General features: G+C 43.6%; 1 long non-coding RNA gene across 2 annotated transcripts; it reads right to left on the bottom strand.

The window, feature by feature from the left end:
- Nucleotides 1-9,604: 9,604 nt before the first annotated feature.
- On the bottom strand, nt 9,605-87,478 carry LOC112543657 (uncharacterized). 2 transcript variants are annotated; one of them, XR_012904530.1, is made up of 4 exons: nt 87,286-87,478; nt 57,953-58,032; nt 15,840-16,043; nt 9,605-9,789 (listed from the first exon to the last, which is right to left on the bottom strand). It is a non-coding gene; the product is annotated as an uncharacterized LOC112543657 (long non-coding RNA). The 2 variants fall into 2 exon arrangements; XR_012904529.1 differs by lacking the exon at nt 15,840-16,043.
- Nucleotides 87,479-121,896: the final 34,418 nt, after the last annotated feature.

The following is a 121,896-nucleotide window of genomic DNA, read 5'->3' as shown; positions in this document are numbered from 1 at the left end:
ACACTGGAAAAAAGAGATGGCTAATTATAATTGATGGGGTGGAGCTACTTAGAAATCTGCTCTCTTAGGAAGTTCAATCAGGAACCTGAGTGCAAGGGAGAACTTTGGTTTAGCTGGTAATTGATGCAATCAGATGAGGGAAAGTAGGTCAACAGTGAATAAATGAACTTCTTCTCTGACAGCAGGGGTTACAGTTGGCCCTGCTATTCATGCCATGTCCAGGTGGTTGCACACATCTTGGCCTTGCTTTAAAGGAGAAAGATGAGCAAAAGCATCATCAGAGGATTTATAATAAATGTTACAGCAAGTTAATTCTACCAAGTTTTCCATGTCATTTTTGGTGTTCCAGGGATATTACATGACAGCTGAAGTCAGATTTATTCAGCTCATGTGGGCTTGTGCTGAAATGTACAATACCCAAACATGCCAGATTGGTACATATTTCTTTCCCCCCAAGGGCTATGAGGCCAGCACACAGAGGGTATGTCTACACTACAAAGTTAATACGAACTAATGGACGTTAGTTCGAATTAAATTTGATAGGTGCTACACTAGTGCTCCGCTAGTTCGAACTTAATTCGAACTAGCGGAGCGCTTAGTTCGAACTAGGTAAACCTCATTGCACGAGGACTAAGCCTAGTTCGAACTTACTAGTTCGAATTAAGGGCTGTGTAGCCCCTTAATTCGAACTAGTGGAAGGCTAGCCCTCCCCAGCTTTCCCTGGAGGCCACTCTGGGAACCACCAGGGAAACTCGTATGCCCCCCTCCCGGCCCTGGACCCCTTAAAGGGGCACGGGCTGGCTACGGTGCCCATGCCAGGTACAAGCCTGCCAGCACCCAGCCAGCAGACCCTGCACCTGGCATGCCATGAGCCAGCCACCCGATCCCCCCCAGCCCTCCGCCTCTTCCCGGGACCAGGCTGGCGGCTCTCGGGAGCCTGGCCAGGACCGCAAGAGGCGGGCACCGGCCTGGTCTATTGCAGACATCGTGGACCTCGTCCACGAACTCTGCACTAGGCACAGGAAAGTGACCATCTAGCGCAGGAGAGCTGCCAGCCTGGCCACCCAGGAGTAGGTTTGCATGAAAATCAGGGTGGTCCACTGATACCCCCGACCCTCAGCCCTGAGCTTAGAATGGCCGTCCTGGGTCAGACCAAAGGTCCATATAGTCCAGTAGCCTGTCTTCTGACAGCAGCCAACCCTAGGTACCCTGGAGGGGATGGACCAAAGACAGTGACCAACCCATTTGTCTCGTGCCATCCATCTCCGGCCTTCCACAAACTTTGGGAAGGGACACCATTTCTACCCCCTGGCTAATACCACTCCATGGACCCAACCTCCATCACTTGATCTAACTTCTCTTTAAACTCTGTTCTAGTTCTAGTCTCCACAGCCTCCTGCAGCAAGGAGTTCCACAGGTTGACTCTGCTTTGTGAAGAACAACTTTCTGTTACTAGTTTGAAACCTGCTACCCATTCCTTTCCTTTGGTGTCCTCTAGTCCTTCTATTATGGGAACTAATGGAGAACTTTTCTTTATGCACCCTCTCCACACCACTCTTGCTTTTATAGACCTCTATCATATCCCCCCTCAGTCTCCTCTTCTCTAAGCTGAAAAGTCCCAGGCTCTTTAGCCTCTCTTCATATGGGACCTGTTCCAAACCCCTGATCATTTTAGTTGCCCTCCCCTCTCCCAGCCTCTCTCTTCCCCTCTCCCACCTCTTTTTCCCAGTCTCCCCCAGTTTTGTTCAATAAAGAAAGATTCTATTTTGGAAGACACATTTTCTTTATTTTGTACATCAGGAAGGGGGGCTAGGGAAGAGTAAGTGGAAGGAGGTGAGGGAGGAATGGGGTACGAGCCCCCGATGGGGAGGTATGGGCTGGCTATGCAGGCATCTCGGGGTGGAAGTTCTCCTGCAGCCTCCCGATTGCTCCCTCCCTCCGGATGGCAGCCTGTGGCAAGTGCAGCCAGGCTGATGGCCGAGTGCTGTGATGTGCCGAGTGTGGGCACTCAGGGCACTCCAGGCCAGGACTGCTTTGCAAGCGGGGAACCCTGAGAACTGTCTGTCCGGGGCGGGTGTCGGGTCCCTTTAAGCGCAGCCCTCGGCTAGCCTGAGACAGCAGCTCCATGCTCTAAGTCCTCATCTGATGCCCTGCCGGCACTGCTTCCGGCCATCCTTAACCTCTGTTCAGGGTCCACTTTGTGTGGACATGCTAGTTCGAATTAGCAAAACGCTAATTCGAACTAGCTTTTAAGTCTAGCTGCGCTAAGTCGAATTAGCTTAGTTCTAATTAACTAATTCGAACTAAGTTAGTTCGAATTAGCGCTGTAGTGTAGACATACCCAGAGACTCATTCATCCCTGTACTGGTGCGCTGTCAAGGTTAGGGCATTTGGACCACCCCGTCTCAGAGCTGCCAAAGTAAGTTTATCCCTGAAAACAAGTTAGGGAAGTCTTGTAGACTACACCAATTTGTGACTAGTGTCTCATGCTGGCTATAGGCCAGAGGTTCTCAAACTGGGTGTCGGGATCTCTAGGTTATATAATGAGGGTTTTGAGCTGTCAACCTCCCCCAAACGCCGCTTTGCTTCCAGCATTTATAATGGTGTTAAATATATTAAAAAGCATTTTCAATTTATAAGGAGGCTGTGTAACCCGCACACCTGCAGGATGTGGTACACTGTCTCATTTGAGCTACACAAATTGTATATCTTATTTCAATCTGATTTCGAAATAGCTTATTTTGTACTTTTGAAATAACTTTTGAAATAACTTGCTATTCCGAAATGTCCCTTACTCCTCATGGAGTGAGGTTTACAGGGATGTCAGAATAGTGAGCCTATTATATTGCAGAATAACGGGTTTGCTGTGAAGATGTGAGGTAGCTATTTTGGGATACTCTAGTATAGCATTGCAGTGTAGAAGTAGCCAAAGAGACTAATGAGTCTGCTCTACAGCCTTAGCTGGGAGCCAGCTGGCTTTTAGCTTATGCAGGAGAGGCTCATGTACTAAGTTCCAGAGGTCCCAGCTTTGGTTCCGCCTGTTGGCATTACAGTTGCACTCAGAGGCTTGTATGCAAAGGGGGTCACCACAAACATTTGAGAACCAGTGTGATAGGCCTTGCAACAGCTGAGACAGAAGACAGGTGCAAGACAGCCATATGCTCCCTCATCCTCCCAGCCAAATGTACAGAGAGATGGTCTTTTTATTCTACTCCTCTATCCCTTCAGTCCCAGCCATTAACATATGACTGAGCTGGTGCCTTGTTCCTGTGAGGTGGGAACACAGAACCTGCAAACTCAATTCCGTTTCTGCAAAGCACATTCGCTTTCTGCAGGTTTACATGTACAAGGAAATTAATGAGGCTCATTTTTAACTGCCCCCATCTTTGGGCCACTCCACCTTTTCCCATTCGGTCTGTCTCCCACACAGCTCTTTTGCAGAGATGACAATGACTACATTGGTGAAAGGGAGCATAACTGAGAACTCTTTCCTGCAGACTTACTTTGACTAGTGGGATATAACTTAACCTCTCTGTACTTCACTTTCCCCAGGAGAACGGCTCAGGAATTTTTCAACAACCCCAGGGAGGAGAGGGTCTCTGCATGCTGCCCTGGCTCCGAGCACTGACTCTCAGCTCCCAGTGGCTCGGAACGGTGGCCAATGGGAGCTGCAGGGGTGATGTCAATGGAGGAGATGCCTGCATGGATGCCATCTGCTCCTCCCACACTTAGGATCCACAACCGACCCAGAGGGATGTGCCAGTCACTTTCAGGCATTGCCTGAGCTAGGTGCTGGCTCCCTGACCCCTTTCTGAACCTCAATCCACTGCTCCATCCCAGAGCCCACACCCAAACTCCCTCCCAGAGCCCCACACCACCTCCCTGTGGGTGGCAGGTGAACCCCCACTTTGGGGAGGCAAGTCCAATGGCTGTGGCCCTTCTACCTAAGGCCCTGCTGCTGTGTGCCAGAGCCCCAAAGCCTCCCCCCAACTAGATTGGAGGAGCCCCAGTCTGCCCCTGCAGCTACATTGGGCCAATTGCTGTTGTTCCCCAACCTTGCACCCCCGTCCCCAGCACCAGACCAAGCTGCTCCCCTGGCCTCTGGTCTATACTTGTCCCCAGGGGTGGTGATGTGGTGAGCAATGGGGACCTTCGGGGGTGGAGGAGTTAGTGGGGTTCTTGAGGAACCAATCCCTTACCTGGCCTATTATATTTGCTTCACATGCCCCTCACCCATCCCACCCCGGGCCCCAGATTAGTGAAAGTGAGTGAAAGTGGGAGAGAGCCAGCAATGGAGGAAGGGGGGGGGGGATGGAGTGAGTGGAGTGCGGCCTTGGAGAAGGGGTAGGACGGGCTGTGGCCTCAGGACAAGGGTAGGGCAAAGTAAAGGTCTTTGTGTTTGTGCAATTAGAAAGTTGACAGCCTCCCTGGGTGGGCATCTGGAATCCCTGGCCACACTGGAAGAGCACGTGGAGAAGTACAGCAAGCAGCTTGCTGGGCACCAACCAGCACAAGTGAAGCAGCACCCAAACGTCAGGTGGACCACATGTACATGGGCAGAGCCTATGTGGATGTGGGGGGCCATTGATGGTTCTGTGCTAGGGCCTGGAATTGTGGCTGGTTAGCCAGGTCTCCAAGGCCATGTCTACGCTAAAGAGAAGATCGAAGCTGCTGAAGTCAATTTTCTGGGGTTCGAATTAGCGGGTCTAGTGAAGACACACTCATCTGAGCTGAGAGCGTGCTCTTGTTGATGTGGATAGTCCTGCTTCTACGAGGAGTAAGTGAAGTCAAAGGAAGAGTGAGCTCTCTTCAACTTTGCATGGTGTGGATGGCACCAAAATTCGATTTAAGATACTTTGACCCAAGATAAACAACCTGGAGTTGCATATCTCAATTCGAACTTATCCCCTAGTGTAGATCTAGCCCAAGTTATCAATAACTCTCTGTCTGGGGAAATGGTTTGGATGGGGGAAGAGGAGGGCACCTCTAGATGGGTATATACTCATTTGACTTCAGAAGGAAGATTCATCTCCAAATAATCTCAACTGTTGAGATTATGGTTCAGTGCAGACAGGCAGGGGAGATGTCTCAGCATAAGATGGAGATATTACATTGCAGAACAGAAATCTCCCGCCCAAATCTGTGCACAGCACTACAGCCAAGATTCAGCTAGAATGGGAAATCATTTTTTTATTTCAATTTCCAAATACCACAGCTGCCCTTTAGTAAAACATATTGTGTGATCCTGCTTGGAGGGCAACCTCTCGTTCATGCACAGTGGGCTGTGATTGCATTTCAGCTGTAGTAAGAGAACAACACATATTTCCTCCATGCCTGCAGGACACAGTCACTTTTCAATACAGCTGTCTTTTAATTCTGGCATTTTACATGCTTCCTAAATTTCACACTAAATTTTGCCCGGGAAATATGTTCAGGACCTATCTATCATGATCCCAGCTTGATATAATCTCTGATTTATGAGCTCGTGCTCAGCTTCTGCCCTCTCTTTCCTATGGTTGCCAACCCTCCAGGATTGGTTTGGATTCTCCAGGAATTAAAGATTATGTTATGTGATTAAAACTAGAAGAATGCATCTAACCAGAATTGGCAACCCTACTCTAATCTATAGAATCATAGGTCTTCGAGTCCAGCCCCTTGCCCAAAGCAGGGCCAACCCTAACTAAATCAACCCAGCCAAGGCTTTGTCAAGCCAAGACTTAAAAACCTCTAGGGATGGAGATTCCACCACCTCCCTAAGGAACCCATTCCAGTACTTCTCCACCTTCCCGGTGAAATAATTTTTCTTAATATTCAACCTAGACCTCCCCCACTGCAACTTGAGACCATTGCTCCTTGTTCTGCCATCTGTCACTACTGTGAACAACCTCTCTCCATCCTCTTTGGAACCTCCCTTTAGGAAGTTGAAGGCTGCTAACAAATCCCCCCTCACTCTTCTCTCTGCAGACTAAATAAGCCCAAACCCCTCAGGCTCTCCTCATAGCTCATGTGCTCCAGACACAGTTGCTGCTTCTGTATTCAATTTGGAATTGTTTTCTAGTTTGCAGACATGAGAACTGGAAAGATTCCTTAACTCCTCGAAATACAATGGTCTTCCGGTTTTCCAACCACAACATTCCACCCCTTGAATCTTCACCGTTTCCCAGGTACAGGCAGTCCCCGGGTTACATGGATCTGACTTACATCGGATCCCTACTTACAAACGGGGTGAGGCAACCCCGCACTAGCTGCTCCCCCCCAGCAGACCAGGGAGATACGAAGATAGCGCTCCCCCTCCCCCCCTCAGCAGACCAGGGAGACGCGGAGCGGCTTTTCTCAGCAGACACCTCAGCTTGAGAATAAAGGACTGAGGGAAGTGAGGTGTGGGAAAATAAAACTGAGCTCTGGAGAAATGTTTGGCTAGAGTTTCCCCTACAATATGTACCAGTTCCAACTTACCTACAAATTCAACTTAAGAACAAACCTACAGTCCCTATCTTGTACGTAACCCAGGGACTGCCTGTACTGCTATCCATTGTTGATAAACAGTGTGAGGTCTACAGGTTTCCCAGGTAACAATGTGTGTTAATACATCTGGTGGTACAGCCATCCTTCAGCCCACACCCCCTCCCCATTGCCTGTTGTATTACAGTTGATGCGATCTCCTGCATTGCATGGCTGCAGCACTGTAACATAACAAAGGTCGAGTTGGGAGTGACTCCACAAATACTCAAAAAGAAGATGGCAGGCCAAAACATCACTGGGGAAACCCTGAGGGTTCCTTCAAGTCTGTGGGAGGGAAAAGGCGTGTGTCCCATTCCAGTTACCTCGCACCCAGCCGCAGTGGATGTGGTTCCCGCATAGGGAAATCCTGGTCACGCCTTGAGGTTGGGGTCCCGGGTGAGATTCATCTAGCGGTGGGACTCTCAACGACCTGATACGTTAGTTGTTTACTGAGTGTGCGCAAGCTGGCCCTTTTAACGTTTCCACGGGGCTGAGCGCCGAGGTCATGTTATTTATCCCATAGTCGGCTCTCAGCTAGCAAGCATAGGGAGCTGTGGCCGATGAAGGCCGTCTGATAGCGAACACCTGGTGTTTGTGCTCACAGGGTACACAAATACCAGGCTGTGATACAGCTAGGAAACTTCCATCCCAGCTCTCTGAGGCCTGCAGGCAGGCCTGCCGGTGTGTCTCATGACAACTAAACATAGAATAAAAGGCTCCTGTTTACAGTTCGATTCAGTAGCTCTCAGTCCTGCACTATGCAAATTGTTCCTGCACCTCTGTTTATAGCCAAACAGGAAACTTTTACTTGCTCCCTCTCTCCCACCCATTGCAACAACTCATTGCCAGGACAGTGATCAGAGAGTAAGGAATACTGAGTTCTGTTCTCAGTTGTAACTCTCTAAAGCCACCCATCTTTTTATTAATATTTACTGACTGGAGTGTCCTTAGGGTTTTCTACATATGTATATTTAGTGACCATTCCCAGAAGGAAAGCTAAAAGCACAGACAGGTGAAGTATCTGGCTGAGGTCATTAGCAGAGCTGGGGCTAGACCCAGCTTTTATAGGATCATAGAACTGGAAGGGACCTTGAGAGATCAAATCCAGTCCCCTGCCTTCGCAGCAGGACAAAGCACCATTTATATGGTCCCTGATAGATGTCTATCCAGCCTGCTCTTCAATATCTCCAGTGATGGAGATTCCACACCATCCCTCGGAAAAACTAGCCATCAAATGCTAAGTACAACAGGCTTTGTTGACAGTAGCTTTCGAAAAAGCCTCTGTCAAAAAAGAACATCTAGGTTATATTATGCGGATCAAAAAATCGATCTACTTTTCCGAAAAAGAGCGTCCAGACTACCGGACATTCTGTTGAAAAAAGAAGGCACCCAGAGTGCTTCTGGCAGGGCATGGGGGCAGCCTTTATTTCCAGGTGCTGCTGCCTGCCCTTTGCAGAGATGCAAGATCACTATGTGCTCCCTCAGCAACTCCGTGTACACACGCCAGTGCCTGAGGGTGCCACGGGTCGGGGATGGTGGTGGGGTGGGTGTGGTGCTCCTCTGTTGGGTAGAGGGTCCAGCTGGAGTATAATCCACTCCAGTTGGAGTAGAATCATCGGACCATAGAACTGGAAGAGACCTCAGAAGGTCATCAAGTCCAGCCCCCTGCTCTAGGCAGGACCAATACCAAGAAGAGGAGACAATCACTGTCTGTGTGCACCCCTGCTGTCCCCAAGGGCATGCCGTGTCTGTCAGGGGCTCTCCTTTGGACAGGAGACTCAGGGGTGTTACACGTGACACCACGTGTGAGTTGGGAAGTGACCTGACAGCATCACAGGGGCCCCACAGTGGCAATGAGGCTAGCTGGCTCCCCACACTGCCAACTCGCCCGTGTATGGTGACCCCTCGAAGCACTCACCTGATGTTCTCTCCTTGCTGTCCATGGAGGCCTCTGGGGTCTGGAGGACTGGCTCCTGAGAAAGGGTCCCTGCTGCCTCCTCCCCCTCCTCCTCCTCCTCCTCCTGGTGCAGCTCTCCTGCCTCTCCTGCCTGGTCTTCCTTCCTCAGGGGTCGGTCCACGATGTGGTGGGGTAATCTGGACTCCACCACAAGCAGTGGAGTCTGGGCTTCCCTACTGCCCAGGGTCTGCTCCAACTCCTGGTAGTAAGGGGAGCTCTGTGGGGCTGCCCTGGAGTGGGAGCTCTGGTCCTGAGCCTTGGCATATCCCTACCGCAGCTCTTTGACCTTGGCCCTCACTTGTGCCATGGTGCGGGGGTGATGCCCTTTGGTGGTCAGTCCCTGGGCCAGGCACTCATAGATGTCCACATTTCTGTGGCACGTCTGCAGGGTCTGCAGGGCTTCTTCCTGGGACCAGCACTCCAACAGGTTTTTTATTTCTGGCCCTGACCAGCCTGGTGCCCACCTTTTGGTGCCCCTGGGTAGGTCCTCCTCTCTGTCCCGAGAAGGGCCAGAGGGGCCTTGAGGCTGGGACGTGGCTAGCACAGCTGGCATGGGTGCTCTGGCTAGCTGCCGGACAGCAAAGACTGTCTGGGTGCCTGTGCCTTTAACAGGCTGCGGCCAGGAACCCCAGAGGTGCTCTACATGTAAAGGCTAGACTGTCCACCAGGGCTTCTTCCTGGAGGCCTTTTTTTTCCCAACAGAACTGGCTCCTTATGTCCACACGCACCTTTTTTCAACAGATCTCTGTCGACAAAGGCGTTCTTCCTTGTAAAACAAGGTTTACAGCTGTCGACAAAACCGCCACGTTCTGTCAGTTTACTGTTGACAGAATGCGGCAGTAGTCTAGACGCAGGTGAAGCTTTTTTTAAAAAACTCTGTAGTCTAGACACACCGTTGAATGAGGGACCTCCACAGCTAACAGAGCAATTTACTGTAGTTTGTGCTAAAGAGCCAAACCTTAGCAAAGGAGGGACTATAAAAACTCATATGTTCTGCAATGTAGCAGAGAGGAAACTCTACAATATATACTCACTAGCGGGTTACACTTATATGCCACTGGCATGTGCTATTTCTTTAACCACCACCCTCGGCATTCTCAGACAGGAACTTCGGGGCTACAGAAATCAGAAGTGTAGAGCATGAAATACCTGGTATCATTTAATCCGATTTCATAAGTGACAACATTGCATTTGGGAAATGAGATAATGAATGGAGTCTCCAGTGAATTTCCATCTTAGCCAGGCTGCTGTGTGCGGCTGTACAGCCTGCTGTGCCCTTGATCCATCTGTTGATTGTTAGCACTTAGGCAGATAGCTTGACAATTTAAAAGCTAAAAAGGCAAAGAGAAAAATGCAGTAAAGTTAGCACTTAAGAAGGACAGATGGACTGGAGTTTGATGTGCGTCACTTATCTGGTACATAAAGAGACCCAGGGAGACATTTTCACCCCAATGAAGTCAATGGCAAAACTCCCTTGGACTTCAATAGGGCCAGGATTACACTCGGGATGTCCCAGTTTTTAGGGGACAGTCTCAGATTTTCATGCAATGTCCCAGTTGTTTCAGTTACATCTTTCTGGGTTCTGAATTCCCCAGTTTTCCAGTTCACCAAGCAAAATTTCCATTTTTTCATCATTACAGTTGTGTGTTCCAGATGTGTTACAGTCCCAATATACAGGCAGTCCCCGGGTTACATGGATCCGACTTACATCGGATCCCTACTTACAAATGGGGTGAGGCAACCTCGCACTAGCTGCTTCCCCCCAGCAGAGCAGGGAGACACAAAGCTAGCGTGTCCCCCCCCCCCCCCAGCAGACCAGGGAGACGCGGAGCAACTTTTCTCAGCAGACACCTCAGCTTGAGAATAAAGGACTGAGGGAAGTGAGGTGTGGGAGAATAAAACTGAGCTCTGGAGAAATGTTTGGCTAGAGTTTCCCCTACAATATGTACCAGTTCCGACTTACATACAAATTCAACTTAAGAACAAACCTACAGTCCCTATCTTGTACGTAACCCGGGGACTGCCTGTACTTCATGATCTTGACACTCTCACTGTGTACTGAACAACATGTTTTGATCTAAACATTGTGTCGGGCTTTACTTTGTCATAGCTTGTCATTTGCCAGAACTGCCATACAAGTCTGGGGAGTTGTCTGTTCAGAGTACTCTGAGCAAGACTCCTGCTCTCACCCTCAGTGGTGGAGTAACATAAGAAATGCAAACTGGATCAGACTCGAGATCCTTCTAATCAACTCTTCTGTCTCTGCCCGGTGCCAGCACCAGAAGCTTCAGTGGAAACTTCAAGAACCTCACAGAAGGCAGGTGCAGGATAATCTGTTACTTACATTGGTTTCATCCTAGCCTCAAATGAGTAGTGAGCACTTAGGGTATGTCTATACTGTGGTGCTATTTCGGGATACTTATGGTATCCCGAAATAGCTAGTCCGTATCTTTGAAACAAACTTGTTATTTCAAAATATAATGGGCTCGCTATTCCGATGCCCCTGTTACCTCGTTCCACGAGGATTAAGTGACTTTTCAGAATAGCAGTCCATTTCAAAATAAGTGCTGTGGAGACAATGCCAAATTATGAAATAAGCTGTTTCAGAATTAAATCAAAATAGGCTATGCAATTTGCACGGCTCAGATTACATATGGGTATGTCTACACTGCCCCCCTAGTTCGAACTGGGGGGGTAATGTAGTCATACAGAGTTGCAAATGAAGCCTGGGATTTGAATTTCCCGGGCTTCATTTGCATAAAGCCGGCCAGCGCCATTTTTAAATGCCGGCTAGTTCGGACCCCGTGCCGCGCGGCTACACACGGCATGGACTAGCTAGTTCGGATGAGGCTTCCTAATGCCTCGAGTCATACAGCTAGTTCAGATTAGGAAGCCTAATCCGAACTAGCTAGTCCGTGCCGCGTGTAGCCACGCGGCATGGGGTCTGAACTAGCTGGCATTTAAAAATGGCGGCGCCCGGCTTATGCAAATGAAGCCCGGGAAATTCAAATCCCGGGCTTCATTTGCAAGTGCGGTATGCCTACATTACCCCCCCTAGTTCGAACTAGGGGGGTAGTGTAGACATACCCTATCTTATTTCATGCTGAGGGCAGTGTAGACACATTCTTACAGTCCTCTTGAAGCATAAATGTTTGTTATCAATATTTATGGGAAGTCTAGAGCTATCTCTTTATGTATCTAATTTGATAACATAATTCTATTGAGTCTAGCTAAGATCTTGACCACAACAAATTCCTGTGGAAATGAGTTCCACAGTCCCACAGTCTAATCACTTTTTCACACAATGTGCATTTTCTTCTATTGGTTTTGATTTTCTATCTTTTAATTTAGTTGACTTGTCCAGGAGATAATAGATGCCTGGTTTGCCTTCTGTAGATTTTATATGCTTTTATATAGCATATCCCCTATTATTCATCTCCATCCTAAGGAAACAATTCTGGGATTATTTAATCCCTCTGAGATTTTTTACATGGGTCATTCTCACCTCCTCCTCTAAACCTCTCTCTAGTTCTGTAACATTCATTTTGAGACTGGGTGACTAGCATTACACAGTATGCTAGATGAATCGACACCATTGATTTATATAATGACATTATAATATTCTCTGTGTTCTCTACCAGTTTGTCCCCTCATTTTATATGCATTATCATAGTGCTTTTTTGACTGCAGATGTCCATTAAGCTCAAGTCTTCATTGAGTTATCTATACAGATGCCCAGATTGATCAGGGTAATTTAGAACCCTATAAGATGTCTGAGTAGTTTTATATTTTTCTCTACAATCTGCATTGGTTTGCATTTATCAACACTGACCTTCATTAGTTATTGTGTTGACCATTCACCTGACTTAGTTGGGTCCCTCTGAAGTTCTCGGCACCCTCTCTGGTCTTGGCTAACCTAACTAACTTTTTGTCATCATCAGCGGTTGCTACCTCACATCTCATTCTGTTTTCCAGATCATTAACTACAACCTGACACCTAGTATTGAAACTTGAAGTCTCCCTTTTTAACCGCTTGACATCAAGGCAATTGATCATCTAATTTTGCTTTGCTTTTTTGTTTCATGGATAGTTTTCAATTAATGACTATATTTTGCCTCTTACCTGGGTCCTTGGATTCTACTGGGGTTTCATCATCCCTTTTGACAATTTACAGAAATTATGCCAGTTGGGGTCTCTTTTATTCATTACTTTTTCATCATGGTCAAAGATCTCTAAAAGATTGTGAAGCATGGTTTTTCCTTTGCCATGTTGGTTAGAGGGACTAGAAAGGAAGGCTTCTCTGTAATTCCTTTACCCCTCATTTACCTCATTTACTTCTTCTTGCCAGAATCACAGAGAGGGGGAAGGAGGCACATAAGACACAAGGGCAAACCTTGTCCATTCTCGGAGCCACTCCAAAAGCAACTTTTACCCTGGTGGAGTGTCTCAAAGAAAGAAAGTACAGCATGGAGCTCTTGTGACCTTCACAAGGTGTATGCCACCCAGTTGTCCCTGCTTGTTTAGTTTGAAAATATGGTTGCCCTCTAGGTTCAGTGTGAGGTGAAATAGTGCAAGCTTCCCCATACTCTCCCTGCTTTCGGGCCTCAGCCCGACATTTCAGGCATTGCCAGTATGGTAAGTCATTCTCTATGCCCATTTGGGGTACAACTACACTACATACTCCCAAATAGCTTATATTGAAATAGCGCATCTATACTACAGGGAAGCCTCAAAATTAGTCTGAGGCAGGTTTCCCTAATGTGGACGTGTTACCTTGATTTAGAGCCTCAGAAGGCACTAGGGAGTAATTAGTTTGAAAGGCCCCGGAGAGGAGTTATTTCAAAATAGCAGCATCCATGCTACAGCATTTTGAAACAGCTATTTTGGAATAGGCATTATTTCTTGTGAAATGAGGTTTACAGAAGTCAGAATAAGCCACCTGTTATTTCAAATTTATTTTGAAATAACAGAATTGCTGTGTAGATGCTCGCACTGTTATTTCAAAATAACTGTGCTATGTAGACGTACCTGTGTGTCTAGACTATAGAGTTTTTTCAAAAAAAGAGGCCTTTTTAAAAAAAACGTCCCCTGCGTCTAGACTGCTGCCACGTTCTTTTGAAAGTAAATCGAAAGAACGTGGCAGTTTTTTCGACCATGGGAAACCTCGTTTTATGAGGAAGAACACCTTTTTTCGAAAGTGCTCTTTCGAAAAAAGGTGCTATGGAATGCAAACTGTGCTTTTTCAAAAGAGAGCATCCAGACTGCCTGGGTGCTCTCTTTCAAAAAAGCGGCTTGCTTTTTCGAAAGTACTGGTTGTAGTCTAGATGCTCTTTTTCGAAAGAGGATTTTTCGACACTATCTTTTGAAAAACCCTGTTTCAAAAGAGGCTTGCAGTCTAGATGTAGCTGGTGATTGACCTTTCAGCTGTGTCTGCTGACCAGTGGGCCAACCATGCATGTGGAGGCAGGATGGACAGTTGTCGGCAAGAAGCTCAAATGACACATCCAGATCACTTCAGGGAAGTCTCACAACAGACTTCAGATGCTAATAGCAAGTCCTGTCCACGGTTAAGTTGGGCTCTCAGTTTGGATAAGCCCCTTGTACCACTGGGGTCTGCCTGGGTTGAATGTTGCAGGATCAGTACTTTGGCCAATAATTAACTGACATAGACTCTCTGTTAAGGAGGCTGCCTTATTATTGTTGGAATGAAGGGGATCTGTGTATGTGGCAGGCATGTTTGCTAAAGACTTACTTGGATTTTCCAGGAAAATGGGAAGCACTGGGAATCAGTGCAGTGAATTGAGAAGCGATCTGAGGTACACCTCAAAGATTACATAGATACATGTTTTTAAGCTAATTCATTTACATTCCTTCTATTTCACTTCCTTTGAAGTCTGTCATGCTCCAGGGATAGTCTGGACTATTTTTATGAGGAGAGCTGGATTTAATGTCTCCAAATTGCACTGTCTGGTTAAAGTTCTGGAAGATAATTTTTGAGGCATGTACATGAGAAAGGTCTGATTCCTCCAACAGTTCATCTTGCTATTCAGCGACTTGTCCAAAAAGCTGTTGTTATTTTTAAATAATGGGCTTGGTAGAGTGGATCCTCTGCTTGTTATTTCAAAATAAGGTGAGTTATTTCAAAATAACTCCCCAGTGTAGACATGCCCTAAATGCCCCCCAACTTGAGTAAATGCTGACATAAATAGCTTTTACTCAGAGTCTGTGTCTAGACTGGTAAGTTTTTCCGCAAAATCAGCTGCTTTTGCGGAAAAACTTGCCAGCTGTCTACACTGGCCGCTTGAATTTCTGCAAGAACACTGACAATCTCATGTAAGATTTTCAGTGTTCTTGTGGAAATACTATGCTGCTCCCATTCGGGCAAAAGCCCTTTTGTGAAAATGCTTTTGCGCAAGAGGGCCAGTGTAGACAACGTGGTATTGTTTTGCACAAAAAAGCCCCGATGGCGAAAATGGTGATTGGGGCTTTCTTGCACAAAACCGCGTCTAGATTGGTACGGACGCTTTTCCGTAAAAAGTGCTTTTTTCTGCAAAAAGCTCATCATCTAATAAACCATCTTGTTAGTCTTTAAAGTGCTACATAGTCCTGTATTTTGTTTCAACTACACCAGACTAACACGGCTACATTTCTATTACTATTCTACGTGCCAATCTAGATGCTCTTTTCCGCAAATGCTTTTAACGGAAAAACTTTTCCGTTAAAAGCATTTGCAGAAAATCATGCCAGTCTAGACATAGCCAGAGAGTTAAGGTAAGTCTACACAGTAGGGCTAAAGTCAAATTAAGCTATGCAATTTGAGCTACGTCAATTGCGTAGCTTAAATCGAAATAGATTAATTTGACTTTTGGAGCTATCTACGCAATAGGAAGTCAAAGAAAGAACACTCTTCCTTCGACTTCCCTTACTCCTCATAATGGGTACATCTATACTGCAACACTATTTCAAAATAACAAGCACAATTCCGAAATAACTTAGTCCGCTTCTACACAGCAGGCAGTTATTTCGAAGTAGTGTCAAAATACTGCTAAGCTGGAGGACTTCTTACTTCAACACCTGTAGCCCTCATTATACAAGGAATAAGGGAAGTTGGAGGAAGAGTTGGAGTAAGAAGTCCTCGAGCTCACCATTATTTCGAAATAATGGCTTGCAGCGTAGACACACTCTTTGTTATTTCAGAATAACATTAGTTATTCTGAAATAATGCTGCTGTGTAGACATAACCTAAGTGTGCAACCAAATCTCGCACTGGCAAGCAATTAAGTTCCTAGAGAACAGGATCTAACTGACAAGTTCCCAAGAAAAAAATAGCTTGTAAAGATTTATCAGTAACATGCTCAAATAAATAGCCAATCTGTCTTACTTCAGCTAGGTTTCCTTTTTCTTTCTGTTTGTAATGATGTCCATCTGTGGTGAATTATTTCGGTATGGATGCAGAGAGGTTATTCAGCTGCAAATTAGCATTATTGACTCTGTCATTATCCCAGGCACTGCAGTTTAACCATTATGTTCTGTTTACACTTTATAAAGAGGCTGAGCAGGGATGTAACTCGATAATACAACAGGACTGTATGGAAAATAAAATTGTCATATTTAACCACTAGAGAGAAAAAAAATCTGCCATGCAAAAGGCTTTTGTTTGGCTTCAGCCCTGGCGTTCCCTTGCCAAAGTATTCCAGCCTGACAAAAACCTCCACAACAATGCCTCCTTGTGCTATATCTCCAATGGCCCATGCTGGAGCATTGCCAGCAGCAGCTGTGGATTCAATGACAGACACTCTGAGGGGCCAGTTTATTGCTTCCCTTTTCCAGGTCACAGCTTCTTTCAGGAACATAAACCCTCTGTAGGGAGGTGGCAGTTGAAATTCCTGACAAGTTCAGTGCCACTGGGAGACTATGACCACAGGCTTTTAGGAGCAGTTTTGGCCAGCCCCGAATGCTGAAGTACACCGCTGTCCTTGTTAAGTGCTCAGATAGCAAGAATTCTCATTTATTTTCATTTCCATTTAGCTAGGAGCATCAGGCACCCTCGTTATCAAATTTACTGTGCTTGTTTTTATCACAGCCTCTCTCTCCCCCCCTTTTTTTTCTGAAATGCTGCAGTACAAATGGAGTCTGCAGGCTCTAACATGCATTGCTTTGCAGACATCCATCCTGGGCTCTGTTATATAATTTTTTCATTATTCTGGAGTTATTCGGAACTTGTGGAACACGGGACTAACATTTAGCAAATGCTTTGAAACGTGTTTTAGCATTCATGAATCACAGAATCATAGAGCTGTGGGACTGAAAGAAACCTCGAGACACTATCTAATCCAGTTCCAAGCCTTATCTAGACCATCCCTGTCAGGTGCTTGTCATTCCTGCTCTTAATGATGAAGGTTTCACAACCTCTTTAGGTAATTTACTTCACTGCTTCACAATTCTGACAGGAAGTTTTTCCTAATGTCCAACCTAAATTGCCTTGTGACAGGTTGGATCACAGAAATCATTGAGCCTGCTTACCTATCTACCCTGTCATGCGAAGCCAAAAACTCTGGTCTCCCCAGCATGAGCACAGAGTCAGGGTCACAGCACACATCTGAGCAATACAAACACAGAGAACCACTCAGCTTTGGGAAGGGACAGTCACAGGGACATGACACTGGACCCAGGTGCACATTCCCAATGGGATCAAAACCCCAGATAAATCCGTGTTACTCTGCATACAAGTTTTATACAGAGTAAGCTTATAAGTTCACTCTCTTTATCAATGAAAGAGAGATATGCACACTATTATTTCCCCTCTCCCACCATAACAATTATTTACACTGGGCTTATTACAATAAAACCTGTGTTATCCGGCATGATCGGGTTTAGGGCATTCTGGTTATCTAAAAATTCTGGTTATCTGAGGGTCCCATCAACCTAGGAAAAACCGATGGACAATAATAATAGGAAAACTCATGTTTTTAATATTGGTAGTTTTGTAGTGTGAGGAGGCTGGTTTCACATTTCTATTTGGAGTTAAAGATGATTAGTACTTCTTAAATAAAAAATTGTTAAGCCAATCATGGTAAACCAAGCCAGGCCTGTGCGCCTGAAGATGTGACAGTATTGTGGCAGGGGGAAATGCCGGTTAACAACGTTTTCTGGTTAACATAGTGCTGGATAACAAAGGTTTCACTGTAATAAAGTATAAAAAAGTGGGATTTAAGTGGTTGCAAGTGATAGCAGAGAGATCAAATTAAGTTACTAAGAAAAATAAAACAAAATATACCAGCTAAGCTTAATATCCTAAGAAACCTGTTATTATCTTAGCAGGAGTTTTAATGATCTTTTTCACAAGCTAGGTAACCTCTGAGTTTGGGTTCAATCCTTCCCCTTGTTCAGCCTTAGATGTTTCCAGAAGTCATCATGGTGGCAAGCAGGAGTGCATTGATGTCTTGCAACTGCCAACTCCCTCTATTATTTGGTTCCCTACCTATATGTTGGTATTCTTTCACACCCCAGTGGAAAAGTACTACCTTAAAAATGGATGCCAGCATCATATGACCCGGTTACATGCCTTAGAAGGACCAACCCTAGTCCAGACTTACAGGGAGCACAAGATTATTCACAGTTCAGTGTTATTCGACCTCTAATCATTTTGTTTGCTCTTCTTTGGACTTTTTCCCATTTGTGCACATCTTTTCTGAAATATGGTGCCCTGAACTCGTCACAATACTCCAGCTGTGGACTAATTGGTGCAGAATAGAGCAGAAGAATGACTTCCATCTTGCTTATTTCACTCTTGTTAATTCCTCCCAGAATTATGTTCACCTTTTGTTTTGCAACAGTGTTTCACCATGGACTCATATTTAGCTTGTGAGCCACTGTGACCCCCAGATCCCTTTCCCCAGTACTCCTTCCTAGGCAGTCGTTTCTCAATGTATATGTGTGCAATTGATTATTCTTTCCTAAGTAGAGTATTTTGCATTTGTTCTTACTGACTTTCATTCTGTTTTCTTCAGACCACGTCTCCAGTTTGTCCAGATCATTTTGGATTTTAGTTAGACCAGCCAAATAAGTTGTAGTTCCTCCCAGCTTAGTGCCATTTGCTAACTTTGTATGTATACTCTCTGTGCCTCTCTCTAAATCACTGATGAAGTTATTAAACAGAACTTTACCCAGGTCTGATCCCTGTAGGATTCCACTTGCTATACCCTTCCAGCTTGAATGTGAACCACTTATAACAACTCTCTGGGAATGATTTTCCAAACAGTTCTACCTCCACCTTATAATAGTTCCAACCTGATTGTATTTCCCCAGTTTATGAGAAGGTCATGTGAGATAATATCAAAGGTCCTAAAATAATCAATATAATATATGTCACATCTACCACTTCCTTCTATTCACTAGGTTAGTTGCCCTGTCAAAGAAAGCTATTAGGGTGGTTTGACATGATTTGTTTTTGTCAAATTCATGCTGATTGTTACTTATCATCTTATTATCTTATAGGGGATTGCAAATTGATTGCTTAATTATTTGCTCCATTATTTTTCTGACTATTGATGGTAAGCTGACTGGTCTGTAATTCCCCAGGTTGTCTTTATTCACCTTTTTATAGATTGGCAGTATAAATGTTTATATAATGGGAAGTGGTTGCTCAAATGTGCATCAGTTAGCCCTAAGTGGGAACATACTGTACTGGTTTCAATAATGAGTTTAGGAGCTGAGTACCTCGTGTAATAGTTTGGTTTTAAAATGTGCTGTTGACATTTGGTAATCTAGACCAACACTTTTAGAACAATTTGATCTCTGCTATTACAGAGTTAGTCCAACACTTTCTTTTAGGTCCCCCTCTCTCCCAAACTCCTGGATGGATTTTAGTCTTAATGGAATTTGCATTAAGCCATGAAGAGGACATGGGGAAAAAGTTTCCAAATGTGGACTCCCTTTTTATAAAACTTTTTATAAAGAAACACCAAAAATACTATTGAATGTACAAGTAAACCTCTTTTGGGTTCATAGAGCTTGGCCCTTTACAACATTTTTTTCCCTGAGATGAGAAATAATGATTGTTCTAGATGGAGGAAGTGCTACTGGAGGAGAGGGAGCAGAGAGAGGGGGAGAATAGCAGGTTGTGCATATCTGGAACCTTAGGCTTTCACGGAAAGATGCAGTATAGAACTTCCCAGAAGGCTGGAAGGGACAGAGTAGCCAATCAGTGAAGACCCAAGACAAGAGCCAGGAAGAGCATGGTGATAGGCAGGAATCACCTAAGAAAGACATATGGAGCTAGACCCAGAATCGCTGCTGCCCAGAGCTGTATGGAGCCATGAGTCCTGGGGGGAATAAGAAGGGATGCTGTTAGCTTGTTTAATGGGAAGGTTGTTGCTCTGTGCGGCTTTGCAGAGAGAGACAGAAGAAGGCACCTTTGCAGAGAGAGACAGAAGAAGGGGTTTGTTGGGGGACGTTTACAGGCCTTGAAGACAACTAGGAGCACCCAAGACTCATGGCTGGACTAGAACTTTGCTTAGGATGCTTGAACTCTCTCATATACATAATAGATGTTCTGATCACCAGATGAGGTATTCAGCACTTTTTGAAAATCAGGCCCCTTTTAGGAGTCTGAGGGTATGTCGACACTACCCCGCTAGTTCGAACTAGGAGGGTAATGTAGGTATACCGCACTTGCAAATGAAACCCGGGATTTGAATTTCCCGGGCTTCATTTGCAAAAGCCGGGTGCCGCCATTTTTAAATCCCGGCTGGTTCGAACCCCGTGCCGCGCGGCTACACGCGGCACGAACTAGGTAGTTCGAACTAGGAAGCCTAGTTCGAACTACCTAGTTCGTGCCGCGTGTAGCCGCACGGCACGGGGTTCGAACCAGCCGGGATTTAAAAATGGCGGCACCCGGCTTTTGCAAATGAAGCCCGGGAAATTCAAATCCCGGGTTTCATTTGCAAGTGCGGTATGCCTACATTACCCCGCTAGTTCGAAATAGGAGGGTAGTGTAGACATACCCTCAGAGGGTATGTCTACACAGCACCCTTATTTTTGAATACTGTCCGTTACAACAAAGCGAGCATCTACCAAGTAATTCTGGGTATGTCTACACTACAATGTTAGTTCGAAGTAACGGACGTTAGTTCGAACTAACATTCATAGCCGCTACACTAGCGCTCCGCTAGTTCAAATTTGAATCGAACTAGCGGAGCGCTTAGTTCGAACTAGGAAAACCTCATTTTACGAGGATTAAGCCTAGTTCGAACTTACTAGTTCGAATTAAGGGGTGTGTAGCCCATTAATTCGAACTAGTGGGAGGCTAGCCCTCCCTAGCTTTCCCTGGTGGCCATTCTGGCCAACACCAGGGAAACTCTATGCCCCCCTCCCGGCCCCGGACCCCTTAAAGGGGCACGGGCTGGCTACGGTGCCCATGCCAGGTGCAAGCCTGCCAGCACCCAGCCAGCAGACCCTGCACCTGGCACGGCACAGAGCCACCCACCCGATGTCCCCCAGCCCACCGCCTCTTCCCGGGACCAGGCTGGCGGCTCCCGGGAGCTTGTCCTGGACCGCAAGAGGCGGGCACCTTCCTGGGCTAGTGCGGACATCGTGGACCTCGTCCACGATCTCCGCACTAGGCACAGGAAAGTGGCCGTCTAGGGCAGGAGAGCTGCCAGCCTGGCCACCCAGGAGCAGGTGTGCATGAAAATCAAGAGGGTCCACTGAGACCCCCGACCCTGAGCCCTGAGCTTACAATGGCCGTCCTAGGTCAGACCAAAGGTCCATCTAGCCCAGTAGCCTGTCTGCCGATAGCGGCCAACCCTAGGGACCCTGGAGGGGATGGACTGAAGACAGTGACCAAGCCATTTGTGTCGTGCCATCCCTCTCCAGCCTTCCACAAACTTTGGGCAGGGACACCACTCCTACCCCCTGGCTAAGACTACTCCATGGACCCAACCTCCATGACTTGATCTCACTTCCCTTTAAACTCTGTTCAAGTTGTAGCCTTCACAGCCTCCTGCAGAAAGGAGTTCCACAGGTTAACTATTTGCTTTCTGAAGAACAACTTTCTATTACTAGTTTGAAGCCTGCTACCCATTCCTTTCCTTTGGTGTCCTCTAGTCCTTCTTTATGGGAACTCAGGAAGAACTTTTCTGAATGCACCCTCTCCACCCAACCCCTGCTTTTAGAGACCTCTATCCTGTCCCCGCTCCATCTCCTCTTTTCTAAGCTGAACAGTCCCAGTCTCTGTAGCCTCTCTTCATCTGGGACCTGTTCCCAACCCCTGATCATGTTAGTTGCCCTCCCCTCTCCCAGCCTTTCTCTTCCCCCTCCCACCTCCTTTTCCCAGTCTCCCCCAGTTTTGTTCAATAAAGACAGAGTCAATGTTGGAAGAAACATTATCTTTATTTTGTACATCAATAAGAAGGGGGGCTAGGGAAGGGTAAGTGGAAGGAGGTTAGGGAGGAATGGGGTACGAGCCCCCGATGGGGAGGACTGGGCTGGCTCTGCGGGCTTCTGGGGGTGGAAGCTCTCCTGCAGCCCCCCGATTGTCCCCTCTCCCCAGATGGCAACCTGCGGCAAGTGCAGCCGGGCTGATGGCCGAGTGGTGTGATGTGCCCAGTGTGGGTACTCCAGGCAATCCAAGCCAGGACTGCTTTGCAAGCGGGGCACCCCTTAGAACTGTCTGTCTGGGGTGGGGGTCGGGACCCTTTAAGTGCAGCCCTCGGCTAGCCTGAGACAGCATCTCCACGCTCTAAGTCCTCCTCTGATGCCCTGCCGGCACTGCTTCCGGCCATCCTTAAGCCCTGTTCAGGGTCCACTCAATGTGGACTTGCTAGTTCGAATTAGCAAAACGCTAATTCGAACTAGTTTTTAGTTCTAGACGCGTTAGTTCGAATTAGCTTAGTTCGAATTAACTAATTCGAACTAAGTTAGTTCGAACTAGCGCTGTAGTGTAGACGTACCCTCTGTTATTTCAAAATAATATTGAAATAAAGGGAAGCTTATTCTGTATTTGTAAACCTCATTCCACAAGGAATAATGCCTCTTCCAAAACTGCAATTTTGAAATAGTGGTTAGTGGTTGGGACACTTCACTGCTTCTATTTCAAAATAGCTCCTCCCCAGGGCCATTCAAAGTAATTACTCCCTAGTGCTTCCTGGGGCTCTAAATCAAGGTATCACATCTACATTAGGGAAGCCTGCCTCGGACTTATTTTGAGGCATCCCTGTAGTGTAGATGCACTATTTAAAAGTAAACTATTTCAGAGGATTTCTTCCAGAATAGCTTATTCCGAAATAAGTGTGCAGTGTAAACATACCCAGAGAGAACAGCTAGAAATGAAGGTACCACCAATCACTTCTAGAACTCTTGATCATGACTTATTCACATTACTTTGTATTGAATCCCATTCTGCTCCATTCATTCATCCAAAAATTAATCTCAATGGATTGCTGTTTGAGGCATGGATTTTCTCTTTTTTCTCTTCTGTAAGGTCCCTGGAAAACTATCATTGCTAACCAAGTTTAAAAAATAGTCTCTCTCTCTTTAGACTAGAGATTGAGTCTCTAGATGTCCTGTCATTGTAGATTGTTTTCTTGTCTGAACTGACACCGAATAAACAATCAAAAAATATTGCAGCTTGTGAGTTGTTGTCGGCGTTGCTTTGGGTTTGCAGAAATTTGAGGTATTTTTATTCACATCCTTATCTGTCAGTCCTTGAATGCTGAAAGATTTCTAACTTCTTCCTTGAAATGTGTCAGGATGGATAGAAGATGATTGCAGCTATTTAGAAGGAAAATATTGAGATGCAATACTCTTCTTCATCAACTACCTAAAGCAGAGATGGATGGGTGAGCACTGAAATATACCTGTGTGTCCATGCCCCCCATTAACCTGTCTCACTACAAACGCCATATTGTCACATACTAGCGCTGTATTTCACTCTTGTAAGACCCCGTACAGGTGAAGTCGTCCAACATTAAAGCTTGGAAAGAAAATTGAATTTTATCCAATTAATCTACTTCAGTTTACAGACTATTCATAAGCAAATCACTATTTCCGATTTCCTGTTATTCAAATGTATTTAATGCATTTATTTCCCTAAACGCTTTTTTGTTGGCTTGTTTTTTTTTCAGGCAAGCAATTCACTAAGAGCACTTCATACTCAAAATTCGTGCTCTGTGGCTCGGTTGCAATTTGTTAGATAAGGCACATGGTACTGTTCATCTTCACTGGCTGGATGAGTGCACAATTGGATTGTGTTTGCACCTACCCACATACACACACACACACACACCGTCTACAGTAATGACACGCACAAACTTACATTAAGCAAACCCTATGAAGTTTACAAAGTCAATCACTCAAAAGTGAGGCCATGCCAGAATTATAGGTGCCTGAGCAACCTTAATGTAGCCTCCTGGTGTGAGTACATGAGGAGAGTTTTAAATGACATTGTCACATACTCGTTTTTCCTCAGGACCCCTGTCTCTTTCAGTGCACAGTGCTCATCAGAGCCGGCCCAAGCTACGGACTGACTGGGCTACTGCCCGGGGCGCCCCATTGTAGGGGGCACCATACAGGTCTGCCAGACTGGGCAGGGGCAGGGCTGCGCATGTACCTGGTGCCTGGGGGCGGGGCCGCACATGGGCCACACTCCTGGGGGCGGCATTGCGCTCTCGGAGTCCAGGGTGCACGAATGGCTTGGTCCGGCCCTGGTGCTCATTTAATATTTTTCATCCCACCCTTCAGTCTCTTTGCTCAGAAAGTTCTGTTCTCGCTCCCTGGAGTCTCTGTCTCAGATTCTGTTTCTCCGCTGCCGCTCCAAGCCCCAGTCTTGTTGCCCCATCATTCTCCCCTCTCTCTCTCCCCTGGCTCCACATCGGATCAGTCTCTCCCTTACCCACTCTGGCCTCCAGATGCCTCTCTCCAACTCACATTCCCCATCCTCACTGGCTCCCAGTTCCAGTCTCCTTCCCTTTCTCAGTATTGTCTCCCCAGCTCCCTCTCCCAGACCCTTTGCTCACTCCCCACAATGCACCCTGATGTCTCGTGAGCTGGCTGGCTCTCAGTCCTAGCCTCCTTCCACTGCTCGTCTCAGATCCCCTCCTTCCCTCTGCAGTAGCCACATGCAATAGCTTCCTCTTCCCTCCCCAGGCCAATGGCACTAGAACCCTTTTAATAGTGGGAGTGTTGAAACCAGCTGTTAGCCCTGTCAATGCCCCCCACATATGGGGCTGGGAGAAGTGCTTTGTCTACTGGAGTGTAGGACCTGGACAGAGGTAAGAGGGGTCAAGGCTGGGGCTGGCCATAGGGCCAGGCACAGAGCTCCAACTGTGGGGCCATCTGCTGGCACTCCAGAAACAGAGCCCAGACTGTAGGGTTGGGAGTGGGGCCAGTGGCCGGAGAGCAAAGCCAGCACACAGTCATCCACCTCCAACACACTCCAACTCCTGTCCCACCCCTGAACCCTCTCCCACACCCCAACCCTCTGCCCCAGCCCAGCAAAAGTGAGTCAGCGTGGGGGAGAGAGAGTAATGGAGGAAGGAGGGATGGTGCAAGTCGGATGAGGCTTCAGAGAAGGGGCAGGACAAGAGCATGGCCTTGGGGAAGAGGCAGGGCAGGGATGTTCAGTTTTATGTGATTAGAAAGTTGGAAACCTTATTCCTAGCACAGAGGACCCCCGTAACCAAGGGTACGTCCACTGCATGCTATTTTGAAATAAGCTATTCCAGAATAGCTATTCCAAAATAGCTTATTTTGAAATAGCACGTCCACACGTCAGGGATGCTTTAAAATGAGCCTGAGGCAGGTTTCCCTAATGTAGACATGCTATCTCAGTTTAGACCCCTATGAAGCGCTGGGAAGGAATAACTTAGAATTTCCCTGCTTTGAAATAGTAGCAGTGAAGTATCTACACACGCCTTATTTTGAAATAGCTGTTTTAGAACAGGCATTATTCCTCATAGAATGAGGTTTATAGTTTTCGGAATAAGCCGTCCATTATTTCAAAATTATTTCAAAATAATGGAATGGCTGTGTAGATGCTTTCATTGTTATTTCGAAATAACACTCGTTATCGCGAAATAACTGCAGAGTAGGCACACCCCAAATGTCAAGATCCTCCTTCAAAGTATAAGGGCGCTGTCTCAGCTTAATTAAATGGCCGTACGAAGTTTGTAAGATGGGAAAAACAATGTATTTTCCCCTAATTTTGGAAATAGCTAAACTATTTTGGCTGAACTTTTCAAAAAATTAACTCAGAAGCAGACACCTAGTGTGGAACATTTTAGCATAAACAGTTATAGTTTGGCAAAGTTAGTGGCAGCAGAAATCAGGGCTTAATGAGGTAACCTTAATAATAAATAAGAACATAAGAACATAAGTACTGGGTCAGACCAAAGGTCCATCTAGCCCAGTATCCTGTCTGCCGACAGTGACCAGCACCAGGTGCCGCAGAGAGGGTGGACCGAAGACAATGATCAAGCGATTTGTCTCCTACCATCCCTCTCCAGCCTCTGACAAACAGAGGCCAAGGACACCATTTTATCCCCTGGCTAATAGCCTTTTATGGACCTAACCTCCATGAAATTATCTAGCTTCTCTTTAAATCAACAGACCTACTAACCTTGCCTATAATAAACCATTACACATGGTAATAAAATACTACCTATTATCATCCTATGGAACCCTATCACATTCCAAGGTTCACTTTATGCAAAAGCACATAAATAGCTTACCTCATGGGAATAGTCCTCTTTAACTCAATTGGACTTTTGAATGCATGCAATTTCTTTCCTCTTTAAACGTTTGCAGGATCAAACCCTCAATGTGCCAGTATTCTGTATATTTTAAGGATATTAAGTGCACCTGATCATTTGCCACTCATATATGCATAATGTACTCTCAGTCCCTTTGTGTTTGCTTTCTGCATGCTGTACTGATCTCAGTGTGAGAAGACATCAACTTGGAAAGTCTCTGATTTTTAGAAACCAGACTTGAAATGCACATATTCATGTTGGAATTGAGAGTGCTTATGGAATATGATTATTAGACTAGGACCAACACTTCAATGAGTGTCTAGGAATGGTACCTGATAAATATATTTTATCACATTGCTTCACTATTTCTTGAATTGATATCACTGCACATATGCATAATATATACAGAGGTAGAAAGATATGAACTGAGAGTGTAATGATACAGAAAATAAAGAAATTCATACTGTAACCCCGCGGTTCATAAAATTGTGTTCACCCAGGCCTGCAGAATCAATGATTGAGCATTAAAAACTTTCATATATGAGTCATGAATCCTCAATTAGATTCACTAACTTCTTGAATAGTATTTGAATGAAAAGTCAATCTTATTTAACATTGAAATCGGGCAATGATTATTGATACACTGGAGGAGCCATTAACCGAGAGCCCAGAGTTGTTTAGAGAGGGAAGATCATTATAATAATAATAGCGTCTTACGTTTCCATTGTGCACTTCACTGGATGATTGCAAAAAGTTTTACCAATAGTCATGAACCCTCACATCACTATTGGGAGGGCTGTTGACACTGTCATATGAGCCTAGTGTTCTCCTATAGTGTTTATGGCCCCAGTGAACTAGGCAGCGAACAAACATACACACTTATTTATGGGTCTAATATGGCATACAATGCAAAACTTTGATAATTTATATCAGTTATTGATACCAGATCAATTCCTGTGCAGCGCTATTATGGGATATGATTCCATTTTCATCCACAATCAATAGTGCATTAATTAGAAAGATGGTAAGCAATGGCTGTGTTCAATATATCACCATGACGCTCCAGATAAATAAGTATAATCTATTGGCATTTAAAGAGACACATTAATGAATGCAGTAGGTGACCTTATCGTGAGTTAAAAATACAGTATAAGGTAGCAGCACATTTCCCATTATACCAAACACAAGACACCATCAAAATATATTGCAAAACCAACCAAAACCTCCACTAGTTGAACAAAATACGAGGTTGTGATATGAGGGTCAGACTGAGTAAGACAGAGAAGCAATAGCAGGTGTTGATGGGGCTTTTAAAGAGGCAAACATCTTACATCAACCCCACGGTATGCTTTAAAGCCTGGTCTACACTGCCACAGAAGGTTGAATTAAGATGTATAACTCCAGCTACGTTAATTATGTAGCTGGAGTCATCGTATCTTAAATCAAATTTCTGCGCTGTCCACACAGTGGGAGGTCAATAGGAGCGAACACTCCCATTGGCTTCCCTTACTCCTCGTAAGGAACAGGAGAAACGGCACTGAAGAGGGTGCCCTCCTGAGTTTGATTTAGTGGATCTTCACTAGACCCGCTAAATCGAACCTCAAAAGATCAACCACATAGTGAAGACATGGTCTATGAGTTTGAAGGATTCGGGGGTGAGAGGGGAAGGTTTTTCTGGATGTCTTCAATAATAAAAAACTCATAAGGCTAAGGTGCAGACTTTCCATGCTGTGAATTATTGTCAATATCACACCTAGTGAACTGCCCTGCCATGTTACTAGCTGGGGATGGTTCTTGAGTAGCTTGCTAGTGCTCTATATAGCCCCTCATGTGCGCCAACCACTTCCCAATCAATCAGTAAGTTTTCCAGGCAGAATTTCTTAATTGGTTATGAGGCTATCTGTGCAGGTGAGAGTCATTAACATGAGCTTTCCTTGTCCAGAGAATGCTGGTACAAGTGTTCTGAAATACAAAACAACAAAAAGATACGAAAGAAATCAATATTAATGCAAGCCCTTCTAATTAGCCACAGAGAAATCAATGCAAGGAAAAGGAAATTCTCCACTTGTGGGGCTTTTCCCTCCTATAACAACCATCAGGGAATTTAGGGAGCAATATCCATTTTTCAATGTTCTTCTGGGCATGCCGGGGTGGAGCATGTCAGAGCTAATGTTGGACCTCTGGCTTTGCCATTGACTCATTGGCTGACCTTGGGCAATTCAACCCACCTGTGTAAGGCTGTTGCGAAGCTTAATATAGAGTTCTATTGTATTTAAGCTCCGTGGAGGGAGTCAGCTCTACTAGTCTGCTGTGTTATTAAATTAACTGAATACACCCGTTTTATTCAGAGCCAAAGCCAGCATCTGCTCTTGAAGCGCCAGATCAATGTATTTGGCAGATTAAGTAAGGACTCCGTAGGCAAAGGAATCTGAAATGGTAGCAACAGCAAGAGCTAGCAAGGGCACGAGGGGGGTTCAATGGCGTGACCATATGATACACAAGACTCCAGGCTCAGATAAGAGTCCAAGCTCTCCTTCTGTCCACACACAAAATTGGTCTGACTTGGGTCAACAAGCAATCAGGATTTGGGTCCAAGGGCTCTTTTCCGGTTGTTCTGTCTAAACCTACATCACCAGAAAGATCTGTCCTTTCAAAGAAGAGAGTGAGAATGAGTGCCCCTTATCCTGCCTTCCTAATGATGGAGCCAGGTCCATCCCTTGGGTTACTGGTATTGGCTGCTGCCTTGGTGGGTGGAGTTAGGGCAGGGGAAAACTCCTGTGTTGGCTGTCTGGCTGCTCCCAGGGTGGGTGGGACTCAGGACCCCTGTGCTCCCCAGGTGAATACCACCCTATCCCCTAGTCTAATACAGAAACCATCCATCCTCCCTACCTTCAGGTAGTCCTTTATCCTGCTTTCCTAATGCAGGAGACAGCTCCATCCCTCCGGCAACAGGTGTTTCTCTTGCTCACTTTCCTTTTTGCGAGATGGGGGTGATGGACACCTTGAAAAAACCCGTTCATAGAATCCTCCTTCAAAGCTCTTAAAAACTTGACAAAAAATGAAGGAAATTCAGTAGAAATGTCAAAAACCTCGGAGGAAAAACCACAGCGGGTAACTAACTCCCTGTAGATTAATTTATCTCAGGGTAGTTGGCCTGCTCTGGTCATGTCCAAGTTGCAGCATTTATAAGCAGTGTTGATCCCTGGCTAGAACACTGATCTGGGACACAGGAGACCTACGGCACGTCTAGACTTGCTTTCACTTTCAAAAGGAGATCTGCAAATTCGGCAGATTTGCAGATCTTCTTTCGAAAGTGAAAGCAAGTCTAGACGTGCCCTTCAGTTCACTCCCTGACTCTGCCATGTGCTTGTTGGATGATATTGGGCAAGTCACTTCTTTCACCCAGGCTTCAGTTTCCCCATCTATAAAATGGGATAATTACTCTGGCCTCCATTAAGAAGTGCTTTGAGATCTATGGATAAAAAGTGCTAACTAAGAGTTAGGTACTTTTGCCAGTGGTTCAGAAAGAAACAGGGGTAAGGAACATTGGGAATGTGCTTGTACCAATCCCGTACAATCTCTCTGGTCAAACACACACATTTATTTAGCTGGCTATTAGCCTGTTTGGTGACTTGAACTAAACCAATTGTGTTTTTCTATATGGGAAAAAAATATCTACAAAAAATGATGCTTTGAAAGGTGTCTGGTCATTTCACAGAAGACTTCTCTAGATAGGAGATAAAATGGGGGATCTGGGTCTGTTGGGAAGGAGATGGTGTCTGAACATAGGGACTTTCCTCCCATTCCAGGGAGATGGTGGGGAAGAGGAGGGAAGATTACCAGATTTTTTTCTTCTCTCCTTTCTTTTTCTTTGTGATATCTGTGAGTGCTGATGCATTCCTAGCTCAGTGCTGGTTCTGTCAGCAGCAGCCCACAAGTGGCACTATGCCAGACTGGAAATCCGATCGCCAAGCCTTCCAGCTCTGTTCTAAATTTAGAACTCACAATGTTTATGTACATTCTAAATTTAGCAAAACGTGTTCTTCCATCTCCAGCTAGCTTGGCAGCTTCTACTGCAACTGCTCGTGGTGTTTTCTCCAGCTAGCTCTATCACAAACTTTTCAGCTCATGAGGCAGCAAGTTATGTTTTTCCAGCTTCCTATTTTATGTCTTCCCATTTACTGTGCAGCTTTGCTTGCAGTAAGAAGAGCTAACCTTCATCTGTCTTGAGAGCCCATATGGGCTGAGAAGTACAATCTGATTAAACAGACATATTAGCCATTAGTGACTCATAATATTGTTATTACAAAACTTTTATCACACTGTGGCAGGGAACAGTCCCCAAAGAGTCTTTTGGATTGTTTGGCTGATCATGCCACTGACACCCAGTTTCTTGCTTTCATAGGCTCCCAACCACTCTGTCCTATTGGGCCAGATCCTCTGGTCTCCCCCAAACAAGGCACAGAGTTGGGGTTATTGCCCCCTTGAAGAGCAGTGCAGAAACTGAACTACTTCGGCTCTGGGAGGATGCAGGGCACAGAACCCAGGAAGCTAACCCCCAAAGAGGATCAACCCCCCCAAATAAATCTGTCTTTCTCTGCTCTGGTCTACACTAAAGCTTTATTTCAAAATAACGCACCTTAGGTCGAATTAATAGGCAGAACATCCACACTACCAAGTCCATTATTTTGAAATAACGTGGTGGTTATTTTGAAATAATAACACCGGCTTTCTATGAGGAATAATACTTATTTCAAAATAGTTATTTCAAAATAGCTGTAGTATGGAGACTCCCGTGCCGCTATTTCAAAATAACTACTTCCCAGACTAATTCAGACTAATTACTCTCCAGTGCTTCCTGGGACTCTAAGATGAGGTAGCGCATCCACACTAAGAGAGCCTGCCTCAGACTAATTTTGAGGCTTCCCCATTGTGAGGACACGCTATTTCGATTTTGTTATCTCGGGAGTTATTAAATCAATTTTAGTTATTTCGAAATAGTTTCCTAGTGTAGACATGTCCCCAGAGTTAGCCTGGATGGCATCGCCTGCCATAGGTAGAGGCTGATCTGGTGTCCTCTGGAAAACTGGCCATGATCTGTTGGTCTGATCCTCGTGGATGCCAAATGTCATCCCTGAACAAGCAGGGGAGCACTGCCACAGATGGTTTAGGAAAAAAAATCAACAAAAAGCTTTGAGCTCTGGAAGTCAGGTTACATCTCCAAAGTTCTTCTTCTTCTTCTTCTTGTTATTAAAGAGAAGAGTCTGTACATTTTTTTTTAAAGATGAAAGATGAGTTTCTCCTTTACGGCTCTGGGTCCCACAGATTGGAAGACCAGAGTATAATTGCAGTTTACATGCCCTAAATGTTGATTCCTCGTAGAATTAACCAGATTTTTTTTAATGCAAACATCACTATCACCTTGAAGTTGCCACATGGCCAGTGTCAGTACCTGTGTGCCCATAACACAGAAGTACATTTCCATTTTTCAGGTTGCTCCTATTGAGAGTATTGTGAAAAAGAGAAGAATGATACTAAATTTATGGTACTTCCTTTAAGATTTGGCGTGTACTCTATAAGGCTGTGTTAGAAGCTTAAATATGAAAACTCCAAATTACCCATTTTCTGCACTCACATCATTCTTGGAGGAGGTAGCTTATTTACTTCCCTTCCTCCTGTGCAGTAAGAATCAGATACAGTTTGCAATAGGACTTACATCCAGTCCTTGAGCAAGTTATTTCACAAGTTAATATAGCTCACTATTTTGAAGTTTTGCCATGTATTCCACCAATATTTTCCATCTTTTATTTCCATCCCATTTCTTCTTGTCCTACTCTGTTGTGCCAATGGGCTTAAACTGCAGCAAGGGAGGTTTAGGTTGGACATTAGGAAAACTTCCTAACTGTCAGGGTGGTTAAACACTGGAATAAATTGCCTAGGGAGATTGTGGGATTTCCATCTCTGGAGATATTTAAGAGCAGGTTAGAAAGACATCTATCAAGGATGATCTAGACAGTGCTTGGTCCCGCCATGAGGGTAGGGGACTGGACTCAATGACCTCTCAAGGTCCCTTCCAGTTCTAGTATTCTATGATTCTATGATAATCTTCGTGTGTGACTCTTTCAAATACTTTCAGAAGAGTCTTCATCTCTCCTTCAGTACTTGTTCTACCAGGGTATGTCTACACTACCCTCCTAGTTCAAACTAGGAGGGTAATGTAGGCATACCGCACTTGCAAATGAAGCCCGGGATTTGAATTTCCCGGGCTTCATTTGCATAAGCGGGGAGCCGCCATTTTTAAAACCCCGCTGGTTCGAACCCCGTGCAGCGCGGCTACACGGGGCTCGAACTAGGTAGTTCGAACTAGGCTTCCTAGTTCGAACTACTGTTACTCCTCGTGAAATGAGGAGTAACGGTAGTTCGAACTAGGATTCCTAGTTCGAACTACTTAGTTTGTGCCCCGTGTAGCCGCGCTGCACAGGGTTTGAACCAGCGGAGTTTTAAAAATGGCGGCTCCCCACTTATGCAAATGAAGCCCGGGAAATTCAAATCCTGGGCTTCATTTGCAAGTGCGGTATGCATACATTACCCTGCTAGTTCGAACTAGCGGGGTAGTATAGACATACCCTCAGTACTATGTATCTGAGTCCAGACTTTCTCTATCTGTGAAAATGGGGACGGAGGGGGAATAAAGAGTCATAAATCTAACTTCTCAAGGGGGAATGGAGATGTATCCATAGGTTATTTTACTGTCTCTGACACTCACTTGGTTTTTTTTATTTTGCACAAGTCACTTAACTTCTTTGTGTTTCTAATCACAAAATGAAGATAAAAATACTTAATCATTTCCCAGGCTTGCTGTGAAACTTAATTAGTGGCTATTTTCAAGAGCTTTGAAATCTTCAGAAAGCTGTATACAAGTGAACCCTCACATACACTACTACTTATTATGAATTATTTTCCTTTGCATTGTTGGCTTCTTTGTTGTTTTTTTTTTAAATGTCACAATCTCTTAGTAATGACTATAAAAATGAAAGTCACAGACAAGAGAAATTCTCTTTCGGTGACATTTAGAAAGACACTAACTCATGCTGTTTAAGTAAAATTCTTATCTGTCTTGATCAAAGATAAAAGCCAAGTTCTGCCTCAAGGCCTGGACTTTCTATGTTAGCAGGAGATTTCACATCTGCTATTGTCTCTAAAAGAGATATTTTCTTTTGACAGGTATTCTCTCTGGCTACGTTTACACTAGAGGGGGTTTGCACAAAAACGGCCGTTTTTGGGCAAAAACCCGTGGAGAGTTCACCCCTCAAAAGTGTTATTGCACAAGTAAATTTACAGTGAATCGACAGAACAGAGGGCTTTTTGCAGTATAGGTATTCCTTTTTATACAAGGAATAACTCCTTTTTGCACAAGAGTTTTAGCACAAAAAGGTGTGTGTGGATGGGAAACGGGATTTGTGCAAAAACAGCCTACCGAAAGAAGCACAGGTGCCCTTTAGTTAATGGCAATCAGAGCTTGCTTGTGAGAGAGCATCCAAGCAGTGCGGACACTCTCTTGCGCAAAAGCGCATTGCTTTTCCGATGCGCTTTTTTAGTGCGGACGCGCTCTTGTGCAAGACGTTTTTGCGGAAGATCTCTTCCACAAAAAGCTTCTTGCACAAGAAGCCTGCAGTGAAGACATAGCCCCCCCCCCATACACACACACACACACACACACACACACCCAGCAGGAAGTCCGAAGTAGTCCTGTAAAAATAGTTCACAAATCTTTTAAGAGGGGACCTGCAACAGGCCTCTTTTTGAGTCCTCTACACACTTCCACTTTGTTTTCAACCATGTGTTGCATGTATAAATGTTCACCAAGGGACTAACTGGATTTCTGGATTTCTCAAAGTATTATGAATAGGAGACATACTCCATCCATCCCTTACTTCTTGTTGAGTTAGCACATTCCGTCTCCCATTCTGTATATAGTTAAATAAGGCAGCATAGTCTCACTCTGTGACACTTAGTAAAATGTGTGTCTTGGGCATTAAGCAAGCACTTTACAAAATTGTGCACAAGGATAGGATAGTGTATAGGGAGGGGCATCAGCATGCCATCACAGGTGTTCTCACCTCACTGCTGTGACCAGAGAAATCATGATCCATAGAGCTTCCAGAAGAGATTGTTTTACTAATTTGACTTGACACAAGTCTGGGCTTCCCAGATAAGATAATGTGCTGGACAGAATCCTATTCGGTCGCAAGTGCAACAACACAGGGCAGAGTCAAATAAGTAAGAAGGGAAAGCACGGTGCTCAGGGCCAGGACTCCAGAACTGAGCATAGAGAAATAATGCGTATCACGAGGACAGAAGAGTTGCTATTCCCCCATAAAAAGAAAACAAGATCAAGTCTTGATGCTGTGGCATTTCATGCATGAAATCTTTGGCTCAACGCAGTGTATTGTCTCCAAACATTGATGAGGAGCTAGGAAAAGTAGTAAAAGAATATCACCAATGTGAGGTACACCAGAAGACTCGAGTGCATGGCATCCCTTCACCTGGGGAAAGGCCAGGACCTGCATAGTTCTGCATACATATATAGAAATTGGCCCATACCTAGGAAAGATGTTTCTAATTATATTGGATAGACATAGAAAATGGTTACTTATGCATGCAATGAACACCATGACTTCCACCTGTGAACTGCTCTGATGCATCTTTGCCACACACAAGTCCTTATCACAGAGAATGAACAAAATTTTACGAGCTTAAAGTTTTAAGAATTTCTGAGCAAAACTGGATTACTTTTATACAAACTTTACTATATTGTCCAACTTCCAATGACCTCACAGAAGAGCCATGAAGACTTTTAAAGAAGAAGGGATGAAGGCAAAGATTAATGGGAGCTTGGAAATGAAGTTGGCTCATTTTTTTTTTAAATACAGATCCATTCCTCAAACTACAACTGGAGTGAAACCAGCCCAGCAGTGGCTGGGCAGATAAGAATACATTTGGACTTACTCCATCTCAGTATGGAAGAAGCAGTGTTGAGGATGCATGCTTTTCAAAAACAAAATCACAACAACCATGGTAAAGACAGAGAACTGGACCCAATGGACCTTGTCTAAACAAAACATTTCAGTACTTGTCACCCAACTTGGATTCCAGCTATTACTCTAGAACAAACTACACTCTTAGGGTATATCTACACAGCAGCATTATTTTGAAATAACGGCAGTTATTCCAAAATAACATAGTGAGCATCTATACTACAAGCCTTTATTTCAAAATAATGTCGAGCTGGAGGACTTCTTCCTCTGACTCTGAGAAACCCTTATTTCATGAGGGGTACGTCTAGACTACATGGCTCCGTCGATGGAGCCATGTAAATATATTTGTTCGGCAAAGGGAAATGAAGCCGCAATTTAAATAATCGCGGCTTCATTTAAATTTAAATGGCTGCCCCGCTCTGCCGATCAGCTGTTTGTCGGCAGATCAGGGCAGTCTGGACGCTCCCCTGTTGACATGAAAGCCCTTTATTGACCTCCTTGGTAAACCTCATCCTACGAGGCATAACGGGGAGGTCAATAAAGGACCTTCAGGTCGGCGCAGGAGCGTCCAGACTAGCGCACTGAGCTGACAAACAGCTGATTAGCTGTTTGTCGGCTCATCGCGGCAGCCATTTAAATTTAAATGAAGCTGCGATTATTTAAATCGTGGCTTCATTTCCCTTTGCCGATCAGCCTAACCTACATGGCTCCATCGATGGAGCCATATAGTTTAGACACACCCGAGGAGTAAGGGAAGTTGGAGGAAGAGTGTTGTTCTTTCAACTACCTGCTGTGTAGATAGAGCCAAAAGCTGAATTAAGCTATTTCGATATAAGCTATGCAATTGACATAGCGGAAGCTGCTTAGCTTCATTCAACTTTTGCCCTGCTATGTAGACGTACCCTTAGCTTCTAAAGTCTGTTTAAGTAGACTGTAAATAATAAGACAACATTGGAATTATATTACATCTACTTGTGGAGAGATGTGTAAGCACCAGAGCCTTTGCTGTAGGGTGATGACCACCTGAAGGAGCCAACAACACAGATTTTTCCACAAATATCTGAAATATGGGTGTCTACAAAATTGCTAGACCAGAAGTCTGGGGGATGGGAGTTTCTGACTCAGTAAGCAGCCCTAATTGTCATGAAGAGGTGCTACATTTAAGAAAGATGGAGGATCTCAGGGGCAGATCCATCCCATCACCCAGTTCCAGCTTCTGGTAGTGAGAGGCCTAAGGACATCCAGAGCATGGGGTTGCCTATCCACTTTTAACAGCTTCACTGATACTCACGTCCCTGCTCACAACAGAGAATTGCCTTCCATTATTTTCTTGAAGGTGGCTTTTTTGCATACAGATCAATATGTGGCCTTTAAATTCCATGAAGCTAGAAATCAGGATCCTACCGCTACAGAATTATCCTCAGGAAAATAGACATTAGAAATATGTAAAGCAAGTGGGTGTGAGTGAGAGAGATGGAGAAGAAGGAAGGCTCTCTCTCAATCTAAGAAAACATTTGGTTTGAGTATGGATGAGCCATCTAAACTGATTTACTCTTTTCTCCCTAAAACTGACCCTGTTTGTGTACTCTGGCTGATTCCTACTCTAAATGCTGATTAGCCAATGCTGTGGTGGAATACACGGAAATAATGTATCTGAAAGTTGTTCAATCAAACCATAACTGGGAATGGTCAAGTGAAACCCGAGAAACACAAGTCAAGTTTCAAGAGGAGTTTAGTGACCAGAAAGTCAGGAAGTCAAACGGGGCCATGCTGCTACCAGACAAACAAAGACCTCTCAGTGTGCTCATGACAGATCACTTGCCTACCATTCTTCCTGCCTGATGTATCTCTTGTTGCTAATGGAATATAGCCTGCTTTAGATCCTTCTCGGTTTCAGGAGGAAGCTGAAAGTACCAGACATATCAGCTTATAAATAACTCTGGAAACAAACAAACCCAAGTCACTCTTGTTTTGCAAGGGCAAGAGACAGCTGGAGAAAAATAGTTCTGTCAAACGCAGCCACCTAAAACAAAATGGCTTTTTGCAGCTTTTGAGCTCTTGGGGATCCTAACTACACATCACATCCTAAGTCTTAGGGTATGTCTACACTACAAAGTTAATTCGAACTAACAGCCGTTAGTTCGAATTAACTTTGATAGGAGCTACACATACAAACTGCTAGTTCGAACTTAATTCGAACTAGGTAAACCTCATTCTACGAGGACTAATGCCTAGTTTGAATGAAGTAGTTCGAATTAAGGGCTGTGTAGCCACTTAATTAGAACTAGTGGGAAGCTAGCCCTCCCCAGTTTTCCCTAGTGGCCACTCTGGGCACCACCAGGGAAACTTGTCTGCCCCCCTCCCGGCCCCGGAGCCCTTAAAGGGCCACGGTCTGGCTACGGTGCCCATGCCAGGTGCAAGCCTGCCAGCACCCAGCTAGCAGACCCTGCACCTGGCACGGCATGAACCAGCCACCCGCTGCCACCCAGCCCTCTGCCTCTTCCCGGGACCAGGCTGGCGGCTCCCATCCATGACCTCCACACTAGGCACAGGATAGTGGCCATCTATGGTAGGATAGCTGCCAGCCTGGCCACCCAGGAGCAGGTTTGCATGAAAATCAAGGTGGTCCAGTGAGACCCCCGACCCTGAGCTTAGAACATAAAAACATAAGAACGGCCGTACTGGGTCAGACCAAAGGTCCATCTAGCCCAGTAGCCTGTCTGCCGACAGCGGCCCACACTAGGTATCCTGGAGGGGATGGACCGAAGACAATGACCAAGCCATTTGTCTCATGCCATCCATCTCCAGCCTTCCACAAACAGAGGCCAGGGACACCATTTCTACCCCCTGGCTAATACCACTCCATAGACCCAACCTCCCTGACTTTATCTAACTTCTCTTTAAACTCTTCACAGCCTCCTGCAGCAAGGAGTTCCACACGTTGACTATTTGCTTTGTGAAGAAGAACTTTCTGTTATTAGTTTGAAGCCTGCTATCCATTAATTTCATTTGTTGTCCTCTAGTCCTTCTATTATGGGAACTAATGAAGAACTATTCTTTATACACCCTCTCCACACCACTCATGATTTTATAGACCTCTATCATATCCCCCCTCAGTCTCATCTTTTCTAAGCTGAAAAGTCCCAGTCTCTTTAGCCTCTCTTCATATGGGACCTGTTCCAAACCCCTGATCATTTTAGTTGCCCTTTTCTGAACCTTTTCCAAGGCCAAAACATCTTTTCTGGGGTAAGGAGACCATCTGTACACAGTACTGAAGATATGGCGTACCATAGTTTGATACTTCCCCTCCTCCTTCTTTCCCTGGCTTCCCCCTTCCAGCTCCCTCCTCCCAGGTTTCCCCTTCCTCTCTCGCACCCTCTCTCTTCCCCTCTCCCACCTCCTTTTCCCAGTCTCCCGAGAGGTTAATCCGCCCCCCCCCCCAGTTTTGTTAAATAAAGAGAGTTTCTATTTTTGAACACACGTGTCCTTTATTTTTTACATCAGGAAGGGGGGCTAGGGAGCGGTAAATGGAAGGAGGTGAGGGAGGAATGGGGTACGAGCCCCCGATGGGGAGGACTGGGCTGGCTCTGCGGGCTCCTTGGGGTGGAAGCTCTCCTGCAGCCCCCCGATCGACCCTCCCTCCCCGGATGGCAGCCTGCGGCAATTGCAGCCAGGCTGATGGCTGAGTGCTGTGATGTGCTGAGTGTGGGCACTCAGGGCACTTCAAGAAAGGACTGCTTTGCTGTTCCTCATCGAGTTAGACAAGCAAGCGGGGAACCATGAGAACTGTCTGTCCGGGGTGGGGGTCGGGTCCCTTTAAGCGCAGCCCTCGGCTAGCCTGAGGCAGCAGCTCCACGCTCTAAGTCCTAACCTGATGCCCTGCCGGCACTGCTTCCGGCCATCCTTAACCCCAGTTCAGGGTCCACTTAATGTGGACATGCTAGTTCGAATTAGCAAAATGCTAATTTGAACTAGTTTTTAGGTCTAGATGCGTTAGTTCAAATTAGCTTAGTTCAAATGAACTAATTTGAATTAAGTTAGTTTGAATTAGTGCTGTAGTGTAGACATACCCTTAGAGTCTTCTAGCAAAACAAGATCTTGCTCTGGATAATGTCCACACCCTGGTTTATACTAGGGAGTTATTTTGAAATAACCCTCCTTATTTCAAAATAATAAGCAGTGCCCACACTATCAAGCCTTTATTTCAAAATAACGGGCTGCTTAGTTTGAAATCTGTACTCCTGCTTTCCTTGGGGAATAATGTTTATTTCGAAATAGTTATTTCAAAACAGCATTAGTGTGAACACTCTGCTGCTGCTATTTCAAAATAACTTCTCCCCAGAGTCATATGAAGTAATTACTCCCCAGTGCTTCCTGAGGCTCTAAGTTGAGGTAGTATGTCTACAGTAACAGAGCCTGCCTCAGCCTAATTTTGAGGCTCCCTCGAAGTGGGGGAGGGCACACAATTTCAATTTTGTTATTTCAGGAGTTATTTCAAATTTAGATATTTTGAAATAATTTCCTACTGTAAACATGACCTAAGAAATAAGAAGCCTCATTAATACAACTGCTCATGACTAAACAAGAGGCACTTTCCAGCTTCTATCTTTTTCAAAGATGCTTTTCATCCTGAGCTTGTAAGAGACTCATAGCAAAGCAAAAGCAAAGCAAAATTCACCAACAATTAAGTAAAAATTGGGGGCTCTCCACAAAAGGGTGACAATACTGGGTGAGAGAAAGGTTTATCTAGCCCAATATTTTGTCTTCCAACAGTGGCCAATGTCAGGTGTCCCAGAGGGAATGAACAGAACAGGTCATCATCAAGGCTGTGTCTAGGTTACACAATTTTTCTGGAAAAAAATCTGCAAATTGCAAATTGCAATTTGCGTATCTTTTTCTGCATTTTTTTGGAAGAGGCTTTTCCAACATTTGGCCCAAATGTCAGAAAAAAAAAGTTTTTCGGAACATCCCTTCTTCCATGTAAAATGAAGTTTACAGGGATGCTGAAAAAATGCGTCGTCTCTTCTGACAAAAATTTTGTTCCTTGGGGTACGTCTAAACTACGTGGCTCCGTCAACGGAGCCATGTAGATTTGTTTGTTTGGCAAAGGGAAATGAAGCTGGGATTTAAATAATCGCGGCTTCATTTAAATTTAAATGGCTGCCGTGCTGAGCCGACAAACAGCTGATCAGCTGTTTGTCGGCTCAGTGCGCTAGTCTGGACGCTCCCCTGCAGACATGAAAGCCCTCTATCGACCTCCCCGGTAAACCTCATCCTACGAGGCATAACGGGGAGGTCAATAAAGGGCTTTCAGGTCTGCATGGGAGCGTCCAGATTAGTGCACTGAGCCGACAAGCAGCTGATCAGCTGTTTGTCGGCTCAGCACGGCAGCCATTTAAATTTAAATGAAGCCACGATTATTTAAATCGCGGCTTCATTTCCCTTTGCCGATCAGCCTAACCTACATGGCTCCATTAATGGAGCCATGTAGTTTAGACACACCCTTGGATGCGGCAGAATTTTTCCAGGATATATCTGGTATCCCAGAAAAACTGTGCAGTTTAGACGTACCCTAAGTGGTCTGTCCCCTGCTTCTGATACACAGAAGCTAGGGACATCATACCTGTCCATCCAGGCCAATAGCCATTGCTGGACCTATCCTTCATGATTGTTCATAATTCTTTTTGAACCCTGCTATAGTCTTGCCCTTCACAACATCCTCTGGCAAAGAGTTCCACAGGTGGACTGTACATTATGTGAAGAAATACTTCCTTTTCGTTGTTTTAACCTACAGACTACACATTTGAATGTCAGTCTAATGTAGCCAGGATGTCTTCAGAGACAGTGTTCTAGGAATTTTTTGTTCTTTTCCCTCTCCAGCCTCCATGCTCATTATGTATACATATTTAGTTACAGACTTTACCCATATGACATACAATAAAGTATACATTTTATATATCAATTTATAATCTAAATTATGATATGCTGCATTAGTGAGTCAATGTTCATATGAGAACAACATTTTTTTATAAAGATGTTGATCTATAGAATCACGGTTCTACCAATATTATAGTACGGCAATGAAACATGGGGACTGAGAAAGACTGAAGGATGTAGATCGATATTTTTAGCTCTCATTGTCTCCATTAGCTGCTCCATAGTCAGGGGCTGCATCTGAAATTAGGCTCTTAGTAGCCAAACCCAGCAACTGCCTCAATCACCACTGATGTAGTTTCAGTGACTTCCTCAATATGAACGTATTAGTAAGATGGAAGACCAATGAATTTCAGAGCACATTTATCAATGCTACTTAGACAGTGTGCAGGTGATCTCCAGAAGGCTTTGTAGGTGCAATAGGACTGTAAAGGTGGACATAGAATGAACATTCAGCCAGACCCTCTTAAGGACCTAACAGAGATCAGTCTGGGTCCTGCTCAGCCTGCAACAGAGTTGTTGACTTGAGTCCCATGACTTGAACTCGAGTCCAACTTAAGTTGCCTAGGTGACTCGACTTGAGACTCGACTCGGGTTCATTGTTTGTGACTTGAGACTCGATTTGAGACTTGCTAATTTAGTTAAATCGACTTGGTGAAAAAATTGTCCGAAAATGCTGATATTGATGGCTTGACATTTTTTAAATTAAGATTTGAGACTGGACTTGGGACTTGACTCAAAAGTGATTTTAAGGACTCGAGACTTGACTTTAGACTTGAACTGTAGTGACTTGAGACTCGACTTGGACTTGACAATGATAACTTGAAGACAACACTGGCCTGCAAGGAGGATGTATCCCTTTGGGATGTACCTTGATGTTGATACTTGATGGCGAGAATCCTAATTTCTTCATTCTTTGCACTTCAGGGGGTAGCCGAGTTAGTCTGTTACAGAAAAAAACAACAACAAATGGTCTGGTAGCACTTTATAGACTAATAAAGCATGTAGATGGAATCATGAGCTTTCGTGGGCACAGCCCACTTCTTCAGATGACCGGAATTATGAGTAGGGCATATGAAAACTCGAAATAAATAGGAGAGAAGAAGGAGAGGGGGAGAAAAAGAAAAAAAGGAAAAAGGAAGGGGGATGTGAGACAGAGCATCATTAACTATGAAGAGAATGGGTACTAAAACTTAAGCAGATCAAAGTAAATAGATAGATCTATTTACTTTATCTATTTACTTTTCATCTATCTATTTACTTTGATCTGCTTAGGTTTAAGTACCCATTCTCTAGAAACTTAATGATGCCCTGTCTGACACCCCCCTTCCTTTTCCCTTTTTGTCTTTTTCTCCTCTCTCTCCTTCCCTTTTCCTATTTATTTTGAGTATTCATATCCCCTACTCATAACTCCTGTCATCTGAAGAAGTGAGCTGTGCCCACAAAAGCTCATGATCCTATCTACATGTTCCTGCAATGAGGAGTAACGGTTGTTTGAATTAGGAGTTTTAGTTCAAACTACCTAGCCCGTGTCGTGTGTAGCTGTGGGCAGGTAGTTCGAACTACCGGGCATTTAAAAATGGTAGCACCCAGGCACATGTAAATGAAGCCCAGGATATTTAAATTTTGACTACATTAGCCACCCTAGTCTGAACTAGGGTGGCTAGTGTAGACATACCCTAGAGTGCTACCAGACCATTTGTTGTTTCATTCTTTGAGTGTTTCACTGGGTAGCTTTGCCGTGACATTAATATAGGGAGAGCCTTTGGTTCTTATCTTTTAAAAGTATTTCCTTTAAAAAAATGAAACAAAGAAGAAGCTTCCTGTGCCTCACAATTTGCAAACAATCCCATCTAGAGTCTGGCATTCACACGCACATAAGATGAAGCACGTTTCTGGAAGCAGAATTCAAACTACTGAGGTGGACAGAGCTGGAAGGAGAACCAAGAGGAAATATTCGCTGGAGTCATTTCTCTGCAAGGCTGGCTTAAGAGGGCCTCAGAACAACTAAAAAGAAAACAGTGTTGAGGGCAAAAGCAAGAATAAACCAGCGGCCTTCTACTGGAATTATGCTGTAGAAACATTTAAAGCCTGTATACACTATCAAAACCAGTTTTAAATATGATTGTGACACATGCTGGTGGTTAGAGTTGGGATAACTATACATGTGAATAAACGGTATGAACATAAGCACCAACTCTATGGGTGCTCTAGTGCTGGAATAACTTACCTAGAGATGTGGTAGATTCTCTATCACATGACGTAATTACATTGAGATGGGGAATCTTTCTAAACTACATGTTCTAACTCAACCAGGAGTTATGGTCTTGATGATGAAATGCCTTGATGGCAAAGTTCTTTGGTGTGCATTATGCAGAAGGTCAGACTAGATAAGCATAACAGATCCTATCCTTAAAATCTGAATATCTATAAATCTTATTCAGCAAAGAAGGTCTATCACTGTACAGATGACCCAGCCTAAGTGCAATATGGCCAATAAAAATACCCTAATACCACTATCAGAGGGGTAGCCGTGATAGTCTGAACCTGCAAAAGCAGCGAGGAGTCCTGTGGCACCTTAGGGTATGTCTACACTACCCCGCTAGTTCGAACTAGCGGGGTAATGTAGGCATACCGCACTTGCAAATGAAGCCCGGGATTTGAATTTCCCGGGCTTCATTTGCATAAGCCGGCCGGCGCCATTTTTAAATGCTGGCTTGTTCGAACCCCGTGCTGCGCGGCTACACGCAGCACGGGCTAGATAGTTCGAACTAGCAAGCCATTCCTCACTATCTGTACGCCTCGTGGAACGATTTTATAAAATGAGGTGTACAGATAGTGGAATGGCTTGCTAGTGCATAAGCTTTCATTGGCAAAGACCCACTTCGTCAGATGCCTAATACCACTATGGATTAACAGGATAAGTTCATCTTTACATATGACAATTGCAGCATTGTCTAGCTATTTTGGGGGGGGGGCAAGATTAATTTATAAAATCTAAAATTAGCCACATAAACCTCTTTTCCTATTTAACGAAGCAAATTTGCTCCTAGCTACAATCCTTGAATGCCAAGTTAATTTAAATTAACTGTGAATGTCAAGAGTGAACTTCTACTGCCAAGTTTAAATGAAAAGAAATAGCAATCATAATATTTTAAGCTGATGTAACATTTTTTAATTCTAGAGTCTCAAAGTGCTTTAGGGAAAAGATTGTATTTAAAAAGCTTCTTCAATCCTTACTCCCATCTGAGAAAGTAGTCCCACTGATTTCAGCAGGACTACCTCCAGGACAAGATATTATTCACCATCAGTAAGACTGGAAGAATCTAGTCCTACTGCAAAGTAGGGTACATTTACACTGTGAAGAATATATTGCCATCACTGTGTTTCCATAACTATTCTGACATCACCTCTCAGTGTAGACACAGACTACATTTTAATGTCAGTGTAGGAACACCACCAACCCGATGGTAGCTAGGTCAACAGAAGCTTCTTCTACCCTGGGGATTCGGTTGTCATAGCTATATTGATGAAGGTGTAGACCAGGTCTAAGTCTCACAACACCCTTATGAGCTGGGAGCTGAAGCCCAGAGAAGTGATATGAGCAAGGTGATAAGAATAGAAGCCAAGAGAGCACTTATCTAGTGCTCTACACCATGGCTAGCCATTTACCCTAGTTCAAAGGGAGGGCAAAACTCTACCTTTCTGAACTAGTACTATTTTGCACCTACTTTACACTTGCATAAATCACTACACAGAGTAGAGAGAGCAAAAGTGCACTGGTGCCCATGGGTCCATATTGGCAATGCATGCATGGATTATTACACAACCAGATGGAAATGCTAGAGGAGTCATCGTTACAGCAATGAAAAAGGGGGTTCTTATCATTAATAAAATCATATGGCCTTAACAGTTCTGGCTCCCTTTCTGGTATTATACATGGTTTTAAGCAATCATGTAACTCATTAACTACACTCTTCATGAGGGCTGTGTCTACATTGGCATCCCTTTCCAGAAAAGGGATGCTAATGAGACACTTCGGAATAGCAAAATCCACGGGGGATTTAAATATCCCCCGCGGTATTTGCATTAACATGGCTACCGCTTTTTTCCGGCTTGGGGATGAGCCCGAGAAAAGCGGCAGTCTAGATGTGATTCTCCGGAAAATAAGCCCTTTTCCGGAGGATCTTTTGTTCCTACTTGAAAGTAGGAACTTGAAAGTAGGAATAAAAGATCCTCCGGAAAAGGGCTTATTTTCCGGAGAATCACATCTAGACTGCCGCTTTTCTCCGGCTCATCCCCACGCCGGAAAAAAGCGGCAGCCATGTTAATGCAAATACTGCAGGGGATATTTAAATCCCCCGCGGATTTTGCTATTCTGAAGTGTCTCATTAGCATCCCTTTTCTGGAAAGGGATGCCAATGTAGACACAGCCAAGGATTCTACATCCTGGAAATATATCAACTAGATATTGTAATTTAAGTTTACAATAATGGCAGCAAACTTCCCTCTTAATTTATTCAGTGTATTTCAGATCCTTTAGACAAGATGTATTGAATCTCAGGCTGTGGGATTTGATTGATCCCCGTGTGAAGGTGATATGTTATCTTGTTGCAGCGATATCTGACAGGTGTTTCTTATGGATTTTTTAATGGATAAGGAAACTTACACAACAGCTACCAAATTTTGTGAAATTCCCAAAGGTCATACACAGAAAAAGACTTTGAAGTCAGACAGAAATGGTATGATCTAAAAATGTTCTATTCAAAAAACGAGTGGAAAGGCTCATGTAAGGCTTGAGCCAAAGCCTATTGACTTCTATGGAGTTCCCCTTGCAATTAGCAATTTGGCATACTGGTAATATTTTTCACTTCCTGTCTTAAACTGTTCTGAAGTGTTCATCCATAATGGTAAATAGTTATCCTATTCCACCAGGAAGTGACAGCATATCCATTATGAGTGAACTGATTAGCATATACATAAATATAGTGCTGGTATCCATGAAATAAATTGCCGACTATGTGATAAACAGCATTTATCATGCATCTTGGACAGCCTCTTCTACATTCTGCCAACTAATCTATCTTTGATGAAATTATGCCTTATATAGGAGGTTGATGAGCAACTTTCAGAATGTCTGCAATTAAAAAAAAATCACTGTAAGTCTTGATTAAGATTTTAAAAGCCACCTAGGGGATTCCAAACTCCCATTCATTTCCATGAAAATAATGTGTATACATTCTGGCAGCAGCTTTGAGATCCTAGCCTATATTCAAGGCATGCTTTTAATCAAAGGTTTATTCTATCCAGTAACTACACTCCATAGACTGAAATAGAAAATATTTACATGAAATAAATCCTGCTGCAAGATGGAGTAAAGGTGTAAGGCTCAGATTTTGAAAAGCTACAGCAAAATTTAAAAGGTGTTTAGGCATCTAACTCTCATTCATTTCTATTGTTTACTTTAAATACTTGTAAAAATGTGAGTCTTAACTGTCACTGTCCATTCATTTCAATGAGTTAGTCAACTAGGGTATGTCTAGACTACAGGGTTTTGTCGACAAAAGTGGACTTTTGTTGACAAAACTATACCTGTGTCTACGCTACCGCCGAGTTCTGTCATTAGTAAGTAGACAGAATGTGGCAGTTTTGTCGATGGCAGTAAACCTTATTCTACACGGAATAACACCTTTTGTCGATAGAGTACTGTTGACAAAAGCTGCTATTGCATCCACGCTGTGCTTTTTCAAAAGAGAGCGTCTAGACTCTCTGTCGAAAAAGCATCTTGCTTTGTCGACAGAACTGGCTGTAGTCTAGACACTCTGTCGACAGAGGCTTTGTGGTTTTACTTTCAAAAAGCCCTTTTTCAAAAGAACGCGCGGCTGCCATTATGCAAATGAAGCATGAGAAATTTAAATCCTGCTTCATTTATAATTTTGATCTGTCTAATTTACATCTCTCTTTCAAAAGAGGGATGTAGTCCAGACATGCCATCAGTGGCAACTGAATGTTGGACTTGCAGGCACTTAATGAAGGAGTTAGGCACCTAAGTAATTGACTCTGGCCCCAAATCCTAAGTTATTAGGGGCCATTTATTCCACCCTTGATCTATAGTTTCCTTATTCTATTTGTCATGGCATTCGAATCATTGGCATTCCCCAAAGCCCCCACTTGTAACCCCAGCAGACCCAGTGGTCTGCAGACAGAATCAAACCTGGAGCTTAGTGCATGAGCCTCTATCGCATGAGCTAAAAGGCAGGCTATATTCTAGACTGCAGGTTTGTTTCGGAAGAAGCTTTTCCGGATGAGATCTTCCAAAAAACCTTCTTCAGAAAGAGGGTGTCCACACTGTGAAAGCACAATCTGCTTTTTTGACAGATAGCATTTACACGGAATGGATGCTATCTCGCATGTACGCTGTGATTACTATGGACAGAGTGGCCACGAGGGCACCTGTGCTTTCTCCTCTTTCTTCTTCTTCCAAAAGAACTCCCTCTTCCCCATCCACACACGCCTTTTTCCCCAAAGAGCTCTTTCGGAAAAAGGCTTCTTCCTCGTAGAAAGAGGTTTACCAATGTCAGAAAATCCCTTCTGTTCTTTTGAAAGAACGTGATTGCAGTATGGAAGTAATTGAAGGTTTTTCGGAACAAATGCCATTTTTCCAAAAAAGCTTTGTAGTGTAGACATAGCCTCAGGCTATCACATAGATTCATTCTTTTCTTTGTGTTATCAGTGCCACTAGCTGGGACAGTTCACCACACCTAGATGGTGTGTGGGTTACATATGCACTGCTCCATGTGAATACCAGGAGCAAGGTTGGGCATTTAAAGCACTTTAGTTGTGCATTCCCCATTAAAGCCCTGGAGAGTGGTGTAACACAATGGAAAGGGACAACAAGTGTATTCACCACAGAGCATAAAGAATCACAGTGATCAGATGTTCAAATTATTCCATAAATAGACTTTGTTTGCTACATTTTTGCATGGCCTGAAATATGTGGAAGGGGTAAATCAATGGCATCCCTGCAGAGCTATTGAGATAGCTGCCGTGCTGCTAGCCCATGTAATGTATTCAGGTTTTATTTTTAAAGCTGGTGAGGCAGCGTGAGACAGACATGGCAGCAGAGCCTCAGTCTTAATAGGATCTGACACCCAGCCTGGATTGCCAGCAAGGCTGCACAGCTGGTGAACATCTGGTTCAGCAAGGGAGGTGAGACTGGATGTCCGCAGGCTGATGTGGTAACAGTGCTACCATGCACAAGCCTCCATGTGCTCTGTGGTCGCTGTCAGCTCCAATCGTCTCCAAAGGCGAGTTTGAACGGTGGGGGTTTCGAGACAACAAGCTGAACTTTAACAAGGCTGCAGTCGTATGTTCAAGCACAGGCTGTAGCCAAGTCACGGGTGTATCACACCGCCAAAATGAAGAGTGAGGGTTTGATGCTGTGATCTTGAAATGATTCACCTAAACTCCCTGCAGACAATTAGCACAATGTAATCGTGGTGGCAGCAATAATGCTCTAGGTGCTGACAGCTTACCAATAGACTCGAGGAAGGAGTTGATGTTTGGTTTAACGTAGAGGGGTCTGTGTTTTGCCACTGAAGGCCTTGGTCGAAATACATTGTGATTGTGCTATGTCACTTTGCTGTGCTGAGCTAGCTAATGCACTTTAACGTCCACAGAGTAAGCGAAAGGGACGTATTTTCTTTTCTTGTAAGGGATTGAGGACAGAGTCTCTCTCCCGCGAGTCTGCAGCTAGGGAGGCTCTCTGGGAGGGAAAGGTGAAAACTATGTCTATGTTCTATTATTATTTGTATTGCAAGAGATCTTGGAGCCCCCAGCTGAGTCAGCATTATACAAATGCAAAATAAGAGACACTGCCCACCCCAAAGGACTTTATTGTCTGAATAGTCTAGATAAGTAAAGAAAACTTTATATCTTCATTTTATAGATGGGGAATTAAGATGTGCCTAGAGTAAATGATTTGCCCGCGGTCACAGAGGAAGTATGTGTCAGTAACAGGAAGTGAACACAGATCCAATAAATCCTTATGGTGGTCTACTCACTGTGCCACCTTCTGGCCACTCTGGGGATTAGCTCCATGCCCCTCCTGGAGCTGCAGCACCTCTCTCGGACTGGGATCTGCAGTGACTTGACCCTCCAGCCAAATCACCGTCTGTATTTTCCCCTTCTAGAGGGTAGTCCTTCATAGTGCCTATTAGTCCCACAATGACCCAGGAAGTCTTCCATTTGGGTTCCTCAAGTAGGGGAACTCAAGCCCTCCTTCTGCTATGAGTTGAAGTCCAGGGATCCTCATCCCAGGAATTTTGGGCTTTAATCTCTCAGCCCTGATTGCATCCTACTCTTCTGATTCCCTCATCCCCACCCCACACCCAATTATCTCTAGGTGTACTAGCTCCAGCTTCCCTCTCCTTAATCCTTCTTTGCAGGGAATGACTGCAGCCTTTCTCAGCAGCCCTTATCTGTTGCCAGCCTCCTGGCATTATAGGTCCCACCTATTCCTGCCCACCTGACCCATCTGCTTGCAATAAATTCCCTGCTCCCTGGCTCTCCCCTCAGGTGCAGCTTTTGGAGTTAATAGGCCTACCTCTTCCAGTATACTTCATATTGCCACTGACTTCAGTAGGAGCTACTGGGGCATAATCAACATGACAACCTCCGCTCTCCAGTTGCCCAGCTCTGAAGGCAGCAAGTTGAAGTAAAGGTGGCAATGCTGTGACCCACATAAAATAAGCCTGAGCAATAGTTAGACGGGATCATTATGTATCAGGTATCTATGTAAGTAGGTCTGAAATGCAAGACTTTCAGTCTGAGGCTTGTAAGGCATGGTCTACACTAGACCTGTCAGCTCAGTTTAAAGTATGCAGCTCCAGCTACGTAGAACACGTAGCTGGAATCAATATGTAGCTGGCGTTGGCTGGCCTTAAACCGGGGTTGGCAGCAACCCCATAGCAGGAGGCTGATGGGACAGAATGCACATGTTGGCTTCCCTTACTCATCGCAAGAGCAGGAGTACTGGACACTGGCAGACGTGCCCTCTAAGTTCGATTTAACTAGACTCATGTGAGGGGGTCACTCACCACCGTAGCAGGGGTCCGTCGTCTGTCCCCCGGAATCAGTCCATTCCACCCGCACAGGCCTCCGCTCACGTGGCGTTTCCCCTCTGGAATCTTCCGGTCGCGTTGCTCTCTTCGCCACACTGCCCTCCGGCAGTGCCCAAGTCACTCGCTCTGAGCCCCCCTTCCGGGGGTTTGGTGTCTCTCCAGCAGGCCTTGCCGTAGGCCTAGCAGGCTGGCTGTCCAAGCGCCCTGGCCCAGCCTGGCTCTCTAGCCCTGCCCTAGTTCCGGAGAGCGTCCTGCTCCCTCGGCAGCCAGGCTCACGGCCTTGCCGCAGGCCTAGCAGGCTGGCCGGTTGGCTGTCCAAGCGCCCTGGCCCAGCCTGACTCTCTAGCCCTGCCCTAGCTCCAGAGAGCGTCCTGCTCCCTCGGCAGCCAGGCTCACACTCCCTTTGCTGAAGCAGCCCTTCCGTTTTATAGCTCCCAGCTGGGCCTTAATGGGCCAACGCCGCCCAGCTGGGCTGAACTCCCCGGGCCTGCTCCAGGCTGGGGGTTTGGCTCTTAAAGGGCCAGTACAGGGCAGCTGCCCTGCTACAACGCACAAAATCAAACTCTGGAAAATTGATCATGGCAGTATCCATCTTCTTTAGAGTGGAGACAAGTCCTGAGATTTCAGCTTAGCCATGCTAGGTCATAGGCTTAAATGCTTGAACAAAGGAAAGCTATGTCTAGACAGTGGTGCTATTTCCAGATACCAGAAGTATCCCAAATTAGCTATTATGTATCTTTAAATGCACCTGTTATTTTGAAATAGATTTTAAAATAATGGGTGTGCTATTCTGCCTCCCCATAACCCTTGTTCCATGTGGGTTAAAGGATTTGTTGGAATAGAGCTTTATTTCAAAATTTGGTGCTGTATAGACAAAGCATCACTCTTTGGTCCTGACTCTCCCCACTGTAAAAGGCCCCCACCCTGGCCTCTGCAGGAGCTGATATGATGCGTTGGATTTGCCACTTAATTGTTAAACTATAAATCATTGGCTAAAACTTTACTTATTTCTCCTTTAGTGATTTCCCACTGCTTATACAGACAATGAACCCTGACACCCCTGGAAACTAACAGTTACTATAGTCCCTTCCCAGGAACAGTGAATAACTTAATAAAGTTCAGCCATAGTGACTATGTTCGCTTCCATCTACTTGATTTCATACAATCCCCTAGATGCTCTGACTTAACTGATACAAAAAATTACAAGGTAAAAATAAATATCCCACAGGAAGAAAGAAATGAAAATGTTTAAACAAAGAAGAAAAGACATCTTTCCACAATGCCAGAAGCTAGATGGAGGAGCTGACAATTCCCCAAAATACATAGAGACTATTTCAGAGGGCAGGGGCTCCTGACCCCATGCATGTCACAAGGATCTGAGGTTGGAAAACACTTCACAACAATTCTATGACTATTCATGCAACCTCTTAACAGAATATAATGGACCATGTTCAGCTCCTTGTGCATCAATCTTCTGCAAATGTTCAAGTCTTCAAATTTTAACTTTTAAACATTCTCAGAATACTTGTTTACAAATCCTAGGTGGTTATATTCATGGAAACCAAGCTTGTCATTCACATGTATCCAAGTATTTCTGTTGGAAGTGCCTCAAAACTCTTCCAATTAGGGGAAAGAAACAATAATGTGTGAGTGAACTGAACAGTCACAACTAGCTGACATAATGTTGCTGTTGGTTACTCGCAAGAAGAACTATTTGTAACTAGAACATAAACTTTAAAAAAAAGGCAAAAACACTTGTGGAAAACTTTAACAGAGAAAATAATTTGCCTCTCAGCAAGGACCAGTACAGAATGTATAATTCCCACTTAAGCATAGGAATATATATACTGCAGAGGCCTTTTGCCAGGCCTTTGCCCGTGGGGACATTTTAACTTTATTTAATACATTTCAGGAAATCACACTGTATTTGCAGTTATTCCATAAGCAGAAAAAGCAGCTAAATGTGTCAGATGATTAGTGGCAGCTCTCACAAGGACAGAGATGAAGCTGGTACTAAATATGCAAAGGGAGAGGAAAGTAATGAAGGTCATGAGCTATGTAAAGCAGAAATTTGTCCCTGTACTGACATCCGTTTCCATGCACATTAGCAACTGCTCAAATTCCACACCATGTGCAAGAAGAAAAGCTGTAATGATAAACCCAAAGCACCAACCGCTAGGTGAGCTCGGCTCAAAATATTGGAGGTGCCCTTTGTCCGACTTGACGATTAACACAGCTGCCTTCTTGCTGAAAAATGGAACTATTCCTGGTATTGTCAAGAAGGGTATAAATCAATGAATTATTTAATGAAAACCCAATGGGCAGTCAGTCGGTTAACCCACAGTTTGACATGTTTTTTAAATGTCTGCTTTTCCAAAGAAATGTCTGTTTGACTCCTTCTGAGCTTAAATAACCTGTCAGCATAGTATGGAATGGGCACTATCCTGACAGGACATTCCAATTCTTGGCTATTGACCAAGCTTTTCAAAAGTGAAAGTGATGGGGAGGAGGTAAATTCAGTATCGGGGGGACTAAATTCACCATTGCCAACCCCAAGTGTTCAAAACCATAAGTCAGGACTCCCACAAACCCCATGATTTTATTTTAATTTGGGGTCCTTTTTGTTGTCCTTTGGATTTTGAGGCTGATGATGATTTCAAGCTTTTCTCCACATCTTTGAGGTCTAGAAACTTATGTTTTTATAAATAGAAGCTGAGATTCTCCAGTCATCACGTTACTCCAGGAGCTGAGTTGTAGGAAACAAAGCCAAATATATGAAAAAATTGTGATAGAGTTGGCCACATTGCAGAACTGATGCTCACTAAAGGGCCTGTCTACACTACAGAGAAGATCGACCCTGCAGAGGTCGATCTTCTAGCGTTCTATTTAGCAGGTCTAATGTGGATCCTTAAATCAAACTCCCACTGGTATCCAGTACTCCTCATTCTGTGTTTTGCATAGCTGGAGTTGCACACCTTAATCCAACCTGCTTGGCCGAGTATATACCAGGCCTAAATGAGGCCTATTCTTTTCACTCAGTACTCGGCCCTTTTTAAAACCAGATCCCTTTCAAGTGTCTCGAATCGGACACCTTAACGTTAGACCCTCCCTAAATCATTAGTCATTTCTCAAGATCTTGGTGTTATAACCATATATAAGTAAATGCCGTCTGCCACAGAGACATTAAAAAAACAAAAATGGCTGAGAATTTACAAATCTGATGGTGACAGAGCACAAATCTCAAGGCTGATTGAACCTGGTGACATCTCAACAAAAGAGCTTGTGTCTATTTCCATCACTTCATGTTGAGTCAACAGACTTGAGAGTGACACACAGCTTGACAATTCTGGAATTGTCTTATATAGTTGTGGGTCGGAACCAAAACATCCGATCAAAGTCCCTCAATTCCTCAGGGTTAAAAATTCAGAGGCAGAACTGAATTTCTGCACAATATTGTCAAAAGGCCCTAAATGACCAAAAAAAAAAAACAAAAAAAAAACCAAGCATGGATCCTAGTGATTTGCAATGTGACTTGGGAGCTGAAGTCTCCAGTTCTATTGAAAACATAATCTAAAGTAGCTATTTGACTATTGAAAATGAGGCCTCAGCTACTTCGTCATGCAGGGACTCTGAAAATTCTAACTTGTGACACTGGCCCATCTCACCTATTATCAGATCTGATCAATACTTGGATGGGAGACATCCCAGGAACACTTACGTGGCTTCATGAGGAGGAATTGCTGGTCTAATGTCATTTTCTTCTCCGTTAGTTAGGTCTAAACCAGCTGGCTCTGAGCAGTCTTTTGAATGAGCCAATTATGGAACAGAACAGAACACTTTCCGTTGCCTCTGATTAATCCATGTGATAAGCATCAAATTTCAGGCAGGATAGTTCCATAGGATAAAAATAATTGCAATGGCAGTTTCTAATACATGTGAAAGATGAATACACTAGGACTACGTCTACACTGGCATGATTTTCCAAAAATGCTTTTAACGGAAAAGTTTCCATTAAAAGCACTTTCGGAAAAGCACGTCTATATTGACAGGATGCTTTTCGGCAAAAGCACTTTTTGAGGAAAAGCGTCCGTGGCCAATCTAGACGCACTTTTCCGCAAAAAAGCCCCGATCACCATTTTCGCGATCGGGGCTTTTTTGCAGAAAACAGTACTGTGCTATCTACACTGGCCCTTTTGCGCAAAAGTCTTTTGGAAAAAGACTTGTGCCCAAACAGGAGCAGCATAGTATTTCCGGAAAAGCACTGACAATCTTACATGAGATCGTCAGTGCTTTTCCGGAAATTCAAGCTGCCAGTGAAGACAACTGGCAAGTTTTTCTGCAAAAGCAGATGATTTTGCGGAAAAACTTGCCAGTCTAGACACATCCTAGAGGAAGTGAGGCTAAGTGTGCCAAATATACATTTTATATTGTGCTTCATCCACACAGCTTGACTTAGAACCTTCACATGGAGCATAGCTGCTGTGGCTGGGTAGGAATTTCTGAAATTATTTTCGATCATAGCACTTTCCGGAACTCGCATTCTGTGAATCTCAGGCTCTCAGGACTGCTCTAAAACATAGCAGTGTCAATAGGGGTTTGAAGTTGATTCTTGAACTGAAGCTTGGTCTCTGAAGCCCAGCATGTTCCTGGAACTTCAGAGCCTGAGATGCTACTTCAAAGAATAGCTGGTCTGGCTCTTTTCAGAGCACTAGCGTGAGCCCTAACCCAAGTCTGCTAGCCTGGGTTGGGAGACTTTCTTTTGCTCGCTACAAAACACTACATAGACCTACCCTGGAAGACCTATCCTGTTCTGATTGAACCGAATGAGCAAATTACAGTATTCAGACTCATAGAATTCTTTTATTTCTGGGACCAAGATTTTCTCTCGGCACCCTTACAGCTGGTTTTAATTCTGGTATTCATTTGTTGTTGTTTTTCCCAAAAAAACTGAAATTCTTCATAGGAAAAATAAACATTTTCCAACCAGTCCTATTGGTAATGTGTACCTTTAGTCAGTGCAAGGGTCTATGTGTTGGCTTATTTCTGTAATAAAAGCACCTGGTTGTATTATTACTCTGATTCCCACTGGTCAAATGCAGACCTGCACTGAAATATCTAGACGTGAGGGGTTAACACTAGTTTAATTATTATGGTTCCACTTTGTGTTGATTGTTGTCAGGTGATGTGCCTGAGGTTTATTTAAAACCAGATGAAACTCACTGTATTTTGGCTTTATAAATCCCCATGAAGCAAGACAGGAAAAAGGAGGAGGGGTTGCATAAGCCCCTCTCAACCAAAACCACTGTGCTATTAATAACTGTAGAATGGCATCACTCAGAAATGAACTTATGATGCACCATTGTGCAGAGTAGGCCCTGAGGTAACTGCATACTCAGAAAAATGAACAAGAAGGCAACAAAGAGCTGAGATGAGGGGATTCCATGTCGCTCTGCTCCTTGAATCAGGGACGTCATAGAAACCAAAAAAGTGGGTCAGAACACTGTGGGAAAGACAGCAGAGAATTATCGCTGCTCAGCTTTGATGCTGCCCTGCTTCAAAGGAGCTGGATGGATAAATAGGAACTTCAGGGGTGTATATCTGCAAAGCTGAAGCAATGTTTCCTAGATATGTTCATACAATGCAGTCCCTTGCAATGACGACTATTAATATTCATGATGTGTTTTCACAGAGCGCTTCAGCAATGGGACTAGAAATAGGATAAAGGCTTTTATTTCTTGGTCACCATTTAGACTATACCATAAGTTGCACAAGGAAAGGCTTCTGTATAAAGTCTGTAGAGAGAAAAAATAAACAAGTTTGTCAGTTTTCAGGTCAGTTGCCAGTGTCCAAATATCTAAGCAGAAAAACTCAATTGACAACTTGGTGGGCAGTTTCAGGGCCAAGGAGACTGATCTACATTTAGACATGTAGACTGTGCCTCCAAGTCATGGGGGAGAAGCATGTTTCCAAGATAGCCACCATGGGGAAGCAGATGTTTCTACTGGCATTGCTCCCATGCTATGTCTACACTGCAGAGTTTTTGCGCAAAAACTCACAGAGCTTCCACACTTCGAGCACTTTTTTGCACAAGAAAATTTACAGTGAATCAACAGAACAGAGGGGTTTTGTGGTATAGGTATTCCTCTTTCTACAATTAATAACTCCTTTTTGCACAAGAGCTCTTGCACAAAAAGGTGTGTGGACAGGAATCAGGGTTTTTTTGCGCAAAAACAGCCTCTAGAAAGAAGCACAGGTGCCCTGGTGGCCATTCGGTTAAGGGCAATCAGAGCTTTTTTGTGAGAGAGCATCCATGCAGTCTAGACGCTCTCTTATGCAAAAGCTCATCGCTTTTCAAATGTGCTTTTGCAGTGCAGACGCACTCTTGCGCAGACGTTTTTGTGAAAGATCTCTTCCGCAAAAAGCTTCTTGCTCAAGAAGCCTGCAATGTAGACGTAGGCCCAGAGTGCAGAATAAACAGAGGGTTTATCTACAAGGTTGTCAATCACAACACCTTTGACAGGCATTTATATATATAACATATTATGCTAGCACTTGTAAGACTCAACTGACCCAACGTTCTACACACTGTACATATAGGGAACTCCTGATCTAGCTGGAGAGAGAACAAACTAGCTCAAGATTACACAGTGGCACAGTCAGGACTAGAACCCATCTTCTCAAACTCTGAGTCCAAGGCTTTGGGCACCTTGTTTTCACTAAACTTATGTAAAGACATCCCATTATAATCTCCCTACCACCAAACACGGTGGCCACCTTCCCTCTCCCTTTTAGACCTGGTGTGACATTATAACGAAGAGCATTCTGGGAAAGACAGGCTCCTCAATGCTCTCTGCTGGGATGCCTCAGAACATACAAGGAAGAAGCTGCCGTTGTGTTGCCTTGACTGCACCGTCTCATGACAGTAAGACTTTAGGTAATAATGACTCCCCTCCTCCATCAAATAGTCACTAGAGTGAGAGAACTTAGGAAAGTCAGGGAGAGGATGAGAAACAATTTTGTTTTGAAAAACAATATTTCCATTGAGATCTCCAGAAGACTGCACCATGAAAAGGTCACATAATTTATGTGGTGACTCCATTTGCATTATCTCCAGAGTATCAGGCCAGTGTAAACAAGCTACACAATGTACTTTCACAAGCTTTACAAGAATCCCTCCTCCTTTAGATCCATTGTAATGGTTTCAATTTTGTTGGCTTCTCCTCTTGCCCCTCAGGGATCCTTATATCTAATATATTTTATGTAGCCATAGCAATGTTCTCAATTTAAAAATTTAACAGATTTGTGCCAGAGCTGCATTATCCTGGCCAGCTAGACCTGCTCCGGGTAAGACGATTTGTTTTCCTTGCGTGCTGCCAAGCCAACCTGAAGACAATGTTAATAGAAAAGGTCACAGACTGATAAGCTGACATGTCTCCAGTTCTTTAGGACAAATCCAGGGATGGCAAATTGAAATGCTATTCCGCAGCTCCTCAGGGGCAGCAGCATTACAGTTAAATGTTACAAATGTGAAGGAATGGCAGCTAGCATGTTTGGTTTGCAAAGAGCTTTTGGCTGTAACGGTGGAAATGCAGCCCACAGCAGGGGGATTTATTTTCTGGCTCAAGGATATTTTAAGGACACAGAAATTACCTGCATGTGGCCAGAGTTCTGGAAAGCAGCAGAGATGGTAGTGTGGTTGGAAGGCCAACGTTCAAAGGTAAGCCAGGTCACTTAAAAAAAAAAGACCAAAATGTTCTGTTGGTGTAAAGATATTGGACAATAGCAAGAGAGTCATTCTGCTCTGCTAGAAAATTAATTTACGCCACTAGAGTTCTTTCTTGAAAACATTCTCAATTAGGATTAACAGTCTGAGCTACTGGTATTCCTGAAGAGTTCTACCCCAAGCCCTGCCACGAATTCCCCATATTTGGCCTTTGGTAGATCAATTAGGGCCTTATCCAAAAAGCTATTGAATTCACTAGATAAATTCCTACTGGCATCAGTGAGCTTTGAATATGATGCTTCACTTCTATGTGTTCCAGTTAACTCACCAGGAAATTGGAGCTAATGCTACTTGTAGTCGATACAGATGTAAGCTCTCTTTGACCTTTCTTGGGATTACTGGAAAATGAGTGGTTCTTCCAAGCGCTGAAAATGAGTAAAAAGCTAAAAGCAATGTTATCATTGTTCTGACTCTCCCTAGTTCACAACGGCACTGTGGGTATTCACCAGAATTGGCTACATTTACTCACACTGATGAGTATGTCGGTCCATGCAAAGTCTCAGTGACTCGAGTGGAATTAGCCCCAGAGGAGAATACTCTTTCAGATAGGCAAAAATGGTAGAATCTAGCCCCTCCTGTGTGTGTGGTGATATTAACAGGTAAAAGAAATACTATTGTCATGTGGTATTGGCTAATTCATGTAACTTTCTGACTTTAACAGGGTTCCAAAAAGAACTAGATCAATTCATGGAGGCAAGGTCCATCAATGGCCATTGGCCAGGATGGTAGGAATGCTGTCCCTAGCCTCTGTTTGTCAGAAGCAGGGAATGGGTGACGGAGGGATCACTTGATGATTCCCTGTCCTGTTCATTCCCTCTGGCATTGGCCACTCTCAGAAGACAGGATACTGAGCTAGAGGGACCTTTGGTCTGGCTGTTCTTATGTAAAAACACATGGCTAACACCAGCAAACAGCTGCACTTTTTGGACCTGAAAAGGTACCGTTCGTTCCCTGCCATTGCATGTCTCCAGCTGCCGCTCTTGGCCATCACAGGGTTCAATCCCATCTCTGCCGTGAAGCCTACACAACAGAGGAGAGATCCATGCGGCTGCACAAGCAGGCATCACCCTGCCATTCCTGTACCCTCAGTATCTAGGGCCAGAGATTCAGGCAGGAATTGACCAATAAATTCTTTCTATATCAACCCACCAAACTTTTACATGGAATGCATGTTAGGACTTTATCTTCCTTCCCCTACTTTTTGTGTGTTTGTGTATGAGTGGAACTATGATTTTCTTCCGATGTATTTGGTGAGGAGTGAGCCGTCAATGATAGGTAACTAATTCTCCAGACACTAGGCTGCTGGTGACCTCTTTAATTCCATTTAAATTGTGCCAAAGGATGCACTACGCTCCTTTCCTCGCTGATTGGATGACTGATACATTTTTGTTGGAGTATTAAGTGTTAAATAACAACCTGGGTAACTGTTGCCATGGTATAGGGAAGAATGGCAAAGGCATCACGATTTCTTCTGCTTGATAAAGTTTGCTACCCTCTCCCTTTTTGTGTGCAGTTGTACGAGGAATGCAACTTTCTAATGAATACTCTGTGGCTGCATCTAGACTGGCATGATTTTGCGGAAATACTTTTAATGGAAAAGTTTTTCCGTTAAAAGTATTTCCGCAAAGGCGTGTCTAGATTGGCATGGATGCTTTTGTGCTAAAAGTGCTTTTGCGTAAAAGCATCTGTGGCCAGTCTAGACACGATTTTGCGCAAGAAAGCCCTGATCGCCATTTTAGCCATCGGGGCTTTTTTGTGCAAAACTGTTCTTCCCTGTCTACACTGGCCCCCTTGCGCAAGTATTCTTGTACAAGAGGGCTTTTTCCTGAGCGGAAGCGTGAAAGTATTTGCGCAAGAAGCACTGATTTTGTACAAAGTCAGTGCTCTTGCACAAATTCAAGCGGCCAGTGTAGACAGCTGGCAAGATTTTTTGCAAAAGCAGCCACTTTTGTGCAAAATCTTGCCAGTCTAGATGCACCCTGTGTGTAAAAGAAGAGTTATCTTCCCCCGTCCCTTCCCCTTCCCAAATACATCCAGGCTACGTCTACACTGGCCCCTTTTCCGGAAGGGGCATGTAAATTTCAGCAGTCGTCGTAGGGAAATCCGCGGGGGATTTAAATATCCCCCGCGGCATTTAAATAAAAATGTCCGCCGCTTTTTTCCGGCTTTTAAAAAAGCCGGAAAAGAGCGTCTAGACTGGCCCCGATCCTCCGGAAAAAGTGCCCTACTTTTAAGTAGGAATAAGACCCTCCGGAAAAGGGCACTTTTTCCGGAGGATCGGGGCCAGTCTAGACGCTCTTTTCCGGCTTTTTTAAAAGCCGGAAAAAAGCGGCGGACATTTTTATTTAAATGCCGCGGGGGATATTTAAATCCCCCGCGGATTTCCCTACGACGACTGCTGAAATTTACATGCCCCTTCCGGAAAAGGGGCCAGTGTAGACGTAGCCTGGATGTATTCAGGGTCATGGCTCCTTCCCCCTGAAACTGCATGATTCATCTAAAAAGCTGTAAACAGTGAACATGGTTATGATTATACATTATATGGGTACTCACATTACTAAATTAGGATTTAAGTGTATTTACATACTAACTGAGATAAAAAGGCGAATCTCTGGTTAATGTGTGGTTCATGTGGACCAGGGCTTTGGAGGTCCTAGCGGATTGAGTATCTGCAGTAAAAGAGACCTTCTACCCCATCCGCCACTGGGTCACCTATTCTTTCCTTAGCATGTTGAACAATAAGGGTACGTCTACACAGCAGTGTTATTTTGGAATAACTAATGTTATTCCGAAATAACATAGTCTGCCTCTATACTACAAGCAGTTATTTCGACATAATATCAAAATAATGTCGAGCTGGAGGATTTCTTACTTGGAGTCCTGTAACCCTCATTGTACGAGGAATAAGGTAAGTCGAAGGAAGAGTGCTCTTTGTCAGACTTCCTGCTGTATAGACAGCGCCAAAAGCCAAAATAAGCTATTTCGACTTAAGCTATGCAACTGACATAGCTGAAGTTGTGTAGCTTATTTGGATTTTAGCCCTGCTGTGTAGACATGCCCTAATTCTCATAGGGATAACGATGTTAGTCTATCTGCAAAAATAATGAGGAATCCTGTGGAACTTTAAAGACTAGCAGGGCATACGTTTTTGTGGGTAAAAAACACTTCATTCAATGCATCTGATGAAGTGGTCTTTGTCCACAAAAATGTATGCCCAAATAAATCTGTTAGTCTTTAAGATACCACAGGACTTCTCACTGTTTTTGAGTGAACATAATGTGCTTCCTTGTACAGTGCCTACCACAGCCAAAGATCTAGGCATAACTGGAGTACAAACATATAGGCTAGGTCTACACTGCAATGTTAAATGGGAAAAAGATACGCAATTTGCGGTATGCAAATTGCATATCTTTTTCGGATTTATTTTTGAAAGAGGCTCTTTTGAAATGTGGCATGTCTACATAGTGCCAGATTTTGAAACAAAGTGTTCTTTTGATACATCTCTTATTCCTCATAGAATGAGGTTTACTGTGATGGTGAAAGAGCACATCCGCTTTTTCAATTATTTTTTAAAAAAGCGGATGTGTTCCTGGGATGTGGCATTGCTTTTTTGGGATACCTCCAGTATCCCCAAAAAAGCAGTGCAGTCTAGACATGGCCATAGACAGGCCCTTCTGCAAAGAGCTTTAATTGGAGAAGGCAGACAAAGGTGAGAGGGGAAAAATTTCTTACTTCGAATGTGAGTTGTCTGAGGAATAATACATCGTGCTTCACAGTGGGACATGTTTTGGAATTCTCAAGCATGTCTAGCAATATCTCCACTTTGCCCAAAGATTTTGGAAAAATTAATACTACGGCTGCCCCAAAGCCATAATGAAATAAACTAGGCACTTACTTATGAATACATTTACAAAATGGAGGCTCGTGTTTTTTTGTTTTTTGTTCTTTTTTCGAGTAGCTCTGGCCTCCTCTGAAATTTCTGGAGGCGACTTATGTTTTTCTTGTGGGAGGTTTTTATGGAAGGGTGAAGAGAGTGGGGCAACAGGTTAGCCATGAAGTGAGACGTGTCAGGAAGAATAGCTTTTTCTTCATTTCAGGGCTGTTACAGCAGATTAACTAAGCAAGTGAACACCATTTATGTGAAACAGTTTCTACCACATTTGTCTCAGCTGGGCTGCACAGCATGTTCGGCTGCCCTGCTACAACTGTGCTAGTCAAAATTTAACAAGCACTAGACAGAGGGGGAAAAAAACAGTGGGAGCGAGAACACATAAGACACATGTGTTAAAAAAAGAGATGGAATTATCCTGCCTTATGTCACTTATTTTTATACTATTTATTTTTCACATGCTACCCACTCCCCAACTGTCTGCTTTGAATGAATCTTGATAGCTGCTATCTCGCCAAAGGCATCTTTTGAATCCTTATCCTTTGGAAGGGAACACTCGTCTTGGTACAATAAAGACATCAAACCCTCAAGCAATAAAAAAGAAAAAAAATGTACAAAGCTAAAATGCATTGCTAAACAGGCTTTAAACCCTGTCTAATAAAACATTAAGGCATCATTATGTTTGGATTTCCACCTATGTAAATTCAGAGTAAGAGCATGCTCTAAATTAACATCAAAATACCTGAAATCAGACTGTGGCAATCTGGTCTCAGTTTCAAGCATAATTTACAGGTTACCGGTAGTTTCTGATTTTAGTGCTTGTAGTGTGACCCAGATAAATAAAAGCTCCTCGCCTCATGGGCAGGTGCTTTTGAGTGCAGGGATTAGATATCTAAATATCCCTACAATAACTTGTGATTACAATTCTTTGATCCCATAAAATTGTGGCCATAATTGAGGTGGTAAATGACAGACTCTTCTCATTTATTTATCATGGAAGAATCAGGCAGATTGTCAGCTGGCTTAAAACGGTGCAGTTCCTGTAACTTCCTGCCTGCCAGCCATCAGTGCTAACCAATGCTTCCTCTAAGTTGCATGGTAGAACAGCCCCACAGCTGTTTAATTGGCCCTGCCCAATCAGGGGCTCAGGGTTCTACACAGAGCTGCCTGACTGGGGATGGCTAATTAAGCAGCGGAAGGGCTGTGCCACTACACAGTTTAGAGGGAACCTTGGTGCTAACGGCTACTTTTGACGTCAGAGGAGCAATCCCGATAAAACCCAGGTCATGATCTGGCCTCTTGTGTTAAAAATTAAAGTTTACATAACCATCTATCCCCACCAGTTTCCCGGACATAACCAGCTGCTGCTCTTGTTCTTCTGCACGTAGGTGGTGTGGCAATCCATTGCTGTTATGCCCTTGTTCCCGCTACTGTAGTTAGTGCTAGTCATTTTCTTTAGTCATTTGTCACATTAACCAAACTTGCCAGCTTTTATCAAGAGTGCAATCAATTATGCTTTACTCCTGCATGGAAAGGAAAATCTGAGTCAGAAGAAGTTGTTGGTTTTTTTTTTCTTTTTTTTGCAGGAGGGAGTGTTTCAATGAATGAGCGAGAGCTTGAGCGGAATGTAAAACCTTGTTAAAGTTTGCATTCTTTTGGCTCTTATCTAAATAAAATGACACTCATGAACACAAAGCCCAACCAGGACAGCTATGCTCCACAGATATCAATTAGCAATTGGCTAAGGAGCTGGCCATTCGATCTGGATCCAGATTCGGTGCTAAGCTTACATGAGCTGCCATCCACAAACTATACGCCTGCATTCCCTTTTGACCCATGCAGCACTTTTGTTAAAGACATGCACAGTTTCAGATTCTGGATCAACTCCCACTGCTCCTAGATGCTCCAGGAACTGCACTGTGCAGAAACTCCATCTGCTACCTTTCGAGAGACAAAACACTGTGATTCCTTGACCTGTTCTTGGCCTACACCATTTAAGGTTTTTTTTTAACCAATAACCTGGAAGGAGACATAAAATCATTACAGTTAAAATGTGCAGATGACACAAAGACTGGAAGAGTGGTAAATAATAAAGTGGACAAATTATTGGCACAGAGTGATATAGATCTCTTGATAAGCAGATGAGCAAACAATATGTATTCAATAGGTCATCACGTGTGAGGTCATCAATCTGGAAACAAAGAATGCAGGATGGGGATTTCATTCCCAGGAAGCAGATACTATGAAACATTCACGGGGGGATGGATAATCATCTGAGCGTGAGCTGCCAATGTGACGCTGTGGCCAAAAGGACAATGAGGCAGGACTAAGAAAATTACATTATGTCTGTATTTGGCACTGGTGTGACCACAGTTGGAATACAGCATCCAGTTCTAATATCTACAATTCAAGAAGAACATTCAAGCACTGGAAAAGGATCAGAGAAGGATGCTTAAAAAGTCACTAAACACACTTGTAGTGACAGACACATCTGGACAGAAAGTTCCCAGCTGGGCAGGTTGTTCCTGATCTGTCATAGAATCATAGAATCATAGAACCATCGAGCTGGAAGAGACCTTAGAAGACCATCAAGTCCAGCCCCCTGCCCAAGGCAGGACCAATCCCAATTAAATCAACCTAGCCAGGGCTTTGTCAAGCTGAGACTTAAACACCTCTAGAGATGGAAACTCCATTACTTCCCTAGGTAACCGATTCCAGTGCTTCACCACTCTCCTAGTAAAATAGTTTTTCCTAATATCCAACCTGGACCTCTCCCACCGCAACTTGAGAACATTGCTTCTTGTTCTGCCATCTGTCACTACTGAGAACAGCCTCTCTTCATCCTCTTTGGAACCTCCCTTCAGGAAGTTGAAGGCTGCTATCAAATCCCCCCTCACTCTTTGCTTCTGCAGACTAAACAGACCCAACTCCCTCAGCCTCTCCTCATAGGTCATATGCTCCAGCCCCCTAATCATTTTGGTTGCCCTCCACTGGACCCTCTCCAGTGCAGCCACATCCTTCCTGTAATTGGGGGCCCAGAATTGGACATAAAGAGGAATAATCACATCTCTAGATCGACTGGCAATTCTCCTCTTAATGCAAACTGATATGCCATTAGCCTTCTTGGCTACAAGGGCACACTTGACTCATGTCCAGCTTCTCATCCACTGTAATCCCCAGGTACTTTTCTACAGAACTGCTACTTTGCCAGTTGGTACCCAGCATGTAACAACGCTTGGGATTCTTCCGTCCCAAGTTCAGGACTCTGCATGTGTCCTTGTTGAACCTCATCAGATTTCTTCTGGCCCAATCCTCCAATTTGTCTAAGTCACTCTGGACTCTATCCCTGCCCTCCAGCGTATCTACCTCTCCCCCTAGCTTAGTGTCATCCGCAAACTTGCTGTGGGTGAAATCAATCCCTCATCCAGGTCATTAATAAAGATGTTGAACAAAACCGGTCCCAGAACCGAACCTTGGGGCACTCTGTTAGAAACCGACCGCCATCCTGACATCGAGCCGTTGATCACTACCCACTGGGCCCGACCTTCCAGCCAGCTTTCTATCCATCTTACCGCCCATTCATCCAATCCACATTCCCTTAACTTGCTAGCAAGAATATTGTGGGAGACCATATCAAAAGCTTTGCTAAAGTCGAGGTATATCACATCCACTGACTTCCCCATATCCACGGAGCCAGTTACCTCATCATAGAAGCTAATCAGATTGGTCAGGCATGACTTGCCCTTCATGAATCCATGCTGACTATTCTTGATCACCTTCCCCTCTTCCAAATGCTTCAAAATGGATTCCTTGATGATCCACTCCATGATTTTTCCAGGGACTGAGGTAAGACTGACTGGCCTATAGTTCCCTAGATTGTCCTTCTTCCCTTTCTTAAAGATGGGTGCTACATTTGCCTTTTTCCAATCACCCGGGATCTCTCCCAGTCTCCACAACTTTTCAAGATAATGGCCAAAGGCTCCTCAGTTTGTCCTGTCCGCTACAGGGTTTCTGATGCTTTCTAATCCAGGGGTGGCCAACCCACGGCTTGCGAGCTGCATGCAGCTCTTTAAAGAAAAAATTGCAGCTCCCACACCCGTGGCTCATGGCTCTGAAAGGGGCAGCATGTTTCTGTCTGAAAGAGACAGAGCCGGAGTTGCAGCATCCAGTGCAGACTTCAAAATGGCCATCTTAAAAGGGTAATGCCTTCCCAGGGCTTTTGTTGTTGTTGTTTGACTAAACATGGAGGCCGGGGTTGGGTTTTTTTGTTCAACAACTATTTTTCCTTTGGCTCTTTGCGCTATATCCACCACTATTTTGGCTCTTCGTTTGTAATGGGTTGGCCATCCCAGTACTAATCAAACATTGCTGGAGACCAGATGCGGCAGTAAATGGACCACCGCTCTGATATGGAAAGGCAGGTCATAGAATCCTAGAGTCACAGAAGGTCTTTGTTCCTAAAAAATAGGTGAATTAATATATAAACAAATCAGACTATTTCCCATTTTCCTACCAGTTTCACTGTAAATGAAATACATCAACCACATACCAATTGGTGCTAGCACAAGGTGGGAAAATTATATATACTGAAACACTGAAGTGGTCAAGACCTCAGGTTAATGCCTGATGAAAAAGGCAGAACCCTTCAGGACCACTGAGTTCCTAGCACTTTGTACAGGGACTAATTTAGTACTGATTTTGGAAGAGGTAATGCCAGATGCTAGGGTTGAACCTGATCACACACATACATCCATACACTCTTATACAAGCAAAGAAACCCCATCTTCCTTTTGCAAAAAGTTACCAGTCTGTTGCTCACATTAACTCACTGGCCAGGTGAGTTAAATGTGAGGGGGAGGAGTGCGGGCTTCTCTAGGTCCAGACCGATGCTCTGATCTTGACAAGATGAGACCTGGAGATTCATGCAAGACACTCCATCTGCTATAGGACTTTTCTCCCATTCAGGTCTATGCATTTTGCGGCATCAGTTCTTAATCACTCATCAGCCATTCTGCTTAAAATCTGTTTATCTGGCAGTTATGCTTTACTCTGACATCAGTATGTTGATGTTGATGTTTCCTTACCAGTGTTATTTCAAAGCTGTCTTGAGTATAAAGGGACGTTTGTTCTTAACACTCCAAGGCCCTGCATAATGTCCTGCATTGGTCTGCTTTGTTTTGGGCCTCAATTTATGGTACTTTGATGCCTCCTAGTCTTCCAGCCCCCTTCCCCTCTTCCACCATCTGAAACTGCTGGGCCAACGTTATTATCTCTCCAAACAATCACATTCCAAACTCATTCACTCCCTCTCCCCAGGAACTACACAAACATTTCACACCTGGGAAAAGGGATACAATTGCCCATACAAAAGGTATCAATTTATTTCAGAATAAAGCTTCTATTAGTACAAACTTTTGATCATTCATCTTATTTTCTTTATAACACAATCTATATTCTAATTACACCTCAGAGCAACAGTGTGATCATGCTGAATTACAAGTAGCCTTCTGATCTCTTTCTCACATAATGGAAGGATACAGAGCCCAAAAGATTTCAGAACTTACATTCACATTATACTGAAACTTATATTTACATTATACTGTATTGGGTGGAGGCTTCACACAACAAACTTTGCAGCTGTCTATGTGTTCCTTTCAGTTCCCTCCCATTCACATACTTTGCTTGTGAAATTTGAGTTAAGAACACTGATTGGGTGGATCGAGCAGTGAGCAATCATACATTTCCAGAATCCTGAAAAGGGCTATCTGGGAAAATAAAGGTTTTCATGCTCAATTTTAGGCATGCAGGGGAGACATCTAGGAAGTAGCTGAATGTAATCAGATTTTACAGGAACAGGCTTAACATGGCACTGTAATGGCTGCTAATGGATTACAGGCAGCACTTTATTATAAATGGCAAATCGCTATTACCTCCTTCTTTATTGGATGTAATAACACTTAACACACTGAATAATTTCTGTATTCATGGGGATGTCAGATGTAATTCCATAAGAATTACTTTCTGAATGAATGCCCAGTAAAATAAGGATGGAAATATTATGAAATTAGATATTACCGTAACATTACCATCATAAGAGGTCATCATGACGGGTGTGCTATTCAAATGAGTACACCAAAAGGAATTACACTCAGAGCTGATTAATCCAAATCAGTGTGCAGGCCCCATTTTTATGCAGAGTACACCACATTCTCAAACTCATAAGTCCGCCAGTGGTGCAAGCGGAGTGATGCAAAGAGCTGAGGAGCTTTTACAACCGCCTCGTCTGGTGTAACAACTCGACATGCTGAGGAGCAATCCTGTGGATTCTAACTGGGATGAAGCCAATAAAGTGTTAGGGAATGTACTCCAAAAACCTATTGCGTGTAGCACAGAATGATCTCTGTCCTATACATTTCCATAGCAGGGATAAAATTCTGGATATTATTGAATTTTTGATTTGATTTGATTATTGATTCGTGCTTGCCTATATGCCCTCAAAAGCAGAGTATATGTGAGCGCCACATATGTCTTCTCACTGGCCTGTGTCCATCCCAGAGCCATTGTTCTCTCCCCATACTGTATTGCCTAGCAGAGAGGAGGCTCTGTCCTTCTCTTTCTGTGCCTTCCTCCTGAATGTTTGGCTGTTCTCCATGGCAACTGGGCATGGAGCGGGCCGGAGCCATTTCTGACTAAGAGGCTATGTCTAGACTGCAGGCTTCTTTCGGAAGAAGCTTTTCTGGAAGAGATCTTCTGGAAAAACTTCTTCTGAAAGAGCGTGTCCACACTGTCAAAGTTCATTGAAAAAGCCATCTGCTTTTTCGACAGATGGCGTCCTCACTGAATGGACGCTCTCTCGCATGTAAGCTGTGATTACTATGGACGGAGTGGCCACCAGAGCACCTGTGCTTTTTCCTCTTCTTTTGAAAGAACTCCCTCTTTCTTGTCTACATATGCCTTTGTCCAAAACAGCTCTTTCAGAAAAAGGCTTCTTCCTCGTAGAAAGAGGTTTACCAATGTTGGAAAAAACCATCTGTTCTTTTGATTTTTTTCGAAAGAACGCAATTGCAGAGTGTACGTAAATGAAGTTTTTCTGAAAAACCTCTGAAGTGTAGACGTAGCCAGAGAGACTGGTTGAAAGGTGGCTGGAAAATGCCTACCCATGTAACTCACTTTCAGGGTACATATAACCACAGCGTGCTAAATATGCCAGACTGTGATGATTGTGCGTTGCATGTTGCAAAACTTTGGGCCTGATCCACTGAAGAGAACAGAAAGCTTTCCTCTTTGACATCAGTGGGCTTGGACTGGGGTTTTTTGTGTTTAAGAACGCTTCTGAGGAGAGCAGAGAAATAATTTCTTTAAACTTTCTTTTCACTGAACCATACTTAAGTACAATTACAGAAAATCTAATATCTCAAGGTCTGAATGGAGGTGTAAGTCACAGCACTGTCAAAACACAAGTACACACTGGCATTTCGTGAAGGGCCTGGGCATAAATAAAATTCATAAGGGGAACACAGAGAGGTTTAACCACAGCCTTTCATGCTGAATAATGACTCCTTTGAGCAAGGATATCTGACATGGAGATGGAAAGAAATGACTATTCTACAAAATATAGAGATGGTATAAGACATTTTTAAACCCCAATTATGCCTACTGATTTATACTTAGATTAACTGTGTCTGTCCAGCTGCTGAATTAGGGGTTAATTATTAAGAGTTAATAGGCACTTTATTTAAAAGTGTCCCATCATTGTTGATTCATCTGATCATCTCTCCAGTGTTATAGCAGTGACAAAAATTAACTAGCTTGGGGTAGGAATGGATGTAAATTCTCCTGCACTTTGCTTGGAATTCAGTTGCACCACCAAGAAAATCTGCTGTATTCTGCAAACAATGTTGCTTCTCTCTGAGGGTACATCTATACAGCAGCATTATTTCAAAATAACTGGGGTTATTCCAGAATAACATAGTGCGCATCTACACTACAAGCATTTATTTCAAAATAATGTCGAGCTGGAGGACTTCTTCCTCCAACTCATGATAACCTTCATTTCCTGAGGAGTAAGGGAAGTCGAAGGAAGAGTGTTCTTCCTTTGACTTCCTGCTGTATAGATAGTACCAAAAGCCGAATTAAGCTATTTCGACTTCAGCTACACAATTGATGTAATTGAGGTTGCGTAGCTTAATTTGACTTTTGCCCTGCTGTGTAGACGTGCTCTTAAAGTGAAAACTTTTGAAACAATGCAGGAATGATATCCAACTTCATTATGGCCTGTTGGGATTTTGTGGTTCCCAGAGAGTCAGATGCTGGGCAGAATCAAGGGTCTTCGATACTTCAATTCAATTCAATTCAATTCAATTCAATTCAATTCAATTCAATAAGACTTTATTCAATGTGCACAAAGGGAGAGCCCCTGGTACTAAAATCAGCCAGAGCCCCTCGAGCAAGGAGCCCCTCCCCTTGCTGTTTTATAGCACATGGCAGTTACATAACAGGTTACATAACACAAACTTCTAAACCAATCAGATTCAACCTTTCCATATGTGGCTTTGTTTGTCACATGCTTGTACTTCTCCACTCCACATGTTGAGTTCACCCCCCCTCCCCCCGCCCCTTGGCCTTTTCTAGGCTGTTGCTAGGGTGGTGAGCCACAGCATGCTTCTTTATGCATAGCTACTTTCCAAACCACATTTTGTTTAAAATGGACACATGCATACCCTTCATGGCCATACCCCCTTCTCAGCCCGAGGGAGTGGACTCAGAACCGGGGATCTCTAAAGGCAGCAGAGGGATGTATTACGTAGGCACCACAAGCTTGACGAAGTAGCACCCTACATGGCTCTAAGTAAGCAGGTGGCATTCCCGTCCTGCATAAGACAGTACTCGCTCAGACGGTCAAAATGTAACTCCTTCCTAGGACATGCTTTAATCATTGACCATAACCTGAACTTTCCATTGAAGACGGGTATTCCCAGCATTTTTCCCTGCAACACCCTTCGGTTCCCATCACTTATTTCTTCTTTCATCTAGAGTTGTAGTTTGAAGACAATAGAACTCACCTGATCTGACATCAGGGTAAATTGACAGAATAGGTTCTGCATCTCCATTCAGGTTACTACAGTGGACATTATGTACCGAGGTATTTAAACTGTGTTCATTATGTTTGTATCTGACAGATCCCTACCCGTATTGTGCTGAAGGATCTGCACAATGACAGATACTCCATATCCCATCCTGGTTATCCCTAACCTTTCCCCACCGCACATAGTTCCCCTACTGTGTGACAATGCCCTGTGAAGATGGCCCAACTGACAGTCATATAGACTATTATGCAGTTAGCTTCTATCCTTTCCTTCCTGCAGGAGAACTTTTTTTTTCTCCCCTTCTACCACTGATGGAGAGAACCGTTGACTATCCAAAATAAACATTTGAAAAACAATCCTAAACTCCTTTTTGTTTGAAATTTTTGTCCTATTTTTGTGGAAAAATTGTAATGACTAACGTCACAAATGTGTTCATTTCTTTCGAAAAGATCATGAGGGGAAAAAAAAACACCCTCAACAAATTTTAGTCCTTAACCTAGGACTATAGGAGTCAGAAAAGAAACAACATAGACATAGTTTTCATTTGGATGGGCAGAGTGTAGTTCTTTACATGGCTATACCCACTTCTCCAGTATGCAGAATACAACATTTACTCGACTTTCTTCTTCCATGTGCTCTGTGCAACATACCAGATAGCCTTTTCTTGAGCATACCCTATGCAATGGGTCATACATACTCTTCAGGGGCTGATTTAGAAGGTTCCTCTGTCTGCGGTTAATCACCCCATTCCCCACTAGCATAACTGTGGTTTGTCTGTCTCCCAGTATAGATTTGGGAATTCTGCCTCTTTAAGTTGTCTGTTTCTCATATCATAATCAGAAATCAGGGGTTGTCAAACCAGCATAATTTCTCTGTCCCCTAATAATCTGCACCATCTCATGCCTAGGGCAGTAAAATCTGTCATGCCAACTCTCTGATGTTTTGATGTTGCACATGCACTCCTAAACTACTACAGTTCTATGGGATGTGTTAGTAGCCATTGTGATTTTTCTTTTCTTAGGCTATGTCTAGACAGCAGGCTTCTTTCGAAAGAACCTCTTTCGAAAGATCGCGTCTAGACTGCAGGCGGATCTTTCGAAAGAGAAATCCGCTTTTTCGAAAGAGAGCACCCAGCGAGTCTGGATGCTCTCTTTCGAAGACGGCCTCTTTACATTGAAGAACGCCTTCTTTCGAAAGAGGAGCTTTCGAAAGAAGACGTTCTTCCTCGTGAAATGAGGTTTACCGCCATCGAAAGAAAAGCCGCGTTCTTTCGAAATAATTTTCGAAATAATTTCGAAAGAACGCGGCTTGAGTCTGGACGCAGGGGAAGTTTTTTCGGGAAAAGGCTACTTTTCCCGAAAAAACCCCTGAGTCTGGACACGGCCTTAGAGTAAAGTCCAGTGGAATTTGGGGTGGAAGCTATAGGATTTTATGAAATCAAATCTAGAATATAGGCCCTTACAATTATAATTGATTAGTTATATTATCATACTGGGGTCACCAAATGAAATTAATAGGTCTCAGGTTTGAAAGAAGCAAAAGGACGTTTTTCTTCATGCAGCACAGAGTCAACCTGTGGAACTCCTTGCCAGAGGATGTTGTAAAGACCAGGACTTTAACAGGGTTAAAAAAAGAACTAGATAAATTCATGGAGAATAGGTCCATCAATGGCTATTAGCCAGGATTGGTAGGGATGATGTTCTTAGTCTCTGTTTGTTAGAGGCTGGAAATGGGTGACAAGAGAGGGATCACTTGATGATTACTTGTTCTGCTCATTCCCTCTGGGGCATCTGGCATTCGCCATTGTTGGAAGACAGGATACTAGGCTAGATGGAAGTTTGGTCTGACCCAGTATGGCCATTCTTATGTTTTTAATACCAAGAAGCCATAGTCCAGCAGTTCTCAACAGTGGTCTAGGGATTTCTGGGCATGCGGGGACGCAAACAGGTTTCAGGTGGCCCACCAAAATAAACTAGAGAGCAGGCCAGTTAGGCTATGTCTCTATTGCACCATAGCTTGAAAGAACTTATTTTGTACATTGGAGCTATCTAAACAGCACCAAATTTCGAAATATCCCACTACTCTGAAATGTCCCTTACTACTCATGGAATGAGGTTTACAGGGACATTAGAATAGCGAGCCTGTTATATTTCAAAATAATGAGATTGCTGTGAAGATGCAGGATAGCTATTTCGGGGTACTCCAGTATCTGGAAATAGCGCTATACTGTAGACATAGTCTTAGACTCCCTGAGACTGGGGGCAGAAAGATGAAGCCAAGCCAAATGAGACTGACATCAAAACCCAAGCAATTCAACTCTGCAAAGACCCCTGTGATGAGAAGCGTCAACCAACTGCTCTATTGACTTGCTTTTAATCTGCTGGATATGCAGAAAAATATTCTCTGGAGGATTTTATAAAAGTCTGGGGGGACTCAGAAAAAAGAGGCTGAGAATCCCTGTCCCAGAGTGCGTGTACCAGGACCCTAGGGTGCCAGGTGCTGTACAAAGACCACACAAAAGCATCCTCACCCCAATTTGTACACTTCTGGCAGGGTGATGTGTCCATAAAGTAGATATAAGGGATCCCTAGCATAAATAAGAGCATGGCCCCTTTAATTCAAAACAGAATGATGGATTTTTTCTATTGAATTTTTAAACCATCATGTAGAACATAGAGGATTATTATATTCCTGTTATAAAAATACTTAATTTAAAACTCCAATAATGAGGTTAAAAATTTCCAATAGGTTTCCTAGGACATTCCCTAAAAAAGATTGATATTTATTTACTCAAATTGAAACAAAAGAAACCAAAGGCTGCAAAAGCTCTTGATGGTCATACAGTATAAAAGGTATTTTACCAGGATGCAAACACTTCCACAGAACGTCATAAAGAATGATATCCTCTTTCCAGAAATGTTTAAACAAATTAACTGGATTCTATAGTAGGGATAAAATTCTCTATTAGATAAAACAGAATGGCTTAAAAATTCTATAGAAAAGGTTTAATTCTTTGTTATTGGCTTTAGATTATTAATTTGTATAGAATTCCATTATCTAGCTATGGAAACATATTGGTTTTCCTCTTATTAAATTATATAGCACTTTTGCGGGATCGTTTATAGAATATATTAGAATATATAAAGGTTTATGTGCAAGGGGAAAAACATAATTAGGATAATAAATCTATTTCTGCAATCTATCACTCTTTTACTTTACAATTCATTTTTTAAATCTAGCAAGTAAAGCTGTTTATACTTTTGATTAAAAAAGTGAAAAGCTATATAAGGGCAAGGATCACTTATTTTTGAGCCATTTATCTACTTACTCTTTGATCACCTCTACAGATCATAGCAGGGGCTAGGAACTTATTCATAGAGGTTTACAGAATATGAAAAGAAAGATACTATGCTTTGCACTGTGACTTATGCAAATCCTTATCTCATGGCAGATAGAAAGGGTGCTCCAAAATTTGTCAATAAAATGAAAGGAGAAAGATAAAAAATCCTTATGGGTCATGTTTTTCTATTTCCCTGCAAAGAGAAGCCTCATTTTCATTCCTACCAAATCCTTCAAACAGATGAGAAAAAAATCTTCTGAACTTCAACATAAATTCAAAGGGATCCATAAAATATGTAACAAATATAAAATGGATTATTCCTCCTCCCCCAACTCCTATATGAACAACTAGACCATGCTGGTTCAGTAAAAAAAAAATGACTTAAAAATAAAAGGTTTTTAGAGCTGCATGACTTGAATTCCTTCTTTGATGACAAATATAGATAACAAATGAATTTTTTTAAGCCTTTTCAATTCTAATATGTGGCTCCTGTTCGCAGGAAAAGCCCTGTGTTTCTGGAGAAGCCGTGTCAGAGATTTTTAATTTAGCCGCAGCCAGAAATTCTGCTGCCATGGAACCCTCTGCTCCTTACACAGGAATGCCATTGTTTACTTTACAAGAACCAGAGGCTGTTCTTCCTTCTTATATAACTAAATTGAAGGCATTTTTGGAAAGTATACAAGCAGATCATCAGCTGGGAAAAATATCTTAATTGATAGACTCAGATTTTAAGGTCAGAAGGGACTATCATGACCATCTAGTCTGACATCCTGCACATAACAGTCCATAAAACCTCACCCACTCCACTTCATAACCTCCAGCTGAGTTACTGAAGTCAGTTACAGTCCATTATTACAGGCACAACAGAAAATTATCCAGTGCATTGGAAAGATAGACCAGATGGCTAGAGATCTCACTGGCTTAACCAGGAGAGCTGCGAAGATCTTAAAATAAAATAAAATAAAATAAAATAAAATAAAATAAAATAAAATAAAAATCTGACGAAAAGTAGAAACTAGGTCAAATTACAAAGGACGAACATAAACAAATAACACAAGTATGTAGGGCCAGAATAAGAAAGCCCCCAAAATAAAAATATATCACACTAGAAAGAGACATAAAGGGTAAAAAGAAAACATTCCAGACATACATTACAAGCAACAAGAAGACCAGGGACAAGAAATGACCGTTACTGAAAGAGGGGAAAATAATAACTGAGTTGTGGAAATGGCAGAGGTGCTTAATGACTTCTTTGTTTTAGTTTTCACCAAGAAGGTTGGTGGTGATTGGACACCTAACATAGTGATTGCCAGTGAAAATGATGTAGATTCAGCAGATAAAATAGGCTAAATAACTAGCTAAAATTTACTTGGATTAATTAGATATAATCAAATCTGATTAAATGGATCCTAAAATACTCAAGAAGCTGACTCAGAAGATATCTGAGCAATTAATGATTATCTGTGAAAAGTCATGGAATACACGAAAGTTTCCAGAAGACTGGAAAAGGGCAAATATAGTTCCCATCTATAAAAATGGAAATAAGGACAACTCAGGGAATTAAAGCCCAGTTAACTTAACTTCTGTACCATGAAAGATAATGGAGCAAATAATTAAGCAATCAGTTTACAAACTTCTAGAAGGTAACAGGTGATAAGTAATAGTCAGCATGGATTTATCAAGAATAAACCATATTAAACCAAAATGATAACTTTGCTTGATAGGATAACAAGATTTGTGGTTAGGGAGAAAGCAGTGTACGTAGTATATCTTGATTTTAGTAGAGCTTTTGATACTGTGTTGCATGAACTTCTCATAAATAACTAGGGAACTGCGATGGAGCTACTATAAGATGGAGCTCCCATAAGCTGAGTGAAAAAGTGGTTGGAAAAGCAGTCCCACAGAGTAGTTATCAATGGTTCATAGTCATTTTGGAAAGGCATAATAAGTGGGATCCCATAGGGATCAGTTCTGGATTAAGTTCTGCTCAATATCTTCATGAATGATGTAAATAATGGCAGACAGCACTCATAAAGTTTGCAGATGATACCAAGTAGAGAGGGGTTGAAAGTACTTTGAAGGTTAGGATTAAAATTCAGAGTGATCTGAACAAACTGGAGAAATGGACTGAAGTAATAGGATAGAACTGAATTAAGACAAATGCAAAGTATTTGCACACACGCAGAATGGAGAATGACTGTTCAGGAAGGAGTATAGTGCAAAGGTACCTGAGGGTCTTATTCTTTGAGGATAGGACAATGGCTTTAAATTGCAGGAAAAGAGATATAGGTTGGACATTAAGGGTATGTCTACACTATATGAGCTTTGTAGACATAGGAAAATGAAGCAGCAATTTAAATAATCGCTGCTTCATTCACATCAAAATGGCTGTCGCGCTGTGCCGATCAGCTGTTTGTCAGCACAGCGCGGTAGTTTGGACGCTCCACGGTCGACATCAAAAGCCTTTGTCGACTGCCCCATTATGCCGCGTGGGGTGAGGTTTACCGGGGTGGTCGACAAAGGCTTTTGATGTTGACCGTGGAGCATCCAGGCTACCGTGCTGTGCTGACAAACAGCTGATCGGCACAGCGCAACAGCCATTTTGATGTAAATGAAGCGGCAATTATTTAAATCACCGCTTCATTTTCCTATGTCTACAAAGCTCATCTACATGGCTCCGTCAACAGAGCCCCGTAGTGTAGACATACCCTAAGGGTACATCTACACTGCAACACTATTCTGAAATAACTTTGGGTATGTCTACTCTACCCCCCTAGTTCGAGCTGGGGGGGGGGGTAATGTAGTCATACGGAGTTGCAAATGAAGCCCAGGATTTGAATTTCCCAGGCTTCATTTGCATAAAGCCGGCCGGCGACATTTTTAAATGCCGGCTAGTTCGGACTGCGTGCCGCGCGGCTAGTTATTTTGAAATAGTGTCAAAATATTATCAAACTGGAGGACTTCTTACTCTGACTCCTGTAACCGTCATTGTACAAGGAAGAAGAGAAGTCAGAGGAAGAGTGCTCTATTTCAAAATAAGTGCTGTGTAGACGCTCCCTATTTCAAAATAAGATACACAATTGACATAGCTCAATTTGTGTAGCTTATTTTGAGTTAAGCCTTGCAGAGTAGATGCATACTAGGAAAACCTCCCTAACTATCAGGGTAGTTTAAACACTGGAATAAACTGCCCAGAGAGGTTGTCAAATCACCATCACTGGAGATATTTAAGAACAGGTTTGTAGGGATAGAATAGCAAATAGCCCGTTGATGTATAGGTAAGACTCTGAACCACGGTCTCCGGCTAAGCTGAGGCAGAGGTATAAGGATGAGAACAGACAATGGGCCCTAGGAATAATACAGAAAAGCAGCCTCGCCTGCGTATCACAAGTGAAAGGAGCCAAAGTAGCATAACACTAGGTGGGTAGTCATAATTGAACACCCTTACCATGAGTTTCACACAGACAAACAAGGCCAAAGCCATGAAAGGAGGCCTCATAGTCTGGGAAAGAGACAACAGCTGCCTTCCCAAGGCCAACCACAGATTCAGGGAAAGGCCTAACATGTCACTATGAGACAACACCCTCCCTTCCTAACAATCCAAACTTGATAAAAAATTGCATTGCTGTATACCTGATACTATTTTTTTGCCTTATAGCCCTAGACAAGCACCTATGAATCACACCCCCGCATCTGTCAGGAAAGCACCGTCATCACTCCTATGGATCCCAATTGAAATGTAGCTTATGCATTTCAAGGCAATTCTTGGGGAGGGAAGAGGGAATACTTGGCTACGTCTAGACTACATTCCTTTTTTGCAAAACGGATGTAAATTAGATGTATTGCAATTGCTAATGAAGCAGGGATTTAAATCTCCCCCGCTTCATTAGCATAAAAATGGCTGCCGCTTTTTTTCTGCACGGAGCTTTGTCGGAAAAAAGTGCCAGTCTAGACGCTGATCTTGCAGAAATAAAGCCTTTTCTGAAAGATCCCTCATCTCTTATTTCATAGAGGGTTAAGGCATCTTTCGGAAAAGGCTTTATTTTCCTCAAGATCAGCGTCTAGACTGGCACTTTTTTCCGACAAAGCTCCGTGCGGAAAAAAAGCGGCAGCCATTTTTATGCTAATGAAGCAGGGGATATTTAAATCCCCACTTCATTAGCAATTGTGATACCTCTAATTTACATCCCTTTTATGAAAAAGGGATGTAGTCTAGATGTAGCCCTTGTGTTTTAGCAAATATGTTAACCTGAGCTATGGGCAGTGTTACTACGTAATCTCTTAGACTTTTGGCTTACCATGTTCATTTGTCTTGCTGCTAGAACCTATCCAGGGGCTCGGGAACTCCCACCCCATTGCTTCTCTCCACCCATTGGCTCCCTATATAATCTATTGTAATCAATTGCTTAGCAGTGTTCTCTGAGCCTAAGTGGCAAGGTAGCACTCTGCCAGTGCTGTGCATAATAAACCTTCCAGCTCAAATCTACACAGCATCTACATTTTGGTTTCCAATAAGTTTAGACAAAAATGTATCAGGGATGATCTAGATGGTGCTTAGTCCTGCTGTGAGGGAAGAGGACTGGACTAGAAGACCTCTTGAGGTCCCTTATATGATCTTATGATTCAAACCATGATTTAAAGACAAGTTACAGATAATTGACCATTTACACTAATATAAATCTGCAAGTCACCTGTGCCCCATGCTGCAGAGGAAGGCCAACACCTCCTCGACCCTCCTTGGGTCTCAGCCAATTGGAAAGAGTGCCATTTTGGGAGGGCAGGGGGCACTGAAGCCTCTTGTCCCAGGATGCTGCTTGTTATAGAATCATAGAACCCTAGGACTGGAGGAGACCTCAGGGGGTCATCGAGTCCAGCCCTCTGCCGAAAGCAGGACCAACATGAACTAAATCATCCCAGGCTTTGTCAAGCTAGGACTTAGAAACCTCTAGGGATGGAGATTCTACCACCTTCCCTAGTGAACCCATTCCAGTGTTTCATCACCCTCCCAGTGAAATAGTTTTTCCTAATATCCAACCTAGAGCTCCCCCACTGTAACTTGAGACCATTGCTCCTCATTCTGCCATCCCTACTTCTTCTTTATTGTTCTTCTTCCCCGTCCCCTCGCTCTCAGGGAGGAAGAGGGAAGTACACAGCTTGCATGTATTCCTCACACTCCTGGCTGGTGAGTGGAGGGGACAGAGCAGTGAGACTTTGTCTAGACCAGGGGTCTCCAAACTTTTCAGCCCGAGGGCCGCATTAACTATCAAACAGCAGTTCGGGGGCCGACTACACACTTGAGGTCCAAATAAAAAACAATCAAAACATGGATGTTGTTTTTAATTATTTATTTAATATTATGTTATTCAGTTATTATTTAATAACACATTGATACACTACACATGAACACCTGTATTAGTGTGAATGATGAAATTGTTTCCTGGATGCCAAAATAGCAGACATTTCTGGCTTTAGATTTGTTGTCCCTAACATCAACAGTGACCTGAGATTATCATCGGACAAGTTTGTTCTCAAATTGTTCTTCACGTATTTCATTCTTGAAAATGTTTGTTCACACAGGTATGTTGTTCCAAAGATTGAAAGGTACCTTGATGCAAAAGTTTTGTAGACAAAAAGGTCTCCACGGGCCGGATGAGAGGGCCTCGCGGGCTGCATCCGGCCCGCGGGCCGTAGTTTGGAGACCCCTGGTCTAGACTACAGGCTTCTTTTGGAGATCTTCTGAAAAAACTTCTTCTGAAAGAGGGTGTCCACTCTGCAAAAGTGCATCGAAAAAGCACCCAGGCAGTCTCGATGTTGTCTTTCGAAAAAGCACAGTTTGCATTACATAGCGCTTTTTTTGAAAGAGCACTTTCGAAAAAAGGAAGTCTTCCTCGTAAAACGAGGTTTTCCACAGTTGAAAAAACTGCTGCATTCTTTCGATTTACTTTTGAAAGAACGTGGCAGCAGTATAGATGCATGGGAAGTTTTTTCCAAAAAAAGACTACTTTTTTTTAGAAAAAACCCTGTAGTCTAGACATACCCTTACTGTGTAACTACACAGCAGCTGGGAGAGGCAATTCTCAGCTCAAGGTGCCATAAGCCAGTGGTGTGGGCTCACAATAGCAGCTTGGGCTAGCCAGATGTGTCCATTCTTGCCCAATTCCAGGCATGTCCAGCACAGAATGTGCAGCCCAGGGTTGGTAGAATTGAAGGCCACTTGGGACCTCTTGACTTAAGGCTCCTGTTAGTGCTGAAGAAGATCCTAGTATAATACAAGCAGCCCTTAGGGCCTTACTGAAGTGATAACTGCTTCTCTCAGGTTGCCCTACGGGCAATGTCACTGCTCTGACTAACGATAATGCTGTGTGCAATTATCTTTCCCCTGACATGACCCTCATGGTTCTTCCCGGGCCCCACTCCCAATAATACAGCTTGTGAAGGGGTCTTTGGAGGGTGGCCTGAGGTCTGTGTTGTGAATCCTGCCCCTGATAAAATTAGGGCCCCTTTAAAAACTGGTGAAAGGGTTGGAGCTGATAAAGGGCAGGAGGATAGGAAAGGATGAGAGTTGGGTGAATAATTGATTTGTCTTTTTGATAGGCCAACTAAAAAATCTGAAGGAAAAAAATATTGTTTTGGGTCTATCCAGAGATGACAATTTTTTGCTATTATTTTCACGCAAAATGCAAAAAATAAAGTCTTTTCCGAAAGATCCCTTATCCCTCATTTTAAAATGAGCTGGAATTTTAAAATGAGGGATAAGGGATCTTTCGGAAAAGGCTTTATTTTCCGCAAGATCAGTGTCTAGACTGGCGCTTTTTTCCGGCAAAGCTCCAAGCTGGAAAAAAGCGGCAGCCATTTTTATGCTAATGAAGTGGGGGAGATTTAAATCCCCGCTTCATTTGCAATTGCGATATGTCTAATTTGCATCCCTTTTACGGAAAAAGGATGCAGTCTAGACACAGCCACTATGTTTTGGTTTAGGTAAAAAATATTTTCAGGATTTTTTTTTAATACTTTTTGTGGATTTTTTAAAATATAGCAAATGTTAAATATAGAAGCATCTTTTTGAAAGAGAGAGAAAAAAACCCTTTGGTTTTCCTCCATTTTTAGTCACCCAAAACTATTTGCCAAATTTGCTGGAACTGTTTGTCAAATTTGACATGTTTTTCAATTAACTTTTCACCAAAAAATTAATCCCCCAGCTCTAGTAAGATTTTCATATTGCATATCCACACATTACACCTTGCACCCCCCCATATACTCTTTCTGCAGAAATAATGCACACACACATGCATCAAGCAGCTATACACTGCCTTAAAGGCATATACTCCCCTCCATACATTAAAACAGCGGTTCTCAAACGTTTTGGGCTCTGGAGTCCTTTATAAGCGTAATAATTTATGCAGAGCCCCAGCGGTCCACTGATTGTATGTGTTGTACCTATCGATGTTTCCAGTTTGTCAACCTCGCGGAGCCCCTGAAGATGTCTCACAGAACCCTGGGGCTCCACGGAGCACAGTTTGAGAAACACTGCATTAAAACACACACTACACACATGCAAAGCCATGAACTGGGGAACAGCCTGGTGGATTTTAACAGAGATGGAAAGGATGCATTCTCTGGAACTGATTCCAAAATCTTATGGAACTAAGTTGAAATGAACTCTTTCCTATTAATGTTTTGACCCTGGAAAACAGAGCATGTGTAGGTTAAAGCTGGAATCATCACCTTGAAGCTAGTCAAACCCAGGGCACTTTTGTTTCATTTCTACTGCACAAAAGAACATTGTTTCAGATTCAGAGTGATGGTTTAATGTTTAGGGATACTTAACCGGCAAAGCTAGTCTTTTTATTCAAATAACTGGTTCCGGTTAGCTAAGGGTGAAACCAATTTCATGCGGGCTTTTAGAATCAAATGTATTATCTGGTGAAATGATATAGAAAATCATTGCTTTTGCTCTGAGCTTTTGATGTGCAATAGCGTCTGCTTACTGTGGCAGTCTATTTAGAACTTATTCTAAGTAACCCATAGAAGACCCAGAGCTTCGCTGTCAGTGCCATACACAGCCACAAAGCAAATAATCACAAATTTTCATGCAAATTTCTGAAGTTCTTCTCCTTAATAGAGTTTGGAATAGACCTATTTCACACTTCTGGAGATATTTGGGGCACTATTTGAACAGATACTGTTATCAACATATATTTAAAATTTGTCATTTGTGGGAAAAAGCAATAATAAAAGATGGTTTTCAGTACACAAAATATTTCAATAACAATGGTAGGAAAAAAACACTGCAAAATTATTGGGAAAAATTGAAAATATCAAGGTCACCAATTTTTCCACAAATAAATTAGCATTACATAAAAAAAATTCTACTATATATAATTTAGAGAGTTTGTGCATCTCTCTGTCCATCCATCTATGAGACTGTTCAGGAACTCCTCCTAAATGATAAGAACTTGGACCACCAAATTTGGTGTGCAACTTCCTGGTACCATAATTTAAAGCAAGGTTGGGGTTTGGTTGTGCCAGGACATTGGGGTGTGCATGGAATGTGATTGTTTCTCTTCAAATGGAAAGGGAGGAGTGTTATAGCAGGGACAGTTATACGCCACAGTGACCACAAGGGGGCAGCAAGAATGGGACACAATTCTACCCAGAATGACCACGGCGGGGGGGGGGGGAGAGGAGGGCAGCAAGCACGCCAGGACTGGGGAGCAGCTGCTGTCAATCAGCACGGTCCCCACCTCCCTGGTCTGTCCTGAGGAGCAGCTGCTGGCCGGCCAGAGTGGCCTCTGCTGCCCCAGGCCAGCCTCGGGGAGAATCCGATGAGTGGGCCATTTGACCCCTGTTGCCCCAGGCTGGCCCCAGGCTGGCCCCAGGGAGAAGTTTATGGGCAGGCTGCACAATTCCTGCCACCTCAGACTTGCCCTGAGGAGTAGCTACCAGCTGCCCTCTGCCCTGAGCTCCCCATTCCCTCCACTGTGCTCCCACACCTCTCAATCTCCCACACTTCTCAATCTCCTGCCTGAGCCCACCCATATCCTGAGCCCTTTTTCACCTCCTAACGCTGACTTCTGCACTCCCGCCCCCATGCCTCCAGCCTCCTGCACAGACCCTTCCACATCCCCAAGCCCCTGTCCTAACTCTGGTACCCTACCCCCAACTTCCTAGCCTGAAGGACCCGAACAATGCCTGGTAAGTCTTCTAGTAAATAAATACATAAAATCATTTTAAAGGGACATTTTTTTTCAACTAAAATATTTAATGAAAAATATTTCAACTAGCTCAAGGACTAAAAGCTTTAACTCTGTTATTTTTTAAATTAAAAATACAATGTACAAAAGCGCAGACCTGTGCTAAGCAAAGGATGGACCACCAAGTAGACAGCAGATGTTGCAATCTAAAAGTTGGGTTCTTTAGACTTCACTTCCTGAGACTGAAATTCACTCCTAGGCAGAGAACCAACACTAAAATTTTAGTAGTTAATTTTAAATTATCTTTTGAGGGTTTAGATTATAAATGGATCTTGATTTTCACATGATTTTCTAGGAGTTTGTCTAGAAAAATACGAAGGAAAAAAGTGAGGAATATTAAGTAAGGACCTATAGATTTGTTCAATAAGCTGTCTGCCTCCCTTCTCCAAGTCCTGAAAATGATTTTTGATAAACTAATAACTCAATGACAAAAGAGTGGGATTTTAGAAAGTGCCTAAATGATTTAGAAGCATCCATAGAGATGTACTCCTAAATCACCTAGGAGCGTCTGAAAATCCCCTTCAAAACCTTTTAAGTTCAAGTAAGTTTAAATTTTTAAATTTAGTTGTAGTTTAAAAGTAGTAGTAATAGTAATATAGTTTCTACATGTATCTGTTCCTCCTGGTTCTACACATGGTTAAAAAGAGAGTAGATTAAATGCTTTAAGTGAGGTTGGGAATCTCGTATTTATGGCCTGACTGGAAATCTCATGAGAAAGGCCCTCTCTCTCATAAGGTGTCTAACCCAGCTTTGCAGAGCTAATTGTTTCGGGATAAGAACGGAATCAGCAGCTGTATTTTGGGTGCCACAAAAACTTGTGATAGACGTGAAAGACAGGAGGGAACTTCTACTGGCTTTGCCAAAGATTTGGACAGCTTTTACTATATTCCCAAATGATGTTAAACAGGGTAGTTCAAAGGATTTACCATTGTCCATGAATGTTCATGTAAAAAAAATGAACATTTCCATGTAAGGTAGACAATATTTGCAAAAAAAGGTATATATTGTGAAAAGCCCAGTTAGCTGCAATGTTACCAGACTTTGATTAAATCCACAGATCACTTGATATTATGCAAACTCAGAGCTAGCTAGCTAGCTAGCTAGACTCCAGGGCAGGAGTGAAGATTGCACACATGTTTTAGCTGGGTAGAGGAGAGAACTATTTTGGAGAGCTGAAGGTAATACATTTTATAATAAATTATTGTAAATTCCATGGGATGGGGTCTTCTGTTTTGTATTGTTCACTGTCAGGACTCAAATTATACAACAATAATAACTTGACAATTGCAAGAACATGCAATTTTTTTATTTCATGCAATTTACACCGAGAGACTAGAGGTAGCACAGAGGTCAGCTTTTTTCTTCAATGGGAATAGTTGGCTCATCTCTTTTAAACATATAAAATCCTTTGTTCTTTGTGGGTAATGGCTATAATCCTTGTCTTCCACATTACTGTTATGCGCCCTATTTCCCTAGACACATTTAGTTAAATGGCTATCAACAGCAGACGATTAACGTAAAGGGACAGGGAGATGAGTCAAAACATAAATCAGACAATGATGCTGTCTTCAGCTGAGAAGAGAATATCGACCAGCATGACACGTTCTGCAAACTAATTGGAAAAGCAACATTCCAATGTAACTGTGATCTAAGCTATGTCTTATTCCTGCCCTTCCTGCTCCCCAGCTATTTTCATTATTGGTTGTATATTAAAGAGGACATAATAATATTATTATAATTATTATATTATAAGAAGACTAAGGATGTAATAATAATAATAATAATAATAATAATAATAATTCCAAGCAGAAAAGCAACCCAAATTTTTTTATTTCATTGACAATTTTATTCCATTCTCCTTATTTATAGCCACCAATAACCATGAACAAATGATGCAAAAAGTTTGATTTTTCCCCCCTTCTCTTTTAATCCGCAGACGTCCTCCCCTCCTCAAGCTAAACAAAAAGTGTGGATGGGTAGGGGTGGAGAATCAGTAGAATCATAGAATTATAGAGCTGGAAGAGACCTCAGTGTCAAATATCTCAGAGCAATGAAGAGGGGACATTTGCTGAGAGATTTGAAATTCTCCATTTGAATCAGTGCCACTGTAATTAAAAAGTATATTTCTTTAAAATGATGGGTTGCTAAATCACACTGATGGTTATTGGTGGGTTATTTCTTTTTAATTTTTTTTTGTCCCTGCCCTTTGAATCTTCGATGGAGTAGGGAAAGAAATCCAAGATCTGAATGCTGCAGGAAGGATAATAAACTCCTTAAGGAAACCAGCTGAAAATCCAGTGTCTTGCCTTCTAGGTACTGGAGATTGCTCAGGCCAAAATGTCTGCATCTGGATCTGAATTCTCCCATAGAGCAGCAAGCTCAATACTGGGATTTTAACTTGTCCCATTATATAGATACCAGCCATGAATCCAGATCTGAATATACAAATATGTTGCTGATCTGATTCAGGATTAGCGTCCACACTACCAAGCCTGTTATTTCGAAATAAGTGGCTGGTTATTTCAAACTAACAGATCCTGCTTTCCACGAGGAGTAAAGCTTTTCATATCTATAGTAGCCCAATGTCTGTGAGTCTGTAATGCTGACATATATGGCCACGCCCCCTGGCCATGTACGTCAGTGCCCCACCCCCCTTCCTCTCCCGCCAGGGCCCAGCTGAGCGGCGCAGCGCGAGCACCACTCAGCTGCGCCCTGGTGGGGGTGCAAGTGGCTGTTTGAGGTCTGTGCTCAGAGGGCTGGAAGGGGGCGGGACGGTGACATACACAGCCAGGGGGCAGGGCCATGTATGTCACCACCCCCTTCCCCTCCCGCTGTGGCACTCAGCTAAGTGCTGCGCCCCTCAGCCGGGCCGCCGGGGGAGCCAGCAGTGCAAGGGGCCATTTGGGCTCCCCCACAGCGGGAGGGAAAGGGGGGGCAGGGCGGTGATGTACATGGCTCCCCCCACAGCCATGTATGTCACCGCCCCCCTCCCTCGTGGCAGCATGGCTGAGCAGGCAGCACTCAGCCAAGCACCATGGCGGGAGGCGAAGGGGAAGGGGAAGGGTGGCAAGGAGAGACAGAGGGGAGAGAGAGGCAGGAGGAGGAGGAGAAGAGAAAGGGAGAGTGAGAGGCAGGAGGGGGAGAAGAGAAAGAAAGAGATGGAGAGAGAGGCAGGAGGTGGAGGAGAGCTGAGGGGGGGGGGGCAGTAGGAAGAGAGAAAGAAAGAGAGAGAGAGAGAGCTCAGGAGAGAAGACCTGAAAATCCCGTCTTACGACGGGCTAATTGGCTAGTTTCAAAATAGTTATTTCGAAATAGCAGTAGTGTGGAGGCTCCATTGCTGCTATTTCTGAATAACTACTCCCCAGAGTCAGACAAAGTAATTACTCCCAAATGCTTCCTGGGGCCCTAAGGTGAGGTAGCTCATCCACATTAAGTAAGCCTGCCTTGAACTAATTTCGAGGCTTCCCTGTAGAGTGGACATGCTATTTCAAACAGTTATTTTAGGAGTTGTTATCTTGAAATAAGTTATTTTGACATAATTTCCTAGTGTAGACATGCCCTAGACAAAATTTCCGAGTGTAGAAGAGCCTTGCATGAATCCTCAGGATACCTTGTCATATTTTACACTTACCAGTTTAAGCTCTGATCAATGACGCAGTTGTGAAAATGTCAACAATGTGCCTACACAAGCACACCCACTGTTTGTACCTGCAGTGCAGCTCCATCTGCATGCAAAGACAGGAGATTTCTCAAAAACGACCTTTTAGACCAGCGTTTTTTAAAGTGTGTTCCGCAGCATACCAGTGTGCTGTGAGGCAGTTGGAGGTGTGCCACAGAGAGAACAGAATTCAGAATGGCTCTCTTAAAGGGACAAGCATCTCTTTTTTGTTGTTGTTGCTCAACAACTTTTTCCTGGGGGCTTTTTTTTTTTTTTATCATCAACAACAACAAAAAATCCTTGATGTTCTCCATACAAAAAGAAAATATTGGTTAGTGTTCCTCAGTCTTAAAAAGTTCAAGAAACACTGTTCTGGACTGTCCAAATTTAACTTAGCTCTTGTTTTAATTCCTGAACCCCAAAATAAGTCTTTTAATTTACCTGATATTTGGACCATTACAAACAGTTAATGCTTGAGACACTGTGCTAAAAAGGAGATTTATTGTTTGTTGCCTATGGTCTGATACAGCCATGAGGGACCGTTGGCACAAACCCTTTTCTGGATTGGGAATTATGGCCACAATCTAGGAAAACAGCTAGCGTATATTTAACTTTAAGCATGAGTGTATCCCCATTGACTTCAACAGGACTAGTCATGTGCTTCACAAATATATATTTAAGTGGTTTTTTTCACTTTCTGTATTATAATGATTTTCTTTAGTAAAATTAAAATGGCAAAGGAATATGCATTTCCCACTTCACATAGGGTATGTCTACACTAGCCCCCTAGTTCGAACTAGGGAGGATAATGTAGGAATCTGAAGTTGCAAATCAAGCCCGGGATTTAAATACCCCATGCTTGATTTGCATCTTCCCATCCGGAAGAATAACAGGTAGTTCGAACTAGGGCTTTAATTTGAACTACTGGGTCTCTGCCGCGTGTAGATGTGGGCAGTTAATCCAGACTAGTAAATTTCAAAAATGGTGACCAGACGGGAACATGCAAATAAAGCCCAGGATATTTAAATCCCAGGCTTGATTTGCAACTTTGAATGCCTACATTAGCCTCCCTAGTTTGAACTAGGGGGCTAGTGTAGACATACCCTCACAGATTTGGACAGTATGGAAAGTCAGTTTCCATGGAGTCTGTAACATTGCATAGGTTTGTATATAAGCTAAATCTACACTGCCAACCTCCCCCCTACAAACCCCCCCAAAACAAAAAACAAACCTCCCACTGCAGTGAGCCTCAGATCCTGAGTCAACAGACCTCAGCACGGTCTATGAAGCTAAAAATAGCAGTGTACTGGGGGCAGGATTTTGAGAGCACATCTACACTACATGGAAGGTCATTCACTCCAGAGGTCGATCTGGTGTTTGAGTTAGTATGCTCATAGACTCATAGACTTTAAGGTCAGAAGGGACCATTATGATCATCTAGTCTGACCCCCTGCACAGTGCAGGCCACAGAATCTCACCCACCTCTCTTAGAATAATCCTCTCACCTATATCTCCGATATTGAAGCCTTCAAATACTTTGAAGGCCCCAAGATGCAGAGAATCCTCCAGCTGTGATCTGTACCCCATGCTACAGAGGAAGGTGAAAAACCTCCAGGGCCTCTGCCAAGCTACCCTGGAGGAAAATTCCTTCCCGACCCCAAGTATGGCGATCAGCTAAACCCTGAGCATGTGGGCAAGACTCACCAGCCAGACACCCAGAAATTCTCTATAGTAACTCTTATCATCCCTCCATTGACCTATTTCCCACTGAAAATGAATGGTCAATTAGTTACCAAGATCATATTATCTCATCAAACCATCCCCTTATCATAGAATCATAGAACTGGAAGAGATCTCAGAAGGTCATCAAGTCCAGCCCCCTGCTCTAGGCAGGACCAATCCCATCTAAATCACTGAGGGCAGTGCTGGCTGGTGTCCTGTACTCCCCCTTTAGGAGAAAGGGAAACTGAGGAGTAAGAGAAGCTGACAGAACCATTTGCTCCCATCAGCCCGCCATGGATGGAGCGGAAAAGTGATTTAAGATACATTGACTCCATCTACATAATTAATATGTGGAAAGTGCTGAAGTTATGTGTCCATGAAAAATTATTTCTGTATTTGTTCTTGTTACTTGAAGTGCTTTGGTTATTTTCAAGTCAAGTCACAGCTCTAATATTCTCAAATCAGAAACAGGCACAATCACAAGGCAGTGATAAATAATGACACACAGCACAGGGGCTGAAGACTTATAGAGCTGAAATGTAGATGTCACTGTATTTTAATCACAGTTCGATGAGGAATCCTATTTTCATGACATGGGAAAAAAAGTTTTCCTGAGAGGAAATTAAAAATCTCTGGTAAAAAATATAATGGCTAGGTACCTGTAAACTGATGTAGTCCCACTGACTTGAACAGAACTACACCAACTTATGTCTGCTAAGAATCTGCCCCTCCACGTGAAATGTGTTTGACTCTTATGCACAAACCATAAACAGACCCAAAATCACTTATTTACAAATCTAAACATTTCATATTCTCCAGTCAAATGTCAGATTAAACAGATATTTTATACAGTGGCTGCATCTACCACTGACTTCTGAATTACAAACTAAAGGGTTGAATAAAGATATTGACTTTTACCCTCTGGATTTAAGGGATTATGTTATCCAAGGAAAAGAAAGCAGGGACAACTGATAACATAATGGCTGATGTTCTCTGCTCTATGCTACCTTGCTGATAAACACGGTGGCGTGTAGTTGGCATCCTTTCGTCTGAGAGAGAGAGGGTATGTCTACACTACAGCGCTAATTCGAACTAACTTAGTTCGAATTAGTTAATTCGAACTAAGCTAATTCGAACTAACGCAGCTAGAACTAAAAACTAGTTCGAATTAGCATTTTGCTAATTCGAACTAGCATGTCCACATTAAGTGGACCCTGAACCGGGCTTAAGGATGGCTGGAAGCAGTGCCGGCAGGGCATCAGAGGAGGACTTAGAGCGTGGAGATGCTGTCTCAGGCTAGCCGAGGGCTGCGCTTAAAGGGACCCGACCCCCACCCCGGACAGACAGTTCTCAGGGGTTCCCCACTTGCAAAGCAGTCCTGGCTTGGAGTGCCCTGAGTGCCCACACTCGGCACATCACAACGCTTGGCCATCAGCCCGGCTGCACTTGCCGCAGGCTGCCATCCGGAGGGGGGGGGTCAATCAAGGGGCTTCAGGAGAGCTTCCATCCCGAGGAGCCCAAAGAGCCACCCCAGTCCTCCCCATCAGGGGCTAGTACCCCATTCCTCCCTCACCTCCTTCCACTTACCCCTCCCTAGCCCCCCTTCCTCATGTACAAAATAAAGGACACGTGTGTTCAAAAATAAAAACTCTCTTTATTGAACAAAACTCGGGGAGACTGGGAAAAGGAGGTGGGAGAGGGAAAGAGAGAGGGTGGGAGAGGGGAGGGCAACTAAAATGATCAGGGGTTTGGAACAGGTCCCATATGAAGAGAGGCTAAAGAGACTGGGACTTTTCAGCTTAGAAAAGAGGAGACTGAGGGGGGATATGATAGAGGTCCATAAAAGCATGAGTGGTGTGGAGAGGGTGCATAAAGAAAAGTTCTTCATTAGTTCCCATAATAGAAGGACTAGAGGACACCAAAGGAAAGGAATGGGTAGCAGGCTTCAAAATAACAACAGAAAGTTCTTCTTCACAAAGCAAAGAGTCAGCCTGTGGAACTCCTTGCTGCAGGAGGCTGTGAAGGCTACAACTAGAACAGAGTTTAAAGGGAAGTGAGATCAAGTCATGGAGGTTGGGTCCATGGAGTGGTATTAGTCAGGGGGTAGGAATGGTGTCCTTGGCCTCTGTTTGTGGAAGGCTGGAAAGGGATGGCACGAGACAAATGGCTTGGTCATTGTCTTCGGTCCATCCCCTCCCCTAGTGTTGGCCGCTGTCAGAAGACAGGCTACTGGGCTAGACTGACCTTTGGTCTGACCCAATACGGCCATTCTAAGCTCAGGGCTCAGGGTCAGGGGTCTCAGTGGACCACCTTGATTTTCACGCCAACCTGCTCCTGGGTGGCCAGGCTGGCAGCTCTCCTGCCCTAGACGGACACTTTCCTGTGCCTAGTGTGGAGGTCATGGATGAGGTCCACGATCTCTGCACTAGCCCAGGCGGGTGCCCGCCTCTTGCGGTCCCGGGCAAGCTCCCGGGAGCCGCCAGCCTGGTCCCAGGAAGAGGGGGAGGGCTGGGGGGCATCGGGTGGCTGGCTCGAGCCGTGCCAGGTGCAGGGTCTGCTGGCTGGGTGTTGGCAGGCTTGCACCTGGCACGGCACCATAGCCAGCCCGTACCCCTTTAAGGGGTCTGGGGCCAGGAGGGGGGCAGAAGAGTTTCCCTGGTGGTGCCCAGAGTGGCCAGCAGGGAAAGCTGGGGAAGGCTAGCCTCCCACTAATTCGAATTAAGTGGCTACACAGCCCTTAATTCGAACTAGTTAATTCGAACTAGGTGTTAGTCCTCGTGGAATGAGGTTTACCTAGTTCGAATTAAGCGCTCCGCTAGTTCGAATTTAGTTCGAACTAGCGGTTGGTATGTGTAGCGCCTATCAAAGTTAATTCGAACTAACAGCTGTTAGTTCGAATTAACTTTGTAGTGGAGACATACCCTTATTCAAGAAGAAAACTCTCTTAATCTCTCCCTTCTCTGCTTCCTCTCCAAGATCCCCAAACATCTTTGCTATTGGCCCATAGTACAGCGGTGTAGAAACTTCACACTGATTTTTTGTGGCAGAAAATATGCTAACGAGGGACTCATTAGCATAAGTTGCAATATCATTAGCATATTTTCTGCCTTTTTTTTTGCGCAAGGGGTTTTTGCTCAAAAAGAAGCAGTGTAGCCGCTTCCGTTTTGCGCAAAACCCCCGTTTTGCTCAAGATCCTTATGCCTCTGCCCGCTGGCTTCTGCTGGACCAGTCATGCAGCATGGTAGTATAAACATAGAGATCACAAGCCAGCATTTATCATTCATGTCTATTCCTCTGCTATACTTGAACCTCACCGATCATCGTGTGATATTAGTGCCAGCTGTGATTGAGAAGTTTTGTTTAGCTTGTTTGATTTCTGAGCTGGGTACCTGGCCAATCAAACCTGGACTGAAAATAGTGACTCACCGCATGCAGGCAAACAAACAGGCATTATTTGTAACCATCATTTAGTTATCACTGACTGGGGTCCCCATTCAAACAGGTGAGCAAAAGCCTCCGTATTACCAAACCCATTCACTGGAGCCTGCAATCTTCCATTCCAGCAACCTAAAATAGGTGTGTAGCTTACCTGAAAATATTGCTGCATATTTACAAGTACAGCATAGCTACACGCTGTTTAAAAATCAAAGGCTCACTCGCAGCACACTGGTATGTAACTTTGAAATGCATTTTCACATTTAAAGTGTGGCTTTATCAAAATGGCTGGTTTCATATCAAACCCTCTGTAATATCAGGCCTGTCTGCACTTAGTTGATGTTGACATTTTCTGGGCTGGCTACACAGAGAGAAATATATGAAGAGGTACATAAGACAGGAAAGAAGAGAGCAATCTTAAGAGTCGTTGCAGTGAAGCGAAAAGTCAAGAAAGAAAAGGTCTGATCCTGTTCCCTTGGAAGTCAATGGGAATTCTGCCACTGCCTTGAACAGTACTGAAGGATATTTTGGAAGGTTCATTGTGGAACTACAGCTGTGGGTTTGTACAATCTCCTGGTCAAGATCTATCTTTCCATACGCATGGCTCCCATTGAAGTTGGCAGAGACTGCAGGAGCATGTCTGTCAGCAGCAGGGTTGGGCTCTAATCTCTAATTCTAAAGTGAGAAACATTTTGAATTGGATTTTCAAAGGATCTCAAAGGCAGTGAGGTTGAGTACTTAACTTTATAGGACCCTTGTGAAACCCCAGTGTTATAGAATCATAGAATCATAGAATCATAGGACTGGAAGGGACCTCGAGAGGTCATCGAGTCCAGCCCCCCGCCCTCAAGGCAGGACCAAGCTCCGTCTACACCATCCCTGACAGATGTCTAACTAACCTGTTCTTAAATATCTCCAGAGAGGGAGATTCCACCACCTCCCTTGGCAATTTATCCCAATATTTGACCACCCTGACAGTTAGGAATTTTTTCCTAATGTCCAATCTAAACCTCCCCTGCTGCACTTTAAGCCCATTACTCCTTATCCTGTCCTCAGAAACCAAGAGGAACAAATTTTCTCCTTCCTCCTTGTGACACCCTTTTAGATATTTGAAAACCGCTATCATGTCCCCCCTTAATCTTCTTTTTTCCAAACTAAACAAGCCCAGTTCATGAAGCCTGGCTTCATAGGTCATGTTCTCTAAACCTTTAATCATTCTTGTCGCTCTTCTCTGTACCCTTTCCAATTTCTCCACATCTTTCTTGAAATGTGGCGCCCAGAACTGGACACAGTACTCCAGCTGAGGCCTAACTAGTGCAGAGTAGAGCGGCAGAATGACTTCACGAGTTTTGCTTACAACACACCTGTTGATACAACCTAAAATTGAAGTATCACTAAAGATGCTTCTCCAGCACTGAAGGTGACTTGACATCCACGAAAAACTACTAAAAGTCTAAGGATTAATATGGTGTTCTCAACCTTTTTTTAATAAAGTAGCCCCTTTTCAAAAGAAAAAATGTAAGTACCCCCAGTACTTACAGTTTGCAGACACACAACATTTTTTTCTACCATTGCAACACATTTGTTTAAACAACCTAAACAGAGCCAGGTGGGCGATGAAATGTTTGGGTGTAAAAAGTACAAAAATAATAAAGCGCTGTAAAACTTAAGACAAAAATTCAGTTTTCTCCAAATTTCAGTTGTGGTGATGTACCCCCCAGACTTCTCTCGAGTACCCCAAAGGGTACTTGAACCACTGGTTGAGAAACACAGTATTAATAGATAATTAAACCCATCAGCTGACTCAGGCTCATGGGGCTTATTCTGTTGGGCTAAAAATTCCAATGAAGTCCTTTTTGCCGGGGTCTTGACTCTGGGACCAGCCTCCTCTCACAGGGCTTAAGAGCTGGGCTCTGGCCTAAGCCCAAACATCTACACTGCAATTACAATTGTATAGCCCCATAACCTGAGCCCCACAAGCCCTTGGCCAGCCTTGCCTTGCAGCAGGTCTTTAACTGCGGTGGAGATGCACTTAAAGGGACAAAGCGAACAGAGGGCTGCCCTATATACACCCATCGTCAATCACAGGCAGGTTAACTCGTGCTCCTCAGTAGCAAAGGCTGTTGATAGTCTGAACAGGTCATAGCACCAGGATGAACAGGGCTGCCTCCATACAGTTTACAGGCTGTACCCCCCATGGGGAAGGGTAAAGAAACTCAGCAGCACTGAAATACTCCAAGGCTACGTCTACACTGGCACCCTTTTCCGGCAATGCTTTAAACGGAACAGTTTTCCGTTATAAGTATTTCCGGAAAAAGCGCGTCTACATTGGCAGGATGCTTTTCCGGAAAAGCACTTTTTCCGGAAAAGCGTTCATGCCAATGTAGACACGCTTTTCCGCAAAAAAGCCCCGATCATCATTTTCGCAATCGGGGCTTTTTTGCAGAAAACACTACTGTGCTGTCTACACTGGGCCTTTTCTGGAACAGTTTTACGGAAAAAGGACTTTTGCCCGAGCGGGAGCAGCATAGTATTTCCGGAAAAGCGGCTGATTTCTTACAGTAGATCATCAGTGCTTTTCCGGAAATTCAAGGGGCCAGTGTAGACAGCTGGCAAGTTATTCCGGAAAAGCAGCTGATTTTCCGGAATAAGTGGCCAGTGTAGACACAGCCCAAGAGCTATCTTTCCACTACATCAACAGCCTAGAGTATATCAAGCATATCTCCCCAGCAATGGATCCAAGGGGACTTTCTAAGCACATTCCAAATGTAAATAACAACTACATGGCTGTAGAAAATGAACTGCCATGAGCGGGTAAGTTCTTCTTTTTCCTGGACTGGGTATACGCTTAGAAACAACTGGCCTATTTTTATTCTTATCCTCCAATGCCGATTTCTCAGATTTTACTCTTTCATCATCTCCTGGGGGCATTTTTGCTTCTTCAGTGTCATGTAATCCATCACTCACTAAATAATTAATTTACTTGTGTAAGGAGGCCCTCATGAGATTTCAGGTTTCTGAGCGAGGAAAGCTGTCAGAAGATGTGCTATTTAAGAGCGAAATAAAGATGGGGGGGAAGCCCTTTAACTAAATGTTATGTTCTCTTTCCATATTTCCCATTATTATTATTCATTATGCAGTGAAAATTATTGCTCCCCAAACTTGCTCTTGTGTTATCCTTCTCCGTTAGGTAGATTAGATTTTATCCCTGTGGCATTATTATAATAGTTATGGTTGTGAACCTAGAGCTGCACAGTAAAAGCACTCTTCCTCATCTCCCCAAAGGAACACTAAATGAAATATTTCTTCTATGATCCTGACTAGACTCAAGGCAACCCTGACGGTGACCAAAGAGTTGAGTGAAAGAGTAAACCTCTGCCACAGGATAAGCTGGCAAGGAGTTGGAACTGAGGCTGCAAAAGCCACTGGCACGAGTTAGAACCGATGGGGCTAGGTGGTAGCTTTATGCAACAGCCCTACATAGACTGCCTGAGCTGCATAACTTTCGTAGGAGTTCCCAGGGAAGGAGATACAGCGGGGTGCCAGGAAGCACTGCTGTCAACCCCAGGAGCACCAAAGAAAGGAGTCAGGCTCCAAAAAAAGGACAAAAAAAAGAGAGACAGATTGCTTTAAAAATCCTGAGAGCATTTTGGTAACATTTTACATCTGTCTCCTAAACTTTATCTTTGTTTATGAAGATGAAGATTGCATCTGACTCCAGTAGGATTGCCAAGTATCTGGTATTCACCTGGACAGTCTGGTATTTGCGGGCTTCATCCAGTAAAAAAAACAGGAAATACCGGACATGTGAAAGCCCGTCGGGGACAATTTTCCCCTGCCGCAACTGGTGGGGGCAGTGGAGAGAGGAGCTTGACAGAGTCGTAGTGAAGGGGGGCAGGAGGGGGCACTTACCAGGTGCCACGCTAGGGAGGCTGGGGTGGGAGCGGAGCGCTCACTGATCTGGCCCACGTGACCAGCAGAGACCCGGGAACTGGCTACATGATGCCTTCCTCTACACCAGCCATGGCCAACCCACAGCTTGCAAGCTGCATGCAGCTCTTGCCTCCCAAAAGTGCGGCTCGCAAAGCTGCTCCTGCATCCCCCCAATGGTTCCCCCCCCCCCGGCCCCCAGCTTCCCTGTCCTGTGCTTACCAGGTCAGAGCTGCGGGATTTTAAAAAATGGTGCCCAAGATGGCGGCCATCTTAAACGGACAGCCTCCTTTTTAAAAAGAAATTAATTGGTTTTTTGCTTGACAATTCTGTTCTGGGGGGCTTTTTTTTTTTTTGCTTGACAACTTTAATCTCCCCCTTTTTTTTTCTCGACAGAATTTTTTCCCTTTTTTGTGTGTGTGGGGGAGTTCAGTATTTTTTGTTAAACCATCTGGCAATCCTAGTCTCCAGAAGGGAAGACCTGAAGAATAATACCAAATATTGTGACCTCTAGAAACACCAGAGATGCACAATGCCAGGGAAGAGGAAAGATGCAGCATTAACTTTCAAGAGAGAGGAGCTTGGGCTGCCCTCTGTAGCTGGCCAGCTCTTCTGGCTGGTGTGGAGAGACATGGCCCCGTGTCTCTGTTTCCTCCCACCCATTTATGTCCTGTTGACTAAGCCTGGTGGAAACTGCAGGACATGCCTTTATAAGGAGTTGTATTCCTTGCACCCGAGGGAGGAGGAGGATGGTTTGTTGGTAAGGGGTCTAGCTGGGACTTGGGAGAACCAGGTTTATGTCCCATGCTCTGCTGCAGACTTGCTGTGTGCTCATGGGCATACCACTGATTTCCCTCTGTGCCTAAATTCACCATCTGTACACCATAATAACACAGCCTGACCTCACACAAGTATCATGAGGATAAATTCATTAGAGATAGTGTATGTATTCTGTTAGGGTATGTCTACACTACCTCGCTAGTTCGAACTAGCGGGGTAATGTATGCATACCAAACTTGCTAATGAAGCCCGGGATTTGAATTTCCCGGGCTTCATTAGCATAAAGCCGGCGCCGCCATTTTTAAAAGCCGGCTAGTGCGAACCCCGTGCCGCGCGGCTACACGCGGCACGGGCTAGATAGTTCGAACTACGTAGCCATTCCGAACTATCTGTACTCCGCAATGAGGAGTACAGATAGTTCGGAATGGCTACGTAGTTCGAACTATCTAGCCCGTGCCGCGTGTAGCCGCGTGGCACGGGGTTCGCACTAGCCGGCTTTTAAAAATGGCGGCGCCGGCTTTATGCTAATGAAGCCCGGGAAATTCAAATCCCGGGCTTCATTAGCAAGTTCGGTATGCATACATTACCCCGCTAGTTCGAACTAGCGGGGTAGTGTAGACATACCCTCAATGAGGGCACATAGATGGACAAAAGATTCTCTTCTGCTGTTTTCAGTCTCTAAAATCTGGGCAAAGAACATCCAATCACACACTCTACTGCAGTGGTCTCCAACCTTTTTACACCCAAGATCACTTTTTAAATCTCAGAACAGGCGAAGATCTACCGCCCTGTCCCTTCCTTGAAGCCCCTCCCCTTCCTTGAAGCCCCGCCCCTTCATTGATGCCCCGCCCTCTCTATTCTCCTCCTGTCCATCACTTGCTATCCCCAGCCCTTACTTACACACTCTGATAAACAGTTTATTTTTAAATTATGCGATACATACAATTAAAATTACATGTTTATAGTTATGAAATAAACGGTCTGTTTTTTATTGATGCTATTTAAATCTAAAATGAAGCATTTATAATTATACATTTTGTGGGGACAGAGTACTGTGGCTGGGGGCAGGGGAGAGGGAACAGGGTGCTGGGAGGGCAGAGGACAGGGTTCTGCAGCAGGGGACAGAGTGCCAGTGGGGACAGAGTTCGGGGAGTGGGGACGGGAGTGGGTACAGAATTCGGGGAGTGGGGACGGGAGTAGGGACAGAATTCGGAGAGTGGGGATGCAAATAGGGACAGAATTTGGGGAGGGGGGACAGGAGTGGGGACAGCATTCTGTATTTGGGGACAGAGGAGTGGAGACAGTTCTGTAGCTGGGGACAGAGTTTGGGGAGTGGGGACAGGAGTGGGGACAGGAGTGGGGACAGTTCTGTAGTTGGGGACAGAGTTCAGGGAGTGGGGACAGGAATGGGGACAGCATTCTGCAGTTAGGGACAGGGGAGTGGGGACAGGGGAGTGGGATGCCAGTGGAGGCAGAGAGTCCCCTGCATCTCCCTCCTCCCAGTATTCCCCCCCTCCGGAAACCAACACGTGCCTGGCCCAGGGCCGATCCCCCCCCAGGGAAGCTCCGCGCGCGCGCTCCCCTGCCAATCCCCCCGTGCAGGAAAGCCTTGCGTGTGCCTGCCCAGGGGGCTGACCCCCCCACCCGCGCAGGGAAGCCCCGCGGGCGCTTGTCCTGACGCCAACCCCCTCCCCGTGCCAGGAAGCCCCGGGGCCAAACCCCCGCATGCCAGAAGCCGACACTACCTCCGTCTTCTCTCGAGGTAAGTAATGGGGCTTCTGGAGGGTGGGAGGGAAATGGGGGTGGGGCTGACAGGATGCCTCGCGAGCGACTGGTCGAGGCCTCGAGATCGACCAGTAGCTCGCGAGCGACCAGTTGGTGACCACGGCTCTACTGCATGAAAGCCAGTGGGGGATATAGAACAATGACTACATTCCACCATTATTTCAAGATAACTAGCGTTATTTCAAAATAACAATGCGAGCGTCTACACAGCCATTCTGTTATTTCAAAATAATTTCGAAATAACGGAAAGCTTATTCCAAAATCTGTAAACCTCATCTATGAGGAATAATGCCTATTCTGAAATAGCTATTTTGAAATAAGGCATGTGTAAATGCTCCACTGCTGCTATTTCAAAATAGCCCTTCACCTGGGACTGTCTAAGTTATTTTTCCCCAGTGCCTCCTGGGGCTCAAAATTGAGAAAGCACGTCTACATTAGGGAAGCCTGCTTTGGATTAATTTTGAGGTTTCCCTGCAGTGTAGACGTGCTATTTTGAAATAAGCTATTTTGGAATAACTATTCTGGAATAGCTTATCTCAAAATAACTGTGCAGTGTAGACGTATTTCTATAGGAGATTTGAGCTGTGGTTCAGGAATTATGCTGCCGCTTTCTATCTCAGGTATAAAAGCTTTTTTGAAATCTACTTTAACTCCATTATCTTAGGTGTTTCAATCTGCCTTTGTTGTCCAGTATTTCCCCAGTTTTATTATTTGCTTATTTTATGATTTAATTTTACTATTCGCCTTGTGCAAAACATGCAGTTTTCAGTTGCACATTGTCTTTAGCAAGAACTTTGCTTGGATAGGAAATGTACAGAATTCAACCCACAAATTATTATATTTTAGTTGGCTAGGAAATATATACATTCAGGCCCAAATTCTCCACCTCCACGAGTACAAATTGACTGTCAGTGTATCCCAGAGAAAATTTTGGCCCTTTATAAACACTGCTGGAAATAAAACATGTTGGTCTGAGTATAATTTTTTAGGGGGACGATGGTTTGAATAACAGGGTAAGCTGACTGATGGGAAGCATGAATGAAGTCGCTAGGAAAACATTTCAACTGCTGTTCTCTTGTTTCGTGTGTGCAGGACTCAGAGCTCCCACAAACTGTGGTAGAAAATGATGCCAAGATATGGCAAATGCATGTGAAATAGGAAGGGTAACTACAAGAGGGAGGGAATATTGATTAATAACCATAATGTGTTATGTTAAGACAGTCCCGCAAATAACCTCTGACCAGGGTCTTGACCCTGGAATGAAAACTTGACAAGTCACCTGTAGTCCCTCCACGGCTTGTCACTTCAAGGACTGATGCTCTGCTCTGCTCAAGCAGTCGAGAGAACGCCTCTGTGAAGAGAACGGGATGCGTTCACAGCCATGCGTGGAGTAGTCCAGAGCATCTCCAACTGTGGCTTTGGACAAGTTCTTTGGTTTTAATTATGGCAAACATTATAAAACTCTCCAGTTTTAAACAGTGTTTGGGCCTGAGTGTGTAACACATACACCCACTTTTCACTGAAAATGTATATATATACATATGAACAAAACACTTCAAACAAATACAAATGTTAGGAATAGCATTTCTTACTCCAGAAGAATTCCAAAACAAAATGATATCACTAGGTTAAACTCTTTTGTTTGGAACTGATTATGAATAAATCAACCCTTCAAATTAATTTCCAGTCAAATAAACTCATCTGCCACTCACCAGAGGCTACTATGCCCGTCCAACCCAAGCTGAATAGCTGTGGATATGTTTCTATGCACTTTTCTTTATGGTTCCTAACTTTACACAGCCACGCAGAGTGGCAGTAGCAAATTGCCTCTGTATCACTCTTCACCAAATGAAATGAAAGCACCATCGCCTCTTTCTATATCATTTGCCACCAATAGAGAGATAAGGTGGGTGAAGCAATATCTTTTATTGGAACAACTTCTATTGGTGAAAGAGAAAGCTTGTCTCTGTCACCTACAGAAGTTGGCCCAAAAAACATATGACTCACCCATCTTGTCTCTCTAATATCCTGGATCTGACATGGCTAACACAACACCGCAGAGTTGCAATCATAGCAATTAGCGTGATACACAGAGGCTCTGATAACTTGTTCATTCCTCAGATGATTCTAAAACCTGTAATATGGCCTTGATCATCACAAAATGCTTTGCAGAACATAATACCTTGCAAAATTGTGTCAGATTGTGGCTGTAGAATTTAAAAGCAATGCCAAGCACATGAGAAACATCCTGGCTCATTCAGGGATGCAAATAATGGTGTGATAGTTTGTTTAAAAATACTGGAAGGGGCCCCAAGTGGAACTGTGTGTGAGTTCACCAAACTGAGTGATTGGGCAACAAAATGGCAAATGAAGTTTAATGTGGATAAGTGTAAAGTAATGCACATCGGGAAAAATAACCCCAACTGTATGATGGGGGCTAATTTGGCTATGACAAATCAGGAAAGAGATCGTGGACAGTTCTCTGAAAGCTTGCACACAGTGTGCAGCGGCGGTCAAAAAGGCAAATAGGATGCTAGGAATTATTAGGAAAGGGATAGAAAATAAGACCCAGAATATCTTACTGCCCCTGTATAAAACTATGGTACGCCCACATCTTGAATACTGTGTACAGATGTGGTCTCCTCACCTCAAAAAAGATATTTTGGCCTTGGAAAGGGTTCAGAAAAGGGCAACTAAAATGATTAGGGGTTTGGAACGGATCCCATATGAGGAGAGGTTAAAGTGACTGGGACTTTTCAGTTTAGAAAAGAGGAGACTGAGGGGGGATATTATAGAGGTTTATAAAATCATGAGTGGTGTGGAGAGGGCAGATAAAGAAAAGTTATTTATTAGTTCCCATAATAGAAGAACTAGAGGACACCAAATGAAATTAATGGGTAGCAGGTTTAAAACTAATAAAAGAAAGTTCTTCTTTACACAGCGTGTAGTCAACCTGTGGAACTCCTTGCCAGAGGAGGCTGTGACGGCTAGGACTATAACAGAGTTTAAAGAGAAGCTAGATAATTTCATGAAGGTTAGGTCCATAAAAGGCTATTAGCCAGGGGATAGAAATGGTGTCCCTGGCCTCTGTTCATCAGAGGCTGGAGCAGGATGGCAGGAGACAAATTGCTTGATCATTATCTTCGGTCCACCCTCTCTGGGGCACCTGGTGCTGGCCACTGTCGGCAGACAGGCTACTGGGCTAGATGGACCTTTGGTCTGACCCAGTACGGCCGTTCTTATGTTCGTATGTTCTTATGAGTTATTGTATTATTGTTCTGATTTTTAATTTATTAAGCAGTGGCTACATGCTTGCTAAATACAGGAGTAGCGTGATTTTCATTAAAACCCACCTTTGACTATGAATCAAAATCAAGAAGGGGCCCAATTTCTGGCTAACATGGCCACTATCTCTCAGAAACAGCCATCGTGCTAATATGAGCAAATGACAAACAAAAAGAAGTGTTTATTCACACAACACAGTCAACCTGTGGAACTCCTGTGGATGTTGTGAAGACCAGGACTTTAACAGGGTTCAGAAAAGAACTAGATAAATTCATGGAAAACAGGTTCATCAATGGCTATTAGTAAGGATCAGTAGGAATGGTGACCCTAGCCTCTGTTTGTCAGAAGCTGGAAATGGGTGACAGGGAAGAGATAACCTGATGATTATCTGTTCCGTTCACTCTCTCTGGGTCCCCTGGTATTGGCCACAGTCAGAAGACAGGATACTGGACTAGATGGACCTTTGGTCTGACCCACCATGGTCATTCTTATGTTTTTATGACGGGGGAAATCGTTTTTAAGGATATGTCTACATTACACACTTAGGGTATGTCTACACTACAAAGTTAGTTCGAACTAACGGACGGTAGTTCGAACTAACTTTAATAGGCGCTACACTAGCGCTCCGCTAGTTCGAATTCGAATCGAACTAGCGGAGCGCTTAGTTCAAACTAGGTAAACCTCATTTTACGAGGATTAAGCCTAGTTCGAACTAGCTAGTTCGAATTAAGGGGTGTGTAGCCCCTTAATTCGAACTAGTGGGAGGCTAGCCCTCCCCAGGTTTCCCTGGTGGCCACTCTGGCCAACACCAGGGAAACTCTATGCCCCCCTCCCGGCCCCGGACCCCTTAAAGGGGCACGGTCTGGCTATGGTGCCCATGCCAGGTGCAAGCCTGCCAGCACCCAGCCAGCAGACCCTGCACCTGGCATGGCACAGAGCCACCCACCCGATGTCCCCTAGCCCACCCCCTCTTCCCGGGACCAGGCTGGCGGCTCCCGGGAGCTTGCCCTGGACCGCAAGAGGCGGGCACCCTCCTGGGCTAGTGCGGACATCGTGGACCTTGTCCACGATCTCTGCACTAGGCACAGGAAAGTGGCCGTCTAGGGCAGGAGAGCTGCCAGCCTGGCCACCCAGGAGCAGGTGTGCATGAAAATCAAGGGGGCCCACTGAGACCCCCGACCCTGAGCCCTGAGCTTACAATAGCCGTCCTGGGTCAGACCAAAGGTCCATCTAGCCCAGTAGCCTGTCTGCTGACAGTGGCCAACCCTAGGGACCCTGGAGGGGATGGACTGAAGACAGTAACCAAGCCATTTGTCTCGTGCCATCCCTCTCCAGCCTTCCACAAACTTTGGGCAGGGACACCACTCCTACCCCCTGGCTAAGACCACTCCATGGACCCAACCTCCATGACTTGATCTCACTTCCCTTTAAACTCTGTTCTAGTTGTAGCCTTCACAGCCTCCTGCAGCAAGGAGTTCCGCAGGTTAACTATTTGCTTTCTGAAGAAGAACAACTTTCTATTACTAGTTTGAAGCCTGCTACCCATTCCTTTCCTTTGGTGTCCTCTAGTCCTTCTTTATGGGAACTCAGGAAGAACTTGTCTGAATGCACCCTCTCCACCCAACCCCTGCTTTTAGAGCCCTCTATCCTGTCCCCCCTCCGTCTCCTCTTTTCTAAGCTGAACAGTCCCAGTCTCTGTAGCCTTTCTTCATCTGGGACCTGTTCCCAACCCCTGATCATGTTAGTTGCCCTCCCTTCTCCCAGCCTTTCTCTTCCCCTCTCCCACCTCCTTTTCCCAGTCTCCCCCCAGTTTTGTTCAATAAAGACAGAGTCAATGTTGGAAGAAACGTTATCTTTATTTTGTACATCAATAAGAAGAGGGCTAGGGAAGGGTAAGTGGAAGAAGGTGAGGGAGGAATGGGGTACGAGCCCCCGATGGGGAGGACTGGGCTGGCTCTGCGGGCTTCTGGGGGTGGAAGCTCTCCTGCTGCCCCCCAATTACTCCCTCTCCCCAGATGGCAGCCTGCGGCAAGTGCAGCCGGGCTGATGGCCGAGTGGTGTGATGTGCCCAGTGTGGGTACTCCGGGCACTCCAAGCCAGAACTTCTTTGCAAGCGGAGCACCCCTTAGAACTGTGTGTCCGGGGTGGGGGTCAGGACCCTTTAAGCACAGCCCTCGGCTAGCCTGAGACAGCATCTCCATGCTCTAAGTCCTCCTCTTATGCCCTGCCGGCACTGCTTCCGGCCATCCTTAAGCCCTGTTCAGAGTCCACTCAATGTGGACTTGCTAGTTCGAATTAGCAAAACGCTAATTCGAACTAGTTTTTAGTTCTAGACGCATTAGTTCGAATTAGCTTAGTTCGAATTAACTAATTCGAACTAAGTTAGTTCAAACTAGTGCTGTAGTGTAGACGTACCCTTAGACTATGTCTACACTGCAAGGTTTTTGCGCAAAAACCTGTGGACTGTCCACACCTCAAATGTGCTTTTGTGCAAGTAAATTGGCAGTAAAATAGCAGACCAGTGGGCTTCTGCCAGTGTAGGCATACCTTTTTCTACAAGGCATAACTCCCTTTTACACTACAGCTATTGTGCAAAAAGGCAAGTGTGGACACTCCAGAGGGGTTTCTTGTGCAAGAAACACATATGGGAAAAAGCACAGGTGCTCTGATGGACATCAGAGCTTTCTTGCACAAGAGCGTCCATGCAGTGTGGACGCTCTCTTGCTCAAAAGCATATCACTTCTGCAATGTTCTTTGTGGCATGGACGTGCTCTTGTGGGCTCCTCTTAAAATAAGGAATAAGGGATCTTTTGGAAAAGGCTTTATTTTCCAAAAGATCCGCGTCTAGACTGGCGCTTTTTTCCGGCAAAGCTCAGAGCTGGAAAAAAGCAGCAGCCATGTTTATGCAAATGAAGCAGGGGGGATTTAAATCCCCGCTTCATTTGCAATTGCGATGTGTCTAATTTGCATCCCTTTTACGGAAAAGGGATGCAGTCTAGACACAGCTCATGAGATTAAGGCCAACAAATCCAAATGTGGAACTATATCTATAGTCCAACATTATATTTCTGGAATTTGCATGTACTACTCTACTCCTTTCTTCTTACCTCCTTGTGGATCTCTGATACCTCAAAGGAGATGGAGAGTATTGGAACTAATGGCATGTTTGCCAAGTTTGAAAAGGTATTGTCTGAAAACTGGCTTAACAGATACAACAGTGCAACTGATCACTTTGTTCTGACATGGTGAGCTCCATTTTAGATTTCCCTTGATTGTTTTAGGTGTACTGTTTGCACTTCTGGAATCTCAATGTCTTCGATGCATCATAAGCTTGCTTCAAAAAGACCAAGCATTTGCATTGGTTTAAAAATGGCAATTATGGTATGGCAGCAGACGCTATTGTCAACCAGCTGTGAAGATGCTGGAAGCAAGAGCAATTAGATATTTGCAGGTGAATTAGGAAAGCAACAATGAAAATGCACCTGTCCTGCTAAAAACATATGATGGTGGTGGGTTGAGGGATGAGCAAACTCATTTTGCTGAATTTACAAACCAGTCCAATATCGAGAGCTAAAAATGTCAATTTATGTCAAGAGGAGAGACAGTGGAAAGAGTGATTGAGAGTAGGGAGAATATAATCCAATGAAAAATAAGGTGAAAAAGAGAGCAGAGATCTATAGCAGACAGAGTTAAATCACTGATAGAAAGAGAGTGGCACAAAACCTCTGATGAAAACATTGATTCAATTTCCTTCTCTCTCTGGCTCTATGGATATATGCATACATAACAGGACTTGACACCCTTGAAGCAATTGTGAATATTGCCTATGGACAATATTTTCAGGATATTCACCCCGTAGCTTAGTATATGTTACCCTCATAAGTTCAAGTGCAAAATAGAGCTGTTCTCAGACACACATGCCTCTTTTCTAGGAGGATTTATCCTTCTGGGGTTTCTGTGGAACAGTGTTCTAACCTTCCATAGGAGATCCCATCTGATTAAAGGTGAGGAACTACTGCTAGTCCTGGCATCTCCACCAAACGTCCTTTCTATCTTTGCACTTGTAACCCACACACCTACTGCATGTGGTGTACTGCCTGCCCCCTGTTTAGCAAACATCCAGCTGGCTTTTAGCTCATGTCATAGAAGCTCATGTGCAAAGGTTCCAGGTTTGATTCCGCCCACAGACAACCAGCGTCTGACTGCTACACAATGAAGACAGACATTTTGCAGCAAATTCTCCTCCTCTTCTTCTCCAGTTGGGCGAGGGAGTTTATGGTCTAATTCTACAACACTGGCAGAGTCCCTTGAACTCAATCCTTAGGGCAGTTCCTGATGGGCCGTGTACTGTTCTATAACAAGCTTGTTAGCCTGAATACCACTTGGCCTATTTATAAAAATTCCCCCCTCCACTAGGGTTTCCATTGTTCCCCCCTCCCAGGGCATGTCTACACTGCAGGGCAAAAGTCAAACTAAGCTACGCAACTTCAGCTATGTCAACTGTGTAGCTGAAGTTGAAATAGCTTAACTCGGCTTTTTGGCCCTGTTAACACAGCAGGAAGTGGAAGGAAGAGCACACTTTTGTCAACTTTCCTTACTCCTCATAAAAGTAGAGTTACAGGAGTTGGAGTAAGATGTCTTCCATCTTGACATTATTTCAAAATAATGGCTTTCTGTGGAGACGCACTTTTTGTTATTCCAAAATAACGCTGCTGTGTAGACGTACCCTCCCAGGGCAGCTGGGTGTGTCCTAATAAGCCAGTTGCCCACAGTGGAAATCGTCCAAGTCACATCAAACAGCTGATGAACAATCCTAGAACCTGACACACACACATTCCGGATGATTCTGGGCCATCCGGTGGAGTCCATGTGACTGACTCCCACAAGTCTGCAGATACACAGGGACCCCCCCACGCCCTCCCAAAAAAGAATGATGTGTCCTCCCCACCATTTTTAATCTGTTTGACATCACACAAGGCTGTAATGAATACATATGCCTCTATTCCATGATAGACACTAATTCACCTGGTCATACATTGCTGTATGTGTGCTAGCCACTAAGAAGGACACAGTATCACAGCATGTTAGCTTGGAGTATATGGTGCTTCACCCATCATAAATAACATTTTCCTTCCATAGATAAATTATCCCAGGCCCTTATTTTGTGTCTTTATTAATACCTTCTCCCATTATAGCAGACCACTTTATGTGCTGCTGGAACAAATGGAAACACTGTATTGGGCTATGTGAAAGATTCTTCCCCACTGTAATTACCAACTGTTTTAAAATATTGATTTGTGCAGGGCTCGGTGATCATAAGCAATCCATGAAGTCTGTTGTCTTTAAGGAACCTTGAAATTTAGCTTGGGAATGGCTTGCACTTTTAATTAGGGTAGCTGCCGTGTGGTCAGAGTTTAATTCACATGTCTTAAAATAGGTAATGCATAGTGGCATTCAAGCAAGGGCTAATCATCCACTGTCTGCCCACACAAATGCTGTAAGAATGGTGTCAATGAAACAGATTCAAATCCCAGTTAATCTGATGTACAGTATATTCAAAGAATCTCCATTGACACTAATGGGGTTACTCTGGATTTACATTGGCATATTAGATGGGAATACGCTTCATGTTATTTGATTCATTGTATATAGTACACCACAAAGTGATCTGTCTGCCTGCTTTTCATGTCCATCACCAGATTACCTGGCCCTTCCTTGGTAACACTAAATCGGGGGTGGGGAACCTCAGGCCCAGGGGTGGGGTGCAGCCCCTGGCTTGCGTGGAGACCCCAGAGGCTCGGGGCTCCCTCCAGCAGTGGGGAGGCTATGCTGGTGAGGGGTGGGTTTTTTTTTATTTCTCACTTGTGTGCTGCCCCTAATTTATTTTTCTATGGATCAGTGGCCCTGACCCAAAAAAAGGATCCCTTCCCCTGCACTAAACGAGAGCAAAAAGATGTTGACATTGTGGTGGATTCACCAGAAGATAGGGAAAGATGAAGAGAGCTGATTTATGAGGAGATATGAAAATACCATGATCCTGCTATCTGATCTAGCCAGGCTGCAGTTTAGCCACTGCACTCAGTGGAACTCTGCAGAAGAAGAATGTCTTTCTGCCAGAAAATGCTACTTTGTCAAGATCAAAACTTTCCACAAGACTATGTCGATTTTGACATTTGGTTTTTTTTTAAAAGGTCGATTCTTTTGTAAAGTTAAATTTGCTTTTATTCTGATTTGGAACTAAATCATATAATAAATTCTCAGAATTTCCTACGAAATTCTCAGTTTCAACCAGCATTACTAAACTGGCAGAGCAAAGCTAAGGAATAGGCCAGGGAAGACTATTTACATGTATGTGAAAGGTGTAAACACAATTTTTTCTCTCTCTGTGCTCCTGGGGCATCTGCAAGAGTGATGGAGCTTTCATAGTAAGCAAATTTTCTAATTCAATCCATTCACTCCCTGGTGAGAAAAAACCCTGTAAAGCTGAGGCAAAGATTCTCTCCCTCCAGCCCTTAAAGTGCCCTCTGTTACTCAGAAGCAAAATGCTACTCAGGATTTGCATTCAGATCAAGACAAAGTCAAAATCCTATAGGCCTGATTCATTACCCCCTGTAACTCTTATTGAAATCGGTGGAGTTACATAGGCGTAAAACTGTAGTAGCACAGTGGTGAACAGGGAGATGGGTTCACTGGATGCTCAGATAGCATTTTAAACTTACAAATGCAGGGAAATCAGATTTGAGCTTCCCAGTGTAAATTTAACACAGACTTTCTTGGTGTGTGAGCTAAAATTCAAGAACCAATCTCATCGCTAATGAAGAGGGGAAACGGAGGACCAGAGGAAGATTTATTAAAAGATATATAAAAGAATTAAATCTTTCTTTGATCCTCCCTTTCCTCTTTTCATTAGTGATGCTCTCTTAGGGTGTGTCTAGACTACAGGGTTTTGTCGACAAAAGTGGACTTTTGTCGACAAAACTATACCTTCGTCCACACTGCCTTTGAGTTATGTCGACATAACGTCGACAAAACTCAGCAGTTTTGTTGACGTATGTAAACCTCATTCTACGAGGAATAACGCCTTTTATCGACAGAGTTCTGTCGATAGAAGGCATTATTGCATCTACACTGTCCTTTGCATCCACACTGTTATGTCCACAAAGCGGCTTGCTTTGTCGACAGAACTGGATGTAGTCTAGACGCTCTTTGTGGACAGAAGCTTTGTCAACAGTATGTGTTGACAAAACTTCTGTCGACAAAACCCTGTAGTCTAGACATACCCTTAGGTATGAACTTGGTTCTTGAATCTAACTTCTAGACCCTTAACAGAAGCAAATATTTTGCTAGACGATAGCATTATTAATGATGGACCCAAAGAACTTTTGGCCCTTCCTTCTTAGACCATACTGAAATCTGGAGCATTTTAATGACAGACAAAGAAAACAACTTGGCAACGTATTAGAGAGAAAACAGAAGATGCTGTGAAATACTGGATCAGCCTTGATGTAGCCAGTGAAATTGGACATTTCCCACACCCCAGTAACTAACATGTCAGTGCAGGAGGAATACCAGCTAATTCAAGTTAGGGTTTTAAATCAGAATCCCGTTTCACTGTCACGTGTAGACGCGGGCAGTTACTTCGGGCTAGTCAATTTCTAAAATGGCGACTGGCTGGGAACATGGAAATCAAGCGTGAGATATTTAAATCCTGGCCTTGATTTGGAATTTTGGTTGCCCTCATTAGCCTCCCTTGATCAATCTAGGGGGCTAGTGTAGACGTACCCTGAGATGAGGTGACCACATCTGTAAGCAGTATTCAAGATGTGGGCAAACCATGGTTTTATTCTCTACCTTTTTTAAATAATTCCTAACATTTTATTTGCTTTTTTAACTACCGCTGCACACTGAGTGGATGTTTTCAAAGAACTACCCACAATGACTCCAAGATCTCTTTCTGGAGTAGTTGTAGCTAAATTAGTCCTCCTCATATTGTATGCCCAATCATTTAATTTGGTGGGATCTTTTTGAAGCTCTTCACAGTCTGCTTTGGTCTTAACTATCTTGAGTAGCTTCAGTGGGCAGCTCCGATAGTCTGTACAGAAAAAAAAACAAAACATGGTCTGGTAGCACTTGATAGACTAACAAAACATGTAGATTGTATCACGAGCTTTCGTGGGCACAGCCCACTTCTTCAGATGACCGGAGTTTTGAGTTTAGGATGTGCAGACCCAAAATAAACAGGGGTATGTCTAGGCTACATCCCTTTGTCGCCAGAGGGATGTAAATTAGACATATTGAAATTGCTAATGAACCGGGGATTTAAATATCCCGCACTTAATTTGAATAAAAATGGCCACCACTTTTTGCCAACACAGCACTTTGCCGGCAAAAAGCAGCAGTCTAGACGGGGATCGGTCGACAAGGAAAACCTTTTTCGACTGATCCCTGATGCCTTGTGCAACAAGATTTACAGGATTGGTCAGAAAAGGCTTTCCTTGTCGTCCAATCCCTGTATAAACTGCCGCTTTTTGCTAGCAAAGTGCCACGTTGGCAAAAAGTGGTGGCAATTTGTATTCTAATGAAGTGCAGGATATTTAAATCCCTGCTTCCTTAGCAATTCTGGTATGTCTAATTTACATCCCTCTGTCGCCAGAGTGATGTAGTCTAGACATAGGAGAGAAGGGCGGGGGAGGAAGGAAGAAAAGAGGGGAGTGGGAGACAGGGAGCAGAGGGTATAGAAAATCAACCAATTCTACTAGCCAGATACACAGAGAAGCATTGGAATTAGAGTTCATCCACCAATTCAATTCTCATGCTAATGAACTCAGTTGTGATGAAGGATGGTTTGGACACTATCAACCTAAGAGTCAATGAAGGTGCAAACAGCTCTTTGTGTAGATTCTTATGTCAGGAAGGATACTATCAATTGACTTTGATTCTTATCTGCGTCGTTTTAACTACCCAATCTTCAGATACTTACTGATTCCCTCTACCTTCCTGATTTTCTATACCCTCTGCTCCCTGTCTCTCACCCTCCCCCATTTTTCCCTCCCCTACCCCTCTCGTATTTATTTTGGGTCTGCACATCCTAAACTCAAAACTCTGTTCATCTGAAGAGTGGGCTATGCCCACGAAAGCTCATGATACTGTCTACATTTTTGTTAGTCTATAAAGTGCTACCAGACCATTTGTTGTTTCTATCTTGAGTAGCTCAGTATCATCTGCAAATTTTGCCACCTCACTGTTTGCCTCTTTCTCAAGATCATTTATAAATAAGTTGAATATAATTGGTCAAATGTTCTCTATTTGTACAGCACCTACCACAGTGGACAGCTGCTCTAAATCTGGACTGCTGGGTTCTAGTCTATTACAAATAAGAGATAAAAACACACAAAAAGTGAGTTTGAAAGTTTGTTTTCACTGAGTATTTTCTGAGGAAGAGCTCTGCAGTTATCAGATGCAAATATTTAAGCTACACAAATTGTGTAGGTTATTTTGAAATAGCTTATTTTGAAATTTGGGGCTGTCTACACAGTGCTAATTTTGAAATAAATTGCTATTCCGGCATCTTCCTTATTCCATGTGCAACAAGGTTTATAGAAAGTCAGAATAAGATGCTTGTTACTTTGACATACATTTGAAATAATGGGCATACTGTTAAGACACGCAGAATGCTATTTCAGGATTATGGACGTTATCCTGAAATAGCTCTTCTATGTAGACGTACCCTGAAAGGGAACACAGAACAAGGCAAACATGGTGAAGTGGTAAATTTTGTGGGTAATAGGACATCAAGGAGGGGGTAGAATGAATATCAAATGTTCTACTCCTAACAGGACCTAAAAAAAGCTACAATATAGACTCGGAAATACCCTGAACAAATATAAAATTTGGATCGTTTAGAACAAAAGAATTTCAAAACCTGATTACAAAGGGAGACAGATGATCTGGAATTCATTGCAAATTGAATACTGTCAATTTAGGATTGAATAAAGATCTTAACTGGTTAACGCATTACAAAGGCAATTTTCCCTTCTATTTGTATCCACTTTTCCACATCCACTGCTGTTAATGAGCCACTTCTACGATTACGTGATTAGCCTCATTTACATAAGTATCCTATTTCTTTTGTTACATCAACACACACACATATATATATATACACCCAGGCCTCTGTAAACTCCACTCCAATTTATAAGATGAAGTGGGTTTTACCCACAAATCTTACTCCCTAATAAATCTGTTAGGTCACATCTATACTTACCGGTGGATCGACATTCCAGAGGTCGAACTTCTGGCATTTCATTTAGTGAATATAGACCCGTAATTCGAGTGTTGAGGGCAGTTTCAGCTGGTGCCTCTACTCCTTGCAGCCGTGGTGAGCAAGAGAACCCAACAGGAACATTTGCTCCCGTTGACCTACGGCTGTGTGGATGGTGCAGAAACACGATTTAAAATATGGTGACTTCATGTAGCTATAGCTACATATCTTATTTCAACCTTCCACTGTAGGCCTTATTTTCTAAGGTGCCACAGGACTCCTCATTGTTTTTTTCAGAATGGTTAATGAGGGAATTATCAAATTTATTTTATTTTTTGAAGGACAGTCTTATCATAACAGCACAAGCCTGGCTATCTAAGGTCTAGTCCCAACTCCCTTTACAATCTTAGTGAAATCATGTAGCTCTGAAGTGTTTCAATGTCCCCAGTCGTAAAATGAGGATGATGATAATAATCTTCCTTGCACAGGTGTTGAATCATGGAAGCCACTAACATTTGTGAAATATTGAGACATCCTTTGGATGTAAGGTGCTAGAGAAGTAAAATATAGTATTAATTATTCCTATTACTTCTCCAGAATCCACTGGAGGAAATGGCATGAAGCAGTAAGGAAGAGACATCAATTAGTACACTGAAAAAGCATAGTGGATTTGAAAAGTGAATCACCATTTTCAAGCATCCTGCCATATAATTATCTATCCATTATCTTTTGAAATCACTCACCAGGGTTGTGAAGAATGACATAAAAATTGTTACAGTTGGATGGATTATGATAAAATGTGATAAGGATTTACATTTTCAGCACATATTTTTTCCCTGTAATTTGGTTCATACAATATTTATACTGGATTAGGAGGGGAGTTTTTACACAAATCAGTCTTTGACATCAAAAAGTTTCCCTGATTGCTGAAGGATTTAAAGAAAATAAGAGCAACCATTCCCCACTCTTCTTTTATCCTTACAAAAAAGAAACCAGTGTTGATATCACCACATAAGGCATTTTATTTGGAACCTATAACTGTTTCTGCCTGCAGTGTCTCTGAATACATTCTAGATTCTGCCCTAGTCTGAGTTATGACAGCCATATATTTGAACCAATCAGGGGAGCTGACAGGATCGCTGGACCCCTGGGTAACATAGAGAGACCCTGTTTCCATGCTCCCAGAAGGGGCGGGACCTTGGCAGAAGGGGCAGGACTAGGCAGCCAATATCAAGCACCAGCCAGACAGCATGGCAGCCTCCACCCTTCTGGCCCTCAGAGTAGATTGGAGCTAGCGGCGCAAGGCTCTGGTGGCGATTCTAAAGGACCTGGGTCTCCAGCTGTTATCACTGCCACCAGGAGCCCTGAACCCTTTAAAATCACCAGCCTCGGGGCACCGGACCTTGACCTTGAGAGCCACATTTTGCCAATGAAAAAAAAGACCAGCTCCACTGACTTCAATAATCTAACACATAGTAACATCGTTTCTATTGTTATGGAGGCATCAGACGGTGGTGCTGGCATATACAGTCTTTTACATCCTTTTTTTCTTAATGTGCAAGCAAGTTTAGACTCTTGGGAAGACATGACTTGTTCTTGGATTGGGCTAGACAAGGTTTTGGTTTAGAGGCAGATTTAGGAGTGTGTGAGTAGTAGGATGCAATTTGCTCTCTGCCTTGGACTTTAACTGGAGTCAATTCTTGAGGTATGGCACTCTGGGAACTGGACTTTCGAGTTAGGGTGAAATTCTCGGAAGACGAAATTCCCCTCACGTTACTTGAATTTCTCATTGTAGGATTGACGTACAGGTGAAAATAAAACAAGATACACTCAGAATAGACCTAGACGCCACCTGCTGCTGCTGCTCCTTCTTTCATTTCTGTTATGTCTCTTATTTTCTCTCAGCCTCTCTTTTCCCCTCTGTCAGCATTTCCAGTCTGTTCCACCCCCTTCTCTTTCTCACTCACACCCCTTCAAATTTCTTCTTAAAATTAGACCTGATTCACAAGGCTATGATTATGTCATGGAGGTCACAGAAGGATACCCCACAGGTGCCCTGCTGTGGGTGGCTCCTAGAAGCTTCCCAGCCACTGTAGACGGTGAGAGAACCCCTGCAGCTCCTGAGCTGCCAAGGACAGTGAGGGACCCCTGCAGCTCCCAAGCACTGGAAATGGAGGGGTATCCCAAAGCAGCTTTCAGCTGCAGTGGGCAGGGGACCCCATAGTGGGCCAGCCACTTTAGAGTCCCAGAAGTTGTTGGCACAGGACATTTCTCCTTCCCCAATTTCAGAAATATTTTTTGAAAAAATCATGGATGGGTGAGGGCTTCTGTGATTTTTTTATTACCTGTGATCTGTCCATGACTTTTTCTAAACAAATCCAGAACAAAATCTTAGCTTAACCAATCAGAATTTGCAGCCCCCACACAGGAAATTTCAATGGAAATGCAGAAAAAAATGCCAATATTTTCAGTGGAAAAAATGACTTTTTATTAAAAAAAAACCCTCTAATCTTCTCAAAGTGTTGGATTTTGGCAACTGAAAAAAAATTATTAAAATGAAGCCATAACCTTCCAGGAAACAAAAACATCTAACAAAAATGAAACAAAAGCATCCACCACCACCCCACCCCAAAATTCAGTCTCTGGCTGAATTTTTTTTCCAGTATATTTATTTTCAACAATTGTTTTTTTTAAAGTGTGGGCAGTAGACATTGCAAAAATGACTGACTGGTGGAAAATACAATTTTCAATCAAATAAGGAATAGAGGACAATTTTTGAGCAGCCCTGTTTAACACACACCTCATCTTTTTATTCCCTTATCTACAGTGCAAGATCTTTTTGGAACGGAAATATTTTTGCTTTGTTTGCAATGCATGATGTAAATCAACATTCCTGTAACAATACTGAATAATAGCAATCAAACCTAGAGAAAACGTTTCACTTCAGTTTCTCTTGCTGTTGCTTTTGCTGATCTGGCCTTCAGCTCCAGAGAAAAACCATGATCCCTAAATTACAGAAATGTAGGGTTGGTAATGTGAAATGCTGAGGGGTTCCTAGAGTTCAGGTGGCCTAGTAATTTGAAAGCCTCCTCAGCACCTCCCAGGATTAACTCCTTAATAGAGGAAATAACAAAGTAGCCTTCCCAACACAGAGACACTATAGCCTTAATTGGGAAGCAAGGTACCATATAAATAATGAAATGTCAATGCAAAACTTTAAAAAAATCATATAAACCAAGCATAAGAACAACATAAGAATGGCCGTACTGGGTCAGACCAAAGGTCCATCTAGCCCAGTAGCCTGTCTGCTGACAGTGGCCAGTGCCAGGTGCCCCAGAGAGGGTGGACTGAAGATAATGATCAAGTGATTTGTCTTGTGCTGTCTGTCTCCAGCCTCTGACAAACAGAGGCCAGGGACACCATTTCTATTGCCTAGCTAATAGCTTTTTAAGGACCTAACCTCCATGAAATTATCTAGCTTCTCTTTAAACTGTGTTATAGTCCTAGCCTTCACAGCCTCCTCTGGCAAGGAGTTCCACAGGTTGACTATGCACTGTGTGAAGAAGAACTTTCTTTTATTAGTTTTAAACCTGCTACCAACGATCAGTCTTCTAACCTCCTCTGGATGCATCCCATTAATTAGCATTTACAAAGATAACCACAAACCCTTCCATCCCACAGTTCCCTGCCACAGAGAAAAATCAAGGTGTCTGACTCATGGAGGATAGGGGGAGGAGAGGAAGGAAGAGCGATATCTCTAATAAAGAAACCAGACCAAGTAAAAGTTGCTATCTCTGTTTAAAAATGGAGTTTTCAGCCCCCTCCTATAGCTGAAGCGTCCCCATAAATAGGTGTAAAATAGACAGATGCAATGGGCAAATTGGATGGGAATGGCAGGAGGTCAGATCATCCCTGCTTATTAAATCTACTGATGTTTTACAGTATTATAAAATGTCAGAAACCCTCATGTAGTATCTTTGCTGTTGAGGATACCATCACTTGTCAAACAATCTCAGCTATCTCCTAATAGTTCTAGATGAGCATCCAATTCCACAAGTAAGTCATAAAATTCTTCACTTTCCCTCCTTCCCTTTAACTTTTTGCTGGCAGGCTGTCAGAAAAATATTAAAAGTTTATCCTCTTTTTTAGATCTATCTTGTTCTGGCAGAATGGAACACTCAGGATATATCTACACAGCAGGGCTAAAGTTGAATTAAGCTATGCAACTTCAGCTACATCAATTGCAGAGCTTAAATCAGAATAACGTAATTCGGCTTTCGGCACTATCTACACAGCAGGAAGTTGAAGGAAGAACACACTTCCTTTGACTTCCCTTATTTCTCCTGAAAGGAGGGTTACCATGAGTTGGAGTCCTCCAGCTCAACATTATTTTGGAATAAAGGCTTGTAGTGCAGACATGTATTTTGTTATTTCACAAGTGCATTAGTTATTCTGAAATAATGCTGCTGTGTAGACGTACCCTCAAAAAGGGATGCTTCAGGTTCCATTGCTTTGCTTTGCTTTCATCCCAATTAACATAGCCACTAGGGTTTGACGAGTGGTGTTCAGCACCTGCTGAACCCACACGACTATATACAGTTATCTTCTCTTCCAGGGGAAATGCAGAACTCTATGGTATGCGAAGTCCTGTGGCACCTTATAGACAGATTTATTGGAGCATCCGCTTTCATGGCCAAAGACCCACTTCAACAGATGCATCCTCAGATGCATCGTCAGATGCCCATGAAAGCCGATGCTCCAATAAATCTGTTAGTCTCTAAGGAGCCACAGGACTTCTTATTGTTTATGCAGATTCTAACTAACCCAGCTACCCCTCTGATACTTGTCTCTATGATATGTGGCATTCCGGTGAGCTGGAGTTTCTGCAAAGCAGGCTGCGATGAAAAGCTTGTTTCATTGTACTTATTTCAACTCCAGCATCACCCAAATGCAAAGGTCATAAGTCCAGGCAAGTATTTCAATGATCTCCAGGTATCAGAGTTGTGGCCTCCAATAGCAAATCCATGTATTTGTCTGTGTATCGATAAAATGAAGACAATGGTATCTGGAGATAAGGAAATAGGAAGGAAGATCAGTGTAGATGGGATTGAACTAGAGAACATAGAGAAGTTCACATATTTGGAGAGCAATATGACGTATGAGCTAGACTGTAAGAAGGAAATTGCGACTAGAATAGCGAAAGCAAGAGCGAGTTTGAAGGCAATGGACAAGATTGGAAAAAGTAAAGCAATTAGCTTAGGAACGAAGCTGAGTGCCTTGAAAATGTGTGTATTTAGCAGCATGTTGTACAGATGTGAGACATGGGTAATAACGAAAGATTAGAAGAGAAGGATATTGGCATTCTAGAGGAGTTATTATGGAAAAATCCTGAGAATAGGATGGATGAAGAAGATTAATAATAAGGAATTATATACAAAGATACAGCCAAAAGAGAACCTACTACAGAAGGTTATACAACAGAAGTTACAGCTATTCGGGCATAATTGCAAAATGAATGACGAGCGAAAAATTAAGACCCTGGTATTCGGCACAATGGATGGTCCAAATAGGAGAGGCAGACCCCACAGAGAATGGGTAGATGATATCGTAGATTGGTGCAGAGCTAATCTGCAGAAACTGAGCCACTCCACACTAGACAGGAAAAAATGGAAGGCAATAGTGAGATAGGCATCAGACACCAATGGGTGTTGAGCCCAGGGTTGTTGATGATGATGATTTAAACACCTGGCTCTTAAAGAGTTTCACATATCAATATCTGCATATAAAATACATTTTGCCTCATTATAAATAGTTATTTTTATTAGGATAGTATTAAGAAGCTCGATTCAAAAGGAGAGACACACTTTACAAGCACATATTAAGAGACAGTCCCTGTCCCAAGGAGCTTACAATGTAAACATACAAAGAGCGGAAGATACCTATTTAATATGTTCTTTTGGAAGAGAACCCAATTATGCTTGTTAATTCTTTTCTTGACTTGAAATGTTAAAAATGTGCCATATTCTAGGTCATCTGGTTTTCTTGAGTTTAAAATTCATAATTAATTGAACTGAGTAGGGGAGAAAAAGAGCTCAGAGCATGGGCCCTGTTGCAAGATCTGAAATCTGAACCATGGCCGGCAAAGTCAGGCCTTGTATGAAAGTAAATATTTACAAGTACACTGTCCAATGCGTGACTGTGGCAAAGGTCCTGCTAGCTTTGCTCAAATATAGACATGCCTAGGAAACAATCAATCCTGAGTACGTCCATGAATACCCTACAAAAATTAACATTGGCACATCCTGACTTAACATATGATAAGAGATTTTGACAGAAATAGTGAATAGATGTTTTGCCTGAGACATGGGGTACGTCTAGACTACAGGCTTCTGTCAACAGAAGTTTTGTCGACAGATACTGTCGACAAAACTTCTGTCGACAAAGAGCGTCTAGACTACATTGAGTTCTGTTGACAAAGCAAGCTGCTTTGTTGACATGGTAGTGTGGACGCAAAGGACAGTTTAGATGCAATAACACCTTCTGTCGACAGAAACTCTGTCGACAGAAGGCGTTATGCCTCGTAAAATGAGGTTTACCAGCGTCGACAAAACTGCTGAGTTCTGTCGACGTTATGTCGGCAGAACTCAGCGGTAGTGTGGACGCAGGTATAGTTTTGTTGACAAAAGTCCACTTTTGTCGACAAAACCCTGTAGTCTAGACACACCTATATGGAGCAAAGTCTTTGGGAAGATAACAAGCAGATGTCTTGAAACATATAAGGTGGTATATAGGGTGTTTGCCTCACTCTATGGCTGTGTCTAGACTGGCCAGTTTTCCCGCAAAATCAGCTGCTTTTGCAGAAAAACTTGCCAGCTATCTACACTGGCCCCTTGAATTTCCGCAAGAACACTGACGATCTCATGTAAGATCGTGAGTGTTCTTGCGGAAATACTATGCTGCTCCCATTTGGGCAAAAGCCCTCTTGTGCAAATCATTTGAGCAAGAGGGCCAGTGTAAACAGCACAGTACTGTTTTGCGCAAAAAAGCCCCAATGGCTAAAATGGCAATCGGAGCTTATTTGCGCAAAAGCGCGTCTGGATTGGCACAGACGCTTTTCCGCAAAAAGATCTTTTGCAGAAAAGCATCCGTGCCAATCTAGATGCTCTTTTCCAAAAATGCTTTTAACGGAAAACTTTTACATTAAAAGCATTTCTGGAAAATCATGCCAGTGTAGACGTAGCCTATAAGTATTGGGGTACCATGTTTTAACCCTTTGTGTGGCCAAAGGGATACCTGACATTCTCACTGATTACTGAGCCGTCTTTAAGCATGAATGACAGTTCTGAGGCTTCTCTTTGAAGTCTGGAGTTAAAATCTCTTTGAAGCAATATGCATGTTTTAAGGTCATTGAGAGAATGGTCAGTCCGGTTAAAATGGCAAGCAACAGTTTTCTCTCTGTGAAAGAGCCTGATGTCTGTTTTATGTGCACTGATTCTTTGTTGAAGTGTCTGAGAAGTTCATCCAATATACATAGCAGATGGACACTTTAGGAGAGATGGCATAAATTATATTTCTGGATGAACAGGAATATGTGTTCTTGATCTTGTAACTGGCATGGTTAGGTCCAATAATGGTGTCAGCAGTGTAAATATGTGGACAAAGCTGGCACCGGGGTTTGTTGCAAGGGAAAGTTCCAGGGTTGGTATTAGTGTGGTATGTCCTGTGGTTCTTGCAGGATGATTCTTACCAACAACCACAGGACATACCACACCATACCTCAGAATTGTCATTCAGGCTTAAATTTGACACTTTACATATGGGTGTACCTGGACAGGAACCCCCCTGTAACATCCATCTTTGCTTGCCTGGAGCATACAGGGCACACAGAGCAGTAAAAGCCTTGAACAGAAGGCCCAGATGTGCAGGCTGCTGTGACCCTGAATGGCTGTAAACAGAGATACGCCAATTGCTGACCAAGAGGCTGCTGAGGAGTGCCCTTGACTGAAACCCATATTGATACGAACACATAGCCGTCCCCGGGGGGGGGGACGGAGGGAGGAATCTCCCGCCCAGCAAAAAAATGTCCAGTACTCACAATTTAGTTATCTCTCTTGCAAGTGTAAATTAAGTTGAAACTTGCTTGTAAGAACTGGTGCCACAAAAACAGACCTGTACAATTTGGCATTTTAGATAAGAGAGAGGATATGGGCCCCTATGGGGTCCATAAAGATGGGTCCAGCAGCATATTTACTCTGAGTGTCAGTTTACCATCTATCTGCTGGTCAGGTTAGGTGATTGGACTCCCGAGGTTCCACGGGGATGCCCACCTCATATTCGTCTTTCCTAGGAATTGAGGGAGTGGCCCTGGCTTGACCTGCTGGAGTCGAGAGGCACAGAGGGGGTAAAAATTGTACCTGGATGTGGTCCTTTGTCTTAAGTGTACACATAGACTTAGAGCTCTTTAAAGATTAAGCTGTCACTTGGTACCATTATTTCTATTTTCTAGCTTTATTTTCTTTGTAACCATTTTTAAGATCTATATTTGCTAGCAGTTAAGAAATAGAGCAATAGCCATTGTACCCATATGATTTATAAGCTTCTTTAATAAACCTGTAACTGTTTAAGCTTTAACCTGACTCCTTCAGTTGCTGTAACAGAACCAAGCACAATTTAAAAGAACTTCAGCCGGTCATAAGGGACAGGTATAGGAGGAGCTTGAGCGTTGGATCGTGTCACTTCCAGAGGACAGACCCGTTGGGGCATCTCTCAGTCTTCCCTAGACTGTCCGCTGCAAAGGGATCCTGTATCCTAGCAGTTGAAATCTGAGATGTAATAAGCTCTTCCCATAAACTCTTGGGAGTCTGTCAGCCTGTTGGCTGCCCTCCACGACGGGACCCCGGTCCTAGCGGTAAAGACACGGATGTTAAACTCTGGGGTATCTGTCAGCCTGTTGGCTGCCCACCACAACGGGACCCCCGTCCTAGCAGTAAAGACACAGACATTAAACCTTTTCTCGGGGTGCCCTCCAGCCTCCTAGGCTGCCCGCTGCGACGGGACCTTGTGTCTCAGCAGTTAAAGACTTGGGTATGACACACCCACACACTCCCCTGAGCATCGGCTGACAATGGGCCTTAACAAAGATGCTAATTATCCCACCCATTAGAAAGATAGCTTTCCCAATTATCACCTCTAATATCATTACCTCACAGACACTAACCTTCCCCCCACACGCACCCCCCCGTTCTAAAATCTGATTTGTCAATTTTATATGTGTTCACTTTCTTTTTGATTGTATCACTTTGGTATATATGGTCGTGCCAATTTTCTTCCACAAATTGATCTGAGGAAGTGGGTCTGGCCCATGAAAGCTCATCACCTAATAAACT

Source organism: Pelodiscus sinensis, chromosome 6 (genome assembly GCF_049634645.1).
Source record: "Pelodiscus sinensis isolate JC-2024 chromosome 6, ASM4963464v1, whole genome shotgun sequence".
In the NCBI taxonomy this organism is placed as follows: domain Eukaryota; kingdom Metazoa; phylum Chordata; order Testudines; family Trionychidae; genus Pelodiscus; species Pelodiscus sinensis.
This window is presented reverse-complemented; position numbering and strand designations above follow the sequence as displayed.